The 110118-nt window shown below is 45.3% G+C and overlaps 3 protein-coding genes and 2 long non-coding RNA genes across 11 annotated transcripts in view; 1 reads left to right on the top strand and 4 right to left on the bottom strand.

The window, feature by feature from the left end:
* Nucleotides 1–6114, bottom strand: part of LOC119813079 — a 16161-nt gene extending 10047 nt beyond the window's left edge. Inside the window, exons 1-2 of the long non-coding RNA XR_005285151.1 lie at nucleotides 6076–6114; nucleotides 3812–3870 (exon numbers count right to left, since the gene is read on the bottom strand). This is a non-coding gene — a long non-coding RNA (uncharacterized LOC119813079). The remainder of the gene's footprint in view (nucleotides 1–3811; nucleotides 3871–6075) is intronic.
* Nucleotides 6115–9411: 3297 nt separating this feature from the next.
* LOC119812151 (Golgi apparatus membrane protein TVP23 homolog B) lies at nucleotides 9412–25372 on the bottom strand. Of its 3 annotated transcripts, none has more exons than XM_038326567.1 (7): nucleotides 25164–25363; nucleotides 22660–22742; nucleotides 20753–20897; nucleotides 18734–18823; nucleotides 17652–17783; nucleotides 12720–12848; nucleotides 9412–10525 (listed from the first exon to the last, which is right to left on the bottom strand). In XM_038326567.1, the coding sequence occupies exons 1-7, from the start codon at nucleotides 25173–25175 to the stop codon at nucleotides 10499–10501; spliced, it is 618 nt and encodes a 205-aa protein (XP_038182495.1). In that variant the 5' UTR covers nucleotides 25176–25363; the 3' UTR covers nucleotides 9412–10498. The 3 variants fall into 3 exon arrangements, with proteins under 3 accessions (XP_038182495.1, XP_038182498.1, XP_038182496.1); XM_038326570.1 differs by lacking the exon at nucleotides 25164–25363 and adding an exon at nucleotides 24733–24751; XM_038326568.1 differs by lacking the exon at nucleotides 17652–17783 and having other exon boundaries at nucleotides 25164–25372.
* A 143-nt stretch (nucleotides 25373–25515) lies between these two features.
* On the top strand, nucleotides 25516–34103 carry LOC119812152. 4 transcript variants are annotated; one of them, XR_005285050.1, is made up of 7 exons: nucleotides 25551–25609; nucleotides 26611–26712; nucleotides 28729–28893; nucleotides 28984–29107; nucleotides 31538–31616; nucleotides 32808–32940; nucleotides 33981–34103. It is a non-coding gene; the product is annotated as an uncharacterized LOC119812152 (long non-coding RNA). The 4 variants fall into 4 exon arrangements; XR_005285048.1 differs by lacking the exon at nucleotides 26611–26712 and having other exon boundaries at nucleotides 25516–25609; XR_005285049.1 differs by lacking the exon at nucleotides 26611–26712 and having other exon boundaries at nucleotides 25542–25743; nucleotides 31387–31616.
* Cdrt1 (CMT1A duplicated region transcript 1) lies at nucleotides 27532–59821 on the bottom strand. Of its 2 annotated transcripts, none has more exons than XM_038326566.1 (13): nucleotides 59308–59821; nucleotides 56283–56453; nucleotides 53879–54079; nucleotides 53658–53785; nucleotides 51014–51136; nucleotides 48232–48341; nucleotides 45987–46187; nucleotides 43598–43719; nucleotides 39833–39981; nucleotides 38327–38469; nucleotides 32694–32852; nucleotides 31306–31565; nucleotides 27532–28328 (listed from the first exon to the last, which is right to left on the bottom strand). In XM_038326566.1, the coding sequence occupies exons 1-13, from the start codon at nucleotides 59819–59821 to the stop codon at nucleotides 27532–27534; spliced, it is 3078 nt and encodes a 1025-aa protein (XP_038182494.1). The 2 variants fall into 2 exon arrangements, with proteins under 2 accessions (XP_038182494.1, XP_038182493.1); XM_038326565.1 differs by having other exon boundaries at nucleotides 32679–32852.
* A 7729-nt stretch (nucleotides 59822–67550) lies between these two features.
* On the bottom strand, nucleotides 67551–86268 carry Trim16 (tripartite motif containing 16). The gene is made up of 6 exons (XM_038326909.1): nucleotides 85731–86268; nucleotides 78248–78343; nucleotides 73675–73908; nucleotides 71915–72080; nucleotides 71465–71560; nucleotides 67551–68448 (listed from the first exon to the last, which is right to left on the bottom strand). The coding sequence occupies exons 1-6, from the start codon at nucleotides 86235–86237 to the stop codon at nucleotides 67865–67867; spliced, it is 1683 nt and encodes a 560-aa protein (XP_038182837.1). The 5' UTR covers nucleotides 86238–86268; the 3' UTR covers nucleotides 67551–67864.
* Between the last annotated feature and the right edge of the window lie 23850 nt (nucleotides 86269–110118).

Below are 110118 nucleotides of genomic sequence, written 5' to 3' on the forward strand. Positions count from 1 at the left end.
TAAAGTGACATTTGCAACATATATCAACAGCAAAGAATTAATCAGAATTTATAAAATGTCCCTCTAAATAAATGAGAAAAACGGACCTGTACACACTAAAAAATTATCAGAATGGCCTCACAAATTAGTAATGTCCACTATTCATGTAACATATTAAGACAGCTGCATGTGGGGAAAGATTAAAGATCCCCGCTTCACACTTATGTAAATGAATTCTAGACCATTTTAAAAGTTGAATATATGAAAAATATCATTTTGTAACTTGGAAGAAACTGTAGTGTATCATAATTATCTAGGAAAGTGTTTTAAATTAATAAGTCAGTAGAAAAAGTTCAAAATTTTGTTATATTCTAAAAACTTACTTAAGGCACCCAGGGCAGGTGATAGGGCTCAGTAGATAAAGGCACTTGTCAATCAAGTCTGATGACCTGAGTTCAACCCCTGTGACACACAGGGTGGAAGGAGAGAACCGACTCCGGACCGTTGTCCTCTGACGTCCTCCCTCCCTCCCTCCCTCCCTCCCTCCCTCTCTCTCTCTCTCTCTCTCTCTCTCTCTCTCATGCACACACACAGAGTTAATTAATTCAAATGTAACACAAAAAATCTAAGGCAGCCTGAACAATCCTTAACAAAATTAAAAGCGAAGTTACAGAGTAGAAGTATTTTTAACTCTTGTGGCATGTCCCATACACGGGGAAGCACGCAGAAGTGAGCCTCACACTTGCCGAGAACATCCAGGTATTCCCTTTCATTGAAGCAGGGATGGGGACATGTGCACAGGAGTATGTGTACCTGTGAACCCCACACTTTGCAGATACGGCTCCTGTGACTTAGTATGTCCTTTCTCCATCTTACTCCTAGCGATAGGAAAAAATTCTTTGAAAAATTGCATCGCCTTTCTTGATGCTTCCCCGGCTTCTTTTATTGTTTGTTGGTTTGTTTGCTTTTTTTCCCAAGGGGCGGGGGCAGTTGTAGTTTTGCTTTTTCAAGACAGGGTTTCTCTGTGTAGCCCTGGATATTGTGGAACTTGCTCTGTAGACCAGGCTGACCTCAAATTCTGCTATGCCTGTCTCTGCCTCCCGAGTGTGGAGATTCAAGGCATGTGCCACCACTGCCCGGCTTGCTGGCTTAGTTCACCATCTATTAGACACGTTTTACAAGATGTCACTTTTTATGAACAGTAGTACCCTCCCAGAATGCCTTACTCTCAACACGAGCTCTCTCTGATGAACCAGGCAACCTGCATCAGCCACAGGCCTAGCTCTGTCCTGGGTTATACTACTGGACACGGAGAAGTGGTTCCCAAAGGATCTGTGTGGCTATAACCTAAAGAAAGGAGTGAGAGATGGCTTTCTAGGAGGCTATGCTATGATGTAATACCAGAAAGAGGAAAACGGACACGGTGTTTACACAGTTCAACTACAAGGGATGCCTCTCTCTTTGATGCAGAGGAGGAGGTATTTGAAGCAAACTTTAATTAAGTATTAAACACTGGGCAGGTAGATGGACTTTGACCAGGTCTACTCACTAGAATCTCAGCAAGTGGCAATGAGACATGTGTTGGAGGGGCTTTTTAAGGACAGAACCACAGGGCCATCATATTCTCCACATGGTGTCATTATTTTCCAAGAACTACAACTCCCAGCATTCCAGAAAGCTATCTGGTCCTTGGGCATGCGGGGCCTGCCAGTTAACTCTGGCTCTTACAGTGCCGCTCTCGGCTACTGCTCCAGCACCATGCTTGTCTCTTTCCTGCCACCCTCTGAAACTGTAAGCAAGCCCCCAATTAAATGTTCTTATTTCTAAGAGTTGCCTTGGCCATGGCGTCTCTTCACAGCAACAGAACACTAAGACAGAAGGCTCTCCAAAGTATACTTGTACCAAGTGGGTGCTGTCCACAACCCTATCTGTTGTCTCAGAAGGGACATCCCAGCCTCAGAAGGATGCACACCACGGCTACAGGCACTCTCAGATCCATAATTACACATGCTGGTCTAACCTCAGCTAGTTCTGTTGTTTGAAACTTTCACGCTTTCATCGCAAGAGACAAGGATATCCAAGGATATTCGCCCAACTGCTTCTACAGAAGTCCTGATGTGCCGTGAGACCCAAGAGAAAGCAATGCATAAGTTGGACACACCGAGGCTCTGTGCCTAAACCAGGTGAGAACACGTTTGCCTTCACCAAGGTTGGTATGAGGTGGCACACACCTCCTGCTTGCTGAATGGGTGCAGTGGGCTATGCGCTGATGCAGTGATAACAAGGGAGACTCCTGCTGACCGTGCTTACAGACACCTGGAAGGTATGCTGTTTAGCTGTCCCCGTCAATGTTGTGATAGTGTGATAGTAGTGCTGATCAAACAATAATAGGCACTACTGTGAAGGTATTATGTACACAGCTAACATTCTCGAAAGACTATATTCTGCTAGGTGTCGTTGGAACGTTGGTGGCTGGTTAGAGGTCACTGTCTGCCTCGGCCTGGCAGCTTTCTTTAAGGTAACAATGGAAACTCCCTCCCTCCCCAGGAAATTTCCTGCTCTCTACCTGTCCCTATCTGGAGAATGTCCCTGGGTCTGAAGGAATGATCTTATCTAAAACTGTCTATAAACCAGATGACTGATTCATTTTTAGCTTGACCCTTGGCACAGATCCCTGCTGAGAAGTCTTGTGCTAGGGGCTCTGCTATAGGACCCGAATGCCTAAGCCTTGTGATAGGAGCGTGCCACTTAATGCAAATTAGGGTTTGTTGCCAGGCTCCCCAATACTATCTATTCCTCATACTCTGAAATAAAACTGAGTTGATTCACTATCATCTGTCTCTTGGAGGGCCGTCTCCATTCATGCTCATGAGCCACATACAAAGCTTTCTGTCGTCCCTTCTGCCTCTTTCCTCTCTCGGGCTGATGGCCAACAGGCCAAGAGGGAAAGAGGACCCCCACAGGGTATAGTACTTCATACCTGTAATCCTAGAACTTGGGAGACTGAGGCAGGCTTGCCACAAACTCAAGACCAACTTGGACTAGAGAGTGAAAACCGATCTTTAATGTTACCCTTGTCAATGTATGGCTAGGGCTGGCCAGCTGAAGTCCTTAAAGGCAAGAGACTTCTTTTCCTGGGGGAGATTTGTCCTTGAGGCTGCAACAGGCAAGTTTCCACCCTTCCACCTACAGGTTTTGATATTGCCAACTTTCATCATTATTAAAGTCAAAGCCTTGATCTAAACCTCTTTGTGTTCGTACATGTGCTTCTCCGGTGACCTAGACTAATGTGAGGAGACAGCACCAACAGGGCCTGGGTGCTACAGGTTGAGGAGATCTCCTACCTAGTGCTTAACAGTGTAAGCCTAGGGCAGACTTGTTCAGATCCAAATCTTAAAGCCATTTATTCTAACTGCTCCGTGACCTTTGATCAAGCCCTACACCTCTAAGCCTGTTTCCTCCACTGTAAAATGTAGATTGCTATCTCCCTCCTATAGCCGCTGCCAGAGGGTCAAAGAGCTAAGTGATTTGCTCACAAATACACAGCTGGTAGTTAGGAACCTTGTGTTTAACCTCAGCTCCATCCATGCAGCTTCATGCTCCTTAGCTCTCGAAATGTTCCTTAACACTTTTGTTACAGACACCATACATTGTTATATTTTCTGCAAGGTAACAGAGATGTCTTTTAACTGTGTAGCTTTGGCTCGGTCCCAAGGTTCCATTCCGCTTGGTGGTGACGCACTGACTTCCAAGTCAGCATTTCCTAAACTTCCCATGCTAGGCACCTTTCCCTTAGTTTCTCTAAGTCCCAGCTTCACCTGTCTCCACTTACCTGACCCTGGGAAAGCTGCAGACCCTCCAGCCAGAGTCTTCTCACTTTCCAGCTGGGGACTTGACACCATCAGGAAGAAAGACACCGTCATGCAGGTTCCTGGGCCTCGGGCTGAAGCACTTTGCTAAACGGACACTACATGGAGGTATTCTTTCACTGTACTCACTACACGCAAGTGTCTTGCTAAACTACTAAACGCAGGTGTCTTGCTATACTCACTATATACAGGTGTTTTCCTATACTTACCCAAGCAGGTACTCTCTCACCACACTTAGTCACTCAGCAGCTATCCATTTATTAGCAATGATTTCAACTAATTGGCGAACAGGAAGGACGGTTTTAGCCCTGGCTCCCATAAAGGCAAACTAGAATCCCACCATTTCCCATGTAAACCCTGCAATTGGCTGCTGCAGTACCTAGCAGGTCCGTATACAGCATGCATACGTTGGTATACTGCCATCTAGTGGACAACATGCAAGTTACACAATGAGGGACCCGCAGGCAGAGAAAGGCATCCTCGAGTGGTCAAAGGGAACAGAGAACAAATGTGTTTCAACTATAAAGTTAGAAGCGAGCAATATAGTAAACTACCAGTTCATATCTTAGGACCTCTCAAGATCTTTACGGGGGTCATTGATTTGGACTGAGCTCTGCGCTAAATTTTAAAAGAAAATAATCAAATTGGAGTGACTTGTGTCAAAATTCCACACCACCAAGCCAAGCATAGCTCCGAGAAAGCAAGGGAGTTAAGGGATTCCTCTAGGCGGCAGACGTTCACTCTACAACCAGTCTTCTTCCTTCCTGTTTTCCCTCTACCAAGTGTTCCATGCGCGTGTTAGCAGTAGAGCGCACTGAACCTCTTCTCAGCACGAAGGCTGCCCAATTCATGTGCTCAGGACACTGTGCGTTTTGTTCACTTTTAACTATCTCTACTTTGCTTTAAGCAAACTAAGACCTAAGATTCACATCTTTTCCTGCTCTGCTCCATTTGGAGCCTCCGTGCCTTGCTCTGGGTTAGAACCAGAACCTAAGGGGAGCTACTCACCTAGGGGTTTATTTTCTAGGCTCTGACCTTTAGCTATCTGCGGGATGATTTTCCATTCTGTTTATACAACCACCAGCAGCGATCGCTGTGGGCTTGGAAATACACTGAACATTTTATAGGACTCCTCTCATTTAATCCCCATGAACTATTCCTGTCTGGAGTAAATACACACGACTCTCAACCTCCTGCCTCTCTGTAATCACACCCTGGATGGAGACAGGGATCCAGTCCTCAGGATTACATGTTACTAACACAACAGTCCCTGCTTGCTAAGAATGCTGAGCAAAGGAAACCACTGATGAGAAAAAGGCTGGGGAAAGCACAAGGCTAGTTAAGTCCTTAAGTCTCAGTTAACACCAAGGCAGATGCAAATGCTCCACACTCCAGCCAGATAAAAACAGTAGTATTCAGTAATCACCGTAGCTCAGTACTGTCAGCATGGACCCGCCTCTTATGGTGGTATATTATTTGTATTTTAATAAATAAATCTTGCCTGAAGACCAGAGGTAAAGTTAAAGCTGCTAGAGGTCAAGTAATGGTGACACACACCTTTAATTTCAGGATTTGGGAGATAGGGGCGGATGGATCTCTGTGAGTTCAAGGCTACCCTGGGCTACACAAGATTAATGCAGAAACAAATCCAGGTGGTGGTGGTGGCCTACACTTTTAATCCCAGTACTAGGGAGTCATACCTTTAATCCCAGCACTAGAAGGAATATAAAACGGGAGGAAAGAGAGGCTTAGTTTGTTTTAGTTTGTAGTTGCCCAGCCTTGGTAGAGGTAAGACTTCTCTAGTGGCTTGGCTGCTTTGCTTTTCTGGTTTTGGGGTTGAACCCCAATTTCTGTCTCTGGGTTTTTATTACTCGTGCTGCATTTGGCACCCAATGTGGGGCTTGAACCCACAACCCTGAGATTAAGAGTCCCATGTTCTACCAATTTTAATCATTGCCTTCCTTTTAGCCCTTACTAGTCTAGCTAAAGACTAACAACTCTATTGATCCATTTTGCTGGGTTTCATCATTCTGTTTTTCTGTCCTTTACTTAAGTGCACTGCTCTCAGTACTTTCTCTGAGTCTTGGTTTGCTGTGACCCTCTTTCCAAGTCTCAGGATTTTCTAATCCTCCTATGGCTTTTCCTTTCACCCACTGGTCATTTAGCAGAATGTGTTTTCATTTCCACACCCATGGATTTCCCCCTTCACTTCTGCTTTCCCTCTTACCTCCACTATGGTCGGAGGAGGGCTCTGGGAATCAGTTTTGCTCAGGCTGGATGCCTCCAGAGAGCATGGGCAATTCTGGGTCACAATGTTAATATTTAATCTAGAAGGCAGGAAGAAGCGAGTGCTCTAAAGATGTGACTGTTAATGCACCAGCATCGGTCGTATGAGCTAGGAGAGGGGACATTCAGTCACCGTCTGGTTTGCATAGCACCCTGGATCCATGCTGAGTAGGGGCTGTTCTTGTTCTCATCCTACTCCATCCGTGACAAAGTAGTAGCCTTGTCAAAATGGCAGTCCAGTGATAGGGCCAGGTCAGCGTCGGCCCTCTGGTTTTAACAGGATTTCCAGGGATAGAAATATTAGAAAGTTATGAGATGCATAATTCACTGTTGCACAAAACTGCCCTATAGGCAGCTAATATCCATAGCTCTTACCCTGTCTAGGGAGCGCCAGCTAATGAGACCCCTTGGAGAGTCTAAATCCAACTCCTGAGCCACATTAAAACAGTTGCACACTAAGAGTGAAGCAGCCTTCGCCCTCACAGAATCATCTACCCAGCTTGTACTTAAATGAATTAACTTCGTTCCCCCCCCCCCCCAAAAAAAAAAAACCATTCAGGATAAAAGGCTATTTGGCCTATTTGTTATAGGAATGATGCTAAGAGCCACCAAGTGCCAGACATCTTCTACATAAAGAGCCACATGAGGAATATGGCCGCATTAGCTGTTGTTACCCCAGCCCACTTCCTCCTTATTAATAGATCTCTCATTAAAGGCATTGGTATGCCTACTAAATAGCTGTTTTCCCAGACTGCCTTGCAGCTGGCTGACAGCATGTTCATCCAGTAGAAGCCATGTCAGCAGTGATTTCTGAGCCCTTTTCAATAGCGCTGAATGCCTGTCCTCTTTCCAAACTTAAAAACAAATGTCATTTTCAGCTATAACTGTGATTTGGGGGAAAATCGTGCCAGAAAACCATGGGGACAGTGCCCCTCAGGGAAAGAAATTACATGTGCGATGTCATCCTCTAAAAAGCATTGAGAAGATGTTTCCTCTTCTTTTCTTACTAAGGACAAAATAATTACTTTTAAGGAGTGTTTCTTGTTTCTCAAAAGAAAATACCAAAATCTGGGCTTTACTCTGAAATGACCAGTTGGACATACCATCAATGTCTTCCTCGAAGCTCAAGATAAACTCTGGTTTCCCTGCCCTTCCAAACAACCCAGGATGCTGTCTGAAAACTGTAGAGAGGGCTGACAGGTGGCCCCAGAGCCTCCAGCCCGGCCTTTACAGGAGCCGCTCTGCCTTACTAATGCCACCAGGCTTTGACACAGGGGAGCCCCAATACTATGAAGCTATGATCATTACACTATGCCAAAGTTAGCACAGCTGTATTTGACCTGCAAGTATATTTAATTTGATTTCATACTTAGTTTCCTCCCTTTTAAATTTAACTTATATGTATTTAAAGGTCAGATTTCATATAGATTCTCCATTTCTCTTAAAAATCCGAAAGGCCTGGCAGCATGGTCCCGCACCTGAGAGTGACGGCGAAAGGCTGGAAATCAAAGCGGCTTGTCCACTTGGATGGGACACGGACTTAACAGCTCTTACCTGATTGGCCTGTCGTGGAAGTCTTTGCAGCCGCACCTGCACAGTGGCCTTGTAGTACCAGACAAGAATTCCAACCTTCTTTGCAATAGGAAACAGCATCAAACAATGAAAAGGTAACTGAGCTGAGAATTCTAGAAAATCTTTTCTGGGGCCATAGAGTCGGTTCAGTGGTTAGAGAGAGGTGCTTACTACCAAGTCTGAAGGCCTGAATTTGATGCACAGGACACACAGGGTAGAAGGAGAAAACCAACTCCCGCAAGTTGTCTCTGACAGCCGCAGGTGTGCAGGCGAACACCAAATAGAATAATTAGCATCTGTGCTGCTTAAGCAGGCTGCTCTGCCATGTTGTAGTAACCAATTAACCCAGGGAGCCAAGGTATTCACTCTCCACAGGTTTCTTTCTCAATTGCAGTCTGGCCTAACCGGACCAGGCAGAGGACTTTGCTGTCCACAGCTCCAAAGCTGCCTGAGGCCCCACCACCTTGAATACTACTAGGTGCCATGGTGAGGGGCAAAAGACTGGAGAAGCAGGCGCATCCAACACTCACTTTCACCCCAGTTTCCTTAGCCACAACGACATGACCTCAACTAAGCGGCCTGGGAAACAACAATGGGGAACATGGTGGATGCTGTGTCTCTACCACAGGGAACCTCGAGTGCATTGTTTCTTTGCTTAACCTTGGTTGTGAATCTGTAACAGGAAGTTACATGGTACACAATGGTCCCCCTCCCTCTTGGGGTTATGGGGAAAAGCAAGTGAAAGAATTCACGCAGGAACATCACTAAACACTTGAGAAGGCAAGGTTAAAGTGACTGCAGGACATACACTGCAGTGGAGTCAATGTGCCTTCACTTGTATGCACACGCCATCCCCTTATCACATGGGAGTCAGAGAGCAGACACTGGGGCTCAAGGGCGTGGCAGTGCCTTCATTTCTACATCACTGTCCACTCCATCAGTGGGACCTACACTGATGGGAAAGGTATAAAGAAAACACCACTCACCTGCACTCTCTCCGGGGCCATTTTCAACTGTGATGCAATGATTAAGTGCAGCACTTTGATAGGCATGCTGTGTGAGTTAAGGCCAATAAACTCCCTGGCTCACCACCCTGGACTCAGGTGGAATCACCCTCTAGTTTGCCACTGGGACCTTCAGAGGAGGAGGCAGGCGCCTGCTTCCATCTTCCCTCAGCCCGTGGGGTGAGAAAGAGGAGAGGATGAGAGTCTGCGCCCTTTCCTTTTCCACCCTCTGTCCTGGATCCACTGGACAGAACCAGGTCGCATGGTCACACCAAGTCCCACTGGTGAAATTCAGAATGGCTGCCATGCTCCAGTCAGAAAGGAAGCAAACTAAAGAGGCAGGTGGTAGACCCTGCCACGTGCATATTCCAGAATCAAATCCGTATTGTTTAGAATTTCAGGCAAAAACAGCATGGTTACCCCCACAGAACAGGCAGCCTCCCAATCCTCAAGCTTTGCATCTTTCTGATCAAGTACAAACCCATCTCTAGTAAGTGCCCGCCCGCCTCGTCAGGTGAACCAATTGATGGAGGAAAGCCAAACGGACAACGAGCAGCAGCCTTTGGAGTAAGTGTTTCTTCCCCACACAGCCTTGTCCTGCTTTAGAGTCTCCAGATGCTCCTGAGGTCAAGTGTCTCCTTAAGCAAGTCAACATCCAAAGGTGTCACAAATGCCATGATTAAACGGGACCACACACCTAATGCTTTGTAAACTGCAGTTTTATATAAATATAAAGTTATGCACCTGCCTAGCTACACTCTTAATAAAGACCCTTATTTAATAACAGACATTTAAAAAATGTCAACAGTGGACAAATGTTTTCACAACATAATCTAAAGATTCCAGCAAATTCACAGTAGCTACAAAAGAATTCAGCTGTCTACAATAGTTTACATTTTGTTTACTCTACACTATATTGCTTTCTCTTAGAAGATATCTTTAATACAAATGTGTGGTTTACAATATTCCCATTATAACAAGAAAAAATAGATTCATACAATGTTTCATAGGCATTTATTATGCCAAGTATTTAAACAATTACTCCCATTGTTACATAAGAATAATATTCTTATTAAAAGGCAATATTTCATTAACCCACTGACCACTAAGAGATTTTTAGATGGTTCTAGAGTGAATTGTGGCCACAAAAGAAACACAGCAGCAGTAGCCCCTGGGGGTTCCACCACACAGCTACAAATATCCATTTATGTCAAACAGACCTTGAATAAATGACTTATTACCAAGTAAAACAAAATTTTAGAAATCAGTTAACACAACTGTCCTATTTTAGCTTTTACTTGCTTACATACGTCTAAGAAATTTTACCACAAAGAAACCCTGTCTCGAAAAACCACAAAAAATTAATAACTTTCTAATTCATACATAAACTAACATGTTCACCCTTACACTAAATCAAAACTTACCTCTAAGAACAATGTACAGAAATTCTCTGCAAACAGAGACGAGACAGACTGAAGACCTCTTCCTACATCTTATGGATCAAAATGCAAAGATCCATCAGGTGGCGGACACACGAACTTGGGACATGTTGCTGTCACAGGACTGTCTAGACACAAACACCACCTCCAGCAAACTCTGACTGTCTCCAGCAACACCAAACTCTCTACCCCCATACGGTTTAAGATGAAACCAGGTTTCCTTCTTCTAAATTATGCTTTTAAGAGAGAAAATTAACACAACACCCTACTGCAACACAGACTGAGCTCTGAAGATCAAGAATCTTGTCCACTGTCCCCAGGGTCCATGGCACATAGGCTCCATCTTCACTCACGACGTTTGACCATCCCCAGCGTTCTGCAACAGAGAAAAACAACCCCTTAACAGCAACATCACCTCACTTCGCCTAGCAGTGGAACTCACAGCAGAGCCGGGGACACTGCACTTGCAGCAGTGCCAGCTCCGGCACTACACTGTTTTCAATACCTTATTGTTGTTATTTTCATGCTAAAGACATGGACAAAATAGAAGGAAACCTGTGGATTCCATCATCCACCCCAACATCCAGCTCATCATATTAAGAAAGGTGTCACCAGATATATAACCTGAGATATATCGTTAATATCATACCAGGTCCAAGGTTCAACAGCAAAGTCCCTCCTAACTTAAAAGACTGAAAATCATAAGGGGAAAGACTTATACAGTAAAACTACAAGCCATCACAGTCAGGTGTAGTGACACACACACCTCTAATCCCAGCACTCAGAAGGTATAAACAGGCAGATCTCTGTGAGTTCAAGGCCAGCCTGGTCTACACAGCAAGTTCCAGGTCAGCCAAGGGTACGTAGTGAGACTTGTCCCAAAAAGACAGAAGAAAAGAAGGGAGGGAGGGAGGTAGGGAGGGAGGGAGAGAGGGAGTGAGGGAGGAAATCCTACAATAGTAAAGCATACACAACAAGTGGACCATAGCATGGAACCACGCAAAACTCTGACAGTGAATCAAGCCCCTATTAAGATGGTTCAGCATGGAAAGGTACTTTGTCACTACTGTAATACAAAGGGGCCTGGCTTGTTGGGATTTCTGTCCCACCTGGTACCAATACACTGAATGATCTCAGCTTGATCTCCATGATCCACATGAAGGAAGGAGAGAACCAGAGTTGTTCTCTGACCTCCACACGCATGCCCTTGCACACTCATGCCCTGTGTATGTGCATGTACACCAATAAACAAGTGTGATATAAAAAGACTATTTGTTTCCCCTACTTCTTATCTTCTGTAATGGGAAACTGAAGTAAAATGAAGAAAAGAAGGAATTTCTGGAGCAGAGGCAGCCAGCAGGCTTTCCACTCTTAAGCACATCATGTCTTCTCTCCATTTAGTTACTCAGTGTAACTCTCAGACAGCATTTTTTAGAAATGCTAACCATGGCGCCATGCCCACATCTGCTGAATAAGAAGCCTCATGGGTGAAGTCCAAGCATCTTGAGCTATCTACTGTGACATGTTGAAGTTTGAGATCCACTGTCCTTTCTAACATTGCTACTAAACTAAACCTCACTGAGGGGATTCACATAGAGGCCTAGTAGACTTTACCAAGACATTTAACCAAACCTGTAACCATAACTACTTCATTATCCCACTGAACACCTTGATTTCAACCATCATACTGGAGAACTCTAAGGGGGCTAGAAAGATGACTCAGTGGATAAGAACACTGGCTGCTCTTGCAGAGAGTCAGAGCTCGATTCCTAGCACCCACATGGTGACTCTCAACCATCTAGAGCTCCAGTCTCAGGACCTAATGCCCTCAGCTTCTGCAGGCACCAGGCACAAATGTGGCACACACAGAGACACACATGTAGGCAAAACACTCATACACATACAAAATAAAATAAGGATAATTCCAAAAATAAGTAAACCCTTCATTCTGAGTAGGGGAAATCAAAGTACTTTAAAGCAACACTAATGATAAAGCCTTTTGAATTTGTTTGTTCTTATAAATCCCAAAACCATACAATATACATTCTTCAAGAACTTTCATTTAAAGCAATCATAATTAATGAAAAGCAACTGAACTTGAATCATCTATGAGATATGAGTGATTGTCAATGATAGTTTATTTCTCTTGGTTTCAAAATAATTTTAATAATGAATGATACATTTCTGAAATGTCCTATAAGCCCCCAAAGAGCCAGTAGAGTATGTCTGTCGTCTCTTGCTGAAATAGTCATGTAACTAATTACAAAGCATCCGGTGGACTGAGGAGATGGCCCCATGGTTAAAAGACTCATCACTCTTCAAGAGGACAGTGTTCCAGCACCCACATGGTGGCTCACAACCATCTCTAAGGCCAGTTTTATGGGATCCAATCAATGCCCTCTTCTGGCCTCTCTGGGGCACTGCACACATATGGTATACAGACACACAGGCAAAAAGCCAAACATAAAAAATTTTAAAGTAATTTAAAAACAAGCATGTGTTAAAAAATAAACTCTACAGGAGTCAGACATTGTTGTATCAGTCACAGATCATATTCTAAAAACACTTACTTGTCTTAGGAACTGTTTTCCAAGATATGAGGTAGCCATGCTGGTCAAGTCCTTCTTACTGCCCACTTTACACCGGATATAACCATAAAGGTTGGCACCTTGCAGCACCACACCCATGATTACCACAGCCTGGGAGAGGGGAGACAATCAATAGTTACTAGCCCAAACTGACTTTTCTCTACACCTCTAAATGAGACGAGGTAGAGTGTGGAGAAAAGGAAGCGCTGGAAGTCAGAGGCTGAAGCAAGGAGACTCCGCAGCCTGCAGAAGGGACCTCACTGACGCTACTCTGGAGAAGACACCGGACCATTCAAGTGGCATCATTTTCATTCATATTTGTTTTAGTTACTTTTCTACTGCTGTGATAAACAACATGACCAAGACAACAGGGCTTATTTTCGCTTATGGTTCCAGAGGGTTAGAGTTCATAATGGCAGGGCAGGGGCTCAGGCAGGCACAGCAGCCAGAGCATAGGCTGAGGACTAACATCTTAAACCACAAGCACAAAGCAGAGAGCAAACTGGGAGCAGGATGAGGCCTTGAGCTCTCCAAGTCTGCCCAGTGGCAGACTTCTTCCAGCAGGTCACAACTCTGGAGCACTACCAATATCTCATTTAAACCACTGCACTATCCATAGTCACTCTCGTATTCTTAAGTTGAGCACAGTGAGCAGATGGGGGTCTATGTAGCACACTGACGAGCACGTGTTGCTGGTTGATGAAACTAGAACAAGCCACTCTCCCAAGGCAGGAGGAAAGCTCTGTGCAGAGCTGCTTGGCCCTGGAGACACCCCAGACACCTAGTGAGAGAGGAGACCCATGACCACTCTTTAAACATGATAACTAAAGGACTAACTAAAATCGGCGAACAATTTCTGGAAACAACGCAATAGTTTAGATTCCCATGGACCATAAATCAAGGTCTGTTTCTCAATTTTACCACTTTTGGTCCTAAAGTAGTCACAGGCAACATGCAAACAGACAGACTAAGCTGTGCTTCAATAGCACTGTACAAGAACAAATTGGGCTGGGCGGGTCTGACACCCAGTGGGTCAGCCCCTGCTCTACAACCCTACTATCAACAAGTCCATGCAGGAAACACTTACTGCTGTGAAAAATGGAACAGCTGGACAGATGCTGATCTCCTGCTCATACTTTCCTGAATAAATGCTTTAAAGTAAGATTTAAATGTTTAACTAAAGAACTGGTTCAAAGACTAGCAAAAGCAGTGAAAGGAAGAAGGGGGCATCCAAAAGAGAGGGCATGAGCAGAGACTCTATTAAAGTACAAGATATATTTGAATTAAAATGTCTTTATGAAACTTATGACTATACAATGAATATAAACCAGTCAGTTAAATTTTTTAAAAAGCAATATGTATATAAACCTGAAAATAATCAACCAAACTAGGAAACATTGCAAAATGACCTTACTACCTGAAATATTTTAGTAGAGTTCTGAAATATCTTTATTAAAATGAAATAAAAATGCAGAGCTTAAACTTTCTACTTTAATCCGATGTTTCATGGAATGCATAGAATAGAGACAATTGCCAGATGCCTAAGTAAACTTAAAACCTCATGTCTACTTCAGTGGCCTCCAGCAACTTCCCAAGTGCACATGGGATGCTCCTGGGCAGTAGGTATGCATACCAGCATGCCATGGAGCAAATCCACCTGCAGATGGAGCATGGATCCTGCTGAGACATCAACTGTGTTAAATGAAAACAAATTAATAAGTTGAGGATGGACAGTGAAGTCACACATCACAATCTCCCTCCCCTTGAGAGGCAACAAGTAGGATTTTTAAATTATTATAATTCTCTGTGTGTATGTGTGTGCATGGTGCATGTATGTACATGTTCATGTGTCTGTGTGCATGCGTGGGCATACATGCACGTAAAAACTTATGTCGACATTGGGTATTTTTCTCACTCATCCTACACCTTATTTTAAACAGAGAGTCTCTCACTGAATCCAGAATTTGCTAAGTCGTGAAGACTGGCTGGGCAATAAGCCCTAGGGAGCCTCCCGTCTTTGCCTCCTCAGGCCTGGGATTACAGATGCGCGTTGCTGCACCAGCCTTTTATGAGGAAGCTAGGGGTCTGGCTCAAGTCCTCATGCTTGAGCAGCAAGCACTTCACCACCTGAGCTGTCCTGAGCTGTCCTGAGCTGTCTTGTCTCCCAGCCCACGGTAGATTTTAGGAAAGGCAAATAAGCTGGCATGCAGAGAAGAGCTGCTGGTCAGAGAAAAAGCCAATCCAGTGCCACTCTGCAAGAGGTCCCCAGGGAAATAAACTAAAAACTGACACCTCACAACTCAGAGAGAAGCACAAGGCCAAAGGCATACACAGCTCTATAAGGAAAAATGCGGAAATGTGAGACTGGACTGACTCTCTTGGAGCTGAGACCATGGCAGGACCAGAGGCTCAGACAAGTGTTCACAGCCTACCAGAAGACAGAAATGCCACTCCCTGGGAGAAGGCAAGACTCACAGAAGCTAGTCAAGGCAGCGGAGCCTGGCTGTGCTCCTCCTCATGCCTGTGTGTGTGGACCATCAATCACAGCACTCCAACCCAGCCTCATGGCAGTGACCGTGAGCCTCGGTAAATGCAGGGAAGACATCAAGAACAGTTCCTTGTAGGACAGCAGCACAGGCAAGATGGTCTACACAAGAGCTGCCAGTGTGAGCCGCAGTAAAATGGACAGGGAAAAAGAAAAGCCACTCCACCAAACCACAGCAGAAGACAACAAAGAAGCACACTGCCAAAGACAGGGCAGAATCCATGCTGGGAGGGCAGAAGCCACCCTCTGGAAGACCTGAGGCTGAGAGTCAAGGCCCATGAAGTAAGCTAAGAGCAAGAAAGGAGGCTGACAGTCAGGAGGCACACCACGCTTCTTACAGCCTAATCGGCTGCTGCGGCCTGTCTCCAGCACTTTCCTCCACTCCTGACATCACCACGTAACATCCCCAACTCTACTTTTAAGTGCCTGTCAACCACTCCACTAGAAAACACGCTCTACAGGACAGTTTCCTTGTTCTTCTAATTGTGATGTCCATGTCCCCAAGCAGCTGACAGACTGAGAACTCTTAAAACATTTGCTGACCGAATAAGCAGAAAAACAGTGAAAGAGTGGAGCAAGTAGAAGACAGTGATGTAAACACGTATAAATGACCCAAGACAGAGCGATAAGTAGAGTCTCAGAATTAGACAATCGCAAAGACAAAAAAACAAAAACAAAAACAATAAATTTAAAGGTTTATCAAAAGCCAATTTTCTTGTTAAAGCAAAACATGACCTTGCACAGTGAATGGGCCCAGTGTTCCAGAAACACTCATACACAACAAATACAGACATGTCCTGCCTGTGATGCTTTAACATTGGGGGAGGAGGAGGGAGAAAGGAAGGGGGGAGAGAGGAAAGAAAAGAGAGAGAAAGAGAGAGATATCAAAGAGAGAGAAAAATGACTCATTCACATGGAAGTTAGGGTTTTTTCTCTTGAATACTCACTAGCTTAAAACAAACTGGAGTAACATAATCAGTCATCCTTCACGGAAAGTCAGAGATATATTCTTTTGGCATAAAAAAATTAAGGAATAAACCTTTAAGTTGTTTTTTAAAATTTCACTCCACAGTAGAATGTAGCCAACCAAGCAACACAAGAAGCTGCAGTAAAAGGACGTGTGAAGCGATGCGTGTGGAAACAGTCAGGAAAGCACTTGCCAAGCACACATAAGGAGCTGAGTTCAAACCCTGTACAGTCGCACACACTGTAATCAGGTGCAGAGAGCAGAGCCTGGCAGAAGCAAGGTCCACTAGCCTGCCAGGCCTACTCAGTGAGCTCCAAGCTGCAACTCTGGATGAAAAACACAGCAACCACCTGAGGTTGTGCTCTATCTTCCACATGCACATGTGCACACACCCGTGTGCTGCTTTCACACAAACACATGCATACCCACAAGCAGATCAAGAGCAAAAAAAATCAGAGAAGTATTTCAGAGAAATTATTATCAAGTCTATCAAACAAAATAACACAAGAACAAACAAAAATGGAAAAACTACAGAGACATGGGAATGTTTCTCTTCATCTACATCAAGTCTTTAAGTCAATACACACATCTAAGTATAGCATTGAGTGAGATAAAGAGAAGCACTAAAATACTATCCACAAGGGAGATCCATAACTGCTGACTCCACCACAGCAGCAAATCCATAAACACTGAATACATCTCCGAATTTGTGAAAGGAGATTATGATGCAAATATATAAAGATGATTACTAAAGTAAAAACCAACAGCACTCCCGTCCTAACAGGAAAATATTAGTGTACAACACACAAAACCAAGTTTTCACAGCAAGCCAGGGACAGGAGCTATAAAGTCTGGGGAGCAGGGGTCTAGTGAAAACCAAAATACATGAAGCCAGTGTGCATCAAATGCAATGAACTCAACTGTTAGAGACTAGACTCACAGTTTGGCTCAGGGGACAGACTGCATCTTTCATATGCAGCAGCAACTGTATTTGTTTCAGATGCTCTTCCACAGCCTCCTAGTTCCCAGAAGAGAGACCCCATTTCCAATGCCTTGAGCATGGTGGGTGGCAGCAACAGTGACAGTGAGTTCATCCGGGGTGAGTCAGCCCATGGGCTGGACCGCCCCAAGGCTTGCCCACTGCCATAGGTCACACACAGCTGACAGCTGTTCTACGCTCCCGAGGTCCGGGAAGATCAACTAGCCTAGCAATGAGTAAGCACAAGAGGCACCAACCACAGTTTCCTTAAAAGACCACAACAACCACTGACACCACAGAAACTGGCAGGCGGCTGTGCCCAGATACTCAGGAAAAGCAGAGTTGGGGACTGAAACTCAGAAACATAAGATGAAGCGCCCAGTCAGGATGGCCTGCACAGGTCACGTGATGACTCTTACTCACCAGCCACTTCACTTTGAAGGAGAAGAGCGCGCTAAAGGCAAAGATCACCCACAGGATCGGACAGGCGATGAGTCCTAACCAAAAGATTCTTGACTCAGCTTCAGAAATAGTTTTGTTGTCTTGTGGAGTTGACTACAAAAACAATTATAAAAGTCAATTCAACCCCTAATCGGGTTTATCAGTAAAAGTTTCCTTTTAAACAGAAAACACACTGTGCTCAAATTCAAAGATTAATAGAGACGATCCACATCCCTCTTGTTGGAACCAAAACACAAGCTAGTGGCTCTACCACCATGACAACCTTAATAAATAAATTATTTACTTTGCTGCATGTATGCAACAGAACAGGAAGACATGGCCTTGCACTAGCATTGTTTATTCATAAGAAAGCACTGAAGCTTTTCTAGGAAAGAGTTAAGGAAATCCAAGCATCATCTAGATTTCATGTCTTGGCCAAACCGAGGAGCTGACTAGGGTGATGAGTTGTTTCCACGCAGATTTGATGTCAGAACACAAGCTCACTAAGTACAGTGCTTTCTGAGAAGTACTGCTTGCAAAGGCTCTGCCAAGCGATACACAAGCAATTTGACTGGTAGTGTTAGCAAGATTTTTATCCTCTGTCTCCCAAAAGATTTCCACAAGGAAATAGAATGTTCACTATTAGGAAGCAGGGTGACCCAAAACAAACAGACTCCCCACGGCTCCTGAGGGCACTGGCTTAAAGAATAGACCAATCATTCTGACCCTGTACCCAGCTGCAATCTTCCTGACAAATAGGAAATGACAATGGGAGAAAGACTGGGAGAAAGCGTCCACTGGACACAGAAGGATCCAGAGTGACGGCCAGCAAGGCAACAAAGCCGGGGATCACCCAGAAGACTTTCATCAGCAGGCAGACAGACAGCTTAGCGTGGCCTACTCTTAGAATCCTGCCTGTGTATGCTTGTTACCAGACAAAAGCGCACTATGCTCTGGAGGCTGTCTGACTTAGTACTAACAGGGCAAGAGATCTGCAGTGGTACTGCCAATCCTAACCCCTCCTTCAGTACTCAAAAGAACCTGCACATTCTTTATCAGTTTACCTTTCTGGACTCAAACACCCAATGGCTCTTCCCATCCTCATCGATATGATTCCACCAACGTAGGCCAACCATTAGTCTACCAGTGACATTCTGGGAAAGATAAATATGAACACACATTTTAAAGCATTATTTAAAACATTATAAATCCTATCTTAGTGTACTATTTCACAAAATTCTTCAGCTCTCCCCCAGAATAGCCAATTAACCCCTATGTACCAGTCCTGCCTAAAGACTAAACCAAGTGGCCATGCCAAGGCCAGGGTGCATGGAGCTCACAGCATAAGCAGCAGGCATACCCAGAAGTGCTGTCCTTTCTTCTCCCTAAGATGGAGGACCTGTCCTTCCTCTAAACCTCTAATTCCTCCTTAGGTCTTCCCTTCCTTCTTTCTATTTTTAACTTTTAAGATGGGGTCTGTCTTAGTACTACTATTGTTGTGATTGAAACCCATGACCAAAGCAATTCAAGGAGGACAGGGCTTATTCAGCTTACACTTCCACATCACAGTTCATCATCAAAGGAAGTCAGGGCACGAACCTGGAGACAGGAGCTGATGCAGAGGCCATGGAGCAATGCTGCTTACTGGCTTGCTCTCCATGGCTTCCTCAGCCTGCTTTCTTAGAGAACCCAGGACCACTAGATGAGGGAAGGCACCACTCATAATGGGCTGGGCCCTCCCTGATAAATTACTAATTAAGATTGCTTCTAATCTTATACTGCCAAGTTTCTTTGTTGTGGACTATTACTTTAACTGTGTAAAGGTGCGCTGCATTTGTTTATGCTACATTTGTTTAATGATGTAAAGATGTGTTGCTTTGCCTGCCTAAGGTTCCTGATTAGTCTAATTAAAAAGCTCACCAGCCAAAAGCTAAGTGGTAGAGGGATAGGTGGGGCTGGCAGGCAGAGAGAGTACGCAGAAGAGAGAACGAGGGAGAAAGAGAGTGAGACACCTAGGCCCAGTCAGTCAGCCAGCCACAGAGGGAGTAGGGAAGTAAGACATACATTAGGAAAGAAAGGTAGAAGACCCCAAGGCAAAATGTAGATGAAGAGAAACGGGTTAATATAAATTTTAAAAACTAGCCAGAAATAAGCCTAAACTAAGGTCAAGTATTCCTGACTAATAAGTCTCTGTGTAATGTTTTGGGAACTGGTTGGTGGCCCGAAAGAGAGTCTGCTACATTTGAATTGGTCCGACATTACCTGTGCCGCTTTTATTTTATGACGGCACTGTTTTAGTCTAATCCTTTTGGTCGAGCTTTATTCTAGGCCCAAGCTCAGAATTATCTTTAGAATGGGATTTTAATCAGTATTTATTTCCTTAAAAGTATAATATTTACTACTGAAACAAAAGTGCCCTTACTTCCAACCCCACCTGTAAGCACCAAAAATGCTTCAGACATTGAAAAATACACACACACACACACACACACAAAAAAAAAAAAAAAAAAAAAAAAAACTTTTTGGGCAGTGTTGGCGCACACCTTTAATTCCAGCACTTGGGTGGCAGAGGCAGGAGAATCTCTGAGTTTGAGGCCAGGCTGATCTACAGAGTGAGTTCCAGGACAGCCAGAGCTGCACAGGAAAAACAAAAACAAAACAAAACAGAAAAAAAAAATCCTATGGAGGCAAACTCAACCCTGGTTGAGAAAGACTGACCCCAAGGACCCTGCAGTTTTTGAAAAAAAAAACAAAAAAAAAACAAAAAAAAAAGGATATTTCCTAAACACTTGTAAGAAACTATATTGGAACTTTACATAGAAATTATACCCAGAATATTTAAATGACACTGGAATAAAATATGTAGAATCTATGGCTGCTAATGACATCTTTGTAGCTTCGCCCACAGCACCACCGAGCAGAGTTCATGCGATCAAACGCACCCAGCACTTTGACAACGGGAGGCCTAAAGTAACAGAAAATTAACACCAATCCAAAAATGCTGTCCTGTTTCTTTCATTTTATTCACTATCTGAATTCACATTAAGTACAATTTCAAAATAAAAAAAAACAATAGAACCTACCTTCACTGCCCAAAAGTCACATGACAGCAACAAGATAATCGTCACCATACAGGCAATGAAGCTGCTGCTGAGCAGCTCACACAGGAGATAGACTACAACCGCACTGACTCGAAAGAACAGGTGAAAGAAGGACGCCACTGGGTGTCTGGAAATCAAGACACAATAAGCAGCGTTATATTTTACAGCAAGTACTAGTAGACCCGTAACCATGCAATCAGGGGTGTCCTGGGAAGAAGAAACCAAACAATTTACCTCTTCCTTAAATCCCCACCACCTAACTAGTTCTATTGTTGCAAGGAAATATATTACATGATTTGACTCCAACTCCTCATGGAGTATAAACTTTCAAAGCACCTTACCGGAACCACACCAGTTTAGATAATCTAATCACATCACAAGAGCCCAAACTAAGAAGGGAGTTTTATCTCTTCCTTTCCTCCTCTTCCTCCTTTTTTTTCTCTTCCTTTTTTTTAAGATAGGGTCTTACTAGGTAGCTTAGGCTGCCCTCAAATTCATAATCTTCCAGTCCTCACCTCTAAGATTACATGTATGCATCATCATACATGTATGTATATATGCTTTTTGTAAAACAGCTTTATTGACATTGATTCAACTACCACACAATTTGTCTACAAATTAACTTTTTTTTAATATAGTCAGTTGTGTGGCCATCGCCATAATCAATTTTATAACACTGTACTATGTCAAAAGCAAGTCTGTACCCACGGGCAATCATCCTCTCGTTCCCAACCCTTTCAGCCCTAAGCGGCCAATCATCTTTCTGTCTCTCTAGATTGACCCACTGTGGACATCTGTGTAAGGAAAACCACACAACACTTTGTCTCCTGTGACCAACACCTTTCACTTTACACAGTGTTTTCAATGTTCAAGTAGAATTTTACTTAAGTGAATTTCTTTAGAGAGAATATATTTATAAGTACACTGAATTTTATTACTTATATCCAAAGCCACAGAGAAACCCTGTCTCGAAAAACCAAAAAAAAAAAGATACAATTCTGAAATTTACAAACAAGATCAAAATGTATCCACAGAAATAATAGTTTCCTTAGTTTTCGTGATTTTTGTCTTTTTTTTTTTTTAACTGAGAACTGAACCCAGGGCTTTCTGTTCTACCATTGAGCTAAACCACACCTCCCTATATAAAATACATAAAGAGATGGTGCAGTCTCAGAAAATAGCAGTCAGCACAGACTTTAAAACATCAGTGCTCAAATAACCGATTTGTCAAATTTGCTAATTTGAAAGCTCAGTGTTGAACAAGATTCGACATGCCAACTACTCTTAGGAAAATATCATGTTACCTCTGTCTCATGCTACGTCAAATCAACAACACGCCTAGCCTACTCTGCCTTGGTATCCCCATGGGCGTCTTTTGAAGACCAGGCCCCAAGATGGCAGAACTGGGGTGAGAGGTGCTGGAGACCTTAGGAGGTGGGCCTATCTAGACGGAGTGGGCCACTCAGGGCAGGTTATGGTTCTGTGTCTAGTCTGCCATGAGACGCGCAGTGTTTCCCCACTACACCCTTCTGCCAGAACGCCCTGCACCACCATGGGCCCAGAAGCAGAGCCAAAGAAAAACAGTGCCCATGCGCTGAAATCCTCCCAATACACTTTAAAAGTATTTTTCTTTTCTCTTTGGTTCTGTCAGATGTTTTCTCACATCAAAAAGTGGGACACGGAGCTGGGTGTGGTAGCATACACCTTTAATCCAAGCAATAAAGAGGCAGAGGCAGGCATATCTCTGAGCCCAGATAAGCACAGCCAAGACTGCGTAGGTTGTGTCAAAAAACCAAAAACAAACAAAAGTCAACACAAATCCCACAGGTTGACACCAACAGTGGACACAACAGATTAGACAGAAACACAACTCTAACTTAACCTTGTACCTGATTTTGGATTTTCTTGGTCTATTGGTTGTCTCCTCTTCTGCATCAAACAGTGAGACGTCTTCGGTGTCATCATTACTGTCCTATTAGGAAATTAAATACCTATCATAAAAATGAAATTTGGTACATGTATGCCTACTACATACAAACCTACACAATCCTCAAAAGGGAAGGTGAGATTATGAGCTACAACTACCAGGAACTCACAGCTTAGGAAAAGAGGCACCTGCAGGCCCTCCACCCCAATTCCAATAATCTGAAAACAAACAAACAAACAAAAAACTCCCCATGACAATCTAATAGTCAGCTGACATCAGCCTGAACCCTGAAAGAACACTGAGAAGCAGCTGATGCTCCTAAAAGCTGACATCTATCAGAAGCTACTCTCTCCCAAGTCAGAGAAATCTGAAGCTATTGGGATAAACTCAGAAAACCTGGTTGACTTCACCCTATTTCCTTGACTCCTTGCAATGCTTTCTCTTCTTGTCGGAGGCTATATCAACAACTATCATGCCTCTAGGGCTTGTTCCATCACTGTCTTTCAACTCGGTCTTTCTAATCAATATATAAAATCCTTCACAGCAGTGATGATCCTAGAAGACGAATAACCCCAGAAGGCTCTCAACAACCAAAGACCGCTGCCCATAAAATGAAAGCAAACGACCACTGGGTTTCTAAGATTCTTCTGTGAACTCCTGAGAGATGCACAACAGCAGGGAAGGGGGGGGGCTACCAACTAGAATGAAGAGAGAGAATTAAAATACAAGCATGCGCAAGTGTTGGAAGAAAATGAATGGGGTGACATCAGAGATAGCATGTAGGGAGTTTACTGTTTTAAGATAATAGGAATTACAAGGGAGGCCCCTTGTACCCATAATCCCAGCATTTGGAAGGCTGGATCATGATTATCATCAGTTGGAGATGGGTGAAGGAAAACAGAGCAGGAGAAACTAAAGCGTGTCTTTGTGCTAACAGGACCAAGCTTTTACAAAAGAAAAAAAAGGTGGTGTGTGTGTGGGGGGGGGGGAGATCAACAGTGCAACCAACCACTGCTCAACACTTCCCGGTAAGCAAGGGGGATCGAATGGGGGGGGGGGCATCAACAGTGCACAGTGCAACCAACCACTGCTCAACACTTCCCGGTAAGCAAGGGGGATCGAATGGGGGGGGGGGGCATCAACAGTGCACAGTGCAACCAACCACTGCTCAACACTTCCCATTAAGCAAGGATGAAGTTGCAGTAGTCACAACCCAAAAATGGAGTACCACACAATCCACAAAAGAACGTGCAGGTAATTATGAGTGAAGACGCAGACAGGAAGGGAAGTAGTAAGAAAATTCCTCTGCTGCACTTCAGTGAAACAGGAAGCAAGGTTATCAGACCAAAAAAAAAAAAAAGCAAGGAATAAATGTTCAAAGCTGCAGAAAAGTTGTAATGCAAAGGTTGCCTGGGAAAAGGGAAGGCAGAGACTACACAAATGTCAAATGTCCAGCAGGTGGAAGAGTTGATCCAAGGTTCACAGTCACAGACTTAACAGGAACAGCTGGCATGGCTGTCCTTCCCCAGCACCCTTTAATCCGGGTGAGCCTTCAGAGAGCGGAGTTGGAACCACCAATGGGTTTCCTCCACCCCACATTTCCCCACAGGAGACTGTTCTGTCACAAATTCTGGTTGGCTCATCCTCACACACTCAGTATGCCACTAGCATGTCTTTACTATCAATGTTCTGAAAATATGCCGTTTCCCAACCTAACCTCTCCCCTCCGCACACCTTTTGTGGATCCCACCTCCTCAAACACCCCAACCCAACCTCACACGGGGGGGCAAGAAACCTGTGTGATGCACTCCTATTCTGACCTGGAGCAGTTGCCTGAGCCATAGTAATCCCGCAGCAAACTACTTGTAAAATTATATATATAATCTAAATAGGAGTTCACAGTCAACTCAAAGGGAGGAAATACTATATTGCGTTTACTAATCTCCAGGCGAAAGTCAACTGGCTACAAAGATCCCTACGGGCACAAACGTGACAACCATCGTGACTAACAGTGCAACAGCGTGGTAACACCTACTCGAAATTAAGGCTCTAGTACTCTCCTCTCCCTACAGGACAGCCCCTCACTTGAGTGTCTGGGCAGGAGAGCTGACGCCTGAAGGCCGCTCGGGTGGGCTGCGGGGAGCCAGGTCACCCCGACACCACACCCAGAGCTTCCTGCAGCTAATGCTCCACCTGGCGACCCACCTCTACATAGCATCCCCAGCTCTGCGCCTCCTGGGTCCCCGGTCCACCCGACCCTCGGAGAGCACAGAACTCTCTAGCAACAACTGGCCGGAACCCAGCACTTCTGCCCACCCAGCCTGCCCTTCGTCCAGCTCAGGCAGTGGGCAGACACAGAGACACAACAGCCTCAGAGACTGGACAAGAACTCCCCCCTCCCCCCCGTCCCCCGGCCCCAACCCAAACTATCGCACCAGCTCCCGGAACCCGACCGCCCTCCCTCACCTGCGACAACATGACGGCTCCGCGCCAATCCTCCCCCCACTTCCGGGAGCTACGTCAGCCAGCGGCCACCCGGTCCGGTGGGAAACTGACGCGGGTTGGTCGCCTCAGGACAGGAAGCCAATGTACAGTGGCAACCAGAAGCCACTTGCCGGCAACACTTCCTTTTCAGTGAGGCTCGTGGGAGGCAGTAATTCCCTGGACCGGAAGATCGGTAGGCGAGTCCACGCCACGTAGTAGAAGGGGCGGGGAAAGCGGGTCCAAATTGCAGACGCGCGCAGTGGGAGGCGGAGCGTTTGGGCGGAGCCACACCGCAGAGGCTCTGAAGGAAGCGAGGCAGAGATGGGCGGGGCCGGCGCGAGCGGGGCGGCGTGGGCAGGGCCGGCGCGAGCTGAGCAGGGGCTGCTTCTCAAAGCTGAAGCAAACGCCTGGGGATGAGTTGGCTAACAGTAGGTCCTGAAAGGGAGCTTCATGAGTTATAAAGGAAAAATGGTTTTTGCTGCCTGTGAAGTGCAAACTGGGAGTCATTACCACCAGCGTGGATACTCTGGAAAAGGCGGGCTTTATTCTACAACTTAACTTTGTAAATGTATTTCTGTATAGTCTTACTTTTGCGTTTTTATATTTTAGGAATACTTAAAAAATAAATGTGTCCTTGGGAAGGAGTTAGAAAAAAGCCAGGAGGCTAACGCGAGCAGTGGGGGTACTGTTGTAAAGGCAGAGGCTGGCCCCGTGCTTCCGAGCACTCAGGCTCTTGGGTTTGCGCGTCCGCCCCCTACATACCAATTATATAATCAATCTCTGTACATCTTTCCTCGGTTGTAAAATGGGAAGGACAGTGGTGGTTTCACAGAGCAGTTAGTAAAATGGCAGGCTTTTTTTTTATTACTGTTTGAAGTCACCTACTGATGGTGTGATCCTGCTGAGATCTCAAATTCAGATAATTTAAAGCCATCTTTGGAACTGTAATAGTAGCAGTATTGTGTTTGCCCGACCTATGCTGATTGTTGGAAGAGACTCTATTCACTGAAACTCAGATTTTGTCTGGCTGTTTGCCAGCACTATTTCAAACCTACTGTCAGAATAGTGAAGAAACATGAACGTAATTCCCAAAGGAGAGAAAGCTTGACAAGTAGTCACATGCCTACATGTGAAGGCAGACACATGACCTATGTCCTAACCTGCTTGGATCATGTTTTTGGTGGCCCACCCAGTATTATGATTATGTTTAGTTATCTTTTGGTTGTTTTCATTTTTTATGAATGCAAATTGAATTTGTTACCATATTTTTCAAATTTAGAACACTTAACAGGAAAGTGAATTTCTGACCTGTTTGGGAGGTGTCTTTTCTTTTTGGAAGATTTGGGGAGTGTGTTTGTTTACTTGCTTTTGAAATAGGGTGTAAGGTCATAGTACCAACTAACTTAGATGCTCGGCTCTCCTGCCTTAGCCTCCCAAGAGCTGGGACTTAATGAAGGGGAAGGTCTGGCTGCTTCTGTGTAGGGACTCTTTATACAGGTCCTGAAGCCTTCAGTGAACTACATCCCTGCTGGTGAGCTCCTCTTCAAAGTTACCTATCTTGTCCCTGACATCACCCCCTAATTATTTAAATAGAGCCTCAATATACTTGATATTAGTGGCTCTTTTGTTATCAAATATGAATGTGCTTCATCTTCATCAGATGGAGTATGTTCTGACCAGCAAAATTAAATATAGTGTTCTAAATACAACTCAACCTTTTGAGCTCCCCACCCTCTTTACCAGAACTGAGCTTCATTCTATGCAAAAATGCTAGGAAATTTCTATATACTATCCTGATAGTCACTTAAAAGTTTCTGGAAGGGGCTGGAGAAATGGCTCAGCGGTTAAGAGCATTGCCTGCGCTTCCAAAGGTCCTGAGTTCAATTCCCAGCAACCACATGGTGGCTCACAACCATCTGAAATGAGGTCTGGTGCCCTCTCTGGCCTTCAGGCATACACACAGACAGAATATTGTATACATAATAAATAAATAAATTTTAAAAAAAGGTTTTCTGTAAGTTGTTTGAAAATATGTGGAAAACAGTACTATTTTTAAAAAAAAGTTTCTGGAAGCAATGCTAACCCTAAATTGGTAGTAATGAGTGGCATCTAACTGCCAATGACTATCTCATCATGGGCATGCCTACATCTCACTAAGTGGAAGGCAGATGGCACCCTCTCCGTTTCTTCCTGTCTTACTGTAATACTACCCATTCCTTGATTCCTAGAAAGGTTTGTGTGAGTTGCAAAGAACTATCAATAAATAAATGGAAGAAAAGAAAGGTCCAGACACCAACGCTCACTTGATTTTCTGTTTGTTTTAATAGTGCTGTGATTTCTGAAGCCTGGTTTAGATAAATACATTTTGTCCAAGTTCAGGGGCCGCTGTTTTCCCTTGCTTCATGAAATTATCAATAGGCAGGCCTTTGATCTTACGAATCCACGCAGCTTTGCTGGCTTTACCTGGGTCGACTACTTTAGTGGATTCACTGGCTTGATATTCCTTCATCTTGGCTTCTCCATATTCTTTTTCCTCCTTCACAGTCAACAGCATGAACCCGGTGTTCATTCTAAGAGGATCCAGGGTTGTGTAGAAACGTGGCCGTTCTTTCTTGAGAGTCAGGGTAGTCGTGCCACCTCGAGGAGCGAGCATTCTGTTTGGTTTAATGACCTGCATGCTGGTCAGGGGTCCAGCACGGCGCTTCGTCCCATCAATTGAACTGGTCATCTGCTCTTCACCCCTTAAACTCTCAGACACTCTAGTACGGATCAGTCTGGGCTGGGGTATGGTGGACTGGACTCTGGGGCTATGCAGGGATTGTTTCAAGTTGGGCTGCAGTTTCTGGATTTCAAGGGGAATGTTGGTTTGTTTCACATCGGTAGGAAGGTTGCTGGATCGCAGCTGATCAACTGCATGTTGGACTGATTTTCCTTTGAAACTTAGGACTTTCCTTGGATATGGAATTGAAGGTCCCCAGGCATCAATGATTGCAGTTTGGGGTCGGTGGGGATACGCAAATTCTTCAGAATTGTGGGCTTGTTGCAAAGCATTGACAGTCAGAAGGAATCGGTCAGGGGTCATGGGGACTTTCCAGAACTTTTTCATTGGATGTCTGATTTCCTCTACAGGACTTTCCATATCATCTGCTTCTTCAAAAAAGAAAGCAAAGGCATGTGAGCATTCCATGGAAAACAGGGGCCGTCTATACATAAAAGCCAAAACCATTCTAACTGCTAAGCACACTGCGGTTTTGTTGCCCAAAAGGCATGCCATGAAACATCCCAGATAACAGCAGAAATGGTGACAGCAGAAAAGGCTTGTCTTGAGTGACTATACTAATATCTGTGTTAGGTGTCATATTTTGAAGGGAGCCTCTGTAATTCTAATAGTCTACACAGTTCTAAAATTCCCTGTGAGAATGACCCTCACATCTCATTCATGACTCCCATAAAAGAGGTCTTGCAGATTTGTAGTATGTTGTCATTAATAATCCTACTGCAAAGATCAATTCTCATTTAATTAACCAGCTTTTGTTATGGTCCCCAGAATCAGGCCTGGATTCTAAGAATGTCACTCCTGCCTAATGCAATATATCACAGCATGGCTAAAACTTCCTAAAGAGAAGTCCCCAAAATGCTTTGACCAATAGCTATGAATCTGAAGTATTCACGGAACAACAGAATCCTTTCTACAAACCACTTTACAGTCGAGGTATCTAAGACCATTAAGCTAACAAAGACGTCTTCTTGGATGATTCGACATCTTACAACATTCCTAGTTTGCCTTTTTTTGTCCCTCCAGAAAAACAAGGCCCTTGTTTTAAAAAATACCTGAGTCGAAAAAAAGGTCAAGAAATCAGTTGCATAATCTGAAACCTAACAACAATCCAAACCCAGAGTTCTTCCAGTGAAAGAACAGCAACCAGGTATTGTGCATATAATTTCCTTTGGCCATTGGGTGGTGTCCCAAAAGGGACAGATGGGGGCCGATGAAACTCCCAAGTGTTCCTGCTCTTTGCTTTGCTAGTTAAACAGTGTTTCACAAAAACATAAAAATCTGAGATATAATTAGGTTGTCAGAATCTTCCCCTCTCCTTCCAAATACAGAAAACATAGTTTTTTTTTCTTTTTCATTATTCTGCAGGTTTTGTTGTGGTAGGTTTTTCTGGGGTTTGTATTTTTTTGTATGATAATATATCTTAGATCTGCAAGTCAGTACACATACAGATCTTCATGGTATGAATCTTGGTTCTGTAATATCTATAGTGATGAGGTTGAGTTTACCATTGCTCACTCTGGTGGCCATTTGATTTATTAATGATCAACCTTAAGGAAATGTAAATACCATTTTTATTCATCATGTAAGCAGGTATGAGGAGATATGCAGTCCCCAGAGCTGGCTTGCATGTGGTAAGGGCACTCACAGTGTTAATGGAGTATAAATTGATTCTGTGGTTTTTTTGTTCAACCATGACAGTAACTCTCTAGTGTTTAAGTGTATTTGCTCTTTGGCTCAGCAGTTTTGTTCCTAGGCCCTCACTTTGTGGTCCACCTATATGTGTGCACAAATGCAGGGTGCCCATGGCTAGGGTGGACCATTACATCTTCATTGTTTGGCTCACTTTGAAACCCATCTGTGAGGGAAATTTGTTTCAAAGGAACATTATTACTAGTCAAAAATATTAGAAAAAAATTAGAAATGTTTGCCAGTGCCTTTCAAAATCATCAAAGCAGCATGCTAGCCATGGTATCTAATAGTACTTCTTAACAACTCATTCCTGTCATGCTCTTTCTCCTTCATCCACTTATCTCACACTCATCACCCATACATACTCACCACACACACACACACACACACACACACACACACACACACACATATACACACACCCTTCAAATGTCACATACACATAAACACACACTCCACACCACACACACACACACACACACACACACTCACACACACACACACACACACACCCTACACACTCCTCTCTCAAGAAATTCTGTCCAATCAGCCTGACCCCTCTTCCTTCTTCTGATGTGCCCATTAATCAGAAGGAACCAGTCGGGAGGCAGAGTCAAGAAGCAGGTGAGGCTCGTAGAAAGATTTTCTCTCCATAGACTTAAGTTGGGAAGGAGACAAGACACCAATTCCTATTAGGAGGAACCAGTGGGAAACCAGTCCTTCTTTGAAGAAAGCATAACGGCACCACTCCCAAAGATGCAGAAGTTTAGGTCGAAATACAAAGCTAGGGGAGAGAGAGACCGGGGGCGGGTGAGACCTTAGCTCTTAATCAAAGTAAAACATCACCAATCGTCTCCTCTTCACCTTCATGTTTCTCTAGCGCATCTTCCAGGACACCGCCATCTCTCTTCCTGCCATCCCTCTGGGGTGTGCTTGCTTTTCCTTGGTCATATATATCTATTACCATGATTAGGTTAAGATTGAAGAAGAAACCACAGTCATTATGTAATTCGATTAGATCCGAGGAGTGGGGATACAGCAATAATTCAACTGGTTTTTACTTGAGATACCGCTGTATGACCCTTGTCACTGACACTAAGTAGGCTGGCTCCCAGATCTCGGTTCCATCATGCTTCCCCTTCCACAGACCCTTCCTACAGAATATCAGGCTTTAAGCATCTGAAACTCTCAGTTTCTCCAGAAAACTAGTCACTTGCAGTGTGATGTGCTTGGAGGTGACCTGTTGGTGTTCTCTGTAGATCCTGGGTCCAACTTCAGGCCACAGGGGATAAGTAGCGTGAAGGAGTCTTCTTGCTAGTCTAACCCACACATGATTTGCTCTCTAGATGTCAAAAATAGCATGGAACCATGTACATGCCCCCACCTACATGTCCATACACACCGGCCTTGTAACTAAGCCCTCTAAAGACAACATGTTTTGTATAGGACAGTATCCTGTGGGTAGTAACTTAGTGTATCTCCCCTGAGGACATAAAAAGTAATAGCTTAATGAAATATTCATGAATGTTCCCCTCACCCCATCTCTCTCTGTCAACACACATACACACACACACACACACACACACACACACCCCACACACACACTGCCCTTCCCCACTGGTTATCACTGTAATTCCAATAATCTTGCTGTTTTACCTGAAGGTAGCTTGTTTAACTTTGGATGGATTCGGGCCTTCTGAGGTTTATTTAATGACAATTCCTGTTTACTGGACATAGATTCTCTCAGGCTTTGGATCTGCGTGCTGGACTTGGAATACATATTCCCAAGGCTGATTTCTTCCCTCTCCTCCTCCTTATCCTTGTTCTTCTTTGTTTTGCCTTTGTCCGCGTTATACTGCCATTTTACGTTTTCAAACTGGAACATGAGGATATTGCTGTCCGTCTGGACCACCATCCTGAAACCAAAATGAGAGTGCCCACAAAAGGAGCATGGAGGCCACCAAAACGTACGTTGCAGTTGTGTCTTAGCCAATCCCTGGGCTGAGGAACTGGGGCCAGGGATTGAACGTGGGAATGGGCTGGTTTAGGGTGTTGCTGGGAGAAAGCATTGGAGCACTGGACAGGGGTAGGTAGTTTTGTAACTCTAATTTTTTTGTGAGTTAATTCATGAAAGGGACACCTGTGTCCTGATTGCTTCACTGCTCGGGTTGGCATACCTTTTCAGTGAGTTTCCCTTTCTGGAGCGCCAAGTACCCAGGATGGCCAAGACAAAAGCTTAGGTACTCCATACACAGATAGCTGGAAATTTTTCTTCTTTTTAAGCTCATTGTATAGACTCAGTGTTTCTATTTTTACCCTTGGAACAAAAGCTGTCAATGGGGAAGCCTCCTCTCCTCTGCTGAGCTCCCATACAAAGCCCCACATGGCTTCATAGTATCCTCTAGGGTCTCTGGACACAGTGGAGACATTTTATAAAGCACAGTGATCTCTGTTGCCTCTGACCCTAATTCTCACTCCCCAGGGGACCAAGGTTTAGAACTCACGTTTTCCACCCCAACCCACTTCCCATCTCCCGCTCATTTCTTTCACTTTTTTTTTCATTTGCACAGAGCAAGCTTCTTTCCTCTCTGTGTGTCTAGATTTCTTGAAACTATAAGAAGAAACTGAAATACATGAGTGCATGCATGTGTGTGTTTCCTCCCTAAATACTGTCATTTTAAGACTTTAACCTGTGCTGTAAACTCTAGAAACCTGTCTTGTTTGGACTGGAAATGCTGAAATGGAGTTTGAGGAATCAGATTCCATTAAGAGCTCTCCGTCAGGTTTCTGTTTACTCAACCCAGAGGAAACCATGTAAGCTGGGCAGCACGGCACCCTTAAGAGTAAACCCAGCTCCAACTGTGTCCTGGTCACTAAATCTGGGGCAAAGGCCAGTTAGTTCCACAGGAACTACTTCCCTCAGCCAACCTGGAGGGAAGCATGGCCTATCCTGCCCTGCCAATAAGTCCAGATTCCCAGAAAAGGGGGGAAAAGCCACCTAGAATTACTCATGGTTCTGCCCTCCATGCCTACCTACCACCCACCTGTTGCCCTGATAAAAGAAGGTTAGCACAGGGTCACCTCTGGCATCGACTTTTATCACCTTCAGACAGTTCCCATTGAGAAAATTATAAATGCGAATCTTGCCGTCTCCGCAGGCACTGATGACCCGGAGGTAGAGAAGAGACACCTGCAGCACCTCTCTGGAAGGAAACAACAACAGGCAGTACCCGCCTTCTGGAAGACTCTTGGGTTTGCTTATGGTCTGTAGTGTTGGTGTGCGGTTGGGAGGTAGGAGCCATATCTGTCCCTGAGGTGGTGTTTCCATCTCTTATGCGTCTAGAGTTAGTCTTAACCGTCAGCGATGCCAAGCCCATCTGCAGTGGTTTGCGGATCAGTCACAGGCCGCCAGTCGACAAAGGAGAAAGGGCACTTTTTAAGGGGGTATGGGGGAGAAAGGTCTAATACGGCCATTTATTTTTTTTTCATGCAATTTGATTCTTAACTACTTATTCATACTGAGAATTGTTTTTTGATTCCTTTTAGAACAGTACTGTTGTGTGAGAACAGTAGAAGGCTAAGGATTAGTTTTATATGAACAGACATCTTAAATATATAGACTCTTTTTTATTTATTTATTTATTTATTTTGGTCTTTAATGAGTGGCTTTCATTCCTTCCAACAATGAACGTCCTTAAAGAAAATTGTACCTTGGGATGAGATTTGTGTCTTTTTGTGATAGCCAATAGGTAAGGAAGGAGCCAGGGAAAATCCAGCTAGAAGCCTCCAGAACAGTCTTTCTCCAACTACAACTACACGGTTCAAGTTAGTTTATTCATTTCTGACAAATACAATTCTTTTTTTATTGATGGCATTGAAAAGTAGAATGCAATCACATCAACTTGCTAGGTCTTGCATGTGAAGCAAGCCCATTGCTTACAATCTACCCAACCAGATCTACAATTGCTTGTATATGGGTTGTGTGTGTCCCCAAATGGTCCATGTGCTAGAATATTAGTCTCTGGGGTAGCAATGTTAAGAAAAACATTTGTTTAAGAGGCAGGGCCTAGTAGAAGCTGGTTAAATTGCTGGAGGCCCTGCCCTCAGCAGGGATGGTGCAGTTCTCAGTTTGTACACATCTCCGATTAGTAACTGAGGAAGGCATCGTTAGAAAGCAAGGCCACTTCACACACTCAGTCCTTTCTGGGTCTGCACTAAGTTAAGACGCCACCGATGAGGCCCTCGGCACAGGCTGGACAGACACAGCTGCCTAGTCTTCAGCATCCCAAACTGTGAGCTAAATAAGACTCTTTTCTCTACCACTCGCCCAGCTTTAGGTGGTTCATTCAAGCAACCGGAAATCGCCAGCCAAGACCTAATTCATCTGCCACTTCATTCAACAACAACAAGAAAAGTAAATAAATAAATAAAGAAATAAATACAGATTTCTCCCATTTTCTCCCCCATATATGTATACAAGCTTCACGTACACTGGCAGCTTCTCTTGGGAACAACTCATAGCATACTTATCGCTAGATGCTTATCACATGGCACAGTGCCAAACTTAAGTGTGTCTTAAATATATATTTATTCTAAAGGTGGCTCACGTGTTCGGAGTATGGTCATCGCTACAGAAACATTAAAAGAGTGAAGTTTACCCTATCTGGCCTTAACCTTAGTTGATCTCAGGTCCAGATGAAGATTCTTCAATACCCTAACAAATTATCAAAAGAAAAACAGCAAAGGCCTCAGAAAGCGGGTGCTTGCTCAGGATATCTCAAAGCAGCAACGATGCCAGTGTGACCTGGATTCCTCCTTAGGTGGTAGTGGAAGGCATCAAACTGAGCTTCTATTCAGACACTAAATGCCCAACAAAGGTCTAGTGCTTCGATACCGTAAGCACCTCTTAGGCTGCTGTTGCAGTAGCTGAGCACTGGGACAGAGATGCCCTGTTCCTTTCCTGACTTCGCTGAGCTGGGACCCACACGTCCCCCAAGTTCCTGGCATGTTTGGTGGTTCAACCTGTGCCATTATAGCCTATGATTACAACATAGGCTTGAAAGTCAGACGCCTGCTGTAGAGCTGACACCACCACACGCTTGCTGTACATAACGGAGGAAGCACCTCAGCCTCCCGGTCTTCCCTCACGTCCCCCTTACCCAGCTCAGGCCCCATGGAAAGGAATGTCCATTTCTACCTCATGTGATTTCTACTACAGTTAAATTAGCTGGGTTGGTTTTTTTTTTTTTTTTTTTTTTTTTTTTTTTAAGTTTGCCCAGTACCTGACACAGTGCTGGTTACTGGTCTTAGACTAGCTCAGACCCCTTTCAGACTTTATCTGCCCTGGAGATGTCTCCTGCTTTGCTCTTTCTTTCTGAAATTTACTCAGTGACGCCAGTGAGGATGGCGGGGATGCGAACGACAAAATTCCGCCCTTCAGTAACAGCAGCAAAAACTGAAAAAAACTGTCAGAATCCACTTTTTCAGGGTCCTGGAAAATTACAGAAGGTTTGCAGCAGCCTAAAGAGTGTTTAGACATGAGAACTGGTTTTAGAGGCGGTGAGAATGGTGTGTTTTATACCGTGTTAACTGACCCCCGTCCATTCTTCAGTTTGTAGCTATGGAAAAACAGACACATTCTTGGTACGAGAAAGAACCAGATAGGCTGTGTTCAGGATGAGTTATTTGTACTGCCAAATGGTTTCTTGGAAGACTGTCTCAAAAAGATTTGTCTTGGTTACTTAAGAATTCTTTCTGGGCTGAATCTGCCACCTGAGAGGCATTTGCTGGAAATAGTCTCTTGCTGTCTGAGGAACTAGAAATTCACTGGGGCAAATGATAACACTAACTGAAAAGCCAGGGAGAAGTCCGGGAGCCTTGAAAATCTCCAGCAGATCCCCTGGGATCTAACATCCATCCCATCCAACTCCTGCTTAGGAAAGGTCCTAGCAAGCCTTGAGCTCCTACCCCAGATACACTTGATGTCCTGTGCTAAGTCAAAGGAGAGATCAGAAAGGAAATTAGCAAACCGTTTACAGATGGATGAAAATCAAGATACAGCATGTCAAAACATACCTGAGATCCTAGCCCTCAGGAGGCAGAAGCAGGAGACCGCGAGTTTGGGGACAGCCTGAGCTATCTAATAAGACCTTTTCTTAAAAACAAAACAACTAAGGCAATGTTTACACCATGAATGTGCACATTTCTCCAATCAGTAGCTGAACCTTATACCTTAAAACTAGGAGAGAAAATAACCAAAATCAAGGAGAAGGCAAGAAATAAGGAAAATTAATAGCATAAGTTATTAGAATGAAAACCAAAGAAATACAGCAAGTCATGAAGCAAAAAGCTAATCCTTTGAGACGATCGACACACTTTGATAGATAATCAACAGCGACTCTTTACTAAAACTGACCGAGAAAAGAAGATAGGAAAGGCTTGGGGTGTGGCTCGGGGTGCTTGCCTCGGCTGTGAGGCCCTGCTCAACTCCTAGCACTGAAAAGAAATGAAACGAGAGAGAAGGTTCAAGACACTCACTAACGTCAGGAGGAAACTGGGGGGCATTTCTGCTGACGGTGGGAAGTTCTATAGGTAGATGATGGCAACAGATTCACAGCATTGGAAGGTGTGCTGTAAGCTGCTCTATATTAATGTAGCAGAGTGCATATCAGGAGAGCTACGTCTCAATTATAAGTTACAAATAGTTAATTATGATACAAGTTGTGGAAAAGACATTGACGATTATTGAAAGCGAACAAAACATGAACAATTAAACAGAGTGTAAGATCGCCATCTGTCAAACCAACTCCCCATGCTCAGATTTCTTCTCTCGTAATCTTCTCCCACACTGTAATCAGAAGTCATAATTTTAGTTGAAATCGTAATTGGATTCAAAAAGGAGATGCCTTCCTCTAGCTCCTTTTTCAGATATGTCTGCCATATTCAAAAGAGGAATATCAGTGCAACCACTAGAACTCTCCCAAAAAGCAATCTTATACACGAACACTTGCCGCCAATCAAATGTCTTTCAGCACTTGTATCTAGTTAACGTGATTACAGAGGGCTGGGGAGACCTACAAACAAAAGCATTGACCACGTCCTCCAGGTAGCTCTTCTCTTCCTGAATCCCTGCCAGGTATCGAGAACCAATGTGAGGCCGGAGAGATGGTTCAGAGAGTAAGAGGACTTGTGGCTCTTGAGAGAACAGGGCTTGGTTCACAGCACACACATGGTGGTTTCCCTGTGGCTACCTCTAACTCCAGTCCTAGGGAATCCAACACCCTTTTCTGACCTCCACGAGCACCAGGATCACGTGGTTCACATCCTTAGATGCAGGCAAAACACTCACGCATAAAATAATGTGAACAAGTCCAATTTAAAATGTTTAAGGAACAAATATGAACGGTGTGTTGGAGGTGACATCTAGCAAGGGCGGCGGTATCCGAAGTTGTTCGCTAGCGGACAGAAGGCCCGTGGGTTAACAAGATGACAGCCAAACTGTCAGGTTTGCTGGAAACATTATTTTCCAGTCTCTAAGTCTTACTGAATCCCATTAAGAAGTTTTAAAAACATATAATGAATCATTTTCAGGAGACATCCCAAAGGTGACTTCCTCCTAGAAGTGGCAATTTGATTGTCCAGGTGCTCCACTAGAAGGCTTGCTCACAGTTCCCTGGGGATTAGATCAATTCACTGAGCATAGGTATTTCCCAGCCCCCACCTGCTAAAAATGTAGCCGTCACAGACCACAAAGATCATATCCGTGTATATGCAATCTCATACCCACACACCTCTCACAAGGCCAGTGCATAAGGAGTATCGGAAAATCTAGAGCCTGACTGGTCAAACAGCTATCAGGATATTAAATAGCTATCCCCCGAGGGAATCCACTTACTCTTTTAATCAAGTAATATAGCATTGTGTTTCTTGGCACTTTAATGCACTGAGGGTAAAAAGCATTATCCGTGTAGCCTATAAAACTGTAGGCACAGAAGAATCATTAGTTGGCCACAATAGCCTTTCATGTGAGCCCAGCTGTGAGCTCAGAAAGCTGTAATAGGCACCAAGCAGCCAGCAGCACTGAATTTGAACTGGAATGGGAAATGGAACCCGTTTGCAAAGCTGAAAAAGAACCTAGTTTGTAGACTTTGAAGGATAAACTTTTTAAATGTCTTTTGTTATTTTTCAAACTTTGACATGTGGGTTATTTTAAGGTTTTGTGAGCACATTTCCTGGCAGAAAAGACCAAGTTCAAGAATTCTAAGTTTAGATTTGGCATTATTGGGGACAATGTGTCGATGCTCCAAATGGCTAGCAGATGTGAGTTTATTGTGTGTCACGTGTTTTCTGTGATCTCAGCAGGCAGTAGGCGGGAGAAAGATCACAAGTCCAACCTGGGCTACATAGGGAGACCTATTCTCCCTCCACCACATTTCCCCCAACAACGTCTATTGTTTCTCAGGAGAGACAAGGTCGGGCAGGAAAGAATGTCTGACAGGGAGGACGGTGGTAGAGATGGGTAGAGGTGGGAAGGAAGCAGAAAGGGACGAGGAAAAGAAGGGCCGGGAGAGCGGCAGCACACAGAGGGAGCCATCTGCTGAAGCCCGCAGTCTCCATAGTGCTGGGGAAAGGAGGGACGGCCACAGGCACACGCACCACCCAACTCCCCAGCACCTACTTAGGATGCTTGAAGGCCATCAGGCACCGCTCGTACTTTCCCACCATGCTCCAGGCCATGACCAGGCCATCGGCACCTCCAGAGACGAGATGCCACTCGTTAAAGAACAGGCACTTTACGGCTCCCTCGTGTCCCGTGAGAGTCTGCAAGAAAAGATGCCACTCCTTTCAGACCCTCTCCATTCAGACTGTCACTCCTCCACTAGCCAGAGCTGGAGGCTTCTTTAGCGGAATCCCAATGCTATATTCCACTCCTCCGTGAGTGCCCCAAGCTTAGTGTGTCCTTCAGCTGAGTTAACTTCTCTAAGGCCAGAGAAGCCCATGCCTCCCGGTTAGTGCCTTCCCCACTCAGGAAAAAAATGTGACTAAGTTAAGTTCTTGTTCTGATGGGTCAGTGGCAGGAACAGGCACCATCTTGCTGGAGCACAGAGAGCCGTCAAGTTCCTCTTCCCTGCTGTCATCCTGAGCTCTTTGCCACGTCTCAGAGGGTGTGTATGGGCATTCTTGTGCCCGTAGCTGAGGCTCAACCACAATGACAGGACTGGTATGGGAAAATCCCACATTTCACTGTGACCCTGTGGTCCTGGCACAAGCAAGATCTTGCTAGTACACACTAAAGCCAGGAGTCCAAATCCAGCAAGAATGTTTGTGGACACACTGTGATTTGAATGCACCTCACAGGATCCAGGAGTTAGAAGTTGAACCCTCAAATTCCTAAGTCAGTGTTGGGCCTCTAAGAGGGCTAGCATTGAAATGTTCTGCTCTCGGGAATGTATTCATCTGGTCAAGGGCTTGTGGCCTATCCCAGGAGAGACTTGTAATAAGAAGAGTTAGTCTCTGCCGTGCTTCTCTTTCTCACCATCTCATGCTCGTCTTCACCATGGCATGGCCCGTCACAAAGGCCTTTACTAGATGCCAGCATTGCTTTTGGACGTCTCAGCCTCCAGAACTACGAGCTAAACAAACTTCTATGTTAGATTAACAAAACACAGACTAAGACAATGTCTAATGGCGCTCAAGATGTCAGGTGTTCTCTTATCATTAGTAAGGACAAAAATTACTTTTCCAACACTCAATTTACAATTTATTATTATTATTATTATTATTATTATTATTATTATTATTATTATTATTATTATTGCTTTACTGAAATTAGTGGTGGTGGGGCTTCCTTAGAAAAACAAGAAACAATTTATTGGTGAAAAAAAGAAGCATGTGTCCATTCCCCTGCCACCACTCGGGCCAGGAAAAGGCACTTCACCTCACCTGCTGCAAGGCCCTGGGGCTCATAAACTCTGCAGCCTTCATCCATTGACAATGGGGAGCACGATGTGGGGTGGAGCCTAGGATCCTGACCTACCCTGAATGTCTTTGGAGATACTCTGGTTTTCCCCGGTTGCTGGCTGTAACTCAGTTGCTTGAGGGTGGTCCAGGGAGCTGCACGGAGTGACAGACCTTCGTGTCCCCTCTAACCAGTCACCAAGGTTCCTACCCACTGGCTGCTCACCTTCAGCAGCTGAGCTGTGGCAATGTGCCACACCTTGACTATGCCTTTCTCACAGCTGCTCACGATGTAGGTCTCGCTGATCCTGGCAGCCAAGATGGGATCTTTGTGTTTAAATGTCTTCAGGCACTTCCCCGTGTCTATGTCCCATTCTGAAGGGGAGAGGGTGACAGGAGAGGCAAGGGGAAGGGGACAGGGTTACAGTGAAGTTCTGCTCCTTGTCATGAAACTGAGCTTACTGAATCTTCCCCAGAAACCTTCACCTGGCTGGTACCCCTGCAGGCTCCCCTGCCAACAGACCCTTGGGAAAGCCAGCAATGCAGAGGGCCTTCTCTCTGACCCTGGGACTCTGCCTTGGAACGGCCCTGCTGAACAACCAGTGTGCAGTAAGCCTGGATTATGCTTGCTGTTGAACATAATTTTTGGAAGTCAAGGCATAGCTAGTGCCATGACCCTTCCCAGGTGCTCTCTTCCTGGCCACGCCTTCCATCGCCACAGAAGGCGAGTTGCCATCCTTTCTTGGAGTTTCTCACTCTGACAGAGTGATGCATTGATATTTTGCTAATTGTGAACTTGGAGTCTTAATTTGGCCTTTTTAAATGCTGGACTCAAAATTGTATCCTGATCACTTAGTCAGTTTGATGAGGTCAGGGCCTAACTCCCCTGTCCCCAGTCTCAGCCCCGCTGGTGGTGTCCTGTTGATTCAGCATGCAGTCCTCCACACCAGCCCTGTGACATGGGCCATAATGCTGGGACTTGAACCCCTGGCCCTGGACTTAGTCAGAATGCCCCATTGAGGGCCTTGGTGATGAACACTCAGATGGTTTGGAGGCTGTGACTGCCCTTCCATCACAAACCCTCATCTAGACAGTTTTCACCATGACTTTTGCACCTCACAAAACCGTGGTGGCAATGACATTCGTTCAGATGGATAAGGACATGGCAGTCGGGAGTGTGACTCCTTTGCTGGGTCTGAGCGCTGTTGTTTCCTACGTCCTTTCTCTCTGCCTAGCCCTCATAGGTAGTGACTCCCCAGGTCTCTGATTTCTCTCCTTCTTCCTGCTTTCCTGAAGATGCTTGATCCACGCTTAGGTCTTGCGTCTTTCATTATGAGTTCATCCCACCACATTCACAGGTTCCACATCCTCAGATTTGACCAAACCACCACAGATCAAAATATTTGGTAATGAAAATGGTATCTATACTAGACGCTGTATACACACACAGAGAGAAAGAGAGAGAAAGAGAGAGAGAGAGAGAGAGAGAGAGAGAGAGAGAGAGAGAGAGAGAGAGAGAGAGAGAGAGAGCGCGCTTTTTTGGCATTGTAACTAAATAATAATGAACAACTATTTATATGGCATTTGTATTTTTTTATGTGCTATGTATTATCTAGAGGTTAAAAAGCATACAGGAGGATGTATAGGAGTTCAACACAAGTGTCATCTGTCTCACATAAGGCACACATGCATCCCCAGATGTGGTTGGTATCCATGGGAGGAGCTCCTGGCATCAGTCCCCTCTCGATATATAGGGACAATTGAAATTGGCAACTATCAAAGCCCACCTATCTAGATCCCTCGCCCAGTGCATCTGTTTCCAGGAATTTCTTACTTGTTTGTCCTCATGAATCTCATTGCATTTGCTCTCTAAGGCTGCTAGAAATTCTGCCTCAAGGTTTCTGGCTGAAATACAAGTGGATTGTCTCTTACAGACATGAGACATGATACCACATGACGAAAGTCAAGGAGTCAGCATGAGTATACTCCCCTACAGCAAGGCCAGAGGAAATTCATTTCTCTGTGGCCTTCTAGAAGCTACCCTATCCCTTGGTTCATGACCCATTCTTCCGCCTTCAAAGTCAGCAACCTCCCACCTCCCCAATCCTTTTTCACAGTCAGACTGCCATCAGATTACAGTCAAAAACACTTCTTTTTTTATGGAGCCACACGAATACATCAGCCCACCATCAATAATAATCCAGAATAATCTCCACATTCTAAGGTCATTAACGTAATCATATCTGAAAAAAAATCCTTTTTTTGCTTCCCAAGATGTTTTAGTCCATATACCGTTGCTTGAATGAAATACCTGACGTATGTGTTTACAAAGAGAAGACTTTATTCAGCTCAGTGGCCTAAAGGTTCCAGGGCATGGTGCTAGCTACTGTGGGGGACTCTCTTGGCTGTATCATGTCATGGTAGAAATGCACATGTGTGTGCATGTGTGCATGCATGCGTGTGTATGTATAACGAGGAATATCGCTGAACTGGAAGTTAGAGAGTAACTGGAGTCTCATGATCAATGAGCAATGCCCCAAGTGGGCCCCAAAACTTCCCACCAGGTCCTTTGTCACTTCTACCTGCCACAGTGGTGACCAAACTTCCAACACTTGAGCGTTTAGGGGAAACACAACCTAGCACAAGATAATATAGTCACCAGTCCCAAGGGTTAGGATGTAAACATTTTTGCTTGGGCATTGCTCTGCCGACACATCCTAAACTTGAAACGTCCGTGACCTCCTCTCTGTTTTCTCCCTACTTTGTTCTCCCTCTATAGTGTTTGTTGTGTCTGTGAATTATATTTTTATAGGACTGTCAGTCTGGTTTTTTTTTCTAAATGGCATTATTATTTGCTTTTATAGCCTTCTTTTTTATATCCAGTTATTGAGAAAGTCCTGGCAATTTCCCCTCTGGAAGTCTCTCACCTGGGCCATTGGCTGTGAAGCTACCCCCACCTGACTTTTCCTCATGTTTGTTTGTTCTCAAGTGTTTTGAAGATACCATGGTAGTTTTCTAGGGTGCAAAGTATCTTCACTTATTCCCTATCTCCACACAGTCACCCTCTTCCAAGTTCTTCTAAACTCTCACCTGAGTTATTGTCTGAAGTGCATATTCAATCATGTCTGGGCCACGGGGGGAGGGGGGGAGCACACCTGTGGCTTCCAGGCTCAGTTCCGCATTGTGTTGCAGAAAGCTCTCCATAGCTGGTCCCCAAAGGAGCTTAGAAGAATACCCAATACCACGCACAGCAGTCCAGTCACAACCGACAGTGGGAAGGACTCAGTGCAGCCGGCTCCATCCTCCTGCACATCTGTCTGTCCTTCTTCACGCTGCTTGAAATATCTCCCACTGTCTACCTGTGGAAGTACTAGTCCTTCCGCTCACACTCAAGTGGCATCCTGCGGACGGAGCGTTTCCTAATTTACCCGTATTTCTATGGTCCCTTTGAACACTGCATGCAGTTAGAAGCACATGATTGAGAGCCAGTATTTGATTCAAATCCCTACTTTTTCTTCTTGTAGCTCTGATTGTGACTACTTCTCTGTCTGGGGTTGAGATAGTAGTGTTATTTATCAATGTGACAAAGTCTAGGATCGCCTGGGAGACATGCCTCAGAACACATCTTTTGGGGATTATCTTAATTATATTAATTAAGGTGGGATGATCCACCCACTGTGGGTGGTACCATTCCCTAGGCAGGGATTCTGAAGCACTGTTGGCTGGATGGATTGACAGACGTATGAACAGATGCCCAGATGAGAGAATAAGGAGCAGGTATAGAGATGAGCGGAACACAAGCTGAGTGAGGCAGAAGGGGCCTGAAATTCCAGACCCCAGGAGGCTGAGCTAGGAGGGTCAGGGGTTCAAAGCAGCCCAGGCTAGATCCCGAGACCCTGTCTAAGGTGGAGAAAGAAGAAGGGGAGTAAAGGAGGGGAAAGGGAGAAGGAGGGGAGGGGAGAAAATGAGGAAATTAAGGCAGATTTCTCACCTTTCACCTGTGCGTCTTTTGCTCCAGATACAAGCCTGTTCTTATATAAATCCAGGCAAGTGATTGTCCCCTGGTGGCCATAGAAGATTCGGATGCAAGCCCCAGTTGTCACATCCCAGTATCTGCAGAAATGGGGGTGGGGGTGGAGATTTTCTGAAGGCCCCAAGGGTCCTATTGTACAGGGTTCGTTTAAATAAGTAGGTAGTTAGTAGGCAGCAGGGCACTGGTAAGATCATCCTCACTGAGAAACCAAATCAGCAACGTGTGCACTTCAGGACCAGTAACGAAGGTAAGCAAGTCTGCTGGGCACAGACCAACCTACAAAGCTCAAAATCATTCCTCTATCTACCCATAACCAAACTGAAAGCACATGGCTGTGATGCCATTCTTAGTTAAATGGAATAAGAATGCACAAGATTGATAAAAAGAGAGTTTTAGACAGAACAAAAAAAGGGGGCTGGAGAGATAACTCAGTAAGAAAGACAAAGGCCTGGGTCTGACCCCTGGAACCCAAATAATGCAGAGCCTGACGTGGTGACCTATGCTTGCACTGTGAGTGCTGGGGATGTGGCAGATCCTTGAGACTTATTGACCAGTCAGCCTAGCCTGCTAGGTGAGTTCTAGGCCAGTGATACACTCGAGCTCCAAAGGGAAATGGTGGCTCCACACTGAGAAAGAAAATGTCTTGCATTTGGGAAAGTCCCAGATTCAGTCTCCTACACTAGGGCCTAGGGGCAAAGATCAGATAGCATCCTGAGAAGTGAGAGGGAAGACAGAGGCAGAGATAAGATAGAGTAACTAACAGACAGATAAGTACAGAAACAAAGCCTTAGGAGACTAGTAATGATCACACAGCGTCATGTTACAGGCACCTAATTTCCCTGTCCCTAACAAAACTCAAACCAAACCAAACCAAAGGCAGAGAGAAGCCACAAAATGAATGAGATAAAGGCCTTGCCCTACCGGATAGAAAGTCTTACAAACCAAAGCAATTAAAACGTTGTTGAGCAAGGACTGCCAAAAAAGCAACCAAAATAGAACCGAGAGCCCAGAAATAGCAAGATAGAGACGCAAGTCTTGGGACACAGCTAGCCATATAAAAGGACATTCTTTTTCATGAATGGTGCTGACACCGTTGGGGACACCAGTGAAGAGCCTCTTAAAACAATAGAAGGTCAGAACAAAAATGGTTTGGGATAGAGTGGAGACCTGAAAATGAAAGGCAAAAATGAAATAACATAGGGCTTTAACGAAGACACCTCAAAGCCAGACATGATGTTGCATGACTATAATCCTAGAATTCAGGAGGCTAAGGAGGGACGGTTGCCCTGAGTTCAAGTCTAGCCCGGTTACATAGCTAGGCACTTAAGAAAAACGTCACCCAAACTCATGCACACAGACACCAGATGGTGTGACCAAGATCATCTGTGGGAGCACCCCTAGGGCTAAACACCAGAACTAACACAAACATTCATCTGTACAAATATTCACCCAGGAAAACACTGCCCCACACACATCAGCTCTGACTGCTCTGCACATCATATGGCAAATCTTAAACCTAGTCCAGGGCAAGAACCAAGTGTTTCCAAAGTACAATTCCGTTTATTTTGACTCCAAACATGGGTATAAGTAAATAGTTAATATTTTTGAAAATCTACAAGCAAGAAGAAAAATCTATAAAATACAAGAGTATAATCAATATAAAACTTTGGGCAACATTACCCCATCTGGAAAAAAAGGAAACAAGGAGGAGGAAGTCACTCAGAGGACAGGGAAGGGCTCTTTGCTGGTCTGAGCGTGAGTGTTCATTGCATTCTTTAAAATATAAGAGGCTGAAGGGATGGCTCAGCCATGAACCCAAGTTTGGTTCCTGCACCCACACCAGATAGCTCCAGAGCATCCCGCACCCTTTTCCAGCCTCCAAAGGCAACTGTGCTCATATCCATATACCCACCCACAGGCACACATATACACATAATTTAAAAAAATTTAAATCTCTAAAACTAAAATAAATGAATATATAGTTTAAACATGATTTGATTCCACATTATATTCCACATAAAAAACTATTTTTCCCTTGAAGGAATTTATTTTTTAAAAAATATAAATTACATCTTTCTTTAAGAATATTAAAAAATGAAAAAACACCAGATTTTCAATGCCCCATCTGATAACTTACAAATCTGTTTCCTAGTTTAAACAGTAAACAAAATCTTGACTTTTATCCTGAAAAAAAAATCTACTTTTATAGATATTCTCGAACTATTATAATTCAAGATAGCCTATAAATAAATACACACTGGAAGAAGCATGCCATGCGTGCCTCTCACAAAAGGCCAGTTTTTGCTGGCCCTAGACAGAACAGTGACCATGCCCTTGTGTCTCTCACCTGATACTCAGGTCGTAACTCCCACTGAAGAGGGTGTTGTCCTCATCAGACAGGAAAAGAGCCTTGACACTGCCCGCATGGCCTCGGAACTCGATGGGCATCTCCTTGACCTGCATGACGTTCAGAAGGTGGATCTTCCGATTGGATGATACGGCCATTAGATCTCCCCCACTATAGTGGATGATCCTGTTTTGGTCCTTCCTGAGTTTCAGGGTGTAGAGGGGATGGGTTATAGGAAAGAGGAGTTAGTATCCTTCCTGGCCTCTCATAGCACCTGACTTTTGCCTGCATCAGTAGAATAAGGAAATGTAGGGCCTTTCAGAAGGCAAGGCCAAGTGATAATGGGACCTGATGATCCCTGCCTCACGCCACAGAAGTCAAGGAGGATTAAACCCCAAGGACATGGGTAATTTTACTTTAAAAATGATATATTCTGCTTATGTACACTATGTCCCCCAAAGGTAGACTAGACGGAGTGGCGTTCCTAAACCTAATTGACCATGGTAGTCTGTTTCTTATAGAAAACTTGAGAGGAATAAAGTTGGGAAGTCCCTTGCGCACTGAGTTTCCTTTCTGTCTTTCCAAGGAGCAACTGTTCAGATCAGATTACTAGGTCCATGAGTGCCACTGACAGTAAACAAGGGTGTGATGTGGCCCTTGGTCACAGCGACCTTTACAGTCAGTCAGCCCACCACTGCCAGGTGAGAGGAACTGATTTCCTAATCTGAAAACTACCACAAAATTGGCTATTCTGAACAGGATAACCAAATAATTGATCCAAGTGGAGCCATTCTTGATTATGAAAGAGGACACTGTTATTAAGTACACCATGGCCGCAGAATAAGGAGGTGGTGTCGCAGCAAACAGGAAGGCAAGATCACTTTGAATTCATCTCCTGATTTCTTCTGTCTATAGTAAAACACTCCCCTACCCCCCTACACACACATCTAAAGAGCAGCTGTCCCCAAACAATTTGTAAAACTAGCCCACATGACTTAAAATAAAAGACAAGCAACCTCTACAAAACCTTGGGAATAAAGAGAAAGGACCTAGGTCAAAAATATGGCAAAACACAGACTCTTAAAATGCTTTCTTGGGACTTGAGACTCAGTGGCAGGTGCATGCAGGCCTAGCATATGTGAGCCCCATGTTCCATCCCCAGTCAGAAAGAAAGAAAGAAAGAAAGAAAGAAAGAAAGAAAGAAAGAAAGAAAGAAAGAAAGGAAGGAAGGAAGAAAGAAAGAAGCAAGCCTCCTTGTAGCATATCCAAATGATGTCACATGCTACAGTTATTATAAATACATTTTCATATTTAAAATACATACCAGAGTGTTTTGCTGTAATGTGTTACAGAAATGTATAACATAATCCCACTTCCTCCAAGTATCTGCTATAAGTTCAAAGACACTGTCCTGGAGGTTAGAGGCCAATATTGTGTTTACTAGGGTTATGTGAAGTTGAAATTAGCTGGAGTCATCCAACAGGAGGGATCTTCCACTGAAATTGCCTCCATAACACAGGGCTGTAGGAAAGCCGGTAGGTCATTTTCTTAATTAGTGATTGATACGAAAAGGCCCAACCCATTGTGGGTGGGGAACACCTCTAGTCTGGTGGTCCTCAGTTCTATAAGGAAGCAGACTGAGCAGGCCATGAGGAGCAAGCCAGTAGGAACACCCCTCCATGGCCTCTGCATCAGCTCCTGCCTCCAGGATCCTGCCAGGTTTGAGTTCCTGCTTTGGCTTCCCTCAGTGGACTGTGATTCAGGATGTGCAAACTAAACAAAACCCTTTCCTCCCCAAGTTGCTTTTGGTCATGTGTTTCTTCACACCAATAGTAACCCTACCTGAGATAAATGTTTGTGGCGGCTCTCTCTTGGTGACACAATTTCAGGAGACTTGTATTTCTCTGTGCACTGGCTGGGACTGATAGGACTTTTCTCCGTGTGTGCTCTCAAGTTGGAATAAGACAACAGTGAAATTTCAAAGAACCAAAGATTTCATGTGTGTAATCTATACAAAAGTTTTTTTGGGTCAGGATACCTAAAAGTAACGAAGGTGTCCTGGGCGGCAGGAATGATGCAGGTTAAACATTCGTTGTTCAAACGGGATTTTATGAAAGCTCAAACCTGGAGCCTAAGTGGGGGGAGCTCTGCCTTCCCAAGTCAGTGAAGGTCCAGAGAGGCCTACAGTGCCAGCTGGAGTACCGCAAGGGTCCCTAAAGATCTAACTCTTCATGCCAGGACTTACGTGTCAGAGAGAATGCGGATGTTGTAGGTGCCGCAGAAAACGTTCCTCTCCTCCATCTGCACCATCTGAGTTTCCTGGTTCTGGTATGCAGTCCACAAGTTGTAATCATTCTAAAGGAGACATAGGGAGTCAACGGCAGAGTCCTGGATGCACTGCCCCCATCCCCAGTCTCCCATGGACTCTTCCCTTCAAGGATGTAGCTGCTGGTGGGGTTGGTGGGGAGAGGCCCATAAGCGGGCACTAAAGTTACCTGTGAGAGAAACCACTAAGATGTGGGTGCTACTTCATGTTTCACCTCTGAATTTTCTACACTTCAGCTCCGTGCGCTTTCATGGCTGAATTCCAAGTGTTGCCTGGAGCGCAACTCTACTGAATATGAGCACATGTGAACAAGTTCACATGAACATGCTCACACGGATATGCTCACACGGGCATGCTCACACAGACAAGCTCACGTGGATATGCTCACATGGGCATGCTCACACAGACAAGCTCACGCAGGCATGCTCACACAGGCTAGATCGCACGGACATGCTCACACAGACAAGCTCACACGGGCATGCTCACGTGGGTATGCTCACATGGGCATGCTCACACGGGCATGCTCACACAGGCTAGATCTCATGGACATGGTCACACGGGCATGCTCACATGGCATGCTCACACAGGCATGCTCACACGGGCATGATCACACAGGCATGCTCACATGGGCATGCTCACATGGGCATGCTCACACAGGCTAGATAGCATGGACATGCTCACACAGACAAGCTCACATGGGCATGGGCATGTACATCAAATTACAACTGCCTTTGACCAACCATCTCACAAAATTGGGATGTTGTATTTGTAGTCCAGGTACCCAGTAGCACAGAACACAGCAGAACATCAACCACATGGGAAGCTGTGCTGCGCTTGGTATAGTTGAGTCCAGTGTATGCACCTGACTTTGTCCCTGCAGCTGACTCACAAAGTAGACTACTCGCCCACATGGTACTCTCATCACCTGACAGGTGACACATATCTGAGACTCAGAGAGGGAAAGTGAGTTTTATCAAACCTCAACAGGGTGATTCCCTTTGCTTCTTGCCTTTCTTTCTTCTTCCCCTTCCCACACTTCTTCCTCCAGGCATCTACCACACAATTTCTGCATGGCTCCAGCCTGCCAGGCATGGCAAATTCTGGTATAGAAGACTGAACTGAACATCTACTTCCGTTCCTTTCCCCAGCCCTCAAGAAGCTGGGAAGCAGATACACTCGACTTATAGGAAAGACAGAGGGAGGCTGTCCTGAGAGCAAAGACTACGACATCGTGTGTGCATCAGGCAGGCCCGAGAACATCCCTTGGAAGTTTCCTTCAAGCTCAGCGTTCTCCTCTGTGTCCTGGACCCTTCCTCAGATGCCTTCATCCCTCCACTAACTCTTGAGCTGTAGCCACAGAGATGCTCCAGAAGAATCTGCACACCTGCCTTATCTCCAGGGCCCATGAAGCTTTTTAGACATAAAAAAGAAATAAGCGCGCACGTGTGCATGCGTGCGTGCGTGTGTGTGTGTGTGTGTGTGTGTAACATGTGCCTCTGTCACTCAGCTGACTAGAAGACCTTAAGTTTTTATGACCCTCAGTTTCTTTATTGACAAAATGGATAGACGAACCAACTTGGAGATGAAAACTTGCAGGTAAATAAGATTCACAGATGTCTTTTCTTAGTTTGCGTAGATAACTGGTGGTATCTTTTTTTTTTTTTAAGGTAAGAGGTTCCATTTGTTTGCTTTTTTTCTGAGCCAGTTCAAGCTGACCACAAACTCACTATGGAACCTAACAATCTTCCTGCCTCAGCTGAGATTTCAGACACGTGCCACCACACCTGGCAATATAAGAGATTTCACGAAACTGATTTTTCCCTTCTCCTGAAAGCTCTAATTGTCTGGGAGATCAGATTCCACAGTACTCAATGGCATGATTTGCTGGAGCTGTGGAGCTACTGGGACCTTTGGGAGGGCAGCGGGCTCTCGGTTCATCACAGCCTCTCTAGCTTTTACAGACCATGCTCCCCACTCTCTCCTCTGTGTTCTCTGCCTGGCCCTGCACACACATGAACAAACAGGTTCCCTATGGGCTCCCAGGTCAAACCACCCTTCCCTGAAGTATCCTTTTAGTACCAACTGAATAGATTTCAGAGTAAAAGGAACTTCAGCAGAGCAGAAGGACTAGAAATCTCTGGTCTCAGGAATAACTACAATGCCTCGATAGTAAATGCACAATGCTCCAAATATCTTCCCTTCGTTCTACAGTATTGCCTAAGAAGTAATGAGGAGAGCTATGGGTAACGGAGTCTCCCTCCTATCAGGAGCAGAATGGACCTGGCAGTGAGGTAATGAATCTGGCATTCTAAACAAGCCTTGGCCCTCTTTTCCTGCTCTTCCCATTCCAAAGCAAGAGACTCAAGTGCCCTTGAGATGTGTGGATTCCCAGGACAAAGGGGAATCCGAGGCGTGGCTGACACTGCTCCCAGCCTCTGAAATCTCTACTTAGATGACACTAATGCCACTGACATAGACCGCTGGGAGGACACCCAGTGAATTCCATTCATCCAGCAGACGATGACGCCAAGGCTTACGTAGAAGGAGTGAGTTGTATGTGGATAGCAACACAGAACATTTGTCTCCTTCCGAGAGTGGTACCTCCCACGAGCCTAGGTCCTTGTTTGTGGGTGTCAGCCTTCAATGGCCGACAGGAACACGACACTTGTGGCTACTTACCCCAGACATCAGTGAGACCCACCTTTGTTCTCAGTTTCCACTTCTGACTTTTTGATCGCGCGCGCTTCCCGTCATCTGCTATTTTAGGGACTGGGATAGAGACTTTGCTGGCATAATTAGGATCTATTCCCCTTGTGTAGGACCCCTGTATGGTTTAAAAAGAAATCAAGACTTCATTTGGACATCAGTACTCTATGTATATTATACTATTCACAATAACTAAAATATAGAACTAAGTAAATATACATTAAAGGAGAATTTTAAAAAGTGTGTGTGTGTGTGTGTGTGTGTGTGTGTGTGTGTGTGTACATGTATGCATCTCCACAATGGAATGCAAGAAAACAGAAATACAAAGGAAATCCTGTCATTTGCAGCAATGTGCACGGAAGTAGAGAATATCATGTTAAGTGAAATAAGCCAGACACATTTACTTATTTACCTGCAAGTTTTCATCTCCAAGTTGGTTCGTTTATCCATTTTGTCAATAAAGAAACTGAGGGTCATAAAAACTTAAGGTCTTCTAGTCAGTTGAGTGACAGAGGCACATGTTACACACACACACACACACACACACACACGCACGCACGCATGCACGCACGCACACGTGCGCGCTTATTTCTTTTTTATGTCTAACAAGCTTCATGGGCCCTGGAGATAAGGCAGGTGTGCAGATTCTTCTGGAGCATCTCTGTGGCTACAGCTCAAGAGTTAGTGGAGGGATGAAGGCATCTGAGGAAGGGTCCAGGACACAGAGGAGAGGCAAATACATGATCTCACTTGTATAGCATCTAACAAAGTTGAGCTCATAAAAAGTATAAAGAATAGTGATCACCAGAGACTGAGGTGGTTCCAGAGGGATAGGGGGCAGAGGTTGTGGTCAAAGGACACAACAGAGTTAGACGGGAGGAAGTTCAAGAGATCTATTGTATGGTAAGTTCACAATAGCTAATGAAGACATACTGTAGTCTTGAAAATGCAAAGCTAAGTGTTGTCTCTCCAGGGAAAAGTGATGCATTCATTAATGGCATTTAACCATTCCACAATGTATATATACTTCAAAACATCATTTCCTATATGATAAATACTTACAATGTTATCTATCATCTCAAGAAAAATACTTTGTGGTACTAGGTGTTGAACTAATCACTCTACCACAGAGCTACATCCCTGGCCTTAAATATATTTTTGAAACACACACACACACACGAAATAACTCTTCTTTGTTTCTACTCTCCAGGAGAAAAGGGAGAAACTAGTTCTTGATGAAATCTGAAGATGGTCAAGCCCTGAAGGTCCAGACCTGGACAGTTAAGACAAGATTGTGTGTGGACAAATCAAGAAAGATGATGAATGCCAAATGCCTGGAAGGAAGCCGACATGAGAGAGGGGCAGTTCCTGACACTGGCCTGCTAACTGTGCCTGCCTCTCTTCCTTTGTCACTACCTGAACTACAGGGTTTGGGGTTAGGTCTCAGGTAAGAAACAAAGGTAGAGATGCCAGAGATGTTTCCTGTTGGAGAAACTCCCTGTTAACCTGAACCCACTGCATGTGGGCCTTGTAAAGATGTGGATAGCAGGGCTGGAGGGGTGGCTCAGTGGTTAAGAGCACTGACTGCTCTTGCAGAGGACCTGAGTTCAATTCCCAGCACCCACATGGCAGCTCGCAACTGTCTCTAACTCCAAAAAATAGGTGCTGGAGAGATGACTCAGTGGTTAAGAGCATTGCCTGCTCTTCCAAAGGTCCTGAGTTCAATTCCCAGCAACCACATGGTGGCTCACAACCATCTGTAATGAAGTCTGGTGCCCTCTTCTGGCCTTCAGGCATACACACAGACAGAATATTGTATACATACATAATAAATAAATAAATAAATAAATATTTTGTAAAGAATATGTGGATAGCTCGAAGCTGATACACAAGTTTGTGGCTTTCTGGTTGTAGAAGCCACTGTAACTCTGTGCAGAGGGAGAATTGTCTGCCTCTCTAAGTTTGGGATCCTGCAGTTCTAGAGATGATGACTCAAGAGATCTACCGTATGATAAGTTCACAGTAGATAACGACGATAGATTATAGTCTTGAAAAGGCAGAGTATTATTGGCATGCTCTCCACTATATGAGGTGATGTATTCATTCGTTAAGGACAGGCAACAATTTCACAAGCTAACGTTCCCAGAGCTTTGCACATGCTAGACAAGCTCACCACCACCGGGCTGGAGCCCCAGCCCTCTGAGGGTTAGGAAGCCCCTGTGTTCCTTGGAGATTTCTGCTTAAAAGGGATTTTTTTTTTTGGCCCATTTGTTTATTTTGTGTGTATGTGTCTATGGGGGTGGGCACATGTACCAAGGCACATGTGCGATCAGAGGACAACTCGCAGAAAACTGTTCTCTCATTTCATCATGTGGATTCAGGGGATCGAACTCAGGTCATCAGACTTGCCAGCAGGTACCTTCAGTCACTGAACCATCTTTACGGTCCACCACCCCTAAGGTTTCTGTGTTCGTCCCTGCTGAGTACAGTAACCGTGGAAAGGCGGGAGGTCAGAGCACCGGGGAGTGCCGCACGTGTGGGTAGGAAGCCATTTGGGGGTCTACCAGGGAGATGCCAATGTTCACTGTTACTATGGAAACGAAGCTGGTCCGCAGACATGCCCGTCAGACCCAAAGTACCTGCAGGAGAGTAATCTGGTTCTGGATGAAGGAGTGCATGGACAGGTCTACCTTGACCTGCTGGATCAGAGCGGCCCAGTGCTGGCTCACAAAGATACACTTGTTCAGACTGTTCTTATCCAGCATTTCTGAAAGAAAAAGAAAGAAGGTGGATCCAGAAACCCCCCAGAGCTGGGCCCAGATGAGAAGTCTCTGGGAAACCCCCCAGCTACCCAGCATACTTAGAATGTACTTGGAGAGGTGGAGGGGCAGGTAACGGATAAAGTCCCGATATTTGCTGGACCCAGAAGACAGGACTTGAACCTCATCCAGGCTCAGCAGCAAGTTGCACGGATCGTCTCCCAGCCTGGATGCGCCCGCTTTTCCAGAAATCTGTTTATTCATCTCGGAAATACACTGGAGCGAACTCTTCCCTTTTCCCTCTAGAGCAAAGCCAGAGAAAGGTAGGTGGTTGGATTGCATCTGTGATAACTCTAGTCTCCACACAAATCCACTGCAAAGCTTGCCCCCCAAATAGGTCTCCATGTCTAGCCATGGGCCACCGGCTCTTCTCATCAGCCTCTTTTCCCACCAAAACGGAACCTCATGACTCAAACATACAAGTACTTTTCAGCTCCAGATGTACAGTCAAGACCGAAATGGCATCTTATCTGGAATTTCCTATAAAATGCTCCAATGAAGCCGGGCAGTGGTGGCGCACGCCTTTAATCCCAGCACTTGGGAGGCAGAGGCAGGCGGATCTCTGTGAGTTCGAGGCCAGCCTGGTCTACAAGAGCTAGTTCCAGGACAGGCTCTAAAAATGCTGCAGAGAAACCCTGTCTCGAAAAACCAAAAAAAAAAAAAAAAGAAAAAAAAATGCTCCAATGAAAGAGAGATCAGTCCAGAGAGTGCTTGCCACACAAACATAACACCCTGAGTTTTAATCCCAAGCACCAACTTAAAAACCAGGTGCAGTGATCCACACCTGTAATCCCAGCACCGGGTAGGGGGCGGGGGCAAGAAACAGAAAGATCCCTGGGACTCACAGTCTAGCTATCAGTGAGCTCACAGTTCCATGAGAGATCCTGCCTCAATAATTAAAATGGAGAACAATTAAGAATACCTGAAGTCAACCTCTGGCCTCCACGTGCACCACACAGCATCTACACACACACACGTACATACACACACATGCACGCACACACACATGCACACGCACACATACACACAATACGCTAGTAAAAGAAAACTTGAAACAATTTAAAAGTAGGGAAGTAACGAATTAAAATTGCCAGGTTAAAGGTGTCGCTCAGTGCTGAAACACTTACTAGCAAGGATGAGGCCTGAGGCTCAGTGACCAGCATTGTACAATTCCTAAGACTGCTAAAATATTGGTCATTGTTGGTCAGTATGACTAGGGGTCAGATGGCTAGCTATTATGCTGTTCTACGTACCTTTAAAATGTGAATTTTTCACTTAAAAGGTATTTTGTATTTCTCATGCCTACTTCATGGGCCGTCATCGATCACACAATGTTTCAGACAATGATGGGGACAGCATGTATGACCTAGCCTGGTTATACAGCAGGCTACCCCATCCAGGTTTATGAACGTACACGTCATGACGTTCACGCACCGGCAGAATCAGCTGGCAATACAATTTACAAAACACATCCCTAACTGGGTGTGGCTGCACATCTGTAACCCTGCCACTTGAGAGGCTCAGAGCTACAAGTTCAAGCCCGGAGTTATCTACATAGCAGATTCCAGGCCAACTTGGATTAATGACCCATGAGTTCCTGTGCCTCATTTCAAAGGCCAGCTTGGGAAGGTCGTCCGGTCTGGAGCCACACTCCACACCACATTATCTTCCCTCAGAAAACTGCACCCAGCGCTTCAGAAACAGCCGCTGACAAGATGGACTGTAGAGGGCCACCAGGTACCACACCAGAGCTCCGGGGACAAAGGCACACTGTGGCCTAGGATAGAGGGGAAAACTGGGGACCGCTCTAAAGAGCCCCTTTCTGAGCTGTGTTCAGGAGTGTCTTAGAGAGCCCACAGAAGTGAACGCGTAAGCTTGAGTGGCAAGCATGACCAGTACGTAGCCTTCTACCCTTACCAGCTGTGAGAATTAAATGAGAAGAAAAAAAAAATCCAAGAGCCTGGCACATAACGCTAAGGTAGGCTAGTTTTCACAGCTGACATCCCCAGCTTCTAGAGCCTTACCAGCGCCTCCAACTCCACTGAGATTCCCCGACCTCATATACAGAAGCCCTTGACTTCATGTGAGGTCACATCCTGGAAAAGTCACCATATGTAAAAATAATGCCTCACTGCCACGTGCCTATGATTGTGATAAGTGGGGGAGTCAAGAAGGATCATGAGTTCAAGGTCAGCCAGGGACACGTAATAATAAGACTGACCTAAAAAGCCACAACAAAACGTTTTTACTACCCCGGAACCATTAAAAAATAAAGAAATCTTAAGTCTAACTCTGTAGACGCAGGTGTTCTCCGACACAGGATGCCATCCAATCACAAAAACCAAACAAAAACAAACAACAAAAAAAAAACCACCAAAAGATTAAAAAAAAAAAATCCCTGTCGGGTGAACCCTCCAGCTCACCTGATGCTAGAGCCTGACTTACCAGTAGTAGCGTCTTTCTCCTTTTCAGCCCCCATTTTATTGCGCGAAGGTCTGGACATAGGGAACGACATGGGTTTGGGTCTAGCTGCCCAATAGACATATGAAGTCTCAGATGCAGGGTTGTAGCTTTTCTCGGGGAAAAACATTATATCGTTGGAGTCTTGTTTGAGGCCTGGTGAACAAAAGCCAAGACAGGTTTGCACTGAAGTAGGTGTACAGAGGGAGATGAAGTAGACAGACAAGGCCTTGTCTTTCCTCATTTGGTTAAATGCAGCCAGTTTCTGGAATCTCTCGGTCAACTGCTAATTGAAAATAAGTGAAAGCAAGCAACCTGTATCTGCAGCAGACATCCACAGAGCTGTTGCCCCTTGTCCCCGACCAGTCCAGCGTAACAACTGCCACCGCATTTGTTCTGGAGTCAGCTTTAAAAATGAGCTAGAGGCAGCTTAACACTCCTGGGAGGTCTGCACAGGAGCTGTGCAAATACTATTTTAGATTAAAAAGAACTTGAGCATCTATAGATATTGAGGTCCTAGAATCAGCATGCATGCATGTGTGTGCGCACACAGAGAGAGAGAGAGAGATTGAGTGCGCGCACACACAGAGAGAGAGAGATTGAGTGCGCGCACACACAGAGAGAGAGAGACTGAGAAGCATCCATGCAGAACAAACCAGAGACTTATTCGTTTTACTCAAGGTCTCTGAAAGCCTCCACCGGAGCTCCGCCGGGAAATCTATGCCGCAGATTTTGTTAGCCTCCTGTATTTAAGGAGAGAGTGGTGGAGCCATTGAAGGAGCTGCAGGAAGGATGGCTGATTTCCTTCAACACATAACTGCCCTTGTAGCAGATTAGAAATCTTAACTTTTAAGAAATACTTATTTTTATGTGCACTAGAGTACAGATGCCTTTGGAGTTCAGAAGAGGGTGTGGAGGTTATGAAGTGTCCAGTGTGGGGCCTCTGCAAGGCATCTCTCCAGCCCCAGAACTGCTTAACTTTTTAAGAGAGATGATCTCCAAGGCAAAGAAATTTGCCTTAATCTATACCTAGTCGTATACAACCCCAGTGTAAAAGCTGAGTCTTACAGCATTGGATGGAGTCGTAGAAAGAGAACTATGGACATATGTGCACATTGCACAGTAGAGCCCACTACAGTAGAACATGTTGGGGGCAGATGCTGGCTTTCTGTTGCCATGCTGGGTGATCAAGCCCCAAGGCTCAGATTCCCCAGACTTTTGTTTCTTTATTATAAACTTAGGGAGCAGCACAGTCGTCTAACTAGTTTTAATGCACTCATTTTTAATTCACTCCTTTTTCTTCCTCAGCCGTCTCATCTTTTATATCCTTGACACCAAAGATACAGAGAGGGGTTGAAGAGATGGCTCAGCTGCTACTTGCGGAGGATGCAGGTTCGGTTCCTCACACCCACACGCAGCTCACAATAGTTTGTAACTCCAGTTCCAGGGGATCTGGTGCCCTCATTTGGTCTCCACAGGCTTCAGACATCTACATGGTACACATACATACGCGTAGGCAAAACAACCAAATAAAAATAAATACATCTTTAAAAAGAAAGGAAGAAGGGAGGAAGAGAGGGAGGGAAAGAAAAAAGAAAGGAGGGAGAGAGGGAGGGAGGGAGGGAGGGAGGGAGGGAGGGAGGGAGGGAGGGAGGAGGCAGGCAGGCAGGAAACCAGCTGACATGAGTGAGGATCTCACTGCATCCTAGATCATCTGACCTTGAAATTCCTTTGAAAGTCGTGAATGGTAATGCACGCCTATAATTAACCCCAGCACTTGGGAGACTGAGGAGGAATGCCTTTGAGTTTCTAGAAAATAAGTGAAATTTATGCCCTGGCAATGCTGAAGCATGCATAGGCAGCCCATGTATGGCAGGTCTGTTGAACTTGTCCATATTGGGTTCCATGGTCTGAGTTGATGAGGATGACTGACCAGGTCTCTTCCTCAAGAGGGCACCAGATCTCATTACAGATGGTTGTGAGCCACCATGTGGTTGCCGGGACTTGAACTCAGGACTTTTGGAAAAGCGGGCAGTGCTCTTAATGGCTGAGCCATCTCTCTGCAGACCCTGTCTCTAAAGCAGGGGTGGGGGGAGTTCCATTATCCCACAGATAGGACCACAACTCAATACCCACTTTCAAGAGCTCAAACTCCAAAATTCCTCTGTAAGACCACCCCTCCTGCTCTCCTCACCACCCCTGGCTAAACCTCTTCTCCAGTCCCTAATCTCCCTGAACCACTCTATGCCAGGACCTCTCCCACTCGAAAGACTACTGCCTCTCTTCTGCTTTATTTTGCTTCCAAGACTTTCCTGTCAATACTCAGGACCAAGAAGGTTCTCAGCAAGGCCCAGCAATGTCTGCATAAGCCAGAAACAGACGCCTGGACCCCTCAGGCCCACTGGACACCACCTCAGACCAGCTGCTGGGCCAGGTTCATTTTATCAAACCCTGTTGGAGACTCAGATGCAGACTACTGCCTATGAGCTAGTGTCCTGAGCAATTTGGACTTTTAGTCACATTTTGGTCTCCAAAACATCTTATTAAGATTTGGCTTCATGCTTAAGCAAAAAACAAGGTAAGGTGAAACATTTTTTAAGCTGTAAATTGTGTTGTTTGGCTTGACTTCTGCCCGTAGCTGCCGAGAAGCAAAATGTAGTTTCCCCATCACGTCCCTCCAAGCCCAGTCAAACCCTAATGCAAGAAAGAAATGACACCAGCTTGCAGTGGTCAGAGCCTGGGCTCAGCCACTCCTGGCCGGAGGCTGACAGAAAGTTGTGTTCAGTCCCCATGGTTGAAAGGTCTGTCCTTCCGTCTGTGTTTGTCAGCGGATAGTTTTCCAGAATGAAGTCCCTCTCCGCAGTCCCTCCTTTGGTAAACGATTGGGTGTCAAGACAAGGTTCACAGAACTGAACCCTGCACAGTGGGCGATCACTGTCCTCCCAAGTCGGCCTGTACCTGTGCCCCGCCACAAGCCTGCATTCTGGTCTCTGGGGCCCTCTACCCTCACCTGAGATATTGTTCCACTCTTTGACGAACATGACTCTGATTGCGTCGGCGGCAGTAAGCAGTAACTTTGAGTCACACATCTGCAGCAGCAGGAGGGTGTAATTGGCCTTAGTCCGATGGGTGCTGTTGCCAAACCAGTACAGGATCTCCTTCATCTTCTGCTCCACTGTTTTATCCAACATCTGGTTCAAGGAGGACTTCACAACCTTCTCCTCCTTCCCCTCCTTCCTGCTAAATTTGATCCGAGACCTGTTATAGATGAAGTCCTTCCCCTGGGTGGTCTGTAGGATATTCTGGAAGTAGTGTAACAAATACAGGCTATTTAACTGCCCCAGGATGCTAACTAGAAACCTCCTCTGGGATATGTCGCTGACCCTCCGGAACCACTCTTTGGTGGCAAAGATCTTCCAGGCTAAGACACAGGTTTCACACTTCTGGCACACAGGAACCCAGTCGAGTCCCCTTTCACAGCGAAAATAGAGGGCCTGCTTAAGTCTTGGTTCCATGTTTTCCATGACTCTCAGATGACCAGTTCATTTTAACCTTGCCCGTTAGCAACAGTATCAAAACACCAGAGAGACAGGGGAAGCAGAAAAATAGCCTTTTTGGAGCCTTTACGTGATAAACATCTGGAGAAAACAGAAGCCACTGCGATGGATGGAAAACTGGTCTGACCCAGAAACTGCCTGTAGAAGTCTGGCTTTTTGTACTGACCTCCTTGGAAACATAGCTTTACCGTAAATCTTCTAAGACTGGCACTGCAAAAAGTAGAGGCAGTTGTTGTATATTCTGGAAGAGCTGCTCATCTCATTTCTCTATCAGGTATGCTGTTAACCAAACGTAAAATATACACAGCCCCCTTTAAAAATAAAAATGTCTGGAGCCTTCAGTTGTTGTTAAAAATGACTCTTAAATATTCATGAATGTAGACTTAGATGTAATCTTCTTACATTTGTAGCCATTAGACAGACTGTTCCACTGCCCCACAAGTTATTGCCATGGTAAAAGCACAAATGTTTAACATCAATGTAGGTTATTTAATTACTTCTCAGTGCCGGACAGAAATCTTCAGGGAACCACTGCCTGCTCCAGAAGTTTCAGTTGTCCCAAGGACAGCCTCAGTCACGTGCCCCACCCGTGTGGGGTGGGGGAGGTAGTGTGGCTTGGTAGTGAAGACTGTGAGGTCTGGGGTACAGCTTTGGAGTCTGGTCCCCAGTGCAGCTGCTCCTTGCTCTGTGGATACCAGGAGGTTGCTTGATCATCTTCGGTTTCCTTGCCTGAAAGTGGAGGCAGTGAGGATTTCTACTTCACAGAGGGATAGCGAGGCCTAAGTGAGATGCTGTACACCTGAAAGACTGCCCAGCACTTACTTACATCACCCTCACTACACAGTAAGTATCGCCCCGTCGTCCGTCATTGTCATCATTGCAGGAGTCTCCGCGCGCGTGCGTGTGTGTGTGTGTGTGTGTGTGTGTGTGTGTGTGTGTGTGTGTGTGTGTCTTACCTGCTATCAGGGATATTGTCCCTTCAGCCCTGGCTCATGATACCCCCAAAAGTAACGAGTTGGATTATTAGAGCCAAACACATGTACATATGGCTCCTCAAGGAGAGGTCTGCTCCCCCTGACATCCTGGAAGAAAATGTGGTTCTCCCTGAGCTTCATAAAACATTCACCATGAAGCGTAACCAAATTCTCAGCACTGGTGAGAATGCATGAGGAGGGCACGCGTGTCCCCTGTTCTAGTGCTCATAGATCTGAAATGTTTCCAAATGACTAACAAAGATAGGGTACAGCGATCACGGGAAAAGGCCTAGCAGCAGTCACTGAGGTGCGCTGAGATAATTCTCCTCCTTCATACAAGACTAGGCTCATGTCTTAGCTAAGTGGTCTGCAGCAAGCTACACAGCTCCTCTGAGCTGGCCTCAGTTTCTCCACTTAGAAGACCTTCAGGGAGGAAAGCCGATGTATTATAGCTGATGCGTAGATTTAGATAAACCCCATGGGCTCAACTGATACTATTATTTTCATTACTCCTCTGGTGTTATATAACACCAGATGGCTTTCCAATGCCCTTCTGAAGGCTAGAACAGTTGAAGAAGGCAGTGGAAATCATCACCTGTAGTTGCTGGCACTGGTGATCACATGTAAGGCCCAGGGTTGGGGACAAATGAGGTTAGTTCTAAAAGCTCACCCTCTTCTGTGTAGAGAAAACTGGAGAACAGGCAGAGGGCATTGAGATCTGAGCCACCACAAAGCAGGCAGAGAGGAAGAGGGAGGCCCAAAGCACACCGTCCGAATACACAAGAGGAGGGACGTAACCCTCACAAGTGCCACAGCTGGAAGTACCTGGTTTGCAAAGGCTTGACTAAATTAGAATTCTAATCTGTGAGACTGACCTACATCCAGAAGCAGTTAGAGTTATTCAAGTTAGACATAAGGATGCATTGCGTAATTCCATCATGATTTCTTATAGAATGGCCCCTCTTAACCTCTCTGATCTTGGAGACGTCCTTTTCCATCCATGTTGTGGAGAAAGCAGTATCCATGTCTCAGGGATGCCAGGATTGGAGAGAGAGAAGAAATGAGAAACAGTATTCAAAAATAGCATTTGTGGTGCTTTGAAAGAAAATAGCCCCCAAAGGGAGTGGCACTATTAGGAAGTATGGCCTTGTTGGAGTAGGTGTGGCCTTGCGGGAGGAAGTGTGTCACTGTGCAGGTGGGCTTTGAGGTCTTCTATGCGCACGGCCTCCCAAGGAAACAGCATTAGCTGGGGGACAAATGTTCTGCATATGAGCCTGTAGTGACAGTTTACATTAAAATCATGGGGCAAAAAATGTGTGTATATATATGCATATATACACATGATTTCCTTTTTCCTTAGATAGTTAGCAACATTACTACTGAAATTATTAATTTGGCGAAAAGATTTTTTTATAATTTATTTAACTTTATTTTATGTGCATTGGTGTGAAGCTGTCAGATCCCCTGGAACTGGAGTTACAGACAGTAGTGAGTTACCATGTGGGTGCTGGGAATTGAACCCAGGTCCTCTGGAAGAGCAGCCAGTGCTCTTAACCACTGAGTCATCTCTCCAGCCCAAGGGGGAAAGGATTTTAACATTGCACAACCAAGCACTGCTGTACTGATCCTCAGTATTTTATAAATGATCTAATGTCACTCATCTTTTCTGGTATCTGGTCTTTCTGGAAGACAATGGGACTCCTGAATACAGTTTCCAAGCAAATCAAAGCTAGAGATAAAAAGTAAGCATGTTCACACAGCCTAAGTGGCTCAGTCTCTGCGAGCTATTCGGTTGTAGTGATGTTTTGTTTGTGTTTTAACAAATAAAGCTTGCCTGAAGATAGGAGTGCAGAGCTAAGTCACTAGAGGCCAAGTGGTTATGGCTCACACCTTTAATCTCAGTACTTGAGAGTCTCACACCTTTAATCCCCACACTAGGGAGGTGGAGACAGGAGTGATATGGCTGGGCAGAGAGGGGAATAAAAGGCCAAGAAGACAGGAACTCAGATGTAGTCTGAGGGTGCAGTCTGTGCAGTCAGTCTGAGGACACAGTCTGAGGAGGCCATCTGAGGATAGGATTGCCCCTTTGGTCTGAGAATTGGTAGAGGTAAAAGGTCTCTCTAGTGGCTAGCTGCACTGTTTCTCTGATCTCTCATCTTTCCCTGCCTAATATCTGACTCCGGGTTTTCTTTTTATTATCATTAAGAACAATCAGAATTTGTGCTATATGCAATCTGTGCTGTGCGTATGGATTTTGGGTGCATGTGGCACAATGACCCTCCCTGCAAGGGTCACCTGCCCTGGCACTCAGATACATGAGTGGCACAGATGGGGAGTTGGGCATTAGTACTAAACCAGAAGGGATCTTTCTAAAGGAGGAAACTCACACACCTCCTTTCTCCAGTCTCCAGGCTAATGTAGTGGAGGCTCTGACGCTGTCCACTATAGGACTGCCAACAACCAGGGAGACTAGTAGCCAACATGTTACAGAACTCAGCCACCGAAGAAGCCAAGAAAAGATGTTGAATTAGAAGCAGTGAATCCAGACGCAGCCGTAAGTATTCTGTTATCATCTTAAAGAATTGATTCCTGTTTCTCTCTTCTCAGATGAACGGTTTTCATTTCAGTTTAAGTCAGTATCTTGTGATCAAAAGACAAAGCTTGCTTTCTTCTAGGTTGGTCTCAGACCATACACTAGAAAGGCCACACTTTGAATCAGCCTGACTTGCAGGCATTCGTTGCCGCAATATGTTGAAGCACGTTGAAAAATACTGTGGCTTGAATGTGGCTCTAGAGAGCACGTGTTGAAAACTTGATGCCCAATGCAATGATGTGGGGCAATGATGTGGGGTGGTGGGACCTGATGGGACATGTTTGGGTCATGGAGACTCCATTGTCCCGGGTACATTAATGCTAACTTTAAAGGCTGCAAGGTTGGTCTCCTTCCCTTCCACCCAGAGATGATGCAGATGAGACGCAAAGCCCCTGACTTTGGACCTACTACCTCCCAGCGGTGTGAATGACACACTGGTTTTCTCTACAGTTTGCTCAGTCTTCCATGTTCTGATATAGCAACACAAAACTGACTGAGACAGAGAGATAAGAACCCTGATGTCTCATCATGACTGATGTCACCAATCCTGGGACATTGACTAGGAATTCATATGATTCCTGGAAAATAGACTTTGCTTTCAAAAGGCTAAGGATAAACTAGGGCTGGCGATGGTTCAGTAAGTTAAAGCACTTGCTGAGAGCCCTGATGATCTGAGTTCTGTTCTGGGGCCAACATGGTAGGAGGAGAGAACCAACTCCCCAGGTTGTTCTCCTTCTTCTGTATACATTTGTATACATGCAACATTCTCTCTCCCTCCCTCCCCTCTCTCTCTCTCTCACACACACACAGACACACACACACATGTGCACACACACACGTGTGCACACGTACATACAAATGTCTTTAAAAATAAACCAGGCAGTGGCTAAAATTATATCTAACTGCATCAAAGTGAGTTCCTTCTGAGGTCTGGTTTGCTTCTTGCTTTATTTTCAGGTAAGTCACAGAATGTGGGTGCTGGGGACAGAGGGGGACAGAACACAGACAGTTGGCACCTGCTTCCACAAGCTTGGGGAACGTCCACAGCTTGCTAGAAATACAAGAATCGTCTTTTGCTCACTCTCTCTTCTTTCCTTTCCTTAGTTTTTATTTGTGTGCTATAGTTAATTTTTTAGTTTTCAAAGAAAATGGAAAGTGGTATGGCTATCACTTGAGGCAAGTGACAGAAAGCAAGCAAATATGTGGGACTCCTTCATTTTGCTTTGATATATTACATCAAAAGGAATCTTAAACCTGAAAACTAGTGGGCAAAAAGCTGTAAGAAAAACAAAAGTTCAAGCCAGGTAAAGAAATAGCTAAATGGCTCTTTTTGTATGAGCTTGGATATTTTGGCCTAATCACATTACATTTTCAGGACGCTGAGTCTGTGAGAAACTGGAGAGAATGGTAGAGACGAGAACAGTTTTGTTTTTTTTTTTTTTCTTAAGAACAATCACGTTTGGCGGAACACAAAATCCCTGACTTTGTGGTAATACTGAGGTGAAAAAAAAATCATAAATTCAAGTCAGAAATGGCTTACAAGTTGTCTTCTGACCTCTACACGCATGCCATGGTTCTCTCTCTTTTTCTCTCTCTCACACACACACAGTCAATAAATAAATGTATTTTTTTAAAGTACTGGAGATGTTGTTCAGTTGGTAGAGTGCTTTTCACAGAATGCATGAGACCTCGCATTCTGTCCCTAACGCCAAGTAAACCAGACACCTGTAATCTCAGCATTCAGGAGTCCTCTGTCTTACGAAAATCTCCTGGAAACAACAGACACACAGATGCTGCATTAATCTAAAGCAGAGTCCTAAAATGATTTATCAGATAGTCTCTAGTAATTAAAATGGCAACTACCAGCAATAATAACAATAATAATACAGAGCAGGCTTATTTCAAAACAATAGGAAGACAGGATTTGTTCTCACCACAAATGAATAAATATTTGGGGCGATAGACATGTTAGTTGTTCTTATTTGGTTATTAAACATTATGTACATGTATTGAAGCACCACACTGAATTCCATAAGCGTACATACTCATTGTGTGTCAATTAAAACTAAAATTAAAGACAAAGAAATTTAATCTTAAAAAAGGAAGGGGCAGGCCAAGATGATATGATTTTCCCTTTCAAAGAGTAAGTATCCTTTAACAGCTAGATCCAAGAAATTCAGACACTGGATTTTGCTCCTGGTAAGGTCCTTTACTGAGCGGAACATCACACTGGTAACTCATGCTTACAACCCCAGCACTTGAAAGTGAGAAAAGAGAACTGTGGGTCTGAGGCCAGCTGAGGATCATCCCAGGTCAGCTGAGGATAGGCAGTGCATCCCAGGCCAGCTGAGGATCATCCCAGGCCAGCTGAGGATATGCAGTGCATCCCAGGCCAGCTGAGGATCATCCCAGGCCAGCTGAGGATAGGCAGTGCATCCCAGGCCAGCTGAGGATCATCCCAGGTCAGCTGAGGGTATGCAGTGCATCCCAGGTCAGCTGAGGATCATCCCAGGTCAGCTGAGGATAGGTAGTGCATCCCAGGTCAGCTGAGGATCATCCCAGGTCAGCTGAGGATATGCAGTGCATCCCAGGTCAGCTGAGGCTACATAGTGAGGGCCTATCTCAAGTAAAAAGAAAAGAAAAAGTGTTTCATTGTGTTCAGTGGGAAAGGAAGAAAACAGCGGACCATGCCACTGAAGCCCTGAGTTCTACCCCTGAGTAACTGGTGTGTAACTCAACCCAGAAGTTAAGCAAATCTGCAACATTCTGGATTAGGCCCCCTCGTAATCAGTGAATCCACCAACAAGGTTCAAACTTGAGAGAAGACGGTGGAATCTGCCAGAAATCTACTTGTTAGGGTAGGTACTGTGCTAGATGACTGATCATGAGAGTATCCCCACCCAGCAGAGGTGAGGACGAAAGCGAAAGCCCTGAAATGCCACACTGCCCACGTCCTTAGAGACCAAGGTGCAGAGTCTAATTCTAAAGGAAAGCACTCTTGAGACAGGATCACAAGACTGGTTGAACAGGAAGAGATTTTTGCCTTGACACGGGTCATGGGAAAAGACACGGAAATAACATTTCTGGTAAGTCCCACCTGGGACTTCGGGTTAGGGCTATAGAAATCTGCTTTAAGATGGTGTGCCTGAAGGCTTGGTGGATGTTTGTCATCTGGCTGAAAGAGGATGGAGTGGTCAACAGAGTGTCGGGGAGACACGGGAACCATGGCAGGAGGTATCACCTTAGCCCAAACATGGGAATGGTTCCTAGGCAAGGTGAGCACTCTCCCCAAACTCCTGAAGGACTAGTCCTTTGCACAAGAAAACTAGACAAGTCCATGAAGTCTGGGTAACTTTAGAGGACAAAGATTCCTCCCTAAAGGACCTCACTAAAACATTTATTCTAAACCTTGCAGTTCAAAACCATAACGGGTTGTTGTATGTGAGGGCTGAGGGCTCAGATGGTGGAAGGCTGGGTGGCCAGGTTGAGCCTGGCACATGCAAAAAGATGAGCAAACTCTAAGAGCGATGAGAAGACATTGCTTGTTGGCTGTGCAGTTTAGCATGTGGTTTAGCCCTTATCCATAACATCCATGACTGTTGAATGTTAGGGGTTTCTGTTGCTGTGAAGAGATGCCAGGATCATAGCAACTCTTATAAGAAAAACACTTACTTGAGGGGGATCACTTACAGTCCGGAAGTTCAGTCCATCATGATTATGATGGGGAGCATGACTATGCCTTTCAGGCAACAGGAAGTCAATTGATTGTCACACTGAGGGAAGCTTGAGGAAAAGAGACCTCAAAGTCCACTCCCACGTTGACACACCTCCTCCAACAAGGCCACACATACTTGCTAACAGTGCCACTTCCTTTGGGGGCCATTTTCTTTCAAACCACCACAATGATCTAATGAGGTAAGCATAATACATGGTCCCAAGTTCAACAACATCCCGCCCAGACTTGAATCCCAGCTCTATGCCTCATTTACTGAGTGGCCAGACTGACCATGACAAGCTAGCTAACTGTCCTAGCCATGTCTCTTACTATCTAGCATGAGGACAATATAAACATTTGCACCATGAAGATGACATGAACCAACACAGAGAAAACACTCCAGACACCGTCAAGTCCGTAAGAAATGCACAACGATGTGTTTGTGATTTATTTTGATTCCTGTGCAGCCTTGTTATGCTCTGAAGAGCCCTGGTCATAAATTCTGGGTAAAGGTTGACAATGACCTGAGCAGACCCATCACTAGAAGATTTCAGGGGAGGCTTTGGTGCCTCAGACTTCCTGCGTTTGTGCATGAACTGTAATGAGAAGCAGGCAGTTAAGTTCATTCATTCAGGACCCACACAGTTCCCAGAGCCAGCTACCACCTTAAAACACCAGCTGCTATCAGTGGTCACAGTTAGCAAAGTCTGGGAAGCGGATCCTAGAATCTAGGGAGCAGCCTCCACAGAGGACGGAGCAGGCTTCTCGGGCTCCTCTCCCAGATCCACAATCCGGATGGCGTTTTCCTTCTTAGACAGCCAGAAGGCAGCGTAGACTGGCTCTGAGAACTTGCAGTCAAACTTGTGGATCAGAGTCATGGTATCATACTCCACACCGTAGAAGGAAAGGGTTCCTCCTGGGAAGCTGACGTAGATCCCGAGCCTCCGGAAAGGGCCAGCCTTGAGCGGGGTCTCTGTATCGCTGTGCCAGGCTGTGAACTCCTTGCCGTTCCAGTGAATGCTCCAGGAGAAGTTGTTTCCGGAAATGCAGCTGTTTCGCTCCTCCCCTTTCCGGTCAATGCCTTTGCAGGTCAAGCCAACATAGGTGCCACCTCCAGAGATCTCCACTTCAAAGTAATACCTGTGCAGGTACAGGCTCTGCTGGGACAGCACCTGCCGCCAGTGCAAGAACCTGCTGGGGAGGTCCGGGTAGGGGTGCTCCCAGGGCGTGGTGTTGGTGACCTTGCGGTTGTCTTCCTGCAGGCGAAGATACCTGTGTGCTGTGTCTGGGTCAAATGTGATGTCGCATGCATCTGAGGAAACATAGAAGACAGTTTTAAACCCAGCTGGCCCCTAAGGCAGTCGTGAGAATGTACCCATCTTTTTGTTCTGTTTACCCAGCACATACTCCCCTAGCACAAGGGGTAGGTGAAAACCAGTGGAGAGAACACACTCCTTTCTGAAGCCCAAATTGATTGACACTTGCTGTAATATCTGAACTGAATAAAGAAATTAACTCATTCATCCATTCATAGACTGTTTACAGGAAGTCAGGCACTATTGTATGGGTCTTGGGTGAGTTCAGGGATTCAGATCCTCACATACCTACAGTTGATCTGCTCGTTCATTTGTTAAGCATTTGACCAGCATTGAACATGGTAAGCTTCATACACGCTGTTAAATGCATTCACCCCAAAAGCTAATAACAGCACCTCCTGCACATCTACTCAAGTCAAACACAAAATCATTTCTCGTGTTTCTTCGGCCCTCGTCCGTCCTACGATACAGACAGCAGGCGGTCCTGTAAGCTCCAGCCACTCCTTTTAAGCAAGCCTCTTGCTTCGACTGCATCTAAGCCATAGGCAACTGTTGCCTGGCATAGTGTAAGAAGCTGTTTAATTATTGCCCACAGTAAGAATAATATGAGTTTGAGGCCAGCCTGGTCTACAGAGCAAGTTCCAGGACAGGCTCCAAAGCTACACAGAGAAACCCTGTCTTGAAAAACCAACAATAATAATAATAATAATAATAATTAATAATAATAATTCTAAAGATATACTGTTTTATTCCCTAAAATAATTTCAAGAAAGTTTAACACATGTAAGAGCACTTGTAAAGAAAGACAAATTATTCTAGTATATGCTTAACTTTCATTTTAAGACAAAATGGCATTTTAGTATACAGTATTATGCTTGTCTCTAAAATATATATGTGCTCTGGAGAAGAAACAGGAGAGAATAAAGCGGATGGAGGCCAAGACATTCGGAGTTGCAGCAAGAACAAGACATAGCTATGGGTTTCTGGGGCCTAAAAAAAAAAAAAAATGGTGGGACAGTGGTTGCTCCCCAAAGCCACACAGCAGGTATTAGTGGCATGCTCCAGGAGGATGCCACAAAATCAACCAACTGCAGTGAAGTTCCTTCTGCTGGGAGCTGAAATGATGAACTGTCAACTACCACGTCACTTTAAGTTCTGGCTGACATACAGACACTTGCTTGCATTTATTATACACTGCATGGTATTTGGAAACATGTTTTCACCATGGAATGACCAAATCATGCTGACTAATGTGTAATTTCACATATATCGTAGGCATTGCTTTTGTATATGGGTGGTGGGGATACTTCCTTTTTGCAAGTCTACAGCATGTATTGTATGATAGACCTCTTAAATGTGTTCTATCATAAAGCATGGCTTAGGAATGGGGCACTTTCATTTATTGTGTGTGAATGTTTGCCTGCATGTATGTCTGTGTACCACATGTATGCCTGGTGCCCTCAGAATCCAGAAGAGGATGTTAGATCCCCTGAAACCGGAATTGGACAATTGTGAGCCGTCATGTGGGTTCTAGGAATTGAACTTGGATCCTCTGGAAGAACAGCAAGTATCCTTAACCACTGAACTGTCTCTCCAGCCCTGGTTTTGCTTTTATTTGTACTTTGTTCAATCATTCATTCATTTGAAAATGGTAACCATTGGGTATGGGCACACATCTCTAATCACAGCACTTGGGAAGCAGAGACAAGAGGACCAAGAGTTCAAAGCCAGCCCGGGCTACATATATGTGGAGACCCTGTGTCAAAAACCAAAATGCTGCCAGACCACATCAATGCAATAACAATAAGATTTTGTCAAGACAGATTTGAAAATAACCCTTGTGGCAAGTGGACAGGACATTTCAAAATGCCAAGCCATGAAATGTAAAGAAAGTCTGAGGGGCTGGTATGGATTGGTGAGGACTAAGAAAACATGAGAACATGGGTCCTAGTTAGCTTTGTCAATTTGCCACAGCCTAGAGTCACCTAAGACAAAAGCCCCAATAGAATTGTCTCAATCAGATTAGTCTGTGGGCAAGCTGGGGAGGTTGTATTGATTATTAATTGCTCCAGGAAGGCCCAGCCCACTGTGGGTACCATCAGCCCTCGGTTAAATAAACACGAGGCTGTGATTAAACAAGCTGGCAAGCAGCATTCCCCGTGGTTTCTGCTTCAAGTCCCTGCCTTGAACTTCTGCTCTGACTTTCCATAGTGATAGACTGTCCCAAAAAGGTAGGATGAGATAAACCCTTTCCTCCCCGCAAGTTACTTTTGTTCAGACTGTTGTCACAGCAACAGAAAGGAAACTAGAACACAAATCTGTGTTCCAGAGTTTAACTTTGGACCAATGTGGTGGTTTGAATGAGAATGGCCCCACCCCAGTGAGTGGAACTGTCTGGGAAGGATTAGGGGTGTGAGCTTGATGGAGGAGATGTGTCACTGGGGATGGGCTTTCAAAAGTCCACGTTATTCCTAGTGTCTCTTTCTCTCCCTGCCTCAAGGTTGTCTCTCAATGTGTAAACTCTCAGCTACTGCTTCATTCAGTACCATGCCTGCCTGCTACCATGCTCTCTGCCATGATGGTCGTAGACTCTAACCCTCTGAAACTGTCAACTCCCAATAAACACTTTATTTTATATTTTATAAACTGCCTTGGTTATGATGTTTTATCACGGCAATAGCAAAGTAGCTAGAACAGCCAGGAAAAAAAAATCTGCAAAGCTGTTAATAATATTGCAACAATGCTAATTTCTTGCACGATGTATCATAGTTATGTATGACATCAACACTTTAGAGAAACTGAGTGATAGCTAGGTATATAGGAATTTTTACCCATTTTTTGTGTTTCTTAATTTATTTCAGGAAGAAATTTTTCAATTAGAAACTTTATATTGTTTAGGTATAGATGAGCGGTTATAAGAACCTAAATCCTCTATAAGATACGGTGGTTCTTGCTTTGGAACAGCAATCCACTGCCATCAGCATGCAGAAAGGGATACCTTTCACTACTTACATTGGAGAAACTCATCCCGGGTTCTGGGCTCAGGTTTTGAGGTCCTATACTTGCGCTGGACAACGGCAGACACTTGAGTTTTGATGTCATATTCCTCTAGAAAATCAGAGAGTTGTGAATAGCACCTGTCCAGATAGCTGGGAGAACCCAAAAAACAGGCTGCTCTTGTGCAGGCTTCTGGAGGGTCTTGCCTGGGAACCTGGGCACACTCCATGTACCAGACAAACCCTACTGGAGAAGACCCCAGGCTGACACAGAAGCCACTCAAAACCCAGACACCAGCAGCCTGAGAAGTCAGTCCCAGAAACGCTGATGCAATATGACAGATTGACTTCCTTCAGGTTGCAATTATAAAGCCGAGAGAAGAATCACTAATGGCCTAGCCAAGGAACGGCTTTGAAATGCTTCTTTCTCCCTCCCTTCCCAGATTCCCTCTTTCCTGTTCCTCACCTTCCCTGGCAGACTCCTGGAGCTTCTCCTTATAGCTCTCCAGCAGCTGGATTAAGTGCAGAGTGGAGTCTGTGATGACCTTGCGGATGCCCGAGAGTTTATCCTTCAGCCCTATGTAAATGCTGGGGGAGGCAGCCTCTTCAGTCTTCTTAAACTTGCAGTACTCCTGCAGGAAGGGAAACAGAGTCGGGAAGCTCTTCTCAGCTTATCTCTTTCTGCATCTGTGAAATGGGCTGCTGGTAATGCGCGCTTCACAGAGAAAGTCCATATAAAGTGTTTTCTATGCTTCAGGGCCCTACAGAGGAAGTGGGTCTTCTTAAAATCAAGTGGGAAAATGGGTTTCTTTCTTTCTTTTCTTTTCTTTTCTTTTCTTTTCTTTTCTTTTCTTTTCTTTTATCTCTGTGTAGCTTTGGAGCCCGTCCTAGCACTTACTCTGTAGAGCAGGCTGGCCTCAAACTCACAGAGATCCATCCACCTCTGCCTCCCAAGAGCGAGTGTTGGGATTAAAGGCCTGCACCACCACCGCTCATCTGGAAAGTGGGTTTCTTATTGTCAAAAGATGTATGATCACAGACAGCTCTCATATATAAATCAGACTGAGGACCAGAGAGTAAGAACATTCTTACCTGGGTCATTTCTGAATTCTTTCTCTTTCCATAGCTTCAGCACAGGTTGTGGTAAGGGTGGAAGAGCCAGCTACTGACGCTGCATCTAGAGCTTCCCAAACCAACCCTCAGTCCTTGTTAACCCAACCAATCTCCATGTTTTCTTTGTGTTTGGAATTGCAAAACAAAGCAGAGAAAGAGAGAGACTATCCACATTTGGTTTTTTTTTTTTTTTTGGTATGTCTCATGCTCTGAAAGATTAACTATGGCTGTCTCTGGGTACTGAGGTTACAAGCATTTTTGTTTGTTTTTTCTCTCATATATTTCTGATTTTCACAGTATTTGATTTTCTGCAAATAGAAGGGAATTGTTTAAAAAGCAAAAGCAAGAAATTGTTTGTAATTGAAATAGTAAAACTGAAAGAAAAGTTACAGATTCTTTACTCGGACCTGTTGGTTTGGTAAGTGAGGAATATGATACCCTTGAGAGTTTCAGTGGCTTTTTAAAAATGCTTCACAGTGGTATCTAGTGACAGATCTAAGACAATGTGTAGCATTATCCTGCAAGATGGCATGTTCGTTAGACCTAGGGCTAACTGATTTATGCCTCCCATGCACATGATACATTGTGAGATGGAAAGTTCCATTCCCTTCGCTAAGCCCTCCTCAGTTACCCCAGTGACCACAGCCCAGTCTGAAAAGTAGCCCGTCCCACACTGCGATGCAAACCTCCTCACACCTGCCGGAGTCTGTCGGGAAACAGGTCTCTGAACTCTTCGCTGTCCCACCTAAAGTCCTTCACAGTTGCACATTGTTCTGGCCGTGCCTGGCTCATCTTGCGTCACTGCAGACCCCACATCCATTCCTTGTCAAAGCGCCATGGCTCCTTGAGCCAGTCATGCTCTCTCACAGTCCCGTCTTTGCACATGGTGGTCTCTATCTGGCGCTGCATAAAGAACCTAGAACAGGAGTCCCCTTCCAGGGTCGTCCCCACGCTGCACGGTTCTCTCTGTCCCTCCTGGATTCCTGTTTCCTGATGAATCAAGCCCTGACTCTCCTGCTTTTACAGTTCCCTATGTGAAAAGACAGTCCCATTCACGGGTGCGTCTCAGGCCAGACGCGTGGAGGGTCCCTGCCCCGCCCCCAGCCTCCATACCTCCAGGAAGAGCACAGTGTTGCTGATGGCGGCCAACCTCTCCAGCTCCTGCTTGCTTTTCTCCATCTCGATGCTCCTGTACTCCAGGTGGGTCTTGATGCCGTTGACTTGATTCAATGCAGCCTGTTCCTTCTCTTCTAAGAACAGCATGACATCAGCCTGGGCCTTCCTCACAGCTGCAAGGAGTTCCCCAAACTTCTCTTCAGTCACCACCTTTACCTCCGACACCGACACCTGGTAGGGAAGGAGTGGGAAGCAGGAGAGACTCTGTCAGTCTTCCAATGTGGTCAGAGCACAACACCCATAACCAGGAAGCTGAGAAGTCCAAAGATTAAGGGACACCAGACTGTAAGAGGCAGTTTTGTGCTTGTGGGAATTCCGGGTTCCTGGGAAACAATGTACTCTTCTAGGTATACACTAATTCTGGGGTTCTCAAACTTCCTAATGCTGTGACCCTTTCATACAGTTCCTCATGCCGTGGCGACCCCACCAACCATTTTTGTTGCTATTTCATAACTGTAGTTTTGCTACTGTTATGAATCATAATGTAAATATCTAATATGTTGCTGGGATAAGGAAAGAGACACCAGCAATTCAGTGATTTGCCCCAAGTCAGAGAGTAATAATCAGCACCCATCTGTTTGATCACAGGCATGATTCAGATGCGGTTTGTCCATGTGCTGGGCTACTTCGCTCCCAGCGTGTCAGGCATTGCAGTAGAAGGAAATGGAAGAGTCATAGAGGGCTCTGCCTGTACCCTCGGGAGGAACTGAGGTAGTTTTCCTGGGCCCCAACCCTCATGAGTTCCTGTGAAAGGGTTATTATTAAAAAAAAAAAAAGTGAGTCTTAGCTGGGCAGTGGTGGTGCACACCTTTAATCCCAGCTCTCAGGGAGGCAAAGACAAGTGGTTCTCTGTAATCCAGGCTAGCCTGATCTACAGAGTGGGTTCCAGGACAGCCGGAGATACACAGAGAGACCCTGACTCAACAAAACAAAACAAAACAAAACAAACGAAAGTGAGTCTTCCTCTTCTGGCCTCTCTTTGTCTCTCTTCTGTATACATTCTTGCCACAGTGGCGCTAGCCACCATGAGACCCTCACAGAGCCCACCTTGTACACATACAACTATGAGCCTCCAAAACTGAGCCAAACAAACTTATTTTCATTTACAAAGAACTCAGCTCAAGCATATGTGTGTGTGTGTGTGTGTGTGTGTATGTGTGTGTATGTATATGTGCTTGTATATGTACACACACATATATATGTGGATATATATCTCCATGGAATATGGACTCATCATTGTACATTGTCTCATCACATGACTGGATTTCAATCTAATTGTTAAATTGTATTTTAATACTGAAAATAGAATATGAAAGAAAAGATGGAGGAATCCACCTTGGAAGACAAGTCAGTTTTGCTTACAGCCTTTGCTTTAAGGGGTTGGGGTGGGGGTTGTAAGGCTGTTGGTATCTCATCCAAGCTCCACATTAACTGACTGGTTCCAGCTCTCTGGCTCAGTCACCCTCCGCACCCATCAGGCAGAAGGAACCCATGTTTCATGAGTCAAGCAAGGAAGCCCACTCCCTATCCAGATTGGCTTTAAACTCTCAGCAATCCTCCTGTCTCAACCTCCCAAGCGCCGAGATTACAGGTGTGGGTCACCATGACAAGCTTGTATATGCTTTCTGAACCAGGGTATGTTTGCCTGGTAGGGGCTGAGTGTAGCTTTTTACTCAGAGATCCTGGGCTGCTTCTATCCCAGAAGGGTGTTCTGTCTGAGCGTTCTAGTCTTACGTGCTAGAGACTGGAGAAAAGAGTCAAGAATTCCTAGACTCGTAAGTGGTGTTAACATGACCAGCACAGTGCCGCACTGCTTGGCTTTGCTTCTCTGGCTTATGGCCACTTTTTAAACAGACTCTAAAATCCAGGCACAGAAAAAGTCATGGAAATCAATGTGAGGGTGTCGTGGGAAAAGAACCTCCATATTTAACAATATGTAGGATCCTCAGAAAAGAACAGTTATGTGAGGCTAGATGGCATTAGTTTGAAGACAAAATTCAAGGCCATATCCCTCCCCATTCCATCAGAGGCCATCCTGATGAAGGCTAGCCTAAGGGAGGCACCCGATGATGGATGATATTGAGGATAGGTGCTGTTGGTGGATGAGGCTCTGGCTCCTGCGGTGGCATCTCCTTCCTAAACCTTCCCATTGGGAAATGTTTATTTGCATATGAATGAAATGTGTGAACGATGCTAATTACTTCCCAAGCCATGACAAGTATGCCATGCAAATTCAGTAGTTAATGGTTTTAAAAATCTGAGGATGTGCACACACCCATTCAGAATGTATTGACTCATTCTCTGGACAAGAAAACAACAGTCCCATATTCTCCCATCCAGGCAATTGAAAGAGTCAGAGACAGTTTTAACATCTCTCTGTGTGTCTCCACATTCCTGGTATATGAGGGCCATTGCACTACCTCTCTGGCCACCATGTCTTCATGGGAACTAAGTAGGAGTCAGATTAAAGAGCCAGAACAGTGCCCTGTGGGATCCTCCAAATCATCCAGAACCTGCAGATCAAGTCTCTGAGAATTTACAGGAGCAACTCTTTTTCTTTCTTTAGAAAGATACTGTCCCTTTAACAAAAAAAAAAAAAAAAAAAAAAAAAAAAAAAAAAAAAAAAAAATGAGGTCTGAACAGAGGACACTGATAGCTGACATTAGAGATTGCTTAGCTTTGTTCAGAGCGTGCATCCCATGACATCTTGCAGCCATGCAGGACCCTTAAGAGACAGGCAGGACTCTCTAGGTATGTCAGTTCCCTTAGGCCCCTAGAGCAAAGGGAGTCACTCCATCCTATAGGTTTCCATGGAGATCAGGGGTAAGCGCTACACTGTGACCTAACCTGACTTAGCCTACATGCCAAGGGGCATGAAGGGAAGCACAAAGTAGGACCATAAACCTATCCTGCAGCTGCAAGGGAGAGGCAGGGCTTATCAACTGTGTGTCTTAAGAGGGAGAGACTGCAGGGGTGTGGCCTGACTGCTAGGAGGTACAGAAAACATGGTAGTTAGAAGGTCTGTGACCTAACAGCTGTTGGTAAGGGAGGTTTTTAATCCTTCAACACCTAGTTAATTATAAATGTTCAGGAGACAGAAATTAAGTTGGATACTAGAAGAGAATAAATTTATGAGTGAGTGGGTAGGTGATGGGTAATTAGATGGATAGATGGATGGATGGATGGATGGATGGATGGGTAGATGGATGGATGGATGGATGGATGGATGGATGGGTAGATGGATAGGGGGATGGATGGATGAATGGATGAATAGATGGTAGATGATGGATGGATAAATAGATGGGTAGATGGATGGGTGGATGGATGGATGGGCATGTAGATAAGTAAATGAGTAGGTGAATAAGTAGTGGATAAAGTGTGGGTGATTGGTGGAGAGTCAAGTAGACAGAATCATTCATTCTCAACATGCAAGATGATATTTCCAACTCAGTGCCACAGGGCAGGTGTCCTACATTCTCTTCTTAGTGGTGGCTCTTGGCTTGTCACCAATAAGAGGTATTTATGGAACTTACTATTGGGAAATTGAAATCAAACCAGAAGAGACTAAAGCTAAGCTGCCTGTCATAGCGCTGGCCTCACCAGATGCCACTGACTAATCTAGGAGTCCTTGATTCTTTTCTCCAGCTTCCAGCAGATCAGCTTACTGGGAAAGAAGAAGCCAGGGGACACAAAGTTCCTGGAGCTCTGACTAAACACCTCCAATCACAAGCGCACACACACATTTCCGTTAGTTAAGAAAACATATATAATCCTGATGTGGTGGTGTACGTCTGTGATCCCAGCAGCACTTGAGTGGCTGCTGCAGGAGGATTGCTAAATTTGGTTCTACCTGCTCAACATAGTGTGTTCTAGGCTAGTGTGAGCTGCAAAGTGAAATTGTCAAAAGAAAGAGAGAGTGTGTGCCACCCAAGAGGAAGGGGAAAGAGAGGGAGGGAGAGAGAGAGAGAGAGAGAGAGAGAGAGAGAGAGAGAGAGAGAGAGAGAGAGGAAAACTGTTAGTTCAAGACTAATCCGGGTGTATTTCATATTATTAAAAGGTGAATCATTTAACCAATTTTAATACTTAAGTCAATTTAAAAAATACCCTTACTATTATTTTATGTATATGGGTCTTTGCCTGCATTTATGTCTGTATACCACATGCCTGATGCTCATAGAGGCCAGAAGAGGTCATTAGATCCCTGGAACTGGAGGTAAAGACAGTTGTGAGCTATCACATGGGTTCTGGGAATTGAACTGGGGTCCTCCTAAACAGTATCTGGTACTCTTAACCCCTGATCCATCTCTTCATCCTGCTTAAGTCAATTTTATAAGAAATCCTGACAAGGTAAAGGAACCTCATAATGTGGCCAACTGTGCCTACTACTTTCAATTGCTGAGACCTCTACTGGATCTTTAACCCATGTCCTATAGTCCCAAATGGGTCTCACTAACCCTGCAGTGGCAGCCAAGCATGCTGAAGCCAGAGAGGTCACCCGAGTCAACCTTACCAAGACAGACTTATGGTTGGCTTGGAGTCTGGCAATGGCGTTTTCGTTCAACTTGAGCTTCTGCTCCAGCTCCAGCTGCATGCACCGAAGGTCAGCCTGAGGAGGAGGAAGGAGAGAATTCAGGAGCAAAGAGTCTGGTGTATACAGATAGTCCCCAAGGATGATAGCACTTTCTGTCCTTCGCATCCCTGCCTTTCTCCCCTGGGAGGAGAGCATGACCTTTAAAGCTGATCTCAGAAGCCACCCTAGAGGCACAAAGGGACAGACAGGTGTTAGTGGCCTCCTGGGACTGAATGCAGCATGAACTGTGCTGAGATACAGGTCATTTATGTCCCACTCTGGCAAAGACTCTGCATTCTGTCTGTGTCCTGAGAAGTTCGTTCAGATTTGTAGGGCAGAGGACATCTCAGGACAGAGTAACATTCAGGCTGAGTCCCAGTTACTGCTCACCACTCTCATCCAGGTCTGCAGTGAGAGAGGGCCGTGAGCGGGTAGGAAAAAATACGCAACCTGTCAAGGAAATTAGCATGGGAAATTAAAGATGGAGACAAGGGTGGATTCTAAGTGATCTGCAATCAATAAAGGGGTTAGCCATACTGAAGAGAAGCCTCGGTGGTCTGCACAGGACATTGGGAAAGTGCTTTGAGACTAAGATTTTTCATCGAAAGGGCCAGGTTTTGAAGATGCAAATATACTTGAAAGGAGAGGCTCTGGACTGAGGCTCTCACAGCAGGGCTTCTCCTCTTGGAAACAACTGCCTGGTGACATGTTTCAGAAGATTCAGCCAGTGATGGACACAGGGCCCACTACGGCTGTCATTCAAGGAGCTGAGCTACATCTTGAGCTGCCAGTAGAGCCAGGCAACCCACCCACATGGTCCTGGTTTTGCAAACATGATAGTGCAGGAGTCAGAGGGTCGTGGAGGGTTGCACCAGGATTCCTGAAAGTTAGTGAGGACAGGCAGTGTGTGGCAGAGACCTGAGGGGGCACTGAATAAAGGGAAGCTTCTTGTAAGGAGGAGTGGCGGTGGGCTGTGTTCCGCTGCCCAGCTAGCTTATATCCCGAAATAACAACACACAAATTGTATTAATTAAACACTGCCTGGCCCATTATATCTAGCCTCTTCTTGGCTAACTCTCACATATTAGCTGTAAGGCAAAAACTCTACCTTCCTTAAGCTGCTCTTTGTCAGGTATCCGGCCAGAACAGCATGAACAGCCATCGACATCTATGCATTTCTTATTATTTCACAACATAATGTCTCTAAATATCCATTTCTTTACCTGGGAGATAGGGATACAATGCCTACTTCTCAGGTTGAAATAACAAACTAAGTGAAATTAACAAGAACTCTACAGAGCCAGGTACACTGTAAGTGAGCCGAAAGTGTCAGTAATTTCATCCTTTCTGTGATGGGTCACCACCATGCTTGCTGCCGTAGCTGCTTTCTATTCTTGCTCTGTGTTTGCACCTGGAGGCAAGTTCTGCCCTCCCTACCCCACCTCTGCCCAAGCCAAAGCAAGTGCCTGCCTGAGAATCTTAGGTTTGCCTGTCCCGACTCTTCACTCTTGTCTCCTGGGCTCAGAGAACACCATCATCTGCCAACAAGACAATCTGCCAACATAGAGTACCTAAGCCTTTGCAAACCTCAGAGGTATTGCCAGTTTCCTATGTCCACAGTGAGACAGCAAAACACACACACACACACACACACACACACACACACAATAAACAGCTCTCAGTGGTTTTAATAGCTTTGGTCTGTGTTTCCAACCAAGTCATTATGCCCAATAAACCTCAGAAGTCATAAATTAAGCATCTAGCTGCTTTCCCACGAAGCCTGGGGGAGTTTCACACCTCCCTTCACTCCTGCCCTCACACACACACACACACACACACACACACACACACACAGTGAAGGAACAACTGTAGGCAGAGCGTGTAGACATTGTGGAGGGCCCGCAGGCAGACTTTGCTAAAGCCCTAGGTCTCTGGAATAAAGCTGAGGGTGGCTCAGTCATCACACCCTTGACACTTGAGGTCTGATGCCTAGGAGTGGGGAGTAGGGAAAGGAGAGGAGGGGTACCTTGCCTAGTTGAGGACAATCTTGGAACCTTTTGCAATGACTCAGTCCCAGGATCAAGGAGGGAAAGGCGAGCGGCTTGTTTGAAGGAATCGGAAGACACAACAGAGCATGCCCTAGCAACCTGGTTCATCTGAGCAGCGATGCCACAAGGGTGTTTTAAAGCCATTATCCCAGCCAAGTCTTCGAGAGACACCCAGGGTATCCAGCAAGGGGCTTCTCACGCCTCTGCCCTCAGACTTCCATGAAAGGAGAAAGGGATGCCTTCCACACCAAAGGAGGACCCCTCTGAGTCACCACGAAGGAAAGCACTCCCAATTACCACAAAAGGCGGGGCTGTCTGAGAGTCTTGTCTCTCCAGTTATTCCTGTTCCTAGAAAATGATGGGCTAAGGAGAGAGAGAGAGAGAGAGAGAGAGAGAGAGAGAGAGAGAGAGAGAGAGAGAGAGAGAGAGAGAGAGAGAGAGAATGAATGATGATGGGCTTCCTGGGACTCGACCTCAGAGTCCCCTAAGAGAGTGGCCCTGCTCTCATCCAGGCCACGGTGCAACAACCCGAGAGCAGGACAGTGTGCTACCTGGGAGCCCAGATGGCCCGGTCTTCTCGCAGAGAGCACAGAGTGGGAGAACACTGAGAAAGGAGCTGACTGGAGTTTGAAGACCTTGTTCCTGGCTGTAGGATCTTGTAGCGTCATTTAGTTTCTGCTCTGCTGCAAGGCCATCTTTGCCTTTAGGATCACAAGAGTTAGACCTGGACTCTGACTCCATTCCTCCGTGGCTGGACCGGGGCCTGCTACATGCCAATAAGATCAGCTAAGCCACACACTCCTGGCTCTTGGAAAGTGTAGTGGGATAGTCTGGTGCTTATGAGTAAGCAAGTTATATAATACTGACCCCAAGGCACTCATTTGGGTTTCTGTGAGAAATTATTACCCTGCGTGGCCCTATTGCACCTATTGACTCCCAGCAAACAGACTGGGTGATGCCAGGTGAGAGTTCAAAGCCTTCCACTTCTCTTCACAGATCCATCTTATGTGTACAATCAGGGTCCATCTTGACCTTCTGGAATCAATACTAAGTTTGAGCTGGTAGCCTGAAACTAGTAGTCTTCAAAGGCCTAAGGCATGGCTTAACACAGACCTTTCCTCTCCCAGGAGCACTGGCCTGACTTCACTTCCAGGCAGGCTCCCCACTTCAAACACCCAGAGTTGTGCTGCCCCAACCCCTTGGTATGCAGTGAAGTCATAGTATGTGTCACACCTTCCTGGCCCAAATTCCCCGAGGGCACACAGTACAGCCAGCGTCCCACTTAACCCATCAAGTGTACTCTGAAGAGCAGGAGGGAACCATACACACTTTGGGGGGCAGAGTAAAAATAACAAAAGGAGTCCCAAGAACCTAAGTTTCACACACACACACACACACACACACACACACACACACACACACACGGGTTGGGGGCTGGATATGATAGCAGAGATGGAGATCTCATTTCCGTGCTGGCAGGCCTGAGATTCTGACAAGATCAAAGGAGCCTCAGGGCAATGAGCTAGAGCCAAGAAGAGCATTGAGATCTGTTAGGAGCGACTGAGCTCTGCAAGTTCATCAGGATGGACCATTGGTCGGGTGCAGCCAGCTCTCGATGCCTGGTTTTCATCCATCATTCTAACCGGTGGAAACCATGGGCACGTCAGAAAGGACTCACATGCCAGATGGAAACGTCACTCTGTACCCTCCCAGCTGACCTTACTTTGCCATTTCCTGTACACAACATGCCTGCACGAGTTATTAGCCCTTGGCTGGTTCCAGAGTGACCTTCAGAAAGCAAGTTTACTTGCAGGAGGTGTGGGCCAGCTGAAAGGGACACTGGGTCTCTGGAATCTTCGATATGTCTAGTAAATCTTTCAAAACAGTCCTAATGGTGCTTGTCTCTTCAAGGTGCTGTTTTCTGAGCTGGGCTCTTGGGCTTCTTGTAATAAATCCTTTGCCTTCTCAGACTTGGTGGAGCCACTCAGAATGCGGCCAAGACTACAGAGTAAACTTGCTCTCTGGATTGATACTAAGGACACGGGATGGAAAGGATGCAGCTGTCTAAAGCAAACCAGAAAGAGAGGGGTCCATGACACAGGGCTGTTGCACTGTACACCCCTCCCCACACACACAGCCTCTCAGCCAGGCTTTGGTGTTGCGCAGCTCTCTCCTAAGATGTCTATAGCTGGGGCTCCGTATGTGCTACACACTGCTCCTCCTGCCCAAAGCGCTCACCCATGTCTCTGTGGTACTAGGTGGTCTAGCCTTCAATTTGTATTGCATCCGTGTTGGTATAGGCTCAGAGCATTTCTGAGGGAACCGAGCATAGATGTTCTGAGCAGAGGTTGGTGGATGTGGGATCCGGAACTGGGGTGGAGAATTTCCTCCCTACTAATCAAATCTGGTGCATTGTTTGGTAGAGATTGGTTTTAACATCTTCATTCATAGGTTTTCCTGGTCTACAAGAGCTAGCTCCAGGACAGGCTCTAAAGCTGCAGAGAAACCCTGTCTCGAAAAACCAAAAAAAAAAAAAAAAAAAAAAAAAAAAAAAAAAAAAAAAAATTGTAAAATTCAGATTCTACATCCAAAGAGAATAGCAACATGCTGTGCCCAAATGTCTCTAATGTACGTACACCAGATCTTGGCTGGTTTTTGGTTTGTTTCTGTTTCAATGGTTATTTTGTTATTGTATAAGTAAAGTTAAGTCTGGAGAAACAGCTCCGTCCGTGGAGTGCATGCTGTGCTAGCCTGAGGACCTGGATTCCACATCCATACATTGGAAAAAGCTGGGGGTGCTGAAGGGATAGCTTAGCCATTAAGAGTTCTGGCTCCAGCTGGGCGGTGGTGGTGCAGGCCTTTAATCCCAACACTTGGGAGGCAGAGGCAGGCAGATCTCTATGAGTTCAAGGACATTATGGTCTACAAAGAGAGTTCCAGAACTGCCAGGACTGTAACACAGAGAAACCTTGTCTTGGAAGGCAAAAACAACAAGCAAAACAAAGAGCTCTAGCTACTCTCCTGAGAACCCCAGTTCAATTCCCAGCACCCACAGGGTGACTCACAACTGTCTGTCATTCTGGTACCTGGCGTGCAAGTGGTGCATAAACATACGTGCAGACAAAACATCCATATACAGAAAATGAAAACAAAGCATTTTTTAAAGCTGGGGGCTGGGGAGGCGGCTCAGCCACTGAGAGCAGTGCTGATCTTGCAGAGGACCTGGATTTGGGGCTCAGCACCTACAAGGCAGCTCATAACTGTTGATAACTCCAGTTCCAGGGGAACTGGTACCCTCTTCTGACCTCCACAAGTACCAGGCACACAGGTGGTGCCCATACATGCATGCAGGTAAAAATATACACGTAAAATAAATCTAAAAATTTGTCAGATTAAAAAGCATTTAGGCATAGCGTTACATGCTTATAATTCAGTGCTGGGGACGCAGAGACAGGTGGATCCCTGGGTCTGGCTGGCCAGGCAGCCTTGACCCCTTGGTTAACTTAAGTCCAAATGAGAAGAAGCCCTGTCTCCAAACACAAGGAGCTGTTGGCAGTTGATAGTTGCTGGGGAAGGGAGAACCACTCTATTGTGAGGGTATGGCCTAGTAGGGTTCCCAGGCTCCCATGGGTGGCCCCACATCCATGCTCAAATAGGCAGCACTAACTGGACTTAGTGAGCTTTATATAGAACATGAGCTGGGCAGTGGTGGTGCACACCTACAATCCCAGGAGGTAGAGGCAGGTGGATCTCTGTGAGTTCGAGGCCAGCCTGGTCTACAGAGTGAGTTCAAGGACAGTCAGGGCTATTACACAGAGAAACCCTGCCTCGAAAAACCAAAACCAAACAAACAAACCAACCAACAATGATAAGTTGGGAGGGGACATAAGAGGTGTGGGGGATGGGAAGAGGTACATATAATCACATTTCATTGCATGCCTATAGGACAATACCTGAAGTTAGCCTCTGCCTCCGCATGCATAAACACATGCATAGACCCACATGCACACAGACTCCCACATATAAGATAAATAAATATTAAGATTACAATGTTGTGATTTGAGGTTTCCCTCATTTTTCTCCAATAAGATGGCATTTCAGAAGCTTCCCTGCCTCACTCAACTGTGTGAACTTGGACAAGTACTGTAGAGACAGTCAGAGCCGTCACAATAATTACTGAAATTTTGGATGGGAAAACCCACAAAAAGAACTTTGAAGCGGCATTACCAATCTAGGGCTCTTTCCCTCAGTTGGGCACGGCCCTTTCCTTTTATGCGTTTGCTGACTTCTGAACTTTCCTTATAGGACATCCCTTGATAGTGGAAACACAGGACACAGTTGACAAGTAGCTTCCCAGGCCGGAAATGGTGACTCACTAGCATCTGGAATGCAGAACTTCCCAGAACAACACCCAGCAGGACTAGAGAGAGTCTACCTCTGGTATACCCTGGTGAGGAAAGTCCTTTACCCAGGCACCTCTTCCCTTTACTGCCCAAGAGCACGTGGCCCTGTCAACTGTGGGCAGTGCACAGAGGGAACAGCCTTGGGTGTGAAGCAGGACCTAGGGGACAGGAGTCAATCCCACTTCCTGCTGGGAAAGACTCAAAGTGGGAGCAAGAAGGCAGGTGACGCCACGGAGTCCATGCCTGAGACCTTGTTGGGGTTTTTTGGCTTTAGGACAAAGGTGAGCAGTGCTCCAGAAATGGTTTCTTTATCTGCGGAAAGTCAAGTGTCAGACTTAGTACTGTATTTCCCCGCCACTCCTGATAACCCTATCTGGTAAGAAACTTTTATTTGCCAGTGTTAAGTCAAGTCGTCCTTGGCATTAACCTCAGTGTGTGTTTCAAATTCTGTTATCTTGGCTTTTTTTTTTTTTCTCTACTGCAGCCTTTTAGACTGGCTTCTTTTGCGGTAAAAAGAAAAAGAGAAATGAAGTTTGAGGTTTATTCTTTTTTCTTGGACTTCTGCCAAGGTTTGTATTTTGTGGGCTGGTAGTGTCTGTGCCTCACAGATCCTGCAGGGAGAAATACCACCCTCCTGAGGCAAAACTTCTACAGCTCACACCCAAACACATGTTACCAAACACTAACAAGAAACGGGAGGAAATTCCCATGCAGCGACAGAGACAATAGAGATTGCACCGCACAGGGGACACAGAGACGGGGACAGTGACCCACTTTTGTTTCCAAAGCCACCGGCTATAGATATTGACTTACACCGGACCAACATCCAGGCAATACAAGCTAAAGTCCTTGTCTGTGAACTCAGAACACAAAGTGACATCCACAGAGCCAGGCGTGGCAGCGTGTCCGACCCCTGCCTGAGGACACCGTCTTCCTCTGCCCCCTCCCATGTGAACGGACCCCATCACTCACCTCTTTGTTCCTGCGGGCTGCATCCAGGGAAACAGTGTTGTGGCCCCTGTGTTCGCCCTCGCCACATTCCTGGCAGACGCACTGCTGGTGTGTGGGGCAGAAGGCAACCAGAGGGCTGTTGTGAAGAGGGCAGGTCCGCAGATCCTGGTCCTTCGCGGGTTCCGTCAGCTGGTGGCTGTGCAGTTTGCTGTTCTCCTGGTGTGGCCGCAGGTGCTCCTCACAGTAATTCACCATGCAGGTCAGACAAGACTTCACTGCCTTTACTCTGCCGGCCCCAAGACAGAAGTCACACAGGATCTCCCCCTCCTCCTCCCCCTCATCACCAGGAGCCTTGATCTTTGCGGGATCACAGTCCCGTTCCTGGGTTTCCTCTCCTGGCTTCCCCAGAGAGTCCACGTCCTCTTCTTGTACTGGGATAGCTGACCCAGGGTCTGGGCCAAGAGGGACCAAAGGGTGAACGGTGATCCCAGGCAGTGGCCCTGGGGCAATCAGCTCCAATTCAGCCATCTGGAGGCTGTGCGGACTAAGGCGTCCTTCCCCTGGCCCTTGGCTCAGGAACTGTGCAGCCCAAGTCAAACCAAAGAGCCACGCCTAGCTGATTGCAGCTGCCCTGAGACATTAACTGTTTCCTCCCTCCCGAGGAAGCTCAGTTACTCAGACAGGACTGGGCTCCTCCGGATTTGGCCAGTAGCCAGCCACAGTGACAAGGCGACTAGATAGATACCCAGGCTCAGGACGTCTTTTTGGCTCTGAAGTCTCTTCGCTGGCTCAGACTCTCCTCCCACTCCTAGCCCAGCCCAGAAACTTCTATTCTTATGGAAATAGTTGGTCTCCCAAAGGCTCTGCGGGAGATCACGTGTGCCTGTGGGTCTAGAAAACAGCAAGAGATTCCCAAGTTCTATTGGAAGCCTACGTGGATTTGAGTGTTCCCACAAGCCATATTTTGCTTTGCATGTTTTAAAGGGATCCAAAATGCACGAACTTTGACAGTAGAGCAGCTGCTTACCCTAAATGAGCCACCAGCTTGGTCCCCCCACCCACCCACCACAAAAATAAATAAATAATGTCATCTAGCTTCTCTGGCTTTTAATAACTTGCTGACGAGCTGTGTTTATGTGTGTGTAGGTTTGTGGTGTGTGTGTGTGTGTGTGTGTGTGTGTGTGTGTGAAAGAGAGAGAGACAGACAGACAGAAACAGAAAGACAATAGGCAGACAGACAGACAGACAGACAGAACTCAAGGTCTGGTGTCTTCCTCAGTTGCTCTGCACCTCATTTTTTGAGACAATCTGTCCGTGAACCTGGAACTTGCTAGGTTTTCTAGAGCAGCTGGCCAGCAAGTCGCAGGGATGTTCTTGTCTCTGCTGCCCCAGTGCTGGGGTTACAGGTGAGCACCATTGCATGGAGCACCATTGCATGGAGCACCATTGCATGGAGCACCATTGCATGGGCACTGGTGATGAAACTCAGGTCCTCACGCATGCCTAGCAAGCACTTTACCACTGGACCATCGTCCTAGCGCCACTTCAAGTTGACTTTTTTAAACTCTCTCATTTGAGGAGCTGATGGAGGATTCTCATTGGCTAATAAATAAACTGCCTTGGCTTTTTGATAGGGCAGGATTTAGATAGGTGGAGTAAACAGAACAGGAAGAAGGAAGTGAGGTAGATGGCTCAGACAATTGCCCTGCCTCTACTTTCTGGGACAGACCGCCATGCCTCTCCTCAGGGAGACAGATGCGATGAAGCCAGCCACCAGGTCAGATGTGCTGAATCTTTCCCAGTAAGACACCATTTGTGGTGTTACACAGATTATTCGATATGGGTTAGTCAAGATGTGAGAAAGAGGCTGAAACTAATGAGCCAGGCAGTGTTTAAAAGAATACAGTTTCCATGTAATTATTTCGGGGCATAAACTAGCCAGGCAGCAGAGAGCCGGGTGGTGGGAAGTGGCCTGCAGCTCATCATTACAGAAGGAGTCACACAGCTGGGCCAGTTCTTGGTCTTCCACTCTCTCCCACGAGCACCTCTCATGTGGAGTCTGATGATAATGGTTGTCTGGGTCACTCCTCTGAAACTCGAAGACGTTTTTGGTGAAATTGACTCATCTGGATCTGAACAGGTGACCCAGTGGGTGACCTTTGGGCATCAGAACTTCTATCTTCAGAACATTCTGACATTGATATGTTCTGATCATGCATCTCATGAGGAGCCATAAAGACCAATCACATCTTCTTTATCCTTCTTTATCCTACAAATGTCACCAGACCCCATCCTCCAGGTCTTGCCCTCGATTGAACTTCTTCCCTCTGTGCCCACCTCAAACTGCCTTCAAATATAATTTTTTCTCTCTTGCAAAACTCCTGATCTCCGCATTTGCCATCCTGTGCAGCAACCTGGTTCCTAACTGCAGGACATGATGCATGTTTCTAATCCTGACCCTCCAGTGTCGGCTTCTAGTGTAATCCTGGAGCTGGAATGGGGATAGGTGATGGTGGGGAAGAGGCGAGGAGACCAGGGAAGACACTGTCTCTTCACAGATAGCGCCACACAGCCTTTCCAGGCCATGATTTCCAGGGAGGGTCAAGTGCTAACCCAGCCCTACATCCATCTAATAAAAGTGTTTCTAGATAGCGCATCCTCACCTTCTCGGGCTGTCATAACAAAGTGCCACAGACTGGCTGACTTTGACAACAGAAATCAATTAATTTCTTGACAGTTCTGCAATGTGAGATTAATGCTCGGAGATGGCCATAGCCCTCGTCTGAGGCCTCACTCCTTGGACTGTGATGTCGCCCCTGTTCTTCATACCACCTGTCCTATGCTTGTCTGTGTCCTGATTGTCTCTTCTTAGACAGACATGAGTGAGGCTGGATTAGGGCACCACCTTACCTCAGTTTGCCTTAATTACCTGTCCAAAGGCCGACATCTGAATGCAGTCATGGTCTGAGATATCAGGGCTGTAACGCAGTGTGTGAGTTTGGAGGTGAGGAGGGGGTGAAACTCTGCTCATGGCATGTGGCCAGAGGATGGAATGGGAAGCGAGTGGTTCCTGATAGAAAGAGCTCCCCCGGATATGGCACGCCCACAACACAGCTTAATAGCAGGATCATTCTAGGGCACATGTACCCCCAACTTCTGCATCCAAGAGATGTTCTAAGGTCCCCCCCAGGATTTGTTCAGGTCCCTATATGGACTCAGGTGGGTTTGGAGAACTTTTAGAATAGAAAGAGACCAACTGGGGAAGAAGAGTTTGGGTTTAGCGAGCCCTGGACTTTAGGATTGGGGTTGTTCTGCTATGGCATCTGCATCCTTGGAGTTAAACTCGACAGACCCAAAGTTATTTCTGAGCAGCCCAGGTCAAAATCGCAAGAGATCCACAGGTTTCTCGGAATCAGAGTACTTGAAAGACCGCAAGCTCATTCCAGACGTAGCCCTGCATACTTTGAAGACACCATAGAACACCCGTACCATGATTTCTTAGTGTCTGCACTTTAGCCATGTAAAGTTACCCAAGTGTCCTTGTCCTAAGTGCACCACCCTCAGAAGATCCCCAGAAGATGCTTCCCAGAACCCAATTTCATGGTTTTTATATCTCCAGCCAGGAGAAGAAAGCTTGCCCAACCAGCCCAGTTCATTCTCAGACACTTCTTCAATACCAACGAACATTTCCAGAATTACCTAGTACTTACCAGAAGCTCAACTAGTTTGCCCACATGCCTCTGCTCTTTCTCAGAAGGAGGAAGCAAAGTGGTTGCCCTGACTGGCTCACTCTACAGCCTCTAAGGTGGGAGAGAAAGAATGGAGTCTGCGGTCTCCAAGTGACTCCCACTCACCCCTCATTCCTTCACTACCTCATTCCCAGCCTTTATCTTCCATTAACCCTTTCTGCTAACATTTTAATGCAGCACATGGGCAGTGTTTGTCACTCTATCAGTGCCCTGAGTTAACAGATACCACACAGCCATGTGATACTTAAATGTGGGCCCCACATCACCTGGTATATCCTCTGCCTTCTCCAAACCTCTTAACTGAGACACCAACCGAAGGCAAGGCTGGAAAACAGTTCTCATTTGGCTCCTGGAGAACTATGTCTAAGAAGGTCTAAATGTGTGCCCAAGCTCCCTGGGAATGGGAACAATGCTATAGAGACATGGAGTGGAAGACAGCGGGCTCTCTATAGGCCCATCTCAAGCCTCTAGGACCACGGGAGTCAACAAAATGTCTGAATTGCTTCAACATTAACCTACAAAGCAGAGCCTTCGGGATGTCACTGCTAGGCCCAAGTGCCGACCCCAGTACCAAGGACCTCATCTCTCCAACCTTCAGATGCCCTTAAGGCCCTTCAACACCTCAACACCAGAGGACTGAAGTCATGGATTCTCTTATAGTCAATTTCTAATTTTCTACTGAAGCAAGTGTTCCGCTATGACCTTCCCCCTTTCCATGAAGACCCAGGCCGTTCTGACAATTCTAGTCACGTGGTCAGTTTCTTTTGCCTCCTTACACGGTAACTGAAACTCAGATGTCCCCTAATGTCTCTCTCTGATTCTCCTGCCACTTCTCAACTGGCCCCAGCCCCTTTCTCACCTCTTATAATTGCCAAATGTAGGAGTCCTCTTTCCCCACTACAATATCCAGACGCCATTCCCCAGCCCCTCTCACAAATGTCCCTTGTATCAGTATATTTTTGTTGCTATAGAATAAAACATCCAAGGCTGGAACTTGGTAAGAAAAGGGGGTTGTTTAACTCACGTTCGGGAGTCTAAAAAGCTGCAGACCAAGCAACCTCATTTGTTTGACTTCTGGTCAAAGTTCCCTTGGTCCCATCACAAAGCCATCTACAGAAAAGGCCACACATATGGTTCAGTTTCTCTATAGAACAATCTGTTTTGCATGAGCTAATCAGGGTCCCAAGAGAACTACATTAATCCTTCTGAGGGCAGCGCCTTCTAAAACCAAACCACTTCCCAGCAAGCTCCACCTGCTAATCTCAATCTCAATCACCGTCTCCCAGTACCATACGTAGAGAGTAAGGTATTCGGCACATAAATCTTTAGGGGGACACCCTCACAATAAACCATAGCACTGCCCCCAGTACCACCTTCTCCTCTCTTCCTGCCTGCCAGCTTCCCAGTGACTCCCCAGAGTGAAGGAAGATGTAAGCCTCCCTTACCACCCCAATACTGCCGCTCATCTCAGAAAGTCTCTGAATGCTTCTCACCAACTTTTGGTTATACCTAGGTTTCTTTTTAAATTATTGCAAAGTGCCCATAGCACAGGACACAAGTAATAAAAACTTGTCCACCTCATCCATGTATAGTGTGTGTTTCAGTGGTATCCGGCAACAAGCAACACCTATCTGTCTCTGGAGCTTTTCATCTCACACAACTGACAGGCTGCCCTCATGAACCAGTAACTCCCCGTTGCCGCTCCCTTCAGGCCTGAAGCCATCCTTCTACCTTCTAGCCCAGCTTCACTATTTTAGGTACTTTGTAGAAGTGTTCACCATTTTTCAGTTGGCTGGTTCCACTTGGCATAATATCATCAGAGTTCACCCACGCTGTAGCATGTGGCGGATTTCCCTCCTCACTCCCGACTTCATATCCACTGCAAATCTTCCCCTTGAGATTTACGAACTGGTCATCCTACTCTCTGACCACATCTAAAGCTCGCTTGCCATGTGGGGGAGGAGATTCCTCACATTCATTCATCGGGCACTAATTGTGTCTCCTTGGCTTCACAGAACCCCGAGCATTCTGCCTTTTGTGCAATGAAGTCCCTCTCTCGTCCAGTCAAAGCCACTATAAGTTTCATCTGATTCCAAGGACAACCCTGCCACCAGGAATGTGAGCGCCAGGTGTGGTTTACTGTCTTTTCCAAGGATACAGAGGTTTCCCTACCCAGAATGGTGATGACTCGCACATTACACACAGCTGATGGATGACGGGTGAGCAGCTGGGTGGGAGATGACGGCTTGCTCTCTGAGTTGAGCTCCTGGCAGCTGCTAGGTTCTCAGCGCACCAGTCACTGGTGGAGAGGTCATGGGCGGGGGTGTTTGACTCGGGAATGACGGAAAAGCCCTCACAGATTGCAAAGTGTCAAGGAAATGTCATTCAAAAGCAAAGCAATAGTGCAGCATAGAAAGGAATACTGACAAGATGGGCAGCTGGCTGTGTGGAAGAATTAGATCTAAGCCACCACTCTAAACTTAGCTTGTAGTTTTTCTAGAAAACCCCGTAAACCTCGGAACTCCTGAACCTGAAATTGTGTCATCCTTCTGGAAAACAGCCCTGGATTTTTCTGGCTCCCCTAGAGATGAGGAAGGAGGAACTTGCCCCTGGTCTATCTTACCTCTTGCCCAGCTTTCCCCCTATATCAGGAAGGTCCTTGGGTAGCTTTAATATCTATTGCTAGAGAAGCCCAGGCAACCAAAATGAAGGACCGAGCAGTGAAGGCTTATGGGATCGTTGCTCTAATTTCAAAACATACTTCTCGTAATCTCCCCTTCACCAAGCTTCCCACAGCTCGTTCAGGGATAGTGACGCACACTCCCAGGAAGGAGGGGTCACCTCGGGGCATTGTACACACTTTTCCTCCACAGACACAGGAGAACTTTCTCGTGGTGCACAGGACAGCCTGCTAGTAGCACAGGAAGAAGAAGATGACCTGCTTGTCTTGCTCAGCAAACAGAGCAGAGCCTGGAAGATTCTGGCTATGGGCAAAGAAAACTGGCTGATGTCAGCTTTGGACTCTCTCTCTCAGGTCTTTCGGAGGCACCCACTAGCCTCAGAAACCACCTGGGCAAGCTTCCCTCCTGAGTGGCAGAAGGTCTCAGTCTGCTTTTAACTTCCCTGTTATTTCCCAGACTCAGCAGGGCCAAGATTAGCAGAAGCCTCATTGTGGATCCTTCTGTGGGCGGTGTGTGTGGGGGTGCATTCCGTAATGCACTCAGAATGAAGAGCAAAAATTTGGCTCCAACCCCACTTACACATTGCAGACACAGAATATGGCATTTAAGCGGTACCCTCTTTAGAACATTTGAACCGTGTTTCGTTGACTCTCCATATTGCCCTTCACACAGTGCTAAGAAATATGATTTAAGAAGTCTCAGAGTAATAGCCCAAATTAAACTCTCGTTATCTTCATGGGCTCTGGCTAGAATGACAGAATGCTGTACACACAGAGAGCAAAATAAATCTTTAAAATATGTGTGAAGTGTTCCCTCCTGCCTGGGACATAGCGTAATCGTCAAGGCTGGCTCAGAGGTTCCAAGTTGCTGTTGTTGAAAGTGCCAGTTGTCTGGAACTTGGGCAGTACCCAGCCCCCAGTCACGGTGCCTTCCTCCCGCATCACTGTTTGCTGGGGCACCGTGCATTCCAGGAAGCTGCACTCACCTTCATAAACAGGAGAATTACCTTAGACCAGCCCAGGTGTGTCAGCAAAGTTCAAGGCCTCACCAGCTCAGGTGGCCAACGGCCAGGCAAGTCAGTCTTGCTAGGCAAGGGCCTACAGGGAGATCTGGGTATAGGTTCCAGGTTTCGTTTTTACTAGTAAGGTCTAGACCTATAGAGTAGTAAGGAATCTCGGAGAGTCATCCCCATGCTATACTTTCTCAACAGCCATAATTAGAAAAATTCATACTTCCATCTTTAACACTAAGTAGGGACTACAGACTCAGAGCCCCGAGTAAAGGAAGGAAAACACCACACACACACACACACACCACACACTACACCACACACATACACACACATACCACACACTACACCATACACACCCACACCACACCCACACGACACCACACCCACACACCACTACACACATACACACATACACACACATACCACACACACCACACACACCCTACACCACACACATACACACACACGCACCACACACTACACCACACACACACCACTACACACATACACACATACACACACCACACACACGCACATACATACACACACCACACACTATACCACACACACACACACACATACCACATACACTACACCACACACATACACACACACCATACACTACACCACACACACACATACCACACCACACACACACTACACCACACCACACCCACACTATGCCACACACACCTTTTTTCATTCTAAGTCCAAAAATTTAGCGTGTGAACAAGGTCAGAAAACAACGCGTCGTTTTCCAGATAAACAACATATCCTTTGCCCTGCCTGGATGCAAGGGTTTCGGCTCCAGATGTGTGCAAGGTGGGGGTGCAGGAAAAAAGCTGCTGACACGACCACTCCATGGTACGGTTAAGGCTTTGGGGGATTTTGTTTTGTTTTGTTTGTTTGTTTTGGTTTTTCAAGACAGGGTTTCTCTGTAGCTTTGGAGCCTGTCTTGGAACTAATTCTTGTAGACCAGCCTGACCTCAGCCTCACAGAGATCCACCTGCCTCTGCCTCCTGAGTGCTGGGATTAAAGGCATGTGCCACCACTGCCCAGTTATGGTTAAGGTTTTTACTGTAGATGTGTGAGAGAGAAAAGATCCTGAAGCATCTCGAGGAATCCAGAGCAGAGAGAGAGAAAGAAGTAGAGTGAACACAGCCAGCAGACTGGCCAAGGCCAGGGCTAAATGTGAGAGAGGGGAGAAGAGCAGGGGACAGAGAGGATGAATAGTGGGGGGATAGAGAGGAGATGATAAATAATGAGAATAGCAAGAGCAGAGAACAGAGAGAATAACCCATTTCTAAGAAGGTTGAACAGCTGGGGGAAGGAAGCCCATGAGCTGGAGGGAGTTTAGGACAGAGAAAGAGGTGAGACAGGCTAGGATGCTAGCTAGCATGGACTTGGAAATGTACAGTCCTTGCGAACAGGGGCTGAGGGAACCTGGAAGCTAGCATGGACCTTGATACACTAACAGGTATCATAGATATGTGCGAATTGGAGAGCCCTATGTCCCTTTTTGCCAGAGGCAAGGGAAATGAATCTTTTAAAAGACTATCAGAGCCAAAGTTGCATTTTAAGTTTTTATTGCTATGCCTTAGAGATCCTTGAAACAAAAACACCTCTGTACTGCAAGCCCCTTGCTCAAGGACAGGGAGTTTCTGAAATGCTGGAGGCTGTTGTTTATGAGAGATAACCAGTCACATGTTTTCACTCCCCTAAACAATCGTGTTTGACCTGTCTGCGCCAGATGTGCTTGATCACGTGTGTGTGGGAGGTACATAGTCAGGACATATGTCAGGGTTTATGCTTGCCCCTAATTGGACTTGATGGGAAATGCAATGATTATGAATTTTTCTTCTTAAGCCCTTGCCATACTTGATTCTGGGCCATTTCCCAGGAACCTGGGTATGGACCTGGTCAGAGTCTATCCACCTGGCAAGTATTTAATTAAAGCTTGCTTCAAATTTGGCTTTAAACTGTGGTAGTGGTCTTCTTCTCCATCGGCGGGATTAACAAGAGGGGAATCAGCTTCATGAGTTCCGGAGGAATGCTGGCTTTTATCTGACCACCAGAAATCCTATAGTTCAGGCTGAGCTCCTTTCTGGATATTTGGCCTGCCTTTGGAGTTTAGGTTATTGAAGTTTCCTTTAGACCTGACACTGCTGAAGTCCCCAAAGGATGGCTTCTATCTCAAGTGCCATAGAAGCTCCGGTCTTACTTCCACATCCCCTGGGACACACATTTGCTCAAATAGTTTCTATTCTTGCTTCATTGTTGAAAGTCAGGTGGTCAAAACTGTTTCTGTATTTCTGTTCCTCTTGTTGTCCGGGGGAGGAATCACACACACACACACACACACACACACACACACACACACACACACTAGTTTTTTAGTGTGGAGAACACAATGGCAAATAGACTTAGGGAGTACACACAGCACCAAGATGCCCAAGAGAAACAGTGGGGATACAATGTAACAAGACTACAGCCATCCTACATGTAACCACCGCTTGGTCCACCCAGTGACTGACTGTGGTATATACCCCAAATCCTACAAGTCTATCAAAATCCTAAGATACTCAACCATATGTGTAGTACAACCCACCCATAGCCCATTCCTTAACTGCCATGGAATATATACTTTTGTCTACTTAGCATAAAACCCTCTCTTCCTTCCTCCTGGCCCTGCTGCTGCCTAAAGCACTTTAACCTGGAGGTCCAGTACATTGTACTTTGTGCAATCCTGGTGGTTTACAGGGAGCTCACCAGAGATGACCACTCAGACACTGTGTATGTATAGTCAGTTGGAAGTCTTTACTCTAGCTGGCTGGGCCATACCCAATTGTTCGGGAACCTGGGTGTGGCCCCGAGTATCCAGAACATGGTATTTTTAAAGGCAGAAACCATATCCTGACATTGTGCTTGGCAGCTGCAAGGGGCTATGCAGAAGCAAGCCATCTGAAGCAAATGGTTTTAACAGAAGCTAAGAGAAGTGATTAGTTGGGGAGGTCCTCACGAAGAGGCAGTTTTAACAAAGGCTAAGATAGGGTAACTAGGACCAGTTGGTAGTTTTCCATGGGATTCTCATCACGGAGATCAGATTCCAGATAAACCTGGAAACATCGTCAGCAAGAATACAAGACGGAGGAGCTGCTGCGCTGTCTTGCCCCATGGCAACCTCTTTCCTCTGTCTCTCGCTCCTCGTGCCTTTGTGGGCCGGTTCTCAACACCAGCTCGGGGCTTGTAGTGAGCAGCAGGCACAAGAGCTGTCACCTGAAGGGGAGGAAATGACCACTGTCTCACAGAGGACGTTTTGTGGGGAAGAGATAGGCTTGTAATCGGGACACTTGAATATATGTTGTGAGAACATTACAGAAACAGTCAGAGAAATAATGTGAAACAATGTGGAATTAGTATAAAGAAATCAGAGTCCCTGTTCCAGCACCTACCAGCTGTGCAGCCTTGGTTGGTTCATCTTTGGAGTGTGTGTGTGTGTGTGTGTGTGTGTGTGTGTGTGTGTGTGTGATTTTGCTTATCTGCCAAATGGGAACACAATATTCATTATAACTTCCTTACACTGGGGTTTGTGAGAAAACAGTAATGAAGACATAAAAATGCTGAATGAATTCATGTGCAATTAGTATTATGATCACACCCCTGGGAAATTTGATGAGCTGAAGCCCTCTTCAAATGAATGCTCTTAAGAAGGGAAAGAAGAAATTGATCCAAGACTGGTCACTTGCCCCTAAGACTTAGGAAACCCTAACTCTGCAGGTCACAAAAGCCTGTGAATATAATGGAAAACACACATGCCATCAACACACACGTCATGGCTTATCTCCCTACATACTAAGGCAACAGCCCCAGACTGAGGCAGGGTAGAAATGGTGCTTGAATTACTAGGGTTAAAAGCTGGACCCTGATGGCCTTAACAAGATAGTCTGGCACTTAGCCAAGCTTTGCTCCTGGTTAATGTGAGATAAAAACAGGGACAATATACTTTGCAAATTAATGGGAGAGCAAAACAGGAAAGATATACCTCACAGATTATGGGTTTTGTTTGCAGTTAAGACAGTTAAGAATAAGTTCCAGAGCTAGGCAGTGGTAGCATACGCCTTTAATCCCAGAATTTGGGAGGCAGAGGCAGGTGCATCTCTATGAGTTCAAGGCCAGCCTAATCTACAGAGCGAGTTCCAGGACATCCAGGACTACATACAGAGAAACCCTGTCTCAAAAGAACAGAACATAATAATAATAATAATAATAATAATGAGGAGGAGGAGGAGGAGGAGGGGGAGGGGAAAGAAAAGAAAGAAGGAAGGAAAGAGAGAGAAAGAGAGAGAGAGAGGGAGGAAGGAAGGAAGGAAGGAAGGAAGGAAGGAAAGGAAGGAAGGAAGGAAGGAAGGAAGGAAGGAAGGAAGGAAGGAAGGAAGAAAGATAATTCCTGTTTGCCCTATGTTAAGTCCTTGTAAGTTAAGGTTTCTACTTGTCATTAAAAAGTTCATGTTTGAAATGGCAGCCTACAAGATGGGAAAAGATCTTCACTAACCCCACATCAGACAGAGGACTGATCTCTAAAATAATACACAAAGAACTCAAGAAATTGATCATCAAAAGAACAAACAATCCAATAAAAAAAATGGGGTACAGACCTAAACAGAGAACTTTCAACAGAGGAATCTAAAGGAAATGCTCAACATCCTTAGCCATCAGAGAAATGCAAATAAAAACAACTCTGAGATTCCATCTTATACCTGTAAGAATGCCAAGATCAAAAACACTGATGACAACTTATGCTGGAGAGGTTGTGGGGTAAAGGGAACACTCCTCCATTGCTGATGGGAGTGCAAACTGGTACAGCCACTTTGGAAATCAGTATGGAGATTTTTCAGAAAATTAGGAAACAATCTACCTCAAGACCCAACAATACCACTTTTGGGCATATACTCCAAAGATGTTCAATCATACTACAAGAACATGTGCTCAACTATGTTCATAGCAGCATTATTTGTCATAGCCAGAACCTGGAAACAACCTAAATGTCCCTCTACCAAAGAATGGATGAAGAAGATGTGGTACATTTTCACAATGGAGTACGACACAACGAAGTGGGGGGGGGGGGGGCAGATAATGACATTTTGAAATTTGTGGGCAAATGGATGGATCTAAAAAACATCATATTGAGTGAGGTAACCCAGACCCAGAAATACAAATATGATATGTACTCAATCATAAGTGGCTTTTAGACATAAAGTGAAGACAAACCAGCCTACAATTCACAATCCCAGAGAACCTAGACAACAAGGAGAACCCTAAGAGAGACATACATGGATCTAATCTGCATGGAAAGTAGAAAAAGACAAGATCTCCTGAGTAAATAGGGAGCATGGGGATCATGGGAGAGGGCAAAAGGGGAAGGAGAAGGAAGGGAGGGAAGTGGAGAAAAATACATAGCTTAATTAAAAACAAATTTTAAAAAGGAACAATACAGAAAAAAAAAGAAGTTCCTGTTGTCCTGCATTAAATCCTTGCAAGGTAAGGCTTCTATCTGTAATGAAGGATAAGTTCCCGTTTCTCAGATGTGAACTGTTGCGACCCTGCTCACACCATGTTTCTCTTTGCCTGTGCTCCCTTCCTTTCATTGCATCTTTCTAACAATGCACAACCCTCTCGCCCCTGTGCACACCGTATCTCTCCTATAAAAGAGATTACAAGAGGCCAGCAGGGGCTGCTTTCTCAAATCCCAACTCCAGCTGGCCAGTCCCAGGTGCACCTCAAAATACACTCATCCTTAATTGGACAGTCGAAGATTTGGTCTCTTCTCCCGATTCTCAGGTTTAACATTAATTCATCACCCACCCCACCCCCGGCCAAAATTAGGGCCAGCCTGCCTGTCTGAGACAAACGCTGCATCAAGGACTTTTCAAAGCCCCACAAGAGACTTCTAGTTCAGAACCAGCCAGATGTCATTTGTCTCCTCAGACACATACTTTCACTTGTAAAGATGAAGTACTATCTACATTGTCTAATTCCCCAGGTTGTCTAATGCGAGTGGTTTAAATGTGAGTGTTTTGGGAAACAAGATCATGAATGGATAACCTCCAACAGGTACCACACTGCCTTTCCCCACATCCATAGCCATTGCTTTCAGCCCGTTTTCCTTGTTCCTCCATCTGACTGTTAAAGGTGGGAAACTCTTTGAGGTTCAGCCCAAGACGGTAACCTCTCCTTCTCGACCCATTCTCTCTCCCCAGATGAGCTCGTACATTTCTAAAGCTTCAGTGCCCACCTGTACAAGACTCTCAAAGGATGTCTATAGTCCAACACTTTCAGATCTGTACATCCAAGGACGAGGTGTAAGCAATGAACTTGAATCACATTCCCCAAGTCAAACTGAAGACCTTCTCTGATCTTTTCCCAGTGCGATCCACTCACATTTCTCAGGGTTTGCTGCCAGTGCCTCACCAGATATACAAGTAAACCTGGGAGCATTCCTAACTAGTTAGAAGGAGAAGGACCCCAATGGTTCACATGGTCGAATACTTGAGCCCCAGCTGGTAAAACTGTTTGGGAAGGATCAGGAAGTATGACCTTGTTGGAGGAGGTATGTCACTGGGAGTGGGCTTTGAAATTTCAAAAGACTTGCCATTCCCTGTGTTCTCTTCTCTTTGCCTTGTGGTTGTGGATCAAGATGTGAGATCTCATTTATGCCTTTACTCTGCCTCTGAAACCATAAGCCCAGCTAAATGTTTCCTTTCATAAGTTTTTTGGTCATGGTGTTTTATTACAGCAATATGAAAAGTAACTAAGACACTCATTCTTCCCTTTCCCTCCTAATCTGATTCCATTCCATCAACATTTTCTGTCCCAACTATCTCCCAAACCTTCACCTGTTTTACTTTCATGACTATTGCTACAGCCTAAGTCATCACTGCCCCTTGCCTGAATTATTACAGCATCCTCCAGGCTAGAAACCCTGCACTTACTCACTGTGTGACAAGACTGTAGGGAAGAGAGTGAGGTCAAAATTAGTATATAAAAGAAACCAGCAACAAAGAAACATTGGAACACACATGCCTACACACACATACACATGAGTTACATGTCACAAGATGGAGCATGTACCAAAGATGTGTTATTCAAATGATCAAAAACCCATGCATGCTGGGATATAAAAATCACAATCCTTTGCACAGCATTAACTATTGAGCTTCTGAATTTTTCTTTTCATGTATTTATCTATTTTATTTTTTCTTTATATTTTGTTCATTTCAGCTCTCAATTTTATTATTTCCTGCCATCTAGTCCTCCTGGGTATTTGCTTTCTTTTGCTCTAAAGTTTTCAGGTGTTCTGTTAACTCACTAGTGTGGGATTTTTTTCCAGCGTCTTTATGTAGGCATTTAGTGCTATGAACTTTCCTCTCAGCACTGCTTTCATTGTGTCCCATAAATTTGGGTAACATAGTCATTTTCATGAGATTTTAGGACATCTTTAATTTCTTCTTTTATTTCTTCCCTGACCCATTGGTGATTCAGGTGAGCATTGTTTAACTTCCATGTGTTTGTAGGCTTTCTGAAATTAGTGTTGCTGTTGAATTTTAATTTTAAGCCATGGTAATCTGATAAAATACATAGGGTTATTCCAGTTTTTTGTATCTGTTGAGGTTTGCTTTGTTACCTAGTATGTGGTCAATTTTTTTAGAAGGTTCCATGAGGTGCTGAGAAGAAGATATATTCTTTTACCTTCTTCTTTTGGATGGAATGTTCTATAGATGTCTGTTAAGTCAATTTGAGTCATAATATCTGTTAGTTCCCTTATTTCTCTGTTAATTTTCTGTCTGGCAGACCTATCCAGTAGTGAGAGTGGGCTGTTGAAGGCTCCCACAAATAGTATGTGGGGTTTAATATGTGATTTAAGCTTTAGTAGTGTTTCTTTTACATATGAGGTTGCCCTTGTATTTGGGGCATAGATGTTCAGTATTGAGATTTCCTCTTGATGGATTTTTCCTGTGACAAACATGAAACATCCTTCTTTGTCTCTTTTGATTTTAATTTGAAGCTTATTTTGTTAGATATTAGGATAGTTACACCAGCTTGTTTCTTAGTCCATTTGATTGGAAAAAATTTTCTCAACCCTTTACTCTGAGGCAATGTCTGTCTTTGAGTCTTTGAGGTTGAAGTGTGTTTCTTGTATGTAGCAGAAGGATGGATTCTGTTTTCATATCTAATCTGTTAGCCTGTGTCTTTTTATAGGTGAGTCTAGTCCATTTACATTAAGGGATATTAATGGCCAGTGATTGCTAGTTCCTGCTATTTTAGTTTTTGTTGCTGGTGATGTTACTGTATTTTTCCCTTCTTTTGGATTTGCTGCTGTGAGATCATTTATTGTCTGTGGTATTTTTGGATGTATCTAACTTCCTTGGGTTGGAATTTTCCTTCTAGTACTTTGTGTAGGGCTGGTTTGTGGCTAGTATTGGTTAAATCTGGTTTGGTCATGGAATATCTTGTTTTATCCATCTATGGTGATTGAAAGTTTTGCTGGGTATAGTAATCGGGCATCCATGGTCTCTTAATGTCTGCATAACACGTGACCAGGACCTTCTGGCTTTCATTGTTTCCATTGAGAAGTCAGGTGTAATTCTGATAGATCTGCCTTTATATGTTAGTTGGCTTTTTTCCTTTGCCCCTCTTAATTTTCTTTCTTTATTCTGTATGTTTAGTGTTTTGGTTATTATGTGGTGAGGGGACTTTTTTTTTGTCCAGTCTGTTTGGTGTTCTATAAGCTTCTTGCATCTCCATATGCATAACTTTCTTTAGGTTGGGAAAAATTTTTTCTATGATTTTATAGAATATATTTTCTGAGCTTTTGAGTTGGAGTTCTTCTATCCCTTTTATTCTTAGATTTGGGCTTTTCATGGTGTCTCATATTTTCTGGATATTTTGTGTTAAGCTTTTGTTAGATTTAATGTTTTCTTTGAAGAGCTTATTTCCTCTATAATATCTTCAATGCTTGAGATTCTCTCTTCCATCTCTTGTATTCTGTTGTTTATAATTGCATTTGTGGTTCCTGATCATTTTCCCATATTTTCCATTTCCATAATTTTCTCTGTGTTTTGTTTTTTTCTATTTCGGTTTTCAAGTCTTGAATTGTTTCTTTCACCTGTTTGACTACTTTTTCTTGGTTTTAAGGGATTTGTTGATTTCGTCCAATTTTTTGTTTATCTTTTCCTCCATTTCTTTGAGAAAAAAATTCATTTCTTCCTTAAGGACCTCAAACATTCTCCTAAAGTTATTGTTAGGTCATTTTCTTCTGTTTCATCTGTATTAGGGTGTTCAAGTCTTGCTGTTTGAGAGCCATTAGTTTTTGTTGGTGTTGTGTTGCTCTTTGTGGTGTTGTGTGTTCTTACCTTGTCTACCCATCATTTCCTCTGATTAGTGTAGTTGGGGATGTGTGTCTGGTGATCACTCTTCCAGGTGCCAATGGTTACTCCTTGTGGTAAAGTTGGGGTGATGGTTCCAGTCACCCTAGAGGTCACTCAGTGTTCCTGGGGGTTACTTGGTGTTCCTGGAGGTCACCATGCAATCCCAGAGGTTGCTCGGGACCTGCTCCCATGTAGGTCAGTTGCTTGAGCCTTCTCTTGTGGAGGTCACTGGCTCAGGCCTGCTCCCTCAGAGGTCATTCTCTTGTACTTGCTCCTGCAGAGGCCACTGACTCGAACCTGCTCCCTCTGAAGTTGCTCCCTTATGCCTGCTCCTGTGGAGGTCACTGTCTCAGTCCTGCTCTGGCGGAGGTCCCTGACCTTTTTCCTAGCTGTGGCCCACCTGCCCCCTTGGGAATGTTTTCCCTCCTAATAAACTGTCTTTTCTATCACTTATCTATGTGTCCCTTCCTTCATCCCAGACACAGGGACCTGGAAATTCCTTTGTGCCTATCATACCTGGAATGTGTGGAAAGCCAGTTAAGAGATAAAATTTATGTTTCTAATTTCTTAAAACTTCTAATTCCAGGGATGCTGACAGAGCCTGAAATGTTTTCCCTTTTTTTCTTCAACAAGATTTTCTTTAAATTTATTTATTAATTATGTATACAGTTTTCCCTGCATGTATGCTGCAGGCCAGAAGAGGGCACCAGATATCATTACAGATGGTTGTGAGCCACCATGTGGTTGCTGGGAATTGAACTCAGGACCTCTGGAAGAACAGTCAGTGCTCTTAACCTCTGAGCCATCTCTCCAGCCCCTTCAACAAGATTTGTGCAGTGGAAGTGGTGACAATGAACCAGTGTGTTAGATCCCATCCTTTTCCCTTTGCTGCATGACTACAGTGTGGCAAGGAGTTGGAATGGAGGATTCCAAGACCTCACCTCAATCCTGTTGTAACTATGAGAGGATATACATAAAAGAACCCATCTATCTATTATCTATCTTCCTCTCTCCCCCTCTCTCTTTTCCTCTCCCCCAATGGCAGCCCAAGACATCCCAATATGGCAGTTGTACCACCTAAAGATGGCATCACCCATGCAAAGGCACTGGGTTGGCCAAGCACCACTTCTTGCCCAGACTTTCTCAGCTGCCAGCACTTACTCGTCCATCTCCACTTCTTCCTTCCTCTCCCCCTCACCTTTCTTGGGGCCCACCAGAATGGCTGGCTTGGGTACAGGGACAGGGATGGTAGTAAGCTGGTACCCAAGTTGATTCTAAGAGACTCATCACTATCCCACTACAGGCTTCCAGTAGTAGGGAGAAGCTCCATCTGCCAAAGGAGAAGATGTACCAAGATGGTGAAGGCAGACTCTGTTCTCCCCGCGTCTAATAATTTTATGTGTTGCTTCTGCCAAGAACCCTAAGACTCACTCCCATCCCTGGAGCCAACCTCTGGTGGAGACTGGGACTCAGAGTCTGGGGATCCCTGCCTCCATAGGCCTAGGAGGAGGACTCTGGCAGTTGGGCAGCCCACTAGGAAATGTGGGCTGGGCAACGGGGATTTGTTCTTCCCAGCATTCATAATTGATTCTGCCCTGCACTTCCTGATCACCATCATGTGTGACTACAGTTTCCTTCTGATTCCTTATGTCCTGACTGCTCCCATACCCTTCTGGCTCGTTTTCTGTAGACTGCCGCACACCGCGCCCCCGTGTCTACGTTCCGTGTGCTTTTACCCAGTTACCAAGCTTTGGGCAAGGGGCAGGAGGTTAAAATACACAGACACACACAGACAGCGACATGGGTCATCCTTGAATTCCCCAAGAATGCCCCTTTTATTGTGTTCGGGGCAAATTATATAGAGATAGCCATACCCCAGCCAAACCCAACAGAAACCACTCTCCTGCCATCAGGAAATCCTGAAGGTCTTGTGCTCAGAGCAGCTGTAGGCACTCAGATCAGGGGATTACAAGAAATTCAGGATCTGGGGTCTCATTGCTCCCAACATCTCCCGCCCAAATTTTTTATAAGACAGAAGATCCTCCTGACCACACAGTCTTTTGGTCACTTTGATTGAACCTGTACTCAGGAGAGAGTGACAGCATCTCCTCAGGAGAATACTGGCTTTTAGGGAACACAAGAGAGCAACTTAAGCCTGTAAGACAGGTAGATTCAAGTATCCCAGAGACTGTTGGTTCCTCATACTATTTCCCACACACCCTCTTCCCCTCAAGTGAACAGAGGTGTGTGACCATATCAGACTCGGGACTTTAGGAGTGGCTTTGCCATGACCCCAGGAGCAGTCAGAAACCACTGCTCCTTCAGCAGTCCCCCAAATAACATACCCCAGCTGCCAAACCCCCGTGGCACATTCATTCTTGTCAGCTGAGTGCATGGAAGACACCCCGCTCGTGCACCCCCTTTGGCTTCCCTAGCAGTCCAGCTGATCCTGCTTTTGCTAAGTGACCATATGCTGAATTCTCATGGGTTGTCTGATCTTACACAGGATTTAAAGATGAATGCCTATGGCAACAGGTGTTAAGATTGCCAGCAGTAGGGTCCCCAGTCACCACTGGACCCAGCCTCTCATTTGAGCTATAGTATTCAACCATCCCTTTGGCTAAACAGTACAATCTGATGAGTTTATTGTAACATTTCAACAGTTATTCAAGTAACCATTGAGTTGTTTCACCACATAAGAGGCATTAGCAATATTAACAGATGTCATACAAATGGAATAATGAACAAGACATTTGTTGTACTAGCCATAGTCCACCTGCTCCTACAATAGGGCAGTTTCTTGATTTATATTTGCTCTGCCACAGACTTCAGCGTGCATAGCCTAGAACTGCCACTGCCTTTTCCTTGCCCCGCTGCTGCGTTCTCGGGCAACCCAGTGCAGTCTGTGCTCCGGCTTGTGTCAGCTCCAGCACTTGTTGCTGCGTTTGCTGATACTTCTGGCACTGCTGTGGCATCCACCAGGCTAGGCACCGACTGGGCTGAGGCAATGTGCCTTCCACCACCGCCACCTAGCAAAGCTCTGCTCCAGCTGCCTTCTAGCCCCAACTGCATTCGTTCTGGGTCCAAACTGGTGCATGGAGTGGAGCGGAACTCAGGGAAGCAGGCTTGCTGCTCTGCAACCACTGAAGGGGCCCCACTTAGGGAATTTGGGCGTTGTCAATCTGTCTGGCTACTTCCTGTTGAGAGGGACGCTGCATTCTTGGGGGTATTTACTGCAACATTTCAGGAGGTCTCGGTGATTCAAACCACATGAATCTCGAATAAATCCTCAGGTTCTCATCGTCTGTGGAAACAAAAACAGAACCTCTTTTCCAAAACATCAAATCCTTAGGCCCATATTTTAAAGTCAAGATACCTTTCTTAGCAGTTCCTAGAATCAAATGTCTTTCTCCAGTCCAGAACACAAAAGACAACACAATCAACATATTTATCTTTTTAAGATATATACGTTCTATCTTTTCCCAATACATACGTCCCCTCTGGCCGGGGACAACCCTGTTCGCTTACCCCTCTTTCTCAGTTGGACTTCCTGGAACCAAAACCAAGAGAAGGATGTCAGGATTAACACATACCCCAATCCACCCTCACCTTCTGAGGGCGACCTCTCAGAGTTCCCTAGTTCCCGATTTCGGCTGGGACCTCCAATTGCCGAAATCTCGGTGGAGACCTCCAATTGCTGCGCTCTGCATCACCCCCCCCCCCATGTCTGTGCTCTATGCGTGATTACCCAGTTCCCGAGCTTCAGGCAAGGGGCTGGAGGTTAAAATACACAAACACAGACAGACAGAAAGACAGCGACACGGGTCATCCTTGAATTCCCCAAGAATGCCCCCTTTAGGTTTTGATCCTACCACATGTACTGACTTTTGGGGAGCCTAGTCGGTTTAGATGCGCACCTTCCTGGACCCAGATGGAGTGGGTTGGACCTTGGACTTCCCACAGGGTAGGGAACCCTGACTGCTCCTTGGACTGGCAAGGGAGGGGGAGGGGAGTTAAGGGAGGGGGAGGGAATGGGAGGTGGGGAGGAGGTGGAAATTTTTAATAATAAAAATAAATTTAAAAAAAGAATGCTCCCTTTATTGTGTTCAGGGGCAGATTATATAGAGATAGACATGCCCCAGCCAAACCCACCAGAAACCACTCTCCTGCCATCAGGAACTCCTGAAGGTCTCGTGCTCAGAGCAGCTGTAGGCACTCAGATCTGGGGATTACAAGAAATTCAGGATCTGGAGTCTCACTGCTCCCAACAGTAGACATCTGTATCCCTGAAAATATGGGTTTGCCTCAGCAGATAGTAAGACATTCTTCTGGGTAAAGGGACAGGAGGCCATTTGCAATTTAACTTGTGACACCACAAGAGGGACAAACAAGAAAATGACAGAGAGCTTCATTGCAGGGTCGAAAAGCAGAATCAAGAAATCTGTTGACAATGACAAGATCAAGTGGTTAGTCAAGAAAGGGAGGGAAATCCTGCTCCATTTCCCAACAGGCTAATTGAGACTTTCAGAAAACTCATCAACCTCATACCCTCGAGCGATAAGCACTGATGAGCCAGAATGTCGTTAACTAATCAGCACATGACATCTGTAGAAACCTTCAACGTTTACAAACAGGACCTCAGATCCCACATTATACACTACCTTCTCACTTGGTGTCCAGCAACTGATATCAAAGGAAGGAGAAACAGGAACAGAGGACTGGCCTGAATAGTTGTGCTTGCCCTTGAAGGTGTGGCCAAGCATATCCACCAAGGGACCCCTCAGATAAATCTTAGAGGTCAGCAACAGCATCCAGACCTGCTTCCCATGCAACGGCCCAAGCCATAGGACATGGGATGCACCAAAATGCCCCCATCTGTAGTGGACATGTAAGGACCCAAAGGCTTAGCACTGGAAGATGGGTTGTCTTCTCGGAGAAGGAAGGGACCAATCCCCAACATAATGGCCACTTTATAGGGTGGAGGGTACCCAAACAGGTGCACAGGCAGATTTAAGTACATAAAGGTAGCCTTATGCAAAAAGTTATTTTTGATCCTTTTGAAAATGTGAAGACACTGAATCATCTACTTTGCTCTTAATAAGTTTACTCATCAGATGCCATTATATTGCATGATTATTTCCAGGTAACAGATTGTGTCATTTTGTATGTAAGAATGCAGGAAACCCACCCTTCCCCTAGAATTCCTAGCAATAGTTGAATAACACATTCTGCGGCCATTTTACTTTTACATATTTTATTGCAAACGAAATTACTACTCTTTACAAGCCTAATTTAAGGTGCGGGGTATGCATGTACGTGTGTGCTTATGCAAATGTAAACATTTTAAGACAGTTTTAACGTACAGTTGTAACATTAGGATTAAGAACTATTGCCTTCTCTGCCTGTGCTCTCCTCTTTAAAACATGTAGAGATTAAGAACATGTCTTTCAAGATTCTTATCCTGGCTAATTTATAACAAGTAAAGGAGACACGGTCATTTAGAAGCCAAGCTGTTGCTGTCTGCTCAGCTGCTAAGAGCCTTGGTGAGGTTTGGCGCTGTGTCCTTAAGATTTACATTTTCTACTTTGGTTCTGTTGAGTCATTGAAGTACAGTTTTAGAATTAGAGACTCATCAATGCTATTAATAATTAATCAGATCATCAGTGTAACTTAAAAACTGAAAAATGAGCTGGGCGGTGGTGGCGCACGCCTTTAATCCCAGCACTCGGGAGGCAGAGGCAGGCGGATCTCTGTGAGTTCGAGGCCAGCCTGGTCTACAAGAGCTAGTTCCAGGACAGGCTCTAAAAAAGCTGCAGAGAAACCCTGTCTCGAAAAACCAAAAAAAGAAAAAAAAAGAAAAAAAGAAAAAAAAACTGAAAAATGATAGATCTCAAATTCACAAAAAAGCTTTTATTTAAAAATCTTAATTTTTAAAAATTTTATGTGTGTTTCACCTGCATGTCTGTAAGCACACCACCTACATGCAGTGTCCACTCTGTATTTATGTATGACTATATGTATATTTGTATTGTCTACATGTGCTTATGTTTGTAGATTATTGACAGGGCACCAAATTAGCTTAGCAAATGAGTTGCCACATATATTAAAATGGTTAAATTAGCTCAAATTCTTTTAAATTCATGGGGTAATCAGAGTTTGAAGACTAAAGGCCTAGAGGCTGATGGCCCCAGGTCCAGCTCCAGGGCTCTTGCATGCATTTTAAATTTAAAAAAAAATGTTTAAGACACAGGACAATCAGTATATAGAACTGGACCATCCTGGTCAGAGTGTCATCTGGTTAATTTTTGTCTCACTTATGGTTCTGAAACATGGTCCAAGAAGTTTCTATTGCTTGAGGAGATGAACTGGTGCTCAGAAAGCCATTGTTCATGTTCCAGGGTATAGTTTTGCACGCATAAGTAATTATTTCTATCTCTTCCATGCAACTCAGTTAAGACAATGACTCACTGCTGTGCTGAGCCTGCAAGGGAGGCAGTGAACTCAGAGGAAAGGAGATGGCACAGAAGGAAGCTGGTGATTCCGACTTCCATCCCGCCATTTGGTGCACTCAAATGAAAACTAGGTGCTTTTTACCAAAAGCCATTTCTAAAAACCTACTTTAACAGGATTTAAATATCAAATCTATTGGTTGGTTTAAAAGTATCAGCAAGGAAAAAAGGAAGGAAGGAGAAAGAACAAGCCCAAGAACCACTACCATCATTGGAATATAGTTATTTCACTTAAGAATAAATGGTTTCTAATACAAATAAAACTAAAGGAAACAGCCAGGTGCTGGGGGCACACTTCTTTAATCCCAGCACTCAGGAGGCAGAAGCAGACATGTCTCTGTGAGTTTGAGGCCAGCCTGCTTTTCAAAAAAAGAAAAAGAAAAGAAAAAGAAACATCAAGTAAAAGAGAACATGCAAAAGTTATTGGTTTGGAATATTTTGATACAGAAGATTAAAGGAAAAAAAGGAAATGCTTTGAGATGAGAAATAATTTTAGATGGTAGTTTTGTCCAAAAAATAAAGGATTCTCCCAAAATGGAAATAAGAGAGAGAGAGAGAGAGAGAGAGAGAGAGAGAGAGAGAGAGAGAGAGAGAGAGAGAGAGAGAGAGAGAGAGAGAGGACAAATCCAAATGCTTAAGCACGTTTTCACAAGTTCCACCTAACATTCCATGTGGAGTTCAGGGGTAAAGTGGTCCTTCAGTCGTAGGTCCCTATGAGTCTTCCATCTCCCCCGCCTTCCTCCACATGGTTCTTGGCAGCAGATGCTCTTTAACGGAGATCAGCACTAGATCAACGGAGCAGAGTTGCTATTTGCCATTCTCCAGTGAACGGCAAGGAACTAAACAAGTTACTTTTTTTTTTGATAATGTGTAGAATGTCCAGTCTAGTCGCTTGGTCACGCAAGAGGAAAGAGTGCACAGCAGATGGGGACAGAAAGAGTCAGCTGGTCACTACCCATGGGAACACTTCGGGATGAGGTGCTCATTGTTCTAGAACCCGAAGAGCCACACCTGTCATCATAATCACCCTCTA

This window comes from Arvicola amphibius, chromosome 4 (assembly GCF_903992535.2).
Source record: "Arvicola amphibius chromosome 4, mArvAmp1.2, whole genome shotgun sequence".
In the NCBI taxonomy this organism is placed as follows: Eukaryota; Metazoa; Chordata; class Mammalia; order Rodentia; family Cricetidae; genus Arvicola; species Arvicola amphibius.

Bases quoted from the DNA above. Each gene is read 5' to 3' on its own strand.
- LOC119812151 (XM_038326567.1), bottom strand. The intron at 17,784-18,733 runs GTAAACTGATAA...TTGTTTTTGTAG, and splicing joins GGGTGTTTGAGTCCAGAAAG to TCAACTCCACAAGACAACAA. The intron at 10,526-12,719 runs GTAAGTGTTTTT...TCTCTGTTGCAG, and splicing joins GAAAACAGTTCCTAAGACAA to AACGCTGGGGATGGTCAAAC.
- Trim16 (XM_038326909.1), bottom strand. From the start codon at position 86,237: ATGGCTGAATTGGAGCTGATTGCCCCAGGGCCACTGCCTGGGATCACC. The intron at 78,344-85,730 runs GTGAGTGATGGG...CCTCCTCCTCAG, and splicing joins CAGCCCGCAGGAACAAAGAG to GCTGACCTTCGGTGCATGCA. The intron at 73,909-78,247 runs GTAAGGTTGACT...CTTCCCTACCAG, and splicing joins CCAACCATAAGTCTGTCTTG to GTGTCGGTGTCGGAGGTAAA.
- Cdrt1 (XM_038326565.1), bottom strand. From the start codon at position 59,821: ATGGAAAACATGGAACCAAGACTTAAGCAGGCCCTCTATTTTCGCTGT. The intron at 53,786-53,878 runs GTATGCTGGGTA...TTTTTCTTTCAG, and splicing joins CCTCTCCAAGTACATTCTAA to AAATGCTGGATAAGAACAGT. The intron at 43,720-45,986 runs GTGAGAGACACA...CCATTTCTGCAG, and splicing joins AGTTACGACCTGAGTATCAG to ATACTGGGATGTGACAACTG.